The 121,896-nt window shown below is 41.5% G+C and overlaps 3 protein-coding genes across 7 annotated transcripts; 2 read left to right on the top strand and 1 right to left on the bottom strand.

The window, feature by feature from the left end:
• Positions 1-47,875: 47,875 nt before the first annotated feature.
• Positions 47,876-65,932, bottom strand: LOC121552885 (neuromedin-B receptor-like). The gene is made up of 3 exons (XM_041865979.2): positions 65,446-65,932; positions 61,967-62,312; positions 47,876-50,226 (listed from the first exon to the last, which is right to left on the bottom strand). Exons 1-3 carry the CDS (start codon positions 65,844-65,846, stop codon positions 49,843-49,845), a joined length of 1,131 nt encoding a protein of 376 aa, XP_041721913.1. The 5' UTR covers positions 65,847-65,932; the 3' UTR covers positions 47,876-49,842.
• Positions 65,933-67,306: 1,374 nt separating this feature from the next.
• LOC121552242 (gap junction epsilon-1 protein) lies at positions 67,307-71,781 on the top strand. 4 transcript variants are annotated; one of them, XM_041865005.1, is made up of 4 exons: positions 67,307-67,386; positions 67,537-67,629; positions 68,981-69,163; positions 69,550-71,781. In XM_041865005.1, the coding sequence occupies exons 2-4, from the start codon at positions 67,600-67,602 to the stop codon at positions 69,943-69,945; spliced, it is 609 nt and encodes a 202-aa protein (XP_041720939.1). In that variant the 5' UTR covers positions 67,307-67,386; positions 67,537-67,599; the 3' UTR covers positions 69,946-71,781. The 4 variants fall into 4 exon arrangements, with proteins under 4 accessions (XP_041720939.1, XP_041720938.1, XP_041720940.1 ...); XM_041865004.1 differs by having other exon boundaries at positions 67,309-67,386; positions 67,534-67,629; XM_041865006.1 differs by lacking the exons at positions 67,307-67,386; positions 67,537-67,629 and adding an exon at positions 68,298-68,537.
• Positions 71,782-72,515: 734 nt separating this feature from the next.
• On the top strand, positions 72,516-121,094 carry LOC121552922 (vacuolar protein sorting-associated protein VTA1 homolog). Of its 2 annotated transcripts, none has more exons than XM_041866029.2 (8): positions 72,516-72,724; positions 89,513-89,607; positions 94,409-94,536; positions 98,406-98,481; positions 100,495-100,606; positions 115,319-115,561; positions 117,019-117,096; positions 119,797-121,094. In XM_041866029.2, exons 1-8 carry the CDS (start codon positions 72,634-72,636, stop codon positions 119,940-119,942), a joined length of 969 nt encoding a protein of 322 aa, XP_041721963.2. In that variant the 5' UTR covers positions 72,516-72,633; the 3' UTR covers positions 119,943-121,094. The 2 variants fall into 2 exon arrangements, with proteins under 2 accessions (XP_041721963.2, XP_041721962.2); XM_041866028.2 differs by having other exon boundaries at positions 72,517-72,724; positions 119,794-121,094.
• Positions 121,095-121,896: the final 802 nt, after the last annotated feature.

A 121,896-nucleotide genomic window follows, 5' to 3' on the forward strand; every position in this document is an offset into this window, starting at 1 on the left:
AATTGAGAAAAGAAATTCCAGAAAATCACATTGTAGGATTTTTAATGAATTGATTTGCAAATTATGGTGGAAAATAAGTATTTGGTCAATAACAAAAGTTTCTCAATACTTTGTTATATACCCTTTGTTGGCAATGACACAGGTCAAACGTTTTCTGTAAGTCTTCACAAGGTTGTCACACACTGTTGCTGGTATTTTGGCCCATTCCTCCATGCAGATCTCCTCTAGAGCAGTGATGTTTTGGGGCTGTCGCTGGGCAACACGGACTTTCAGCTCCCTCCAAAGATTTTCTATGGGGTTGAGATCTGGAGACTGGCTAGGCCACTCCAGGACCTTGAAATGCTTCTTACGAAGCCATTCCTTCGTTGCCCGGCGGTGTGTTTGGGATCATTGTCATGCTGAAAGACCCAGCCACGTTTCATCTTCAATGCCCTTGCTGATGGAAGGAGGGTTTCACTCAAAATCTCACGATACATGGCCCCATTCATTCTTTCCTTTACACGGATCAGTCGACCTGGTCCCTTTGCAGAAAAACAGCCCCAAAGCATGATGTTTCCACCCCCATGCTTCACTGTAGGTATGGTGTTCTTTGGATGCAACTCAGCATTCTTTGTCCTCCAAACACGACGAGTTGAGTTTTTACCAAAAAGTTATATTTTGGTTTCATCTGACCATATGACATTCTCCCAATCCTCTTCTGGATCATCCAAATGCACTCTAGCAAACTTCAGACGGGCCTGGCTTAAGCAGGGGGACACGTCTCGCACTGCAGGATTTGAGTCCCTGGCGGCGTAGTGTGTTACTGATGGTAGGCTTTGTTACTTTGGTCCCAGCTCTCTGCAGGTCATTCACTAGGTCCCCCTGTGTGGTTCTGGGATTTTTGCTCACCGTTCTTGTGATCATTTTGACCCCACGGGGTGAGATCTTGCGTGGAGCCCCAGATCGAGGGAGATTATCAGTGGTCTTGTATGTCTTCCATTTCCTAATAATTGCTCCCACAGTTGATTTCTTCAAACCAAGCTGCTTACCTATTGCAGATTCAGTCTTCCCCAGCCTGGTGCAGGTCTACAATTTTGTTTCTGGTGTCCTTTGACAGCTCTTTGGTCTTGGCCATAGTGGAGTTTGGAGTATGACTGTTTGAGGTTGTGGACAGGTGTCTTTTATACTGATAACAAGTTCAAACAGGTGCCATTAATACAGGTAACGAGTGGAGGACAGAGGAGCCTCTTAAAGAAGAAGTTACAGGTCTGTGAGAGCCAGAAATCTTGCTTGTTTGTAGGTGACCAAATACTTATTTTCCACCATAATTTGCAAATAAATTCATTAAAAATCCTACAATGTGATTTTCTGGATTTTTTTTTCTCATTTTGTCTGTCATAGTTGAAGTGTACCTATGATGAAAATTACAGGCCTCTCTCATCTTTTTAAGTGGGAGAACTTGCACAGTTGGTGGCTGACTAAATACTTTTTTTCCCCACTGTATGTTGTCAACAATCTAAGCCAACCATGTCTGTTTTGCCCCATAGTTGCGCACAGGTCGGTTTTGTTGTAACGTGTTAAGCAAATTTTTACTCCTGAACTTATTTAGGCTTGCCAAAACAAAGGGGTTGAGTACTTATTGACTCAAGACATTTCAGCTTTGCATTTTTAAATAATTTGTAAAAATTCTAAAAACATAATTCCACTTCCATTAAAATCAAATCAATTCAAATGTTATTTGCCACATGCGCCGAATACAACAGGTGTACACCTTACAGTGAAATGCTTACTTACAAGCCCTTAGCCAACAATGCAGTTTTAAGAAAAAAAGTGTTAAGTAAAAAATAGACGTAATAGAAGTAAAAAAAAATTGGGAAAAAAATTAAAGAGCAGCAGTAAAATTAAATAACAGTAGGGAGGCTATATACAGGGGGTACCGGTAGAGAGTCAATGTGCGGGGACACCGGTTAGTCGAGGTAATTGAGGTAATATGTACATGTGTGTAGAGTTAAAGTGACTTTGCATAGATAATAAACAGAGTAGCAGCAGCGTAAAAGAGGGGGTGGGATGGGGTGGTGGGGGACAGTGCAAATAGTCTGGGTAGCCATGATTAGCTGTTCAGGAGTCTTATTGCTTGGGGGTAGAAGCTGGTAAGAAGCCTTTTGGACCTAGACTTGGCGCTCCAGAACTGCTTGTCGTGCGGTAGCAGAGAGAACAGTCTATGACTAGGGTGGCTGGAGTCTTTGACAATTTTTAGGGCCTTCCTCTGACACCGCCTGGTATAGAGGTATTGGATGGCAGGAAGCTTAGCCCCAGTGATGTACTGGGCCGTACGCACTACCCTCTGTAGTGCCTTGCGGTCGGAGGCCGAGCAGTTGCCATACCAGGCTCCTGAGGGGGAATAGGCTTTGTCGTGCCCTCTTCACGACTGTCTTGGTGTGTTTGGACCATGATAGTTTGTTGGTGATGTGGACACCAAGGAACTTGAAGCTCTCAACCTGTTCCACTACAGCCCCGTCGATAAGAATGGGGGCGTGCTCAGTCCTCTTTTTTTCTCCTGTAGTCCACAATCATCTCCTTTGTATTGACCACGTTGAGGGAGAGGTTGTTATCCTGGCACCACACGGCCAGGTCTCATCGTTGTGGTGATCAGGCCTACCACTGTTGTGTCGTCGGCAAACTTAATGATGGTGTTGGAGTCGTGCCTGGCCATGCAGTCATGGGTGAACAAGGAGTACTGGAGGGGACTGAGCACGCACCCCTGAGGGTCCCCCGTGTTGAGGATCAGCGTGGCAGATGTGTTGTTACCTACCCTTGTCCATTATGGGTATTGTGTGTAGTGACAGTGACACAAAATCTCAATTTAATCAATTTAAAATTCAGGCAGTAACACAACAAAATGTGGAAAAAGGGGTGTGAATACTTTCTGAAGGCACTGTATACAGCTACAAACTTTCGCTTTCGCTTGCATGTTCTGTTTTTGGACTGCTACTCAATAATGAGAGGGGCAGTTGTCCAAAACATTAAAAGACTTGAATCTAGATTACACCTTTTTCTGCTATGAATATGACTTTCAATTGGTCATATTGATGAGAAAGCAGCAATACCTTTCATTACAGAGAAAACACCAATTGAAGAGATTTTTTCTGTGATTTATTGCATGCGCTGCCATAAGCCATATTCTTTCATTTTTTAAGCTGTAATCAATCATACAGACCGTAAAATCAACAATAACAATATGTTTTAGTCTGGCAATGAATTCGTAAATTTTACCTTACATGGTTATTCAAACCTGATGTCAATTCAGAGCTTCAGCTAGGTTATAACATCAGCTTGGTAATGAGATCTTCAGCTTGGTTATAACATCATCTTGGTTATGAGAGCTTTATCTTGGTTATGAGAGCTTCAGCTTGGATATGAAAGTGGTACAGCAGGCCAAAGGGACAGAATAAAGCAGAAGGCACAATTTGTTTAAGAGAATATGATTGATTCTCCATTTAGAGAATATGGTGGCACCAGAACTGATTCCTTTTTCTACATACAGGGAGGCCCTGTCAGGGAGCCAGTATATTGATAGTTCTGATAAGGTGCTGCGGTGGCAAGATGAATGTCACTATGAAATACATGAACATGTTTCACCTACAGCTTCCCAGATCTGGATCTATGAATGATGGCAGCACAGCTAGGGCTGGGAGTTTGTCTACCCGGTGATCAACAACATTGTGTGCTGGATTTGAGAGGGGATAAAATAAGGATCTGCCAAAGATGGGTCTGGAGGAGTTAGGTCTAAGTCTGTCAAACCAGCAGGGGATATTACCAGCCTCTCTCACAGACAGTGTCGTTGATGCAAAAAAAGACAATATGGTTGTTCCATTTCATTTCACTTTTTGACCGCACCCCTTTTGATTTAAATATAACATTCCATACATATTTGCATATGGTAGAAGTGGTCAGAAAGTGACTTTATAACAACATAAGCAACAACAACAACAAAAATCTGAGTTTACGTGCTTTTAGATAATTGAGGTAAAAGTTTTAAATAATGACGTTTTATTAATAAATAAAAAAATCAGGAAATTATAAAATATTTTGACAACCCTGTTTTTAAGCTTTTCAATTATATAAAACTCAACATTTAATATTTTCCAGTGATGAAGACATGGATGTCATGGTATGATGGGGTATGCAAAATGGAAATTCAGGTCCAAATGTCACTTGCTGACCATTTCTAGCATGGGCACATATGTTTGGTAAGTTTTGTTCAAATCAAAAGAGGTGCAGGCAAAAAGTTATTTAAATAAAATGGAACGACCCAATAGTGTCTGTGACTTCTGATAAACCCACTGACTCAGCCATTTGAAATAAGTGAATGACTGAGAGAGGGCAGACAATCAAGAATCCACTTTCGGGAGCAATTATAGAGGTGATTTTGGAACCACAATGCAGGTTATCTGCCAAAGCTAATGTCCCTCTATCTATTCTGGTGATGCTGTCATAATCAGTGGATACTTCTGCAGATGAGTGATTTCGTGAAGGGTTGTGGTAAGGTTATTAACTGCTTTTATAAAGTTTATTTTGTCCTTTGTCTCAAGAGGAAACTGTTTAGTCTTGTTTGAAGGATTGAAGCAAGTCTGCTTACACTTCGACCCTGTCCATTTGTAATTGGGTGTCTATAAGAACTTTGTCAACTTTGTCAACGCTTCAAAACATGTTTTCAGTTGATGTGGAGTGTAAAGGTATATTCAGAAAATACATTCTATTCATCGTGCGATGCGAGACACCCTCTGGCTTTGGCATCTGCATTTCTAACATCTGTCTGATGTTGCAGCCGCTGTGCAGTGGATGTCTCCTCAGCCACCATGTTTAATGTATCATGCCAGTAGTCCTTTTTCACAACACACTTGAAATGACCTTACAAGATGTCAGTTGTGATCCATTTTAATGTGCATGAATGAGTCAGCTAATCCCCACCTCACAGTTTTAGGACAACCAACACCACCACGAGACCCTCCATTTCAATATTGAGTGTGGAGGGACTCATGGTCCTGCATACTCAGGAGTGCATATGAATTTTTATGGAGAAGAGAACGCCCGCTAGAATCCACTTCTCATTTATCTGCAGTAATATACCTGGTTGCTGGCCTATTCTGAAGATAAAGCTTTATTTTCTGTGGAATAATCTTTCAATCAAATCAACAAAGCAATGTAAAGTGTCAGTCACCAATTTGATTTGTAAACCTATTGTCTGCATCATTTCCAATCCCCCATATATGTTTTTGTAAAAGAAAACTATGAAATAACACATATGGAATCATGTAGTAACCCAAAAAGTGTTAAACAAATCAAAATATATCTTATATTTGAGATTCTTCAAATAGCCACCCTTTGCTTGATGATATTTTTGCACACTCTTGGCATTCTCTCAACCAGCTTCATGAGGTAGTCACATGGAATGCATTTCAATTAACAGGTGTGCCTTGTTAAAAGTTAATTTGTGGAATTTCTTTCATTCTTAATGCGTTTGAGCCAATCAGTTGTGTTGTGACAAGGTAGGGGGGTATACAGAAGATAGCCCTATTTGGTAAAAGACCAAGTCCATATTATGGCAAGAAGAGCTCAAATAAGCAAAGAGAAATGACAGTCCATCATTACTGTAAGACATGAAGGTCAGTTAATACGGAACATTTCAAGAACTTTGAACGTTTCTTCAAGTGCAGTCCTAAAAAAACATCAAGCGCTATGATGAAACTGCCTCTCATGAGGACCGCCACAAGAATGGAAGACCCAGAGTTACCTCTGCTGCAGAGGATAAGTTCGTTAGAGTTACTAGCCTCAGAAATTGCAGCCCAAATAAATGCTTCACAGAGTTCAAGTAACAGACACATCTCAACATCAACTGTTCAGAGGAGACTGTGTGAATCAGGCCTTCATGGTCGAATTGCTTCAAAGAAACCACTACTAAAGGACACCAATAAGAAGAAGAGACCTGCTTGGGCCAAGAAACACGAGCAATGGACATTAGACCGGTGGAAATCTGTCCTTTGGTCTGGAGTCCAAATTGGAGATTTTTGGTTCCAACCGCCGTGTCTTTGTGAAACGCGGTGTGGGTGAACGGATGATTTCCGCATGTGTATTTCCCACCATAAAGCATGGAGGAGGAGGTGTTATGGTGTGGGGATGCTTTGCTGGTGACACTGTCTGTAATTTAACCAGCATGGCTACCACATCATTCTACAGCGATACGCCATCCCATCTGGTTTGGGCTTAGTGGGACTATAATTTGTTTTTCAACAGGACAATGACCCAACACACCTCCAGGCTGTGTAAGGCTATTTTACCAAGAAGGAGAGTGATGGAGTGCTGCATCAGATGACCTGGCCTCCACAATCCCCTGACCTCAACCCATTTGAGATGGTTTGGGATGAGTCGGACCGCAGAGTGAAGGAAAAGCAGCCAACAAGTGCTCAGCATATGTGGGAACTCCTTCAAGACTGTTGGAAAAGCATTCCAGGTGAAGCTGGTTGAGAGAATGCCAAGAGTGTGCAAAGCTGTCATCAAGGCAAAGGGTGGCTATTTGAAGAATCTCAAATATAAAATGTATTTTGATTTGTTTAACACTTTTCTGTTTACTACATGATTCCAAATGTGTTATTTCATAGTTTTGATGTGTTCACTATTATTCTACAATGTAAAAAATAGTCTAAATAAGGAAAAACCCTTGAATGAGTAGGTGTGTCCAAACTTTTGACTGGTAGTGTATATACAGTTGTCACGCCCTGACATAGAGTTGGCTAGTTGGTTTAGTCAGGGTGTGAATATCTTTGTGTGGAAATTTCTATGTGGACATTCTATGTCATTGTATTTCTATGTTGGCCGGGTGTGGTTCCCAATCAGAGGCAGCTGTGGATCGTTGTCTCTGATTGGGGATCATACTTAGGCAGCCATGTTGCCTACCTTAGTTGTGGGATCTTGTTTGTGTTCCTGTTAGGCTTGTTGTGTGTATAGCCCATAGGACTTCACGTTTTCGTTGTTTTGTTATTTTGTCAAGTGTTTATTCGTCTTAATAAAAATGTACGCATACCACGCTGCACCTTGGTCTGACCCGTCTCTCAACGACCGTGACAACAGTACATACATATATATACAGTGCATTCAGAAAGGATTTAGACCCCTTGACTTTATCCACATTTTGTTATGTTACAGCCTTATTCTAAATTGTAATCCAGAGAGGTTAGAAAAGGTATCTAGATCCTCTATACGGCTGTGAAGGGATCCAAATTGTGGATTTAAAAGAAAACAATCATCAGCGTACAATGGCACCTTTGTTTTTAAGCCCTGGATTTCTAATCCCTTGATATTATTGTTGGATCTGATTTTAATGGCTAACATCTCGATGGCAATAATAAATAGATATGCCGATAGTGGACAACCTTGTTTTACTCCTCTTGACAGTTTAAAACTTTCTGAGAAATAGCCATTATTTACTATTTTACACCTAGCATTACTATACATAACTTTAACCCATTTAATAAGAGATTCTCCAAAATTGAAATATTCCAGGCATTTATATATACAGTGCCTTGCAAAAGTATTCATCCCCATTGGCTTTTTTCCTATTTTGTTGCATTACAACCTGTCATTTAAATTGATTTTTATTTGGATTTCATTTAATGCACATACACAAAATAGTCCAAATTGGTGAAGTGAAATGAAAAAACAACTTGTTTCAAAAAATGCTAAAAAATAAATAACGGAAAAGTGGTGCGTGCATATGTATTCACCCCCTTTGCTATGAAGACCCTAAATAAGATCTGGTGCAACAATTACCTTCAGAAGTCACATAATTAGTTAAATAAAGTCCACCTCTGAGCACCATTAAATCCATTATTAAAAAATTGAAATAATATGGCACCACAACAAACCTGCCAAGAGAGGGCTGCCCACTAAAACTCACAGCTCAGGCATGGAGGGCATTAATCAGAGAGGCAACAAAGAGACCAAAGATAACCCTGAGGGAGCTGCAAAGCTCCACAGCGGAGATTGGAGTATCTGTCCATAGGACCACTTTAAGCCATACACTCCACAGAGCTGGGCTTTACGGAAGAGTGGCCAGAAAAAAAGCCATTGCTTAAAGAAAAAAATAAGCAAACATGTTTGGTTTTCACGAAAAGGCATGTGGGAGACTCCCCAAACATATGGAAAAAGGTACTCTGGTCAGATGAGACTAAAATTGAGCTTTTTGGCCATCAAGGAAAACACTATGTCTGGCGCAAACCCAACACTTCTTATCATCCCGAGAACACCATCCAGGCTGTGTAAGGAATAACATCGTCGTCGGGTGAGGTTGTGTCTCTCTCTGGCGGGAGGTAAGCTTGGCTTATATGGCTTATATGGTGTCGAGTAAAGCTTAAACTATGTATTTAGATTGTAGTTAGGTATTGTAGGTAGTTATCGTGGGTTATTGTATGTAGTTATTGTAGGTAAGTATTGTATTCGGCTGAGCCCGGTGAAGCACGAAGCTAGCTAACCCACTACCTGGACTAGCTAGCGGGTAGCTACTGGTAACTATTAGCAACTGTGGATAGTTGTTTCACGCCTGAGAGTACCTGTAATTACGCCAGCTAGCTGCCTACAATAATTACATACAATAATGCCTACCATTCAGCTGTTTTTCTAACCTCATTGTCTGAAGCGTTAACGTTAGGTAGTAAGTAGCTACTCTGCTCGAAATGTAGCTAGCTTGTTGCTACCTGGATAGCTACTAAACAATAGCTGGAACGACCTAGCGAACAGACGCGAACTGGCTGAGTCAATTCAGTGGCTAGCTTTGCACTTGGCTAGCTAACAGTAGCTGCTAGGGGTAAGTTACAACCTACATTTGTGTTTTGTTTTTACATACTGGTAGCCAGAGTCGTTCAAGGGAATTCGGGACATGGGTGACTAGTTAACGTTAGCTTGGCTCTCTCTGTGTGTTCGTGCCGTGGGAGGATGGGTTTCTTCGTTGGCAGAAAGCAATGGCTAGCTAGTATGCTAACTATTCTAGCTAACTAACTGGCTGAATAAGTTGACGACGGACTCGCTCAAGCTGTCGGGACTAACCCACAACGTTAGACACGGACACGAATGATCTGCTTGGCGTGTTGACACACTGGTGGTTTGTTGTGGCCGAGTATTGGTGCTAAACTGTGTTGTTGGTGGCTGGCATGCTAGTTGGCTGTGGCGTCATATGACTAGGTGCCCTGGACGGTTTTCACAGAAGAATACTGTACCAAGTTAGCTAGCTGAATAAACTAAGTTAGTCTATTCCTAGAAAACATTGAACCGCTGTAGTTTACAACAATTATAGTTTCTGAGGTGGAAGTTGGGAGAGTTATATTTGGGTGTTTCAGTGAAACGTAAGTGAGGGATGCCCTGCTCTCTCGCTTTCCCAGATGTTTAGTTCATTTCATTCCGATCTCCTTTGCATTATAGTAGCCATTTTCTGTAGCCTGTCAACTATGCCTCTGTCTATCCCTGTTCTCTCCTCTCCGCACAGGCTATACAAACGCCTCACACCGCGTGGCTGCTGCCTCTCTAACCTGGTGGTCCCTGCACGCACGACCCACGTGGAGTTCCAGGTCTCCGGCAGCCTCTGGAACTGCTGTTATGCGGCCAACAAGGCAGAGTTCATCTCAGCCTATGCTACCCTCCAGTCCCTTGACTTCTTGGCGCTGACAGAAACATGGATTACCACTGAAAACACTGCTACTCCTACTGCTCTCTCCTCGTCTGACCATGTGTTCTCGCATACCCGAGAGCATCTGGTCAGCGGGGTGGTGGCACAGGAATCCTCATCTCTCCCAAGTGGACATTCTCTCTTTTTCCCCTGACCCATCTGTCTATCTCCTCATTCGAATTCCATGCTGTCACAGTCAATAGCCCATTCAAGCTTAACATCCTTGTCATTTATCGCCCTCCAGGTTCCCTTGGAGAGTTCATCAATGAGCTTGATGCCTTGATAAGTTCCTTTCCTGAGGATGGCTCACCCCTCACAGTTCTGGGTGACTTTAACCTCCCTACGTCTACCTTTGACTCATTTCTCTCTGCCTCCTTCTTTCCACTCCTCTCCTCTTTTGACCTCACCCTCTCACCGTCCCCCCCTACTCACAAGGCAGGCAATACGCTTGACCTCATCTTTACTAGATGCTGTTCTTCTACTAATCTCACTGCAACTCCCCTCCATGTCTCCGACCACTACTTTGTATGCTTTTCTCTCTCGCTCTCCTCCAACACTACTCACTCAGCCCCTACTCAGATGGTAATGCGCCGTCGCAACCTTCGCTCTCTCTCTCCCGCTACTCTCTCCTCTTCCATCCTGTCATCTCTTCCCTCTGCTCAATTCTTCTCCCTCCAATCTCCTGATTCTGCCTCCTCAACCCTCCTCTCCTCCCTTTCTGCATCCTTTGACTCTCTATGTCCCCTATCCTCCCGGCCGGCTCGGTCCTCCCCTTCTGCTCCGTGGCTTGACGACTCATTGCGAGCTCACAGAACAGGGCTCCGGGCAGCCGAGCGGAAATGGAGGAAAACTAGACTCCCTGCGGACCTGGCATCTTTTCACTCCCTCCTCTCTACATTTTCTTCCTCTGTTTCTGCTGCTAAAGCCACTTTCTACCACTAAAAATTCCAAGCATCAGCCTCTAACCCTAGGAAGCTCTTTGCCACCTTCTCCTCACTGCTGAATCCCCCCCCCCCTCTCTGTGGATGACTTCGTCAACCATTTTGAAAAGAAGGTTGACGACATCCGATCCTCGTTTGTTAAGTCAAATGACACTGCTGGTCCTGCTCACACTGCCCTACCCTATGCTTTGACTTCTTTCTCCCCTCTCTCTCCAGATGAAATCTTGCGACTTGTGACGGCCGGCCGCCCAACAACCTGCCCGCTTGACCCTATTCCCTCCTCTCTTCTCCAGACCATCTCCAGTGACCTTCTCCCTTACCTCATCTCGCTCATCAACTCATCCTTGACCGCTGGCTTTGTCCCTTCCGTCTTCAAGAGAGCGAGAGTTGTACCTCTTCTCAAAAAACCTACGCTCGATCCCTCCGATGTCAACAACTACAGGCCAGTATCCCTTCTTTCTTTTCTCTCCAAAACTCTTGAGAATGCCGTCTTTAGCCAACTCTCTTGCTATCTCTCTCAGTATTACCTTCTTGATCCAAACCAGTCAGGTTTCAAGACTGGTCATTCAACTGAGACTGCTCTTCTCTGTGTCACGGAGGCTCTCCGCACTGCTAAAGCTAACTCTCTCTCCTCTGCTCTTGTCCTTCTAGACCTGTCTGCTGCCTTTGATACTGTGAACCATCAGATCCTCCTCTCCACCCTCTCCGAGTTGGGCATCTCCGGCGCAGCTCACTCTTGGATTGCGTCCTACCTGACCGGTCGCTCCTACCAAGTGGCGTGGCGAGAATCTGTCTCCGCACCACGTGCTCTCACCACTGGTGTCCCCCAGGGCTCAGTTCTAGGCCCTCTCCTATTCTCGCTATACACCAAGTCACTTGGCTCTGTCATATCCTCACATGGCCTCTCCTATCATTGCTACCCAGACGACACACAACTAATCTTCTCCTTTCCCCCTTCTGATAACCAGGTGGTGAATCGCATCTCTGCATGTCTGGCAGACATATCAGTGTGGATGACGGATCACCACCTCAAGCTGAACCTCGGCAAGACGGAGCTGCTCTTCCTCCCGGGGAAGGACTGCCCGTTCCATGATCTCGCCATCACGGTTGACAACTCCGTTGTGTCCTCCTCCCAGAGTGCGAAGAGCCTTGGCGTGACCCCGGACAACACCCTGTCGTTCTCCGCTAACATCAAGGCGGTGGCCTGATCCTGTAGGTTCATGCTCTACAACATTCGGAGAGTACAACCCTGCCTTACACAGGAAGCGGCACAGGTCCTAATCCAGGCACTTGTCATCTCCCGTCTGGATTACTGCAACTCGCTGTTGGCTGGGCTCCCTGTCTGTGCCATTAAACCCCTCCAACTCATCCAGAATGCCACAGCCCGTCTGGTGTTCAACCTTCCCAAGTTCTCTCACGTCACCCCGCTCCTCCACATACTCCACTGGCTTCCAGTTGAAGCTCGCATCTGCTACAAGACCATGGTGCTTGCCTACGGAGCTGTGAGGGGAACGGCACCTCCGTACCTTCAGGCTCTGATCAGTCCCTACTCCCAAACGAGGGCATTGCGTTCATCCACCTTTGGTCTGCTGGCCCCCCTCCCTCTGTGGAAGCACAGTTCCCGCTCAGCCCAGTCAAAACTTTTCGCTGCTCTGGCACCCCAATGGTGGAACAAGCTCCCTCACGACGCCAGGACAGCGGAGTCACTCACCACCTTCCGGAGACACTTGAAACCCCACCTATTTAAGGAATACCTGGGATAGGATAAAGTAATCCTTCTACCCCCCCTTACCCCACCCCAAAGAAAGAAAAAAAAAAAAACATATTGTAAAGTGGTTATCCCACTGGCTATAAGGTGAATGCACCAATTTGTAAGTCGCTCTGGATAAGAGCGTCTGCTAAATGACGTAAATGTAAAATGTAAATCATGCTGTGGGGATGTTTTTCATCGGCAGGAACTGGGAAACTGGTCAGAATTCAAGGAATGATACAGGGAAATTCTTGAGGGAAACCTATTTCAGTCTTCCAGAGATTTGAGACTGGGACAGAGGTTCACCTTTCAGCAGGACAATGACCCTAAGCATACTGCTAAAGCAACACTTGAGGGGTTTAAGGGGAAACATTTAAACATCTTTTAAAGCTCAGACCTCAATCCAATTGAGAATCTGTGGTATGACTTAAAGATTGATATACACCAGTGGAACCCTTCCAACTTGATGGAGCTGGAGCAGTTTTGCCTTGAAGAATGGGCAAAAATCCCAGTGGCTAGATTTGCCAAGCTTATAGAGACATACCCCAAGAGACTTGCAGCTGTAATTGCTGCAAAAGGTGGCTCTACAAAGTATTGATTGGGGGGGTGAATAGTTATGCACGCTCAAGTTTTCTGTTTTTTTGTCTTATTTCTTGTTTGTTTCACAATAAAAATATTTTGCATCTTCAAAGTGGTAGGCATGTTGTGTAAATCAAATGATACAAACCCCCCAAAAATCAATTTTAATTCCAGGTTGTAAGGCAACAAAATAGGAAAAATGCCAAGGGGGTGAATATTTTCGCAAGCCACTGTACAGTGGGGAGAACAAGTATTTGATACACTACCGATTTTGCAGGTGTTCCTACTTACAAAGCATGAGGAGGTCTGTAATCTTTATCATAGGTACACTTCAACTGTGAGAGACGGAATCTAAAACAAAAATCCAGAAAATCACATTGTATGATTTTTAAGTAATTAATTTGCATTTTATTGCATGACATAAGTATTTGATCACCTACCAACCAGTAAGAATTCCGGCTCTCACAGACCTGTTAGTTTTTCTTTAAGAAGCCCTTCTGTTCTCCACTCATTACCTGTATTAACTGCACCTGTTTGAACTCGTTACCTGTATAAAAGACACCTGTCCACACACTCAATCAAACAGACTCCAACCTCTCCACAATGGCCAAGACCAGAGAGCTGTGTAAGGACATCAGGGATAAAATTGTAGACCTGCACAAGGCTGGGATGGGCTACAGGACAATAGGCAAGCAGCTTGGTGAGAAGGCAACAACTGTTGGCGCAATTATTAGAAAATGGAAGAAGTTCAAGATGACGGTCAATGACCCTCGGTCTGGGGCTCCATGCAAGATCTCACCTCGTGGGGCATCAATGATCATGAGGAAGGTGAGGGATCAGCCCAGAACTACACGGCAGGACCTGGTCAATGACCTGAAGAGAGCTGGGGCCACAGTCTCAAAGAAAACCATTAGTAACACACTACGCCGTCATGGATTAAAATCCTGCAGCGCACGCAAGGTCCCCCTGCTCAAGCCAGTGCATGTCCAGGCCCGTCTGAAGTTTGCCAATGACCATCTGGATGATCCAGAGGAGGAATGGGAGAAGGTCATGTGGTCTGATGAGACAAAAATAGAGCTTTTTGGTCTAAACTCCACTCGCCGTGTTTGGAGGAAGAAGAAGGATGAGTATAACCCCAAGAACACCATCCCAACCGTGAAGCATGGAGGTGGAAACATCATTCTTTGGGGATGCTTTTCTGCAAAGGGGACAGGACGACTGCACCGTATTGAGGGGAGGATGGATGGGGCCATGTATCGCGAGATCTTGGCCAACAACCTCATTCCCTCAGTAAGAGCATTGAAGATGGGTCATGGCTGGGTCTTCCAGCATGACAACGACCCGAAACACACAGCCAGGGCAACTAAGGAGTGGCTCCGTAAGAAGCATCTCAAGGTCCTGGAGTGGCCTAGCCAGTCTCCAGACCTGAACCCAATAGAAAATCTTTTGAGGGAGCTGAAAGTCCGTATTGCCTGGCGACAGCCCCGAAACCTGAAGGATCTGGAGAAGGTCTGTATGGAGGAGTGGGCCAAAATCCCTGCTGCAGTGTGTGCAAACCTGGTCAAGACCTACAGGAAACGTATGATCTCTGTAATTGCAAACAAAGGTTTCTGTACCAAATATTAAGTTCTGCTTTTCTGATGTATCAAATACTTATGTCATGCAATAAAATGCAAATTAATTACTTAAAAATCATACAATTTGATTTTCTGGATTTTTGTTTTAGATTCCGTCTCTCGCAGTTGAAGTGTACCTATGATAAAAATTACAGACCTCTACATGCTTTGTAAGTAGGAAAACCTGCAAAATCGGCAGTGTATCAAATACTTGTTCTCCCCACTGTATATTCCAGTCGTACTTTATCAAAAGCCTTTTCAAAGTCAGCTATGAATACCAGGCCTGGTTTCACAGATTTGTCTTAGTGTTCTATTGTTTCCAGTACTTGTCTTGTATTATCTCCAAAGTGTTATACATGTAAAAAAAAAACTGTCTGATTAGGATGGATAATATCCGACAATACCTTTTTAAATTCTATGCGCTATGCATTTTGCTAGTCTTTAATTGCATCAACAAGTTCCTCTGTAATTTGATTTTCACATTAGTCTTTCTGTACATGTCACGCCCTGGCTCTGGGGACTCTTATATGTTGAGCCAGGGTGTGTAGGTTTCATTGTTTAGTTTTCTAGGTTTGTGTTCTAGTTCTTGTATTTCTATGTTGGCCAGGGTGGTTCCCAATCAGAGGCAGCTGTAGCTTGTTGTCTCTGATTGGGGACCATACTTAGGCAGCCTGTTTGGCACTGTTATTTTGTGGGATCTTGTTCCGTAAGGTTTGTTTTGGTGTATAACCTAGGACTTCACGTATCGTTTGGTTTGTTGTTTTTGTTTGTGTGTGTTAAGTACGTTAATTAAATAAAATGTACGCTTACCACGCTGCGCCTTGGTCCGTCACTTCCTTGAACGATCGTGACAGTACAGCTGTTCATTTTACATTATTAATAGAAAAAAAATCCATACAGTTACAGCCACGTCTCTAAACTGATTTATTTCCAAGTTTAAATAAAAAATTATTCTGAGATGTTGTCTTTGTTGTGTATAGAGATTTGTAGAGTTTTTTTGAGCAGTTGAGTTGAGGATCAACGTGCCTTGTCAAACTATGGCATGCACATATTTTTTTATTTAGGCAGCAGACTAAATAACTAAGGATTGATCAATCCAAAAGCAGCTGTTCCATAACAATAGCCTTTCTGACATGGTGTAAAATCTGTGGATGAATTCATAGAGAATTGTATTGTATTGTAGAACCACACTCCAGACCAAACTTTCACAAATCGTTTTTTTTAAATCTTCGGTTAGTGGAGATGGAGGAGACTGAAACGAAAACATGTACTTAAAGTACTTTGCTTCCGCTTTCAAAATATAGTTTGGTGAATCATGGGTGACTCCGTTATTTGTAACAAGTTTTAGTAAATTATTTATGGTAGCATTTCTATGTTGAAGATTAAAAAATAATTTGGTGCATTTTTCCCCATATTCCATCCAGTTCGCTTTATTTGTATAATATATTACACTTGATCTTGCAAACTATTTGTGAAAGTTTGGTGTGGAGTGTGGTTCTATAATACAATACAATTCTCTATGAATTCATCCACAGATTTTACACCATGTCAGAAAGGCTATTGTTATGGTACAGCTGCTTTTGGATTGATCAATCCTTAGTTATTTAGTCTGCTGCCTAAATAAAAAAATATGTCCATGCCATAGTTTGACAAGGCACGTTGATCCTCAACTCAACTGCTCAAAAAAGCTCTACAAATCTCTATACACAACAAAGACAACATCTCCGGATCATTTTTTATTTCAACTTGGAATTAAATCAGTTTAGAGATGTGGCTGTAGCTGTTGCCATCAAAATTATCTACTACTACAGAGCACTGAGGAAAACACAATATATCCCTCAGTTGGATTGAGAACTCTCAGACATCAGCGCACATATCAATATTTGCTTTAAACAGATCTCTTTCAGTTCAGCTGACAGTCAACAAGGTCTGACAAGAATGTATTAATTTATTGAGCTAAATAAATAGTGTCATTAGGTTTTAGTTTTATATATACAGTACTTCAGTCTGGGATGATTGACCTATAGTTCAGGGGTAAAAAATACAGTAAAGACTGCAGCGGTGAATAACCAACTGTACAGCTGTATTGACAAGTTGCCTAAAACATAGGGCTCTGGCTAAAAGGAGAGCACTGAATATGGAAGAAGAATGCCATTTGAGACACCTAGGTAGACTAGCAGTAGGTATATTTCTAATACAAAGCTCAGGTGTGAGAGAGGAGAACTTCCTCCCTGGCTGTCTGACAGGAGTCACAGTTCAATCTCATTTCTAATACCACCAAGACCAAACAATGGCCAGAGATTGACAGATAAAGTGTCTTGGTCAGGCTTGTGATAATATATTTTATTCACACTTAAAGGATGCCACTTCCCATTGATATGGTGCAGATGAGGCTTTAGACAGGCAGTGTTGCAAAGCCTGTCACCTTGCAATACAGAGCATTACAACACGTTACAATGCTTCAGATCCTGAAGATTGTAGAGCAGGGATGGGATGAGACCCTAACCCTGTCTTAGACCCATTAAGTCAATGCCTACCTATAGGCAGATTGACAATAGGTCTGTCCATTAGTAGACTGGGACATCAGCAATGACGTTTTGTGTTCAGAGACACTCACAAGGGGATTCATTACCTTTTTTAGTCTAGGTGGTATACCTGTCAAAAACATCCCATGTTTCACATGAGGTCAGAGTAAATGGCAGCCGTTACTATACCTGATGAATTGAATAATATACAATTTGTACATAGGAAGCAGACACACATATACAGTATAACTGCACAGACTTGTGCTCTCCTTTGGCAGAAACTAGATTTTCACATTTGTGATACTGAATGTTTTATTCATGCGTTCAGAAAGTTCAAAACAATATCAGAAAAGAAAAGATGCAGTAGTGATACCTCTGCAGGCCATTGTTGAAACAGTGGGTACCTGAATGTTGCATCTCAGTGTGCAGAATACAAGCTATCATACCGTAGCTGAACCCTGAAGTCTCTTATGGCCACTTATGGTACGGTATACATTTGCTCAAGCAGTAACTTTAACTGAAAGTCTATTAATGCAAAGTGAACTGTCTTGTGTTTACAAAACTAAGCAAACAACTCTGAGAGGCAACATGAATGCCTCATTTATGCATCACACATTATGAAAAGTGAAACCATAACAATGAAACGAGCTGCACTCCAATGTAAATAATTAAAATTAAAATTAAAATGTGTCATAATATTTGGCAAACTGTAGGCTACAGTTCCCTTTATCATTATAAAATGATATAATTATAAAAACAAAAGCTTTGAAGAAGAACGGAACAACTAATTTGAAAACAGGCTGCCATGCCTTTTTCTGAAACAGTTGATTAGTCTCTTATCGCTATGATATACAGTAAGGCTGATAATTCAGCCAAGGCTCGGCCATACTGTGCAAGTGTTTGTCTCATACAAAAAAACAATATACAAACCAGCGTACTGAAGGTCGGGTTGATAGCACTTCCCTATGGATATTTTGTCTCGGATTACCTCCGACATAGGGACAAAATCGGCGGACAACAGGTAAAGTAAGTTGAAATGAAGTTTCTTCAACATTATGACTTGACTTGTAATGGGACTGTTCGGGAATGCTGAGCCTACATGTTAGAGACGAGAGTGTAAGTATTTCACTAAAAGAGGCTACTCATATTGTTGATAACGTTAGCTACCTTAGCTGTTGTGCTAGCTACTGAATAGTGACGCTAGCATATTGCCATGCATATTGGTATTAAAAGACAGCAACTACTTCACCTAAAAACCATTAGTTTGCTAGCTTGTTATCACATTTATTGTGCAAAAATATAATAGGTAATGTTAGCTAGCTAGCTAAGCGCTAAACACTAGCTAGCTAGCTAGCCAGTCGGTGGCACTGACAGGTTGAAACTGATATAGCAACAAAAGATGTTTCACTCTATCCCATAAAACATGACATTGCTAACCAGGCATCAATTAGCTAACACAATTTTGAAGTTTATTTATTACTTAGTTTCTATTTCCAACTGATTTTTCTTCTCCCCCTGACTGGTCATCAACAGATACTGGTCTTGGAACTCATGTGTTCACCAGAAACGACTTCTGGTAAACTGTTTGCCACTATTGGCAATAAATATGGTTGCCACAGGTTTGCCACAGATTAAAATAGTATCATGAGAGAATTGTTTGCCAGAAACAAACCTCTGGGGAAATGTTTGCCACTAGTGGCAATACATATTATTGTTGCCAAAGGTTTGCCACAGACTCACCATTTGCAAATTTCTGGCAACATTTTGTACCACACCTTTTAGTTTGCAGCAAATTTGCCATAAACTTGCGGGAAGTTTGCAGCAACAAATTCATTTTTGTAAGGCAAACTCCAGATATTTCAGTCACCCGTCACACACAAACCCTGCAGAATGGATGATTGGTGATAATATCATTACATCACTCTTTGATAACTCAATATTGGTGAACGCAGCTCTCATTGGAGATGGCTGGAGATCCCTAATATTCTGTAAACAACCCTTTGGCAAATCCTGTTTGTGAATGCAATTGTAGCATTCATCGAAGTGAGAGCAAAGCTTAAAGGGACAGTTTGCATCATAAAGGACCCATACAAATTCATTTGCATATTCTTTATCCCTAACACAAAATACATATAGGGCTTGAAAACTATATTGTGAAATATAAAACATATATATTTTTCATGAACTTTTTATGTACTACTGAGTTTGCAATGTTCTCTTATCAAAGAAATAGGTTGATTCACCCAGTTAATGACGTTTGATCAGTCCCTGCATACAGGACACAAGGTACTGTACTGTAACATGGTGTCAGATTGGTAGTTGCTATGACGAGACAGAGAAAAGAAAAGAGTAACTCTGAAAATTTCCGCGACACAAATTGAACATTCTACCACAAGTCAAGTGACATGAGTAGTCGAAGTTGCTAGCTTGCAATAGCGATGCCAACGAGCCACAGCAGGTAGAGTGACAGCAGCGAGAGTGAGGCTGCATTGGAATCTGTTGATGAACAAGTTGATGAGCAACCTACCGAAGTAAGAGAAATTGAAACTGTACCAGTTTCCCGAGTGTTTCCCGTCATGGATAGGTTTAGTCCTCCTACTCCTATGCAGTTAACAGGCATTCTAGCTGACAATTGGAAACGTTTCAAGCAGAGATTCAATATCTACCTAGGAGCCAGTGGAGCAGGGGGAGATGATGACAAATTGAAAGCTTCCATTTTTGTGCATGTTATTGGAGAGGATGCATTGGACATTTACAATAGCTTTCAGCTAGACGAGGCAAACTTGACATTGACTGTGCTCATGGCTAAATTTGAGGAGTACTTTGTACCAAGCCAGAACGTCACATTTGAGAGATACAAGTTTTTCTTTCATGATCAGAAACTGGGAGTCAGTTTTGACCAGTACTTGGCTGAGCTGAACTCACTGAGCAAAACGTGTGAATTTGAAAATCTGAAAGACTCACTAATGAAAGACAGGATAGTCTGTGGCATACTTGATAATGGACTCAAGGAGAGATTGCTGCGTGAGCAAGATTTAACTTTGGATAAAGCAGTGAATGTGTGTCGAGCTGCTGAAACCACCAGAGCACAAGCTAAAGAGCTGTGCAGGGATGAGACATCAGTGCATGCACAAATAGAGAAAGAACTACTGGCGAGCACATACGCGTGCAAAATGTTTCACCAATTAGTCTACGGACAAGCCTTCCAAGTAGAAACCGACCACAAACCATTGGTGTCAATCATGTCTAAGCCACTGAATGATTGTCCAATGAGAATCCAGAGAATGTTGATCAGACTGCAAAAGTTTGATGTGAAGATGATCTACACCCCGGGAAAGTTCATGTTCGCCGCCGACACTCATTCTCGAGCAGTCGACAAGACACTGAGATTCAGGCCTACGTCGACATGATCGTAGCATCACTTGCTGTGTCTTCTGAGAGAATGGCGCAGATCAAAAGAGAGACCGCAGCTGACCAAACAATGACAGAGTTGAAAGAAACAATACTGATAGGATGGCCTGCACAGAAAAACAACTGTCCAAGGAGAATACAGGATTACTGGATGTGCAGAGCAGAGCTCACTGTTGTGGATGACATAGTGTTCAAAGGCAAAAAGATTGTCACTCCCATGACACTCATCAAAGAAATGCTACAGAAAATACACGAGGGCCACTTGGGTGAGGAAAAATGCAAACGACGAACACGAGAAGTAATGTACTGGCCAAGAATGAATCAGGAAATCAGCCAGACCACTGCTTCATGTGAACTGTGTTTGACCTACAGGCCAAAGCAGCAAGCAGAACCGCTAATGTCTCATCCAGTACCCAACCGACCCTACTACAAAGTTGAAGTTTACCTTTTTGACTGCAATGGCAAAAGTCACATTGTTGTTACCGACTACTACTCAAACTACCCTGAAGTAGCAACACTGCCTACTACCTCCAGCAAAGCTGTAATCACCTACCTGAAATCAGTCTTCGCAAGTCATAGGGTTACTTCTGAACTGTACTCGGACAATGGCCCGCAGTTCTCAAGTTCTGAATTCCAATCGTTCGCTAACAACTGGGGATTCCGACACAACGCCTCCAGTCCCAACTACCCAAGGTCCAACGGCTTAGCAGAAAGTTCAGTCAAAATTGTCAAAGGTCTGTTGAAAAAGGCACATGATGGAAAGGAGGATTTCCTAAAAAGTCTAATGATCTACCGCAGCGCACCGCTGCAGAACGGACTTTCACCTGCACAAATGTTTATGGGACATCACATCAGAACCAACCTTCCCATTCCTGAGGACTTGCTAACACCCAGAGGTGCTCACAACGTCAAACTCGCAAAGGAAAAACAGAAAGACAAACAAAAACAGCGACACAACAAAAGTGAAAGACACTTACCTGAACTGAAACCTGGAGATCATGTACGACTCCGAGACATCACTACAGAAACCAGGATGCAGCAAGTGTGCGTGCAGAGAGAAGTTGCACCGCAATCCTATGAGATCCAAACGGAGCATAGATCACAACTGAGACAAAACAGAGTGGATCTAAGGCTTCAGCCATTCACTCAAGGGACTGAGGATCATCAGGAGGATACTGTTGAAGCGTCAAACGCCTTTACCAATGGACAATTCAGTCAGAACACCCTGATTGACAATGAACGCTGTCCAACTGCTTCAGGAAGCACTTCAGCAGAACAACCAAAAAGGACTGTCAGAGCCCCTGAAAGGCTTATTGAGAATTGTTTAAAAAATAAAAAATTAAAATAAAAGGGGCACCTGGATGGGATGTTTTTGTTTATGTGAAAAGAAATAGAGCCACAATAGAGTATTGTTGGACAGACTGCTTTTAGATGAGAAAAAAATGGGAAAGAAATGTGTTATTGAAAACTGCATGTTATGCATGTTGAGTAAACAAATGTGATGTGACTTGTTTAGTTACAGAGAAAAAGTAGTTTTCTTTTAAAGGAAGGAAGATGTGTTGTTATGTGTTAATAACATGAAGGCTACGTTTCCCAGCAGGCTATGCGAGGGGGGGAAGTTGAAGTATGCCTTGCATGGCTACACAAGGAGATTGCTAGCTGAAGTATCAGTTTATTAAAAAATAGTTCAACCTATGCCCCGGTTTGTCATTATTTAAAGGAACAAACATAACATTATGTTGCATCCTAAACACCAGCTGTTCCATCCATAGTTTCATCCCATTTGGGGTAATTGCTTAGATGTTGGACTGAAGCAAGGTTGCCGTATCAAGGCCGGCTTGAGGTACACCCAGATCAGCTACATTTGGCGTCAGCAGTTGGATGGTGTGGCCATGGTTAACAGAAGTGTATTCTATCTGGCTTGCCTGTAGCCTGGTAGATTATTATGAAGACGGTTGCCAGTAGATGTTAATGATGATGTCATCAGTTAGACCTGACCCATGCTATCTGCATGCACATGGACATGTCTAAATATTGACAGACCAGATGAAACCTTGACAACTACACAAATGTGCATTCATCTGGAGCCAAAATCAATAGCCATCAATCAATTAATTACCTTGTCCATTTAAAATACAGTGTACTCCAATGAAGGACTCCCAGCCTTTCCTTTCATTGCTAATCAATAAACATAACAAATAAAGGGGCCTGTTATCTCACTGAGCTGAGGCTTTCTGGTTGAACGAGATAGCCACACACAATACACATTGTCTTTTAAGGCAGTGGACACAGCATGCAGCGCTACCCTTTACTTTAGAACATTCGCAAAGAACAATGCTATTTCAAATAATTGAAATTCATATTTGAGTACAACAATAACACTACAGCTATGATGGCCTTTTAAGCCACCTCTTCAACCGTCTCTTCTATACCAATTGAGCAACAGAAAGCTATTACAGACAGTTTATGTATAAACTGCCCTCTCTTATGTTACCCCATTCATTGCCCATTTGGATGTAGCAGAGCCATACAGTGCACACGGAGGCTATACCTCAATCATATTATGGCTCTTTGATGTGGGAGAATAGGCATGTGTCACATAATTATTTCATTGAATGGAACTTAAATCAAAATACAGAGGAACAACCGATATGAACTCCAACATCCCCCAGCCCATCAATGACGTCCCCAACTCCCCGTCTTGGTCATGGAATATTTATAGCCATTATTAAGATGGTATCATAGTGGTGTCTCATCTTCTGATGTGACACGGTTAAATCAGTAATCAAATACAGCGTCCACTGCCGGGGCATCCTGACTGGGACACAATGTCCTCTGATTAGTTACGCCTCTGAAAGGAAGATGAAGAAAATCACAGTGAGTCATGAGTTTATGAGCTGTAGACCCTGAATGGAGCATTTACTGCTGAAACCTGACATGAAATGGTGTGTGTGTGCATTTGCACATGAAAATGCACTGGATGAGATTATGTTATCACAAAGCTTTGGAAAAATACAACTTTTCATGATTTCATAGGATCCACATTCTTGTGCATTTTTTTAAAGGCCCAGTGCAGTCAAAAACTTGATTTTCCTGTGATTTACACACTATGAGGTTAGAAAAATACTGTGAAATTGTGAAAATTATGACAATGCCCTTTAGTGTAAGAGCTGTTTAAAAAGGCTGTCTGAAATGTCAGCCTGTTTTGGTGGGATAGAGTTTTGGCCTGCATGCTGATCAATTAATTAATAGACCAATAAGAAAGATTGAAGTCAAAAGATCAAAGTGGTCTAGGAACCTGGAGCCGAAAAGTTGAAAGATAAAGCCTTACTCCATTTGAAGTCTGACATAGACTCTAGAGGCATCCCTCACTGTGGCCGGTGAACAAAAAGAAGGGCTTATTCTTGATAAGAGGATTGCCAGGATCTGGTGCACACAGCAGGTTGATTCAGCCCGACAGGGGTCAATACACAGGCTTGAAATCAAGTTCACAAGCTTTAAATCCTGGACCACAGACCTTTAGTCTCCACAGACCTCTCCTCACATACAGTATGCCCCATACTGAAGTGGCCTGTCATGCCAAATACTGTCCACTTGCCAAATGGTGTCCCCCTCTGCGTCACAATGGGATTATATTAGCTCTTAGCGTCCTTTGCTACGTCAATAGACATTTTGGAGATCATTACAGCCAAATAAATGGGCGTTCTCTTCATCCCCGCTACGTAAACAAAGCTGATTCCTGTAATAATTTCCATTCACTTTATGCCATTTGACCCTGTCTTTTGACTGCACGTGCCTCTCCGCACGCCTCTCCTAATCAATACAATCAGAACATAGCAACCAGCATAGCAATGAATGTTATGGATCTTTTATGGTCATTACGTAGCCAGAATTTGGCAAGTTCTAGCAACGGCCCTAGCAACGGACGCTAAGAACTAATCTAATACAATTGTAACGCAGAGGGTGACACCATTTGCTTCACAGTACTTGGACAGGTACTGTTCAGAGCATTTAAATGTTAACATGTACTGCAACATTGTAATGGCCAGAACTGTATAATGCAGCTTCCGCCTATAACGTCACTTGATGCAGGTGTGAGGAGATAAGCCAGGGCCATCTTCCATAACCAATGCCCCTCAGTCTGCTAGTATACACTCTGATGCATAAGTCCTTTATGTCCTACAGCTGTCTGGACTGAAGGAGCTGCTGATGATATCTTTAGCTGTAGCACTGAGATATCAGAGAACACGATGTACACTCATACAGTAACAGTGTAATGCAATTTTGAATTAATTTAAATTATGTATTCAAATGAACCCTTTTAACATTATAAAAAGAGAAGCCATCACTGGTTGAATTCTCATATTGACATCTCATCTAAATTATGGCTGTTTCAACAAATACGAATTCTAGCCTTTATTTTACTACCTACCAACCAACGTATTCTTTTTTAGTAATCCTTCCAGCATTGATTTCATAACTTACATTCTGGAAAAACTGCCCAGCATCTCCCTGACTCTCTTCACCCTAGCTTCCTCCTCTGCCCCATCTCTCTCTTCTCTCTTTTGCTCTGTGATGAAGTATCAATGTTTGGTAGTGAATCAGAGCATCGATTTGATTTGGTTTTGTTAGCCTTTGTCACTTTAAATATGTGTCTAAGCACAAGAGATGGGCACTTGTAGAGATAAGATAAAGATAGTAAAGATAGTGAGGGGCTTGAAAGATATGTCACTAAAATTGGTACAGCCTCATTAGAGTGTTGGGTCTTTCCGTATTAAAAGGCACTGCAGGGAAATGGCGGTAAAGCAGTATAACTCAAAGATTTCTCTAAGTGACATTTTGAGACTTGCTAGCCACAGGCTAATGCTATCAACAGCAATCAGCTCACAGTCTGCTACCAAGCAGGACCAAACATAGCACTTATTGGATCACCAAGTAACAAGCCTGACATTAAAAAAACACTAAATGTGTCTAGAAAAACAAGTTTTTCCAAAAGAATGTGATGCTGACTAGTTTTCATCTGTTGTGTGTGTGCTTGTGTGTGTCTGTCTGTCTGTGTGTGTGTGTGTGTGTGTGTGTGTGTGCGTGCGTGTGCGTGTGTTGTGTGTATGTCTCCATGCTCACACGTATACAGACACACTTATTGCTTTCCTCAACCAACTCTCTGCCTCAGGATAGGAGGATCTACTAACTCATAAATAATCGCAGGCGCCTCAGCTCAGTACTTCCACTCTGCTGGGTAAATGCATTCACTGTGACAACTTTGACATCGACTTGGCACTTAATGTTTTGTCTATATTTTCTTACCTTGAAGAAGATGAGCTCATACTGAGGGTTACACAATACGGTTCATTATCACCTTTCTCTGATTCTTTGTGCTGTGCAATTCAACTCTTCCTCAGCCATACTTTTTATAATGGTGTCCAACAAAACAAGGAAAATTATAATTAAATCAAATCAATATCAAATGAAGAGATTGTTTCCAACTACAGTTACCATCGTCAGAGGAAATTCAATTTAATAGAAGACAGAGTGTCACCCTTCAACATTCATTTTCATTAGATAATATTGTGTTTCACAGATCTGGCATCGAAAATAACATTCAAAAATAATAGATTTAATTCATAAGTTAAGTTAAGATTATTCTCTCTGTCTGTTTGAAACATTGGCCTGCTGTTCTCTGCACTGTTAATAGGGCGACAGTAATGGCCATTTTGTTCCAATGGGACAGCTAATATTGAACTTTAGGTTATTATTATTATAAAAGTTTATTTGAGTAGGCACAGATGCAATAACATTGACACATTGACATTTACAACAGTAAGATGCATTGCATCATAACACGTTAGCTTGGGCTAATTTACAGTGCCTGTCCCTAGATAAACATTCAAATGACAAGAAAATCCAGAAAAGAAACTAAACTAAATAAAAAACTAAACAAATAAATAAATACATACACATACCTACAGATATACATATACAGTGAGGGAAAAAAGTATTTGATCCCCTGCTGATATTGTACATTTGCCCACTGACAAAGAAATGATCAGTCTATAATTTTAATGGGAGGTTTATTTGAACAGTGAGAGACAGAATAACAACAAAAAAATCCAGAATAACGCATGTCAAAAATGTTATAAATTGATTTGCATTTTAATGAGGGAAATAAGTATTTGACCCCCTCTCAATCAGAAGGATTTCTGGCTCCCATGTGTATTTTATACAGGTAACGAGCTGAGATTAGGAGCACACTCTTAAAGGGAGTGCTCCTAATCTCAGTTTGTTACCTGTATAAAAGACACCTGTCCACAGAAGCAATCAATCAATCAGATTCCAAACTCTCCACCATGGCCAAGACCAAAGAGCCCTCCAAGGATGTCAGGGACAGGATTGTAGACCTACACAAGGCTGGAATGGGCTACAAGACCATCGCCAAGCAGCTTGGTGAGAAGGTGACAACAGTTGGTGCGATTATTCTTAAATGGAAGAATCACAAAATAACTGTCAATCTCCCTCGGCCTGGGGATCCATGCAAGATCTCACCTCGTGGAGTTGCAATGATCACGAGAACGGTGAGGAATCAGCCCAGAACTACACGGGAGGATATTGTCAATGATCTCAAGGCAGCTGGGACCATAGTCACCAAGAAAACAATTGGTAACACACTACGCCGTGAAGGACTGAAATCCTGCAGCGCCCGCAAGGTCCCCCTGCTCAAGAAAGCACATATACAGGCCCGTCTGAAGTTTGCCAATGAACATCTGAATGATTCAGAGGAGAACTGGGTGAAAGTGTTGTGGTCAGATGAGACCAAAATCGAGCTCTTTGGCATCAACTCAACTCGCCGTGTTTGGAGGAGGAGGAATGCTGCCTATGACCCTAAGAACACCATCCCCACCGTCAAACATGGAGGTGGAAACATTATGCTTTGGGGGTGTTTTTCTGGTAAGGGGACAGGACAACTTCACCGCATCAAAGCGATGATGGACGGGGCCATGTACCGTCAAATCTTGGGTGAGAACCTCAGCCAGGGCATTGAAAATGGGTCGTGGATGGGTATTCCAGCATGACAATGACCCAAAACACACGGGCCAAGGCAACAAAGGAGTGGCTCAAGAAGAAGCACATTAAGATCCTGGAGTGGCCTAGCCAGTCTCCAGACCTTAATCCCATAGAAAATCTGTGGAGGGAGCCGAAGGTTCAAGTTGCCAAATGTCAGCCTCGAAACCTTAATGACTTGGAGAAGATCTGCAAAGAGGAGTGGAACAAAATCCCTCCTGAGATGTGTGCAAACCTGGTGGCCAACTACAAGAAACGTCTGACCTCTGTGATTGCCAACAAGGGTTTTGCCACCAAATACTAAGTCATGTTTTGCAGAGGGGTCAAATACTTATTTCCCTCATTAAAATGCAAATCAATTTATAACATTTCTGACATGCATTTTTCTGGATTTTTGTGTTGTTATTCTGTCTCTCACTGTTCAAATAAACCTTTTTTGGCCCACGTGGTTTGATATTTGATATCAACCATGTTCCAAAAATTATGCAATTAACAGCTAATGTTTACTTTTTTATTTTGGGCTATGGCAGTCAACTGAAAAACATTTTAATATTATTTCTGATTGTCTTCTCAACTCACCATCACATACTTTGAATGTGGGATTATGACAGTCAATTGCAAATGAGTCTGACAATGTCTCTTACCTCACCACAACTAATGAGATAGTTATGCTTGATGCGTTTCGTGTCGAAGCTTCTCAAAGTCAGGGGGCGTGGTCGACAGTGCGCACCTCATCTCTGCTGTCACATCCAACCTGGATCGATATTTGGTTTTAATGCAGAAGAGAGCACTGAATCCAGCTTCCGACAGATATGAGCTGACGAAGGGTACCATGAGTTTTATGGTGCTTTCAAGACAACTGGGAACTGAAAAATACAAGGTAAAATCATGATGCCAGTGGTCTTCAGGTCGGAAAGTCGGAGCTCTAGAAAGAGGCCAGAGTTCCCGAGTTGGAATTCTGAGTTGGATGACCATTCAAACGATTTTTCCCAGTCTGAGCTAGTTTTGTCTTCAGTTGTCTTGAACGCACTGAAGTCGGAAGTCGGAGATTTCCCAGTTCCCAGTTCCCAGTTTTTTTACACAGCATTAATGCTCAGAGGCAGACAGCAGGGTATTATCTTTGAGTCAGGAACCAAAACTCCTCCGTAGTGACCCGTGAATGGATTCGGTCACATGACAGCTCCATCAGCTGTTCGATTTCACTTACTGGCATATCAAATGCGCCAGGATCATAGTCAAATGGATTGGGAAGTAGGTCTCAAAGTGCTCTTCCAAGCGTTGGAAGTGACCAGTCATCACTCGTGTGGGACACTTACTGATGCTGTTTTCTGTTAGAAACATGCACAGCCGAGTGAATGGAGCATGGTTCGCTTTTGAAAGACTCTCCAATAATTATTATTTCCGCTGAATCCACTGATTCGGTCACTCATCTGTAGAATGTTTTTGTATTTACCCCGCATGCTTGTGTTCAGCTCAGCTTCCCAAATATGTATGTTACATAGGCAAGGAGACATTATTTTAATTACACACATTATTTTAATTACACAGAAAGTCAACCAAGTCTTTTTTTTTTCATCCATTGTGAATGACAACAGCTCCTCTCTCAATGCGAAATATATTTCCAACATTCTCCCTCGATAACCACCAAGCCTCGGTATGAAATAGAACAATGGTTATGCTCTGATCTCATATCTCCACATAGTTTTGTGAACAAGCGTGCGCGCAGTGGATGTGGTTTGATGTAGTTTACAATTGAAGTTACCTGCTGCAATATACTGTATCTCCAAGTTTTGTGCTCAGCTCTTTTGCCGCAAGTTGCTATCGGCCTATCATAAAATGCGTCCATATGGCAGAGGGAGACACATTAATAACTAGAGTGCAGAGGCCTGCCCGCCGTCATGCCATAGATGGAGCCCCATCTGTGCAAAAGCCCATCATTCGAACCCATGGAATCTGTTTTTCGTCAATATAGCCACACAGCACACTGCACATCCCCTGTGTAATTTCATGCTCGGGAATCGTGAGACAGAACAATATGTCCTCGTGAATAGCATCCCCCGACATGTATAGCGAACAAAAGTCAGGAGACCATAAGCTGGGGAGTTTTTGAGTCGTTCAGTCAGTTTCCTCTTGATTGTTAGCAATAGCATAAATTATTTGTTTCACAGTGTTATCTGACAAAGATATTGATGTGAGTTTCTGTGCCTCTGCCTCCCCACACACTGTTTTCACCATATCAATTGCGGCCGGTAATATCAGTCTCTGCAATAGTGTGGGGTTTCATAGCATAGTGAGCCATTCACTGTAGGAATGATTCAAGTGCAACGGTCAAGTGCAGCCTTTTGCCATGATCTAAGGGCACTCTCTGATTTAATTTAATAATTTAAACTTGAATAATTTTCATTTAGATTTTTAAGGTTAACCACATTACAATAAATTTGAAATACAAAGATGATATTAGATATATTTTTGTATATATTTCTATTTTTTTTTCAGGATTTTGGAAATTCTCCCGCGACCCCATTTTCATATCATGCTGGTCGCAACCCCTAGTTTGGGAACCGCCGAACTACAGTGTCATCAGCATACATCTGAATAGTAGCCCCTGGACTTACCTCAGGAAGATAATTTATATATAAACCAAAAATATCTGACCTACAACCGATCGTTGTGGGACACCCAGCTGTAGACCTGATGTTATTGATCACTACATTTTGTTCCCTGTTCTTGAGATATGATTCAAACCATCTTAGTGCTTTATTAGAAACATTTTACCTTGAAAGCTTTGAAGCCAGGATACTGTCTGACAGGATGCTGTCTGACTATTTCTGGTTATTCTGGTGGGCCCATGAACCATTTGACAGAAATCTAGTTTTGTCATGACTGCTTTAAGCCTCCTTTTGCCCAGTTTTTCCATCTAGTCACCAAAAACCAGCCATTCGGACTTTAATAAAAAATGTTTAAGTAGTTCTTCTAATTTTACATAATATTGTACATCACATGCAGGGGGATTATTCACAACTAGAATATTACAATGAATTTGTGATGACAGAGACACATTTACACCTAGACATTCCATAGATTATTCACTTCCCAGATGTACTTCTTTGCACTTAATGGAGTCCTTGATGTACTGTATATATCAAAACGCCCATCCTCTCCCAGTTGTTTTATCTCTTCTAAAACATTTGTATCCAGGAACATCAATCATCAATCATATAAAACGTTACTATGAAGCCAGGTTTCTTTAAGACATAAAAAATCTAGATTCGACCCAGTAAGCAATGATCTAATCTCGTCATACTTTGGGACCAAACTTCTTATATTCAGATGTCCTCCAAATATGCCTTTTGATTTTACTCTGGGATCCCAGACCACTTTAGCATGATTGACCGTTAGGAAAAATAAAGCTTACCTCTGTTTTTATATAACAATGCCTGCAAGACTCTTTGATGTTCTCCCTTCTTGGACATTCAAAATGTGTTATTCATACAACAATACACAAGTTTTTTTTCAGAGAGTTATATACATTTTCTCCATTTAAAACCTATATTCTGTTATTTCTCAAATCATGTAGTATTCTTATGTTTTGTCATTATCTGCTCTCTCTCTGATTGACAGTTTTACAATATGTTTTGGTTGAGAGCTGGACACCCTTTTTTTCTTGGCTAGGAGGCTGACCCAGGGGAAGTTTCTCTGTGTTTTCCAGATTTTTTTCCAGACTCTGATGTTGAGCCCGGTGATCTTGGTACTCTAGGCCGCTTTCTTGATTGCTGATTGGATGTAGGAAAGAATTGAAGATTGATTAGCCTCTTCTCCACTTCCTAATGAGTTGCACCATCTTTGATTCACCTTGTTGTCCTCCACTTTGTTGATTGCGTTTAGGGTTCTTTTTTTGGTATTTGTTGTTTCCTTTTCTGCTCCTTTTCTCATTTTCTGCTACTTTCTCAGCCTTCTTCCTTTTCTTTTTATCATCCTTCAGTAATTGCATTTTAATTGAATATGACTTGTGAACAAGTACTGCCAAGTCACAAGTCAGTAATGTAGATATGGGTCAAGAAGGAGGAAAGACAAGTGTAAAAAGGAATAGAGTTGTAATACAAACATATTTTTTCAATATTTCATATTACGATTGAAATCTCATACACTAAAAACAGTTGCTCTAGGCAAAATAATATAGACATGGTTATGCAATGTAATACAAAGTAAGTACAGTATAACAATGAGTTTCTCAATCTTTGTTTTGAATTGTAAAGCTTTTTATGTAAGTGTGACTGTCTCTGACTTATCCCCTACTTATCCACTAAGAATTATTTCCAGCAATAATAGCAGAACTGCCAAGTCTGTAATCCCTATTCAGTGATGACAATAGCGGTTTTCTCAATGCATAATAATTAAGTTCACACAGCATGTAATTTAGGTGCTGTTGAACACATTCGTAATTACTGTACACAGCTGAAAATGCTTTCCCTATAGGCGCTGGTGACAAGGTGACAAGATCCAGCCTGTCATTCAGCATGTTGAAGCTTTCCTCAGAGGACCCTCCTTGCCTCCTTCATTGATGACCTCCCATGGCTGGAATAGTGTCGGAGATAAAGGATTATCATGGAAAATGCACAAACAACAGCAATCATCTCTCCAACAGACCAATCAATTGATTGTGAAGCCCATTGGTCCCCAGAGATCCGTTGGGGACTTGGAGCTGATTGTGGACTACAGGAGACAGCAGAGACAGCAGAGCAAGCATGCCCCCATCCACATCGACGGGGTCGCAGTGGAGAGGGTCAAAAGCTTCAAGTTCCTCGGCGTGCACATCACTGACAACCTGAAATGGTCCCTTCACACAGACAGCGTGGTGAAGAAAGTGCAACAGCCAGAGCTGGACAGTATTTCCGTTACATGTATTTGAAATATGTATTTAAATTACTTCTGAGTGATTTGTAATTTGTATTACACGAGGCTGAACTACACTCCAATGTATTTTGTAACAAGATACTTTTGAGAGCTGTAATTTGTATTTTCAAAATACCAAATACTATTTTGTAATTTTATTTTGTAATTTTTGCCCATCCCTGGCAACAGCGCTTCTTCAGGAGGCTGAAGAAATGTGGCTTGGCCCGTAAGACCCTCATAAACTTCTACAGATGCACCATAGAGAGCATCCTGCCGGGCTGTATCACCGCCTGGTACGGCAATTGCACCGTCCACAACTGCAGGGCTCTCCAGGGGACACACTGCCTGCCCTCCAGGACATCTACAGCACCCGGTGTCACAGGAAGGCCAAGAAGATCATCAAGGACCTCAGCCACCCAAACCACGGCCTGTTTACCCCGCTACCATTTAGAAGGCGGAGACAGTACAGGTGCATCAAAGCTGGGACCGAGAGACTGAGAAACAGCATCTATCTCCAGGCCATCAGACTGTTAAACAGTCACCACTAGCTGGCCTCTGCCCAGTAGGCTGCACTCTACCCTGCACCTTAGAGACTGCTGCCCTATGTACAAAGATGAACCCTGGTCACTTTAATAATGTTTACATACTGTTTCACCCACTTTATATGTATATACTGTATTGTAGTCATGGCTCATCCTATATCACTTATTTGTTTTATTTTTCTGGATTATATGTATATTGTTGTTTTATTAAGTATTACTGCACTGTTGGAGCTAGAAGCACAAGCATTTTGCTGCACCTGCGATAACATCTGCAAATCTGTGTATGGGTCCAATAAACTTTGATTTGATTTTGATTTTGTTTGTCTCTGCTGCTGTGCTGGAGATGTTTGTACACTGCCTGCCTGTCTGTAAGTGGGAAAAGCCACTTCAGCAGTGGCTCCCTGTCATATCTAATAAGAGAGCTAATAAGTGTTAACTGCCTGACGAGACAGAGATGGTTTGTTTGAGGCAGATGGAGAGAGAGGGAGCTAAAGTAGGACCCACACCTCACCTCCTCACACTACCACCACATGGGGTGGATGGCCTAGAGTAGCTCCCCTGGCAAGCCTCTGGTTCCTGCAGTGCTCTGTCACTGTGATGACAACCTTTCAGAATTAAATCCAATGAATTAATGTCCTCGAAAGGCCGACCTGGAATTTACAGATGAGATACCAACAAATAAACAAATGGGATGGTTTGTACACTAATTACATGATATGTGTACTAATCAGAGGGCATAATATAGGTTAAACAGATTACAACTTGTGTTTTGTGTTGTGTTGTATAATCATGTTTAGTAATCACACGGAGCCCAAGGCTCACATTATCTGTATAGTGGAATGGTCATTTCAAGTATATAGCTGAATTCGAATAGTCTTTTGAGGCAAAGGAAAGTTCCTAATGCCTTTAGTTAGCTGGAAGTTTTTGACGGGGAGCAAGGAAAAGAGCGTTTGAATTTGTTGAGTGAACAAAGGAAGGACACTGGTTTGATGGGAAGTGCTTGAGAACCGCCCTGTCGCCTACTGCCCTGACAGATCCACGGATGACGCAATCGCCATGGCACTGAACACTGCCCTTACCAACGTGGACAAAAGGAATGCATATGTGAGGATGCTGTTCATCGACTACAGCTTGGCCTTCAATACCATAGTGCCCTATATTACAAAGTTCACGGCCCTGGGTCTGAACTCCTCCCTATGCAGCTGGGTCCTGGACATCCTGACAGGCCGCCCCCAGGTGGTGAAGGTAGGCAACATTACTTCCTCGACACTGATTCTCAACATGGGGGCCCCACAAGGGTGCATCCTCAGTACCCTCCTGTACCCCCTGAATACCCACGACTGCGTGGCATCACAGAGTTCCAACTCCATCATCAAGTTTGCTGACGACACGACAGTAGTAGGCCTGGTTACCAATAACGACGAGACAGCCTACAGGGAGGAGTTAGACACTCTGACGGCGTGGTACCAGGTAAACAACCTCTCCCTCAACGTTAGCAAAACAAAGGAGCTGATTGTGGACTTAAGGAGGAACCAGGCTGGACCCATCCTAATCAATGGGGCCGCAGTGGAGACTGTCAATAACTTCAAATTCCTCGGCGTACACATCTCAGAGAAGCTGAAATGATCCAACCACATGGACACCGTAGTGAAGAAGGCACGACAGTGACTCAGGATGCTGAAGAAATTTGGCCTGTCCCTGAGGGCCCTCAGTGTTCTACAGGAGCACCATCGAGAGCATACTGTCGGGCTGCATCACAGCCTGGTACGGCAACTCCACCGCCGCTGACCGCACGGCTCTTCAGAGGGTGATACGTGCAGCCGAAACGCACCAATGGGAGCACACTGCCTGCTCCCTACAGGACACCTACAACACCAGATAATCAGTGACCCCAGCCACCCAAGCCATGACCTGTTCTCCCAGCTTTAATCACTCAGACGTGGGCATCATGGCAAAAACGGAAAGATTAGCCAATAGTTTCTTCCCTCAGACCATCAGGCTGCTGAATAGCCACCACTAGTCAGCTACCTGCTCCACCCCCCACCCCACCCCCCATTCATCACTGTTGCAGTTGTTAATATGTATATTATTACTTTTTTTATTTAAAACATGTATTGTTTTATTTCACTTGGTCCCCACACCCCCTCAATGGTCATGCTGCTCCCTCTATGGTCATGCCCCCCCACCCCCTCAGTCTTTACTCTGCCTCCACCCCAATGGACATGCATTTATTCATCACTGCCACAGTTATTATTATGTACATAGTGCTATTTCTATTTCTATTGTTGTTTTTTATTACCATTTTCATTCTTTTATTTAACTTAGTCCTGCATGTTGGAGCTCGAAGCTTAAGATTTTCACTGTATCCTGCAATCACACCTGCAATCCTGTGCATGTGATTATTAAACACTATGAATCTGAATCTGTGTGGGATTATTTAAGATATTCTTTGAAGAGGTAAGGTTTCAGATGTTTTCGGAAAATGGGCAAGGACTCTGCTGACACAGCTTCAGGGGGAAGCTGGTTCCACCATTTGGGTGCCAGGACAGAGAGGAGCTTGGACTGGGCTGAGAGGGAGCTGCCCTCCCGTAGGGGTGGGAGGGCCAAGAGACCAGAGGTGGCAGAATGGAGTATTCGGGTTGAGGTGTAGGGTTTGAGCATAGCCTGAAGGTAGGGAGGGGCAGTTCCTTTTGCTGCTCTGTAGGCAAGCACTATGGTCTTGTAGTGGACGCGAGCTCGACTGCAAGCCAGTGGATTGTGCGGAGGAGCGGGGTGACATGGGAGAACTTGGGAAGGTTGAACACCAGGTGGGCTGCGGCATTCTGGATAAGTTGCAGGGGTTCGATGGCACAAGCAGGGAGCCCAGCCAACAGTGAGTTGCAGTAGTCCAGACAGGAAATGACAAGTGCCTGGATTAGGGCCTGCGCCGCTTCCTGTCTGAGGTAGGGTCGTACTCTATGGATGTTGTAGAGCATGAACATGCACTGCTTTGATGTTTACAGAGAATGACAGGGTGTTGTCCAGGGACACGCCAAGGTTCTTTGCACTCTAGTTCTTTACTTCAATGGGTTTTTTAAAACATCATTGCTATGTAGACACATCAAATGAAGTCATGCATCATTTCCATAATTATTTCATCAATATTAATGTGTTGAATTATTATAAGGTCTTCAATAGCAACTGATGTCAATTTAACAGACAAGCTTTGATTAGATTATTCTGATCATGTAACATTCAAACGTGAATAATATGCCTTAATAGTTATCATAGTTATGAAAATTTGAATATCTGGCTTGTTCTAACTATTTCAGTTAAGTTAGCAAAAAGTATGCTGTTTTCATGTAGGATAACTGATTTGAATTTGATGTGACTTATGTTTAGTGTTTTTCTTCAGTTATGAATAGGGCCAGGAGTAATTCCAGACCATGTTGTCTGGCCATGAAGCTGATGGCAAAGTTGATGTTCACCAGTGGTATCATACCAAATCAAACTTTGGTTCTTGCAGAGAAATCAACACATTTCAGACCCGTTTTAGACACATACTGTATGCTGAAAGTGTTTTGGATCCATCATCCAATTACACATTTTCACAGGTGCTGCCTTCGAGGATATGTCTTTGTTTGTGGCTACGTGATGCACCCTTGTCTTCTCATGTGTGTGGCAAATTAATACTTGAAATTGTCTGTTTTATCAAATTTTGAGAGTAAGAACACTTGAGACCAAATAATGCACATGTTGCGTTTCCTTTACGTCAATAAGCGTATGTTACATCAAACACCTAGTTGTGGCACAATAATGATTATACAGTAGAATGTATACATATTTCTCCTTGTACTTTATTTTATCTCTATGCACACTCACGCACACTGACACGCCAACACACACACAAAAACTATTTTTCATAATTTTATATATTTTTGATCATTTGCTCACACACACATAATATGCACGTACATTTATAGTGACTCTACACACACACACACACACACACACACACACACACACACACACACACTCACATACAAGCTGCTGCTACTCTGTTTATCTTATACCCTGTTGCCTAGTTACCTTACCCCTATTCATATATACCTCCATCACTCCAGTATCCCTGAACATTGTAAATATGGTACTGGAACTGATTGACCTTGTATATAGTATGCTTACTTACTTTCTTGTGTTCTTCAAATTTCTTATTTTTATTTATTGTGTGTTTTTGTTCTACCTTATGTTATTTTTAGTATTACTTATTATTATTTAAATATTATTATTTTGTGGTCCTCTGTAGCTCAGCTGGTAGAGCACGGCGCTTGTAACGCCAAGGTAGTGGGTTCGATCCCCGGGACCACCCATACACAAAAATGTATGCACGCATGACTGTAAGTCGCTTTGGATAAAAGCGTCTGCTAAATGGCATATTATTATTATATTATATTTAGTTATTGTTTTTGATTACTGCATTGTTGGGTTTAGAGCTTGCAAGAAAGGCATTTCACAGTACTTGTACATGTGACATTAGAAGTTGAAACTTGAAACTTGAACAAGGAAGTAATATTCATTGTATTTCCAACCCAGTTGTATTTCATATGATAGATGCACAATGGTGTGCTGGTTCATAAATCATATCATAAGCTAAAAGCTAATCATACTCTGCCAGCAAGCCATTCATTGTGTCTCTCATTTTATGCCAAAGATGTATACTGTTTGTATATCCTCGTCAAGCAGGTGTAACCTGTGTTGTACATATTGTTGATGGATAAACAACTAACAGCACAATTAACACAATTCAGCATTTTTTTTCTTCTTTTTTTTTTAGGGGGTAGATCAGCTTTAATATTGCAGATAGATTGTAACTTCCATCAATGTAAATGTCTGCATCACTTCCAATCCCCCATATGTTTTTTTTTTTCTTCTTTTCTTTTTCTTGCATATACAGTGGGGAGAACAAGTATTTGATACACTGCCGATTTTGCAGGTTTTCCTACTTACAAAGCATGTAGAGGTCTGTAATTTTTATCATAGGTACACTTCAACTGTGAGAAACGGAATCTACAACAAAAATCCAGAAAATCACATTGTATGATTTTTAAGTAATTAATTTGCATTTTATTGCATGACATAAGTATTTGATACATCAGAAAAGCAGAACTTAATATTTGGTACAGAAACCTTTGTTTGCAATTACAGAGATCATATGTTTCCTGTAGGTCTTGACCAGGTTTGCACACACTGCAGTAGGGGTTTTGGCCCACTCCTCCATACAGACCTTCTCCAGATCCTTCAGGTTTCGGGGCTGTCGCTGGGCAATATGGATTTCAGCTCCCTCCAAAGATTTTCTATTGGGTTCAGGTCTGGAGACTGGCTAGGCCACTCCAGGACCTTGAGATGCTTCTTACGGAGCCACTCCTTAGTTGCCCTGGCTGTGTGTTTCAGGTTGTTGTCATGCTGGAAGACCCAGCCACGACCCATCTTCAATGCTCTTACTGAGGGAAGGAGGTTGTTGGCCAAGATCTCGCGATATATGGCCCCATCCATTCTTTCCCTCAATACGGTGCAGTCGTCCTGTCCCCTTTGCAGAAAAGCATCCCCAAAGAATGATGTTTCCACCTCCATGCTTCACGGTTGGGATGGTGTTCTTGGAGTTGTACTTCTTCTTCCTCCAAACACGGCGAGTGGAGTTTAGACCAAAAAGCTATGTTTTTGTCTCATCAGACCACATGACCTTCTCCCATTCCTCCTCTGGATCATCCAGATGGTCAAAGGCAAACTTCAGACGGGCCTGGATATGCGTTGGCTTGAGCAGGGGGACCTTGCGTGCGCTGCAGGATTTTAATCCATGACGGCGTAGTTTGTTACTAATGGTTTTCTTTGAGACTGTGGTCCCAGCTCTCTTCAGGTCATTGACCAGGTCCTGCCGTGTAGTTCTGGGCGGATCCCTCACCTTCCTCATGATCATTGATGCCCCACGAGGTCAGATCTTGCATGGAGACCCAGACCGAGGGTGATTGACCGTCATCTTGAACTTCTTCCATTTTCTAATAATTGCGCCAACAGTTGTTGCCTTCTCACCAAGCTGCTTGCCTATTGTCCTGTAGCCCATCCCAGCCTTGTGCAGGTCTACAATTTCATCACTGATGTCCTTACACAGCTCTCTGGTCTTGGCCATTGTGGAGAGGTTGGAGTCTGTTTGATTGAGTGTGTGGACACGTGTCTTTTATACAGGTAACGAGTTCAAACAGGTGCAGTTAATACAGGTAATGAGTGGAGAACAGGAGGGCTTCTTAAAGAAAAACTAACAGGTCTGTGAGAGCTGGAATTCTTACTGGTTGGTAGGTGATCAAATACTTATGTCATGCAATAAAATGCAAATGAATTACTTAAAAATCATACAATGTGATTTTCTGGATTTTTGTTTTAGATTCCGTCTCTCACAGTTGAAGTGTAACTATGATAAAAATTACAGACCTCTACATGCTTTGTAAGTAGGAAAACCTGCAAAATCGGCAGTGTATCAAATACTTGTTCTCCCCACTGTATATACAGTGAGGGGAAAAAAGTATTTGATCCCCTGCTGATTTTGTACGTTTGCCCACTGTCACGTACGTTGAATGACGGGTCAGACCAAGGCGCAGTGTGATATACGTACATGTTTATTTTAACTGAATAAACACCACGACAAAACAATAAACGAAACGTGAAGTCCAAGGTAGCACACACAACATACCTTACAAGGAACAAGATCCCACAACCCACTAGTGCCAATAGGCTGCCTAAGTATGATCCCCAATCAGAGACAACGAGCTACAGCTGCCTCTGATTGGGAACCACACCAGCCAACATAGATCTACACATAATAGATCAAAACATAGAAAACACCACAAAGAATATACACACCCTGACTCAACATATAAGAGTCCCCTGAGTCAGGGCATGACACCCACTGACAAAGACATGATCAATCTATACTTTTAATGATAGGTTTATTTGATCAGTGAGAGACAGAATAACGACAAAAAATCCAGAAAAACGCATGTCAAAAATGTTATAAATTGATTTGCATTTTAATGAGGGAAATAAGTATTTGACCCCTCTGCAAAACATGACTTAGTACTTGGTGGCAAAACCCTTGTTGGCAATCACAGAGGTCAGACGTTTCTTGTAGTTGGCCACCAGGTTTGCACACATCTCAGGAGGGATTTTGTCCCACTCTTTGCAGATCTTCTCCAAGTCATTAAGCTTTTGAGGCTGACATTTGGCAACTCGAACCTTCAGCTCCCTCCACAGATTTTCTATGGGATTAAGGTCTGGAGACTGGCTAGGCCACTCCAGGACCTTAATATGCTTCTTCTTGAGCCACTCCTTTGTTGCCTTGGCCGTGTGTTTTGGGTCATTGTCATGCTGGAATAACCATCCACGACCCATTTTCAATGCCCTGGCTGAGGGAAGGAGGTTCTCACCCAAGATTTGATGGTACATGGCCCCGTCCATCGTCCCTTTGATGCGGTGAAGTTGTCCTGTCCCCTTAGCAGAAAAACACCCCCTAAGCATAATGTTTCCACCTCCATGTTTGACGGTGGGGATGGTGTTCTTGGGGTCATAGGCAGCATTCCTCCTCCTCCAAACACAGCGAGTTGAGTTGATGCCAAAGAGCTCGATTTTGGTCTCATCTGACCACAACACTTTCACTCAGTTCTCCTCTGAATCATTCAGATGTTCATTGGCAAACTTCAGACGGCCTTGTATATGTGCTTTCTTGAGCAGGGGGACCTTGCGGGCGCAATTGTTTTCTTGGTGACTATGGTCCCAGCTGCCTTGAGATCATTGACAAGATCCTCCCGTGTAGTTTTGGGCTGATTCCTCACCGTTCTCATGATCATTGCAACGCCACGAGGTGAGATCTTGCATGGAGCCCCAGGCCGAGGGAGATTGACAGTTCTTTTGTGTTTCTTCCATTTGCGAATAATCGCAACAACTGTTGTCACCTTCTCACCAAGCTGCTTGGCGATGGTCTTGTAGCTCATTCCAGCCTTGTGTAGGTCTACAATCTTGTCCCTGACATCCTTGGAGAGCTCTTTGGTCTTGGCCATGGTGGAGAGTGTGCTCCTAATCTTAGCTCGTTACCTGTATAAAAGACACCTGGGAGCCAGAAATCTTTCTGATTGAGAGGGGGTCAAATACTTATTTCCCTCATTAAAATGCAAATCAATTTATAACATTTTTGACATGCGTTTTTCTGGATTTTTTTGTTGTTATTCTGTCTCTCACTGTTCAAATAAACCTACCATAAAAATTATAGACTGATAATTTCTTTGTCAGTGGGCAAACGTACAAAATCAGAAGGGGATCAAATACATTTTTCCCTCACTGTATATATATATATATATATATACACACATACATACATATCCTTTAAATATATATATATTTCCCTTTTATTACATTCCAACCGCACCATCCCTTCCCTAATTGGAGTAAACTAGTGAACAACAATGCTTAGGCCTCTACTTCATGCTTATCCATACTATATACATTTTATGGACACATTCAATAATTATATTTTGTTTGTTTTTACTCCTGAACTTCCTCAGATCATTTTCATGATGTCCATCTGGTATGCTTCTATATGCCATATCTTTCTAACTGTGCTCTTTCACAAAAGCTCACAATATATAACCTATATACTTTTTTATTTATTTATTTTTGTTATTTAGAAGACGCTCTAATCCAGAGCGATTTACAGGAGCAATTAGGGTTAAGTGCCTTGCTCAAGGGCACACCGACAGATTTTTCACCTAGTTGGCTCAGGGATTAGAACAGCGACCTTTCGGTTACTGGCACAACGCTCTTAACCACTAAGCTATCTGCCGCCCAGTACTTATTATGGACACAGCATTTCTTACACTACTTATCTTGTTGTTATTAGTTGTTGTTATTAGTCCCATCCTTCAGCTCCATTCAACACCTCCCATCTATCTCTTAACACCATCCATATTGGATTTCTATTTGCCATATATTTTTCAACTGTACTGTGATGTTTTACAAAAGTTCTGAACCTTTCTACTCTCATTGTTTCTACAGTTTGTGAATATAATTTTTTTTTTTGTTGCTAAAAGTATTATTATATTATTGATCGATTGACTATGACTTTTCAGATCACCCAGTAGTGCTATCTGCAGGGTCAGCTCCATGCAAATATTGCAATCCTTCAGCCATTCCTGGACCTGTGTCCAGAAACAAGCTACAAATGGACAGTACCAAAACAAATGATGTAATGATTCTGTCTCTTCACAGCCAAATCTGCAGAGCTGGGAAGATTGTATCCCCCATACAAATAACATTCTATTGGTAGCAAGAATTGTATATAATAATTTCAATTGAAAAATTCTAAGTTTTGAATCCGGCGTCGTTTTGCATGTCAGTTCATAAACACTATGCCATGGAATCGGTACGTCAAAAATCTCTTCCCAACTATTTTGCAATCTATATGGGACGGCTGTCAATCTTTTGGTCCTTAAAAGAAACTGGTAAACGTTTTTATTTATCACAATTTTCTTTATCCAATTATGTTCATTAATGCAAGGCCGACAGACAAGTTCCTTACTTTTTCCTCCTTCCACTTTCCTCTTCCATTTTTGCGGTAATGCTGCAATTATTTGGTTGTAATTTTGGGTAGAGCAGACATTTCCATACGTTTTTGTTAGCTGCATGTGCGACATAACTCCACCATTCCTACCGATAATATCATTTACGAAGATTATACCTTTTATAAACATTTTCTCAAAAAAAATGTTTTTTATCAATTAGTATATTTGAGTCTAACCACAATATTTGTTGAATATTTGTTCTGTCATTTCTGGAGGATTAAATTGAAATTGCAACCAACTTTCCATGGCTTGTTTTAGAAATAGTGATATTTGGGAGATGATTTCCTTTTCAAATACCTGAAAGTGAGGGGTTATAATCTGAATAAAGGGAAAATGTCCCTTCTCGAACATTGGGTGAGACAATCTTACTAGTTTGCTAGACAACCAGTTCGGATTTAAGTATAATTTTTGTATGACTGAAGCTTTTAGTGATAGGTCTAATGCTTTAATATTTAATAATTTCTGTCCTCCGAATTCATATTCATTATATAAATAGGCCCGTTAAATTTTGTCTGGCTTGCCATTCCAAATAAAATGGAATATTTTTTTCTCATATAATTTCAAAAACTGTTTGCTAGGCGTAGGCAAGACCATAAGCAAATAGGTAAACTGGGATAATACTAAAGAGTTAATCAGGGTGACTTTTCCACAAATTGACAGGTATTTACCTTTCCATGGTAGCAAGATCTTTTTGCTAACTTTCTATTAAAATGTATTGGAGTGAGATCATTTATTTCATTTGGGATATGTATTCCGAGTATATCCACATCACCATCAGACCATTTTATTGGTAAACTACAAGGTAATGTAAAAATTGAATTTTTTAGTGATCTAATACGTAATATAGTACACTTATCATAATTTGGTTGTAATCCAGAGAGGTTAGAAAATGTATCTAGATCCTTTATGAGGCTGTGGAGGGATTCAAGTTGTGGATTTAAAAGAAAACATGAATCATCAGCGTACAATGACACCTTTGTTTTTAAGCCCTGGATTTCTAATCCCTTGATATTATTGTTGGATCTGATTTGAATAGCTAACATCAAGATGGCAATAATAAATAGATATGCCGATAGTGGACAACCTTGTTTCACTCCTCTTGACAGTTTAAAACTTTCTGAGAAATATACATTATTTACTATTTTACACCTAGGGTTACTATACATGATTTTAACCCAATTTATAAGAGATTGTCCAAAATTGAAATGCTCCAGGCATTTATATATGAACCTCAGTCGTACTTTATCAAATGCCTTTTCGAAGTCTGCTTTTTACTAGGAGTCTATAGTCGTTGAATACTCCCGAGAGCCTAAAAAAAGTATAACGTTTATTGTTTAAATTAAGTACAGTGAGGGAAAAAAGTATTTGATCCCCTGCTGATTTTGTACATTTGCCCACTGACAAAGACATGATCAGTCTATAATTTTAATGGTAGGTTTATTTGAACAGTGAGAGGCAGAATAACAACAAAAAATCCAGAAAAACGCATGTCAAAAATGTTATAAATTGATTTGCATTTTAATGAGGGAAATAAGTATTTGACCCCTCTGCAAAACATGACCTAGTACCTGGTGGCAAAACCCTTGTTGGCAATCACAGAGGTCAAATGTTAATTGTAGTTGGCCACCAGGTTTGCACACATCTCAGGAGGGATTTTGTTCCACTCCTCTTTGCAGATCTTCTCCAAGTCATTAAGGTTTCGAGGCTGACGTTTGGCAACTCGAACCTTCAGCTCCCTCCACAGATTTTCTATGGGATTAAGGTCTGGAGACTGGCTAGGCCACTCCAGGACCATAATGTGCTTCTTCTTGAGCCACTCCTTTGTTGCCTTGGCCATGTGTTTTGGGTCATTGTCATGCTGAAATACCCATCCACGACCCATTTTCAATGCCCTGGCTGAGGGAAGGAGGTTGTCACCCAAGATTTGATGGTACATGGCCCCGTCCATCGTCCCTTTGATGCGGTGAAGTTGTCCTGTCCTCTTAGCAGAAAAACACACCCTTAGCATAATGTTTCCACCTCCATGTTTGACGGTGGGGATGGTGTTCTTGGGGTCATAGGCAGAATTCCTCCTTCTCCAAACACGGCGAGTTGAGTTGATGCCAAAGAGCTCAATTTTGGTCTCATCTGACCACAACACTTTCACCCAGTTGTCCTCTGAATCATTCAGATGTTCATTGGCAAACTTCAGACGGGCATGTATATGTGCTTTCTTGAGCAGAGGGACCTTGCGGGCGCTGCAGGATTTCAGTCCTTCACGGCGTAGTGTGTTACCAATTGTTTTCTTGGTGACTATGGTCCCAGCTGCCTTGAGATCATTGACAAGATCCTCCCGTGTAGTTCTGGGCTCATTCCTCACTGTTCTCATGATCATTGCAACTCCACGAGGTGAGATCTTTCATGGAGCCCCAGGCCGAGGGAGATTGACAGTTATTTTGTGTTTCTTCCATTTGCGAATAATCACACCAACTGTTGTCACCTTCTCACCAAGCTGCTTGGCGATGGTCTTGTAGCCCATTCCAGCCTTGTGTAGGTCTACAATCTTGTCCCTGACATCCTTGGAGAGCTCTTTGGTCTTGGCCATGGTGGAGAGTTTGGAATCTGATTGATTGATTGCTTCTGTGGACAGGTGTCTTTTATACAGGTAACAAGCTGAGATTAGGAGCACTCCCTTTAAGAGTGTGCTCCTAATCTCAGCTCGTTACCTGTATAAAAGACACCTGGGAGCCAGAAATCTTTCTGATTGAGAGGGGGTCAAATACTTATTTCCCTCATTAAAATGCAAATCAATTTATAACATTTTTGACATGCGTTTTTCTGGATTTTTGTTATTGTTATTCTGTCTCTCCCTGTTCAAATAAACCTACCATTAAAATCATAGACTGATCATTTCTTTGTCAGTGGGCAAACGTACAAAATCAGCAGGGGATCAAATACTTTTTTCCCTCACTGGAGGTTTGTGTGAATAATTTATCTTTGCCACATCCCTTTACATGTTATTTTCTAATCTGCTTATTTGTTACTCTGTATTGCTGTCAAACCATTTCCGTGCCGGTGGTTGCAGGTTTCTTAGCCTCGTCGTGAACCAGGCTTCCCTAAAATGGAATGCCTGGGGAAGTTCATGGCTGAAAAATAGCTAAATAGGGGGTAACCCGGTGTAAATCATTGACGCCTCGCAACACGTCAAACCAATCAAATGCCTTGCTTGGGCAGAGCTCCAATAGAGTACCACAGTATGAGTCATAATACCCATCAAACCTAGCAGTCAAACAAGGAAATGGTTCCAATCGTTTTCCGCCATTCAGGAAACACTTAAAATAAGGGCTTTGTTTCGTGTAAGCTTACCCTGGCATGGCGTTTTGATACTTGTGTAAGTCTCTCTAGGACAAGGTTACATTTATTAATATATTTGCCAGTATTTACCCCCACAAAAATTAAGACTGCCAAATTGAGGCAAAGGTAAGAATCTCTGGATTAGCTATCTATTGTTAGCTAAATTTAGTAATTAATAAATTGGCGAAAAAAATAATAATTGACAATTCTGTGAACTGTCTTGAGCAAGTTTTAAATTGACACAATACCTGTTAGCAAAGGTATCAGCTAGAGATGACATGCAGGAGCCTGCAGGGATAGGGCGGCAGGTAGCTTAGTGGTTAAGAGCGTTGTGCCAGTAACCGAAAGGTCGCTGGTTCTAATCCCCGAGCCGACTAGGTGAAAAATCTGTCGATGTGCCCTTGAGCAAGGCACTTAACCCTAATTGCTCCTGTAAGTCGCTCTGGATAAGAGCGTCTGCTAAATGACTTATTATTATTAATTATTATTTGTAGTCTTGCATGATGTCTACTTTGATGCTTATTAGCATTTTCGAATCTGAGAGTAAATAGAGCCGAATATACTGATAAAGTCACCTTGTCCAAGAGAGATTTACATAGTTATCAAAACGTCACGCCAGGGTAAGCCTACACTAAACACAGCCCTTATTTTAAGTGTTTTAAGTACCTATTGGAAAAATGAATGGTGATAAAACAATTGGAACCATTTCCCTGTTTGACCGCTAGGTTTTATGGGTATTATGACACCGCCATCGTGGGGCTCTAAAGTGCTCATTAGAATAGTGTCGGAAGTGCAACTGTGCATGAAAATGACCGGGAAATCGCCGATTAAAACCCCATCAAATGATGTTGATGTGTGTCAATTTTGTGCATAGAGCACACTTCTGGCAAAACAGAATTAAGTTTTTCCTCATGTTTTTTTTTCCAATTTTCTGCAATGTTGCAAACTAGCATCGGAACATCTCTCGGCAAAATGTGTCCTTCATAGTCTGAAAACAGTGACGAACATAACACGTAGCACCAACGGTTCATGCTATCCGGAATCCTTGGGACGTCCCAACTCTGACATTACCCCATTGAAGTTGACATTTAAAATGGTTAAGGTAAGGATTAAGGTTAGGGTTAGGTAAGGGTTAAGGTTAGGGTAAGGGTAACGGTACGATTTAGAGTAGGGACGTCCCAATGATCCCAGATAGCACTGACCTAGCCCCAACGGCATGTGGGGGGAGGGTTCTTGAAATGTAACATCCAATCAAAATCTTGCAACTGGCAGCCAGCGGAACATTCAAAACGTTTTTGCAATACAAAATTCTCCAGACTTCCAAGGGAGGCCTGACAACGACTTGATTTTGGAGGTATGGCAACGCGAGACTAGAGGTTTCTATACATCTCCCTCTACTTCTATCAGTGCATACATACAGTATATTAATGTATAGGGACATCGACCTCCCAGCTCCTATGGCTATAAGCCCACCGTGTTTGCGCTGTGAGTCACCCTATTCAGAAATCGGTTAAGGAAATGAAACCGCAGGGATTTCAAACCAAATCAGGCCTGGTAGATGGAGATAAAGCCCTCTTTAAAAAGGATGTTTTATTTACAACAGATCCATTATCTCTGCTGTGTCTGTCTTGTCTGACTGCATGCACTCTCTGAAATTAATAAAGACAGGTTGCTCACCTTATCATTGGCATGGTCCTGAATAAATAAGACTAATGCATGTTGGGGAGGAATGTGAAATATGCATACAGACAAACATCCATGGACATACCACATGTAGGTGCATACCACAGATCCAACAGGCTAAAGCTTGTGAGTAGAATTTATTAATTATATCACATTTATAATATGTGTAATAATGTAATAGCAACACAAAGTAAATAAATTTGCATGTCAAAGATCAATATACCATAAATAATATGTTATTCATAAGCAGAACAAATTTGAATGAAAGCATACATATAACATTACAATTGTTCACAGACAATTTCATCTGGCACAGTTAACATGACATAACATTTGTTGTGATGGTATTACATGCTGTGGATATATTATCACACAGACACACAGCAGGAGCCTTGGATGATCCCGTTCCAATTCAACAAACATTGCAAATCCACAGAAATTAGGAGGTGGGCGTAGTATCACATTGTATTGGTGGCGGCGACATCCTTCATATGATGAAGAGTTTCCAACACAAATGCATTTTTCATTGTACATTGTATATAGTGTTTCAAGGTATCACAAAACATTAAGGAAGCGAGAACTGTGGTAGAATAACATAAATATATTTCCATGACGCTGAAAAGGGGACAGACGATAGTAAATAGCTGTAGATTCAGCCATTGACTTTTCTCTGTGGTTACGGACACAGATCTCTTTTCCAGTGAGGGACCTGTTGACTTAACACTTGAGATCAGTGTATCAGGACATGTCACTAAGGCTGCATTTAGGCATCCCAATTCTAATCTTTTTCCACTTAGTTGGTTTAATCCAGTAATCATGATCTCCTGATTGATAAGTGTAATTAAAGATATTCTCTGGTACTTTTGTATACTTTTTAGCCAGTAGTTCTGAAAGTAGCACCCACGAGCCAAAAGTGGTCCCCGAATTTTGCAAACTCTGTTACAAATGTGCAGATACGTGCACCACGTCATTGCTCTCTTTCTCTCGCTCTACTGTGTCTTCGTGTTGCTAACTATCACTCAAATGGCAAGGGGCTGAAAGTCATTGACAGAAACTCGAATTGCTAGGGGGCTTGCCCACGTGGGGGGTAAATGTAGGAAAATGGCACCTCACAGCTTCCAGAAAACAGTCGCTTTCAAACTAGGGATTTTGGTTTATTGAGTTCAGACAGTACTTCTGCTCATAGATTATGCATGTATGAACTACACATTGACGCATCCAGCCCAAAGCGGGAGGTAAAAAAAAGACTTACTAGTTGCCAAAGTACCGAAGCATGTCTTTAAATGTAATTAACTATAATTGAGTTTGATTAATCATGTTCAGAAAGCATACTTCTTAGAGATTATTCCTTTACATGTTCAATGAAGCTATGTAGCATTTGCAGTTCAACATACTGGGACACGTTTTACTTAACAAAACAGCAAACATTCATGTCACATTGAGCATCTGAAGATAAACATTAAAACATAACACAGCAAATGGCATTATCAAAGTGAATATATACCCCATGACCAAATTCGAATGGTGTTTATCATCTCTCTGTCCTGCAATAGTGAAATACAGGTTCCCATCAACACTTGGTAAATGTTGGTTTCATTTCCAGCGTAAATTTCTCGCGGCCCCCTCTGTCTGCTTTGGCACTTCTATCCACTTTCAGGCAGATGTTTGAGGAAAATAATTACTTAAAGTGACATTATGATTTTTGTTGAAATTACCCTTCACTCCTGTGCCCCCTTGGGAGCCATTATAATGTTGCTTTTAAGTGCATGGACAGATTTCCTGTCGTGAAAACAAGTGTCTGCTCTTTGGGTTTGGAGTTTGGGCAGTATGTGTCACAGACAGTATACAGTAGATCTATACAAACTATGTAAAGTGAAACATGCATCAGATTGACAAAAAACATGAAAAGTGGAATATTGTGGATACAGGTATTTACGACAGATTTGTTGGCTAACATGTTCAGTTCAATACATTCAGTTCATATGTGACCATCTCATCTGCAGCAATATGTAGCATTGTGGGGAATGTATAGACAAGGCGGCTTCAAGCCAAGCATTTTTTGTTGAGCACACATGCATGTCCTTTTCAGAATAGTCCACCTTGTAAAGTTTTGCACATATCTTATTTTTTGGTGCCACTCCCACCACTTACACATCAGCATGTGACGTCCTAAACCTACAGAGAGACCTCCTGCCTGTTGCCATGTCCATTGATGACAGTAGGGGTGGTCTTCTTGATGGAGGTCATTCTTATGGCTGAGGTGCTCTGCAGGTAGCTGGTGTTGCGCTCGTGGTGGGGCTTCCTCTTGCAGTGCAGTGAGCTATTGAAGTGCCTGCGGAAGCTCTCACTCAGCAGGTAGAGGGCAAACGGGTTGACACAGGAGCTGGAGAAACTTAGCACCCGGGCTAGCAGGGTGATGATGAGGTGGGTCAGGGACGAGTCGATCTGATGGTAGTTGAAGGAGCGGTACATGTACAATACATGGTTGGGGAACCAGCAGAGAGCGAAGAGGCCCACGAAAACCAGAACAATTTTGGCAAGCCGTTTTCTCGTCTCCATCTTGGAAAAAGAATAAAAATATTTGTAGTGTTTGAAAATACATAATATACAACATAAAGCCCTGTCAATCTTCCAGAAGGATTACAGAATACAAAATAAAGAAGGCCTCCCTCTAGAAGGATTACAGAATATAACATACAGAAGGCCTCCCTCCAGCAGGATTACCGAATACAACATACAGAAGGCCTCCCTCCAGAAGGATTACAGAATATAACATACAGAAGGCCTCCCTCCAGCAGGATTACAGAATACAACATACATAAGGCCTCCCTCCAGCAGGATTACAGAATACAACATACAGAAGGCCTCTGTAGTGTATTAGGATTATGTCTTTGTTAATGGTTTTTAAGTGGAACTGAAATAATGTTTATTCTAGTTCAAAAGTAGCCATTTGTAGGGTGACGCCCCAGGGGAGACAGGTGATTGGACAGCAGAGGGAGCAACCCATATTTTTGCATTGTTTATAAGTATATGCTGGAGGGAGAGGGGGTTAGAGCAGACATTACAATTCGAGGACACTGCTCTCCGGGTGTCATGACATCCGTCACTTATGTTGAAACCTTGTGATATGAATAAACCTTATGATCCAAATTCAGTATGAGAAGACTCTTTTGTTTGACAGCAATGAGCACCAGCAGCGACAAGATACACGACAAATGGGGGCTCGTCCGGGATCTGTATGCATCGTTCTTTGTCCCATTCCTGAGTCGCGAGGTGACTACCGCTCAAGCCGGCTAAGGTGAGATTTCTCACAAAATTTGGGCATTAGTTGTTCCGCTGGCTTATGAGAGGGCATTGAAGGGTGTACCGTGAAAATTACTTGGGTTTGTGCTGATGTGGTGTTATTGCTGTCGACTAAGGGTCTGTAATAATTATTCAAAAATTTGGTTGCATTGGTAAACGGCGCAAATAATAGGGCAGATATTAAAGGCAGATATACGTATACACAATTAGGGCATTGTGAATCTGATAAGACCTCGAAACAAGGCCATCATAGGATGGGCCATAAATCCTAATAACGCATTCGGTGTGATTAGATGTGTTCTGGGAACACGTGTTTTGGAATATACATTCTATTGATGTTACCGCTCAGCGGGTGGTTGACGAAGCATGTTGTTTGATGTAACCTCTCATAGGATATCCATGAACTCACGGCAGCATAAAGTTAGCGGTAAAGGAAAAATAATTTAGGCATAATGCAGGTTATTGTTACATGTTGCACGCCACATGATAAATGCTAATGCTAAATGCTAATGCTAAATGCTGATTGTGTTTCATGCCACATTGTACATAAAGGCTAATGCTAAATGCTAATGATAAATGCTAATGATAAATGCTAATGCTAATTGTGTTGCGTGCTACATGCTAACGTGTGACCTTAGAGGGCCATTGCGATGGAATAAAGCCTCTTAAATTATGTTTGTGTGTGTAGAATTCAGGTTCTATGCGATTGTGAGCTCTGTTAAGTGTTATTGTTTGACTATAAGGGGTAAAAGAGAGGGGCTGTGGCAAAATGCTAACGTTCTATTGTCTAGAAATCGTATTGTTAAATGTATTTGTGCATGCGTTTAATTTTACGACACTACACTACAAAACGGGGGAGTTTACGGCACTAGATTATGACACGTTTGTTTTACGGTACTAAACTACAACACGTTGTTTACTAAAACTACAACAAGGGGAATTTTGGGTAAATGGGTCATACTTCTGTTACACTGCAGGGGGAGACAGAGACACAGACGAGGGAACAAAGAGGAGAGATTTTAACACGAATGGAATCTTCTAGTTGTTACATCGGCTGTTGGTTAAAGATGAAACTGGTTTTGTGACCTATTAAATTGATAAATGAGAGAGATATATGTTGACTAATTAAAATAAATAAAATAAAATGACGGATTAAAATAAAATAAAAATGTTATTGAGCTATCTATATTTATTCCTGAGTTGATTCTTAGAGTGAATGTGAACGAAGGAATATTGAATGCTAGAAGTAACTCAGTGATTGCATAAACTACTAAAATATTTTTCTGTGTCTCTGTTCTTTTGTCATATGAGAGGAACGAGAGGAGAGAAAGAGGAAGAGATACAGGAAGTGCTGACGTATACATCACGTGACACGACAGGATCTACAGGATATTTGATGTTATGACAATTTCACAGAGGCTTGGCAACAGACTGATCATTTGAATAAAATTTGTATTTGGGAGTTTCTGTGCATCACTTGGGTTGATTACAGTTGTGTTGGGAATCGAGGACTGACATTATTCTGTAAAATTAAAATAATTGGGTGCTTATAAAGCAAGGGGGTTTATGGGTATTGTAGTCTGAAGTTGACTACTGGCATTTACTTTCCTGATGGGTTGTGGTAAGATAGCCACTAATTGATAAATGGGTAAGATAGGATATAGAAATAAAAAAGTGGTTTTAATTATTCCTAATTTTTAATTGATTTTTTTTAAAAAAAAATTTTTAATTAAAAATATTTTTTGAATAAAAATTTTAATTGATTTTTTTTTTATATTCATATTTTTGTTGATTGATTTAAAAAAAACAATGTTTTAATCAATCAACAAAAATATGAATATATAAAAAAAATCAATTTAAATTTTTTATATCAATAATTAAAGGGGGGAAGCCATAGGCTATATAGTCTAAAATAAAATAATTCACAATAAAGGAATATAAAAGGGTTGTTACAATGGGGAGAAAGGACAGCAAGGCTATGAAGGTAATTACACCTGTTGATATAGTACAAAATAGTAATCCTTTAACTAAAGTATTGCTAGGTTATCCGGCAAATGAAACAAAAGTTGCCCTTCATTCTCGAACAAAAACTGATAAAAGATTCCAGCGATAAGATAAACAAAGGTATAGAGAAAAGGCTAAAGGAAGAGAAGGTGACAGAAAAACTAATGGCAGAAGTTAGTACACCTTTCTCACATACGGATTCAGCAAAAAGACACCCACCTTATGAGAAGGAAGTAGAGCTTAGGGATGTTTATCCTCAGCTTCCAGTGATCATCCAGGAGGGTGATTATTGCATCAGAGATGAAGATGAACGAATAATAGATAGAGGACAAGCAGAAACGACCAGAAAGATGAATCCAAAACTCCAGAAGTAAGAAAAACCGAGATGTCTGGAAACTAAGAGAAGAATACAGTGAGGCCAAGGGAAAAGGCCACTAGTAAGAAGATGATGGAAGAGGATATTTCGGGGACAGAACTTAGAATATAAGCTGTTGAAGAATCCTGATATGTCAACAACAAGAAAGAACAGGATCAAGAAGGAAGAGGACGAGAAGGCTTAGAAGGAGGAGGAAGATTTCAGCTACACTTCCAGCAACTTTCAGAAGAGTGTTATAATTGTGGACAGGTTGGTTACTTTACCTGTGAGTGCAATGCGCCAGGAGGAAACAACAGAGGTGTAAAATTAACTAATTAGGATAGGGATTTGAGGTAGTAAAACAGCTAATTACTCTTAAGGAACCAATTGAGCTCTGGTATAAAAAATCAAGGAGAAATTAAAATAGACATACTAATATTAGAACATATACCTATTGCATTGTTGGAAAGAGATGCATGGTGTAAATTGAACTGTACAATAAGATGTACACTAGACGGCTGTCTGGTAGAAGATTTTAAAAGAATAGGGTTTTTGGGAATCATATTCGCTTGAAAAGATAACATCATAGGAAGGATGATAATCTATTAGACTGCCTATTAGACAATCTGTCTGGAAGAATAAAGTTAAAAGGGGTGACTGTTATTCTTGGTTACATTCCTACACCAAGAGATTTCAAACTAGGCTAAAAGGTGTTTAGTCGTTTGCCAAGTCTGTGTGTAAAGAAGTCAGAAGCAGGTGGGGACTTCCCGATCACATATTCTAAAAATTTGGTGGTAAAGGGATTTTGTGAATAAATCAGTGGAAAAGGTTTTTAAAGGTTAGGAGAAAAGATTAGATTAAAAAGTTAAGAAAAACTAGGAGAGTAAGCTAAGTTTCAATGTTAGTTAGTAGTAAGAGAGAGAGAACAGTGGTGAAGGACATTTTAGAGTTTAGTGGGAAGATAGATATGGTAGGAGTTTAGATCTGTTAGGAGCAGATGCATTGAGAAAGTATGCGTTGCTGAATGATAAGAGAAGATTGAGGGTGATTGAGTATCTATATTTACAGTTCCCAGCAGGGAGATCAAGGTAATTATAGGTGTATTTTGTTATAATCAAAAGTTTGAAAGTCAGGGATTAGAGGTAGGACTGAGAGCTAAAAAAAAGTGACACTAGTGGTGATAGAGGGAAATACAAGTAAGGAGTTAAAAGTCTTAGGGAAAATAGATGAAGTAACAACAATGACATTAACACTTCAGTATATTAAAACAACAGTGAGAAGCAATTTAACTCTTTCAACATTGATAGTTATTAAAGCCATAAATATATCGCATTTGATTATAAGGGAACCAATAGCTCCAGCACCAATTTTAGGGGGAAAAATACTGTTATTAGGGTTAGGATGGGGACGTTCCTCCCACATGGAGAGATAATTACGGAGAAGAAGTATTGTTATCAGGACCAGAAGTAGAAGCTGTTGCACCTAGTCAAAGGAGGTATAGTTTGTACAACGATATGAAGTGGAAGAGGGTTATGAGTGATTGTTCATTTATTTTGTGTAATGTTACAGAGAAAGATCAGGGAGAATATATGTGTACTTATCTAGTGCAAGCATTAAAATTTGTTCCGGTTAAGAATTATTGGTTAAAAGGCTATGTAATTCGTAAAGTGACGCTTATAATGGAAGATTTGAAATCTGTTGAAGCTTCCACAGTCACCGAAGGAGTTCAGGAGAAGTATATTACAGTAGTCACTCCAACAGTAAATAATACACAGAGGATATTGGTAGCTTTCCCACTAGAAGTAGTTAAGGGTGTTAATACATCAACTAAATCAACTACTTTAATGGTAACTTTGGAAGGGATTAATGATGCGACGGCAATAACAAATGTAGGAAGTATGACACCGACACCGACAACAACTTTTCTGAAATTAAAGGGGGTAGCAAGAAGGACTCAGGGGTTTATGGTACGGATAGAGAGTGCTGTCAATGATAGTAAGGATAGGGTTAAAATAGGAGAGCAGATGGTGGTAGAGAAGAATATAGATTCATCTGAAATAGTGAAGGATACTATCATGGAGGTACAGGATGAGGTCTTTGATTTTAATGACAGACAAGGAGAGGTATCTGATCAGTACCGCTCGTTAGGGAAGAGAGAAACTAAATGGGAGGCTTATGGGTTTGATTCTTCTGTTGTGAAAATTAAAGATGGAGGGGCAGGTAGGAATCTTTGGTTCCAGCAGCTAGCTCATTCTGTAAGATCAGTGAGGAATCTTGAGGGTCCATGTCTGTTGAGAATTCCAGCACCAAACATTTTAGAGACGGTCGCTCAACCTCTATCGAGTATGTGTCAATCTTATGCTTTGTCATGACTGTTGTATCAGCAACAATCAGTAACAGATAAAATAATGTCGTTGTCAAAACATTTGTTTAAGCCTAGGTTTAATTGTTATTGGGTTAAGTGAATTAACTTATGTGAATTTGTTAGATGGGAAGGAAAATCAGGTAACAGCGAACCCTGAAGCATTGGAGGTGAAACCAGTGAGGGCTAAAAGTTGTTTTTGTTCTAATAAAACATATGATGTAAGGGGTATGTTTATGGGAATATCAGATTGTGATGATTATATGATAACTTTGGGTATGCATGACCTTAAGGGTAGTAATGAGAAATATAATGTTACTTTTTATGTTCCAGTTAGTAAGAAGAGCAGGACTTTGATGGTGAAAGATTAGCTTTCGCCTGACAATGTGACTATTGGAAATTTTAGAGATATTTGGAGGGTTTGTGGTGATAAAGCGTATATATTCTTACCCTATGGATGGATAGGATGTTGTTACATGTCAACATTGAAGCTTCCATATGAGGTTTCTACCATTAAAAGAGGGGTAGCACCGGACACAGATAAATCTGAATCTAGGTTTGGAAGTAGGGTAAAAAGGGACATGGCGACATGTCATAGTCTTGAAGCCTATCATTGGAGGATAAGTCTAAGAGAGAAGGGGGGACTTTTTCCATGGTATGGTGTAACATTTTTGGCAGATCATATTGATAATATTAGCTATACTTTGATTCCAGATAGTTCAGATAGTATCACTATGCGTTGAAATATATAAGGGATGCGTTTGGTAGATCTGAAGGAGCTGGATGGTCAGCAAAGACTTGGTTGCAAGATCAGTTAGGCCCAGTAGGAGCAGTGATGGATTAGATTTTAATGGCAGTTTTGATAGCACTGTGTGTGATGTTTGTAATTTGTTACTGACCTTTTAGAAAGCTATGATATTGAGATAGGTTGGAGTAGTGATGCCTGGAGACAACACTCAGATGCCGTTGTTGACTGTTCCTGATCTGGATGAAGAGGGACAAGTGGGACTGGATGGAGTATTGATGATAAATATCCTTTTTGAATATTTGATCATTTTTCAAAAAAAATTCAATATTAGTGTGATTTTAGTATTATGTTATGAATCAAAGGGGGGAAGTGTATGAATGAATCACATTATCCTATTTCATTATTCTATCATTTATATTGATTAATACATCATTTATATATAATTTTTATATTCTTAGTTGATATTGATGTTTAATTTGAAAGTGTTGTTTTGCAAAAGATACTGTTTGGTCTTTTATTTTCTTCCAGAAGCATTTGGGGGAAAATGTAGAGATTGAAATACTCAAACAAGGACAATATGAAGGGACAATATGAAAGTAGAATGACTGGAGGAGATGGAACAAGGAAGGGGTGGAAAGATTCCGATTCCATCATCAACGATGCATTGGAAGAGGAGACTACGGAGGAGATGAAGTGTAGTGAACTACATTCCAGTGTCTGCAATGAAATATAGACATATTTGCATGTGTAATACATAATTTGTGTCATATTCTTAGGTATTACTTTTTGTAGAATGATATTTGATGTTATTGAATACATGTGGGGATCTTAGATGTTTTTGTTTATTTCGTGAATGCTTAGGGACAGGGAGTCTAGGCAGGGATAGAGGTCCACGGTAGGGTCCGATGGGTTGACCAGCCTTAGAGTGGATATTTTGGATAGTATTTTGTTTGCAGGGGCTTACATGTGTATTTAATTGCATCATAGTTTCCAATGCATTGATAAGGATTTATGAGTTCATCGGGAGTACCTAGGTGGTTGCCTGGGGCAGAGGGACCGTGAGAGAATTTTACTGTCTTGATTGATGGATGGATATCTGGAAAGATGGCTGCCAGACAGTTTTTCGCTCTCACACTCCATAAAGATTGGTTAATATTTCATAAGTAATGTATTCACACTTCATAAACAGTTATTCATATTTCATAGAAAGGTATTTACACTCTAAAGAAAAATGTTTTTTGGTTTAATGTTAAAGATACTCAATAAGATAAATTGTTACTTGTCATAATCCTATTCTGTTTGTTTTCGAGACTTTTAGTTCGTCTCGAAGGGGGGAATGTAGTGTATTAGGATTATGTCTTTGTTAATGGTTTTTAAGTGGAACTGAAATAATGTTTATTCTAGTTCAAAAGTAGCCATTTGTAGGGTGACGCCCCAGGGGAGACAGGTGATTGGACAGCAGAGGGAGCAACCCATATTTTTGCATTGTTTATAAGTATATGCTGGAGGGAGAGGGGGTTAGAGCAGACATTACAATTCGAGGACACTGCTCTCCGGGTGTCATGACATCCGTCACTTATGCTGAAACCTTGTGATATGAATAAACCTTATGATCCAAGTTCAATATGAGCAGACTCCTTTGTTTGACAGCAATGAGCACCAGCAGCGACAAGATACACGACACCTCCCTCCAGAAGGATTACAGAATATAACATACAGAAGGCCTCCCTCCAGCAGGATTACATAATTCAACATACAGAAGGCCTCCCTCTAGAAGGATTACAGAATACAACATACAGAAGGCCTCCCTCCAGCAGGATTACAGAATTCAACATACAGAAGGCCTCCCTCCAGCAGGATTACAGAATTCAACATACAGAAGGCCTCCCTCCAGAAGGATTACAGAATACAACATACAGAAGGCCTCCCTCCAGCAGGATTTCAGAATACAACATACAGAAGGCCTCCCTCCAGCAGGATTACAGAATATAACATACAGAAAGCCTCCCTCCAGAAGGATTACAGAATACAAAATACAGAAGGCAAAATGTCTCCAAATCGCTCTCTTCTGTATTTTGAATAATAGTGCACAGGGACAGGCTACAAGTAGTATGGCAATTCTCATTTAGTATCAATACAGTATGTACCAGACACCAATCAAGTATGAACAAACAAACAAGAGCCACCAGTACTTTAAGTGCCCTGCAGTCAGCACTCTTCGGGAGAGTCAAAGATATCTATACTGTCATAACTCATATGAGCAGAAATGTCAAACAAGAAGGTCCATTCCAATCAACACTTCATTCCATAGAGTGGCTGACAAATAGCACAGATAACAGCTTCTGAGTACTGCTGTCATCCTATTTGAACCATCAGTGAGGTGAGCAGGAGATTGAGTTCTGAAATGCAATCCTGGGTGGGTTTTATAGCCTGGGCAATTGTCATAATTTAGCTCGCCATTCATTGGCAGCCAGCTGTCAAGACGTGATGCTGGCACTCTGCCCACGATCCTTTTAGGTTCTTCAACAAAACCTTAACAATCCACTAACTTGTCAGCAACTTTTCTTCTGATCAGCACTCTGTATTTTGTATTGAAGTGGACTTATTCAGAAATATATTAAAATCTTAGTCAATAGCAAGCTGTTTTATCTGGTTAGACAGTAAAGCTAGTCTACAGGAAAGCCATTGATATGGATGTCAATATTAAATCATGTTGTGCCAGTAACCGAAAGGTCGCTGGTTCTAATCCCCGAGCCGACTAGGTGAAAAATCTGTCGCTGTTCCCTTGAGCAAGGCACTTAACCCTAATTGATCCAGTCGCTCTGGATAAGAGCGTCTGCTAAATGACTAAAAATGTAAAATGTAAAATGTTGCTTATGATTTGGCACAGTATCAACAGTCTTTCATAGCCAAACGTTTAATTCTCTACATTGTTATTATCACGTCACAGTAAGTTATTCACTGTTGTGTTTGCTGGTCTCTGCAAGAAGTGTGGGGTATGAATTATAAACTATTCCTATTATTAACTTCTACAGCCGACAAGGAGAGTTTTATTTATGGAACTGTGTGCCAGGGAAAGTTAACAGACTGTAGCCAAGGCCATAGCTCTAAATACAGGAGGCATAACTAATACTGTTTTGATTATGCTGTCACTGTGTTTTGTGTGTTAATGTTAGCCTACGTTTGTGTAGAAAGCCTGCCAAATGAATCCTTCCAGCGCGATTGTCGCTTATCATAACAGCACAATAACGCCCCTGGCATAGGGAGATGGTTGGACTGTATATTTTCATTCATACATGTCACGTCTGAAATCATATTCACTAGCAGTGTCTGCCTGGACAGTGTCATTTTTCATATTAAATTGTAAATCTGCAAACACCATTGTAGGGACCATCCTCTATTCCAAAGTGATTTTGATGATTGTCAGAAAGCCTATTTTCTACGGCCTTTATTGAAAATGTACTTTACAGCAGTTAAAGGGACATTTTAAAAATTTTCAACATATTCATCATCTCTAGCACCACGGCAACATCAACATATGTGAAAATGGCGCGTTTCTATGTTTTGTAGTAAAAAATATAGAGAAAGATAAGTGTTTCCAATGACATCATCAACCCATTAGTAGACAATTAGTAGGCAATGCATACTCACAATTGGTCCAAATCACACGATGCACACAGAGGATGTCATTGGAAACACTTATTTTGCTATATCTTTTTACTACAAAACATAAAAACACGCAATTTTCATATATGTTGATGTTGGGGTGGTGCTGGAGATGATGAATAAGAAGTTTAAAAATTGTGAAGTTTCCCTTTAAGACCACTGTTATTATAGCTTTTCATAAAGTCATGAATAGAAACTGTCTTTCCGAAGTGCATGTCTGTTAGACGTGATAGATAGATATTCAACAAATAATGTTTCATTATGTCTCAAACACTTACCAGAATCATGTGTTTAGGGTCTGCAAATATATATCTCTCGCTCTCTCTCTCTCTCTCTCTCTCTCTCTCTCTCTCTCTCTCTCTCTCTCTCTCTCTCTCTCTCTCTCTCTCTCTCTCTCTCTCTCTATCCCGTCTTTCATCAGGCTAATGCAGCTTGTCATATAAGTAGTGTTAAATACCTTTAAATGCCTTGCAGTAGGGACAGATGCTATCAGAGTTTTCCTCTAAATGAGACTTGAGCCTCTGCAGCCCAATTCCCCCAGGATCTGTCTAATAGGAGATGTACACAACCACAGCGTTAATAGTCTGTGTTGTCCTTCTATTTCGAAGGTTCACCCAAATGATTAAGTTGTTTAATTTGATTTGAAATACAAATGCACAGAAACAAATCTAGAGACAATAACTTTGATTAGTGGAGATATAGTGCAGGGATTACTTTGAGGCAGAGACAGTAGAAGCTAAAGTGCATTTGAAGGTTCAATGATTCGGTCATCCTCCAGGCTTCTCGTATTTTCATGTGTCGTTCAGATTTATACCAGATTCACTGGGTATCTACTGTAGAAGATAGCTGGGTCTCGGCTCTCTTATTGTCTAACAGAAGTAGATGAGTGGATGGTTAGGGAACCCTCAACTGGAGTGCCTCACAGCTGTGAATAAGACAAACTGTTTACTATGCATTGCTCATTGTTGATAACAGCCTCACATTGGCCAGTGTCAACAAGCTCCTATTTGAATATATTATGACTTGGATTCAGGTCTAGATCTGAGTCAGGTTCTCAGCGATTGAATGCTGGGTATGGGTTTTGGTTTTGGACTACATCTGTTTATTCATGCTCTGGGTTGGGTACTGATCTTGATTTCAGCCCATTTGTCTGATGATTAGTTAGAAGTTCTTAACCTTGTATGAAATATTAAAGCAAAGCAGCATCTGATTTAAAGTTCTTTGGTCAATGGATGCTCAATTAAATGTACCTGACCAGATCATTGATTACATTTATAATTTACCTAATCCTTCCCCTGATCTATCATTTATTACCCCCGTAGACAGTAAAGATCAGGTATCCATGCAACGATCAGTGATACATCTTGACATGGTCCTCTACTTGCCCTTCACAACATTTAAAATATTTACTTGGTGTATTTGACTACAAATGGAAATGTCTGCATTAAAACCCAGAGCCTCTTCCCATTAAAACATTATGTCAAAAAGAAAAAAAATCCTGTGTAGCGAGAAAACATGTGATGCAGTTCAGCACTCTAGCTTAATATGCACTATGGCAGCCAAATAATAATGTTTTGGTATTTTTCAGGAAACCTGGTTATTGGATTTCATGTAATAAGCCCCCAGATTCATGTGACCTACATATGCTCACTACACCCGTATGATCGAACAACAGATACTTTGTACCCTAAAAGCATGGAATGAGAAATTCCTAACTTAAAATGGATCCATCAAGTTACCTGATGTTATTAATATGCCGTCCAGCATTTTTCCAAATAACCACAACTGTAACAGTCAAACCTCATTTGTGACTTATTTGATATACAGGCAGTAACAGGTTGTTGTTGTTGTTGCTACCTACCTGTCTCTTAGTGTGCTCACTGATCTCCCCAGGCATGTCATGAGCACTCTTGACCAGCGTCCTGGCGATGTGGTAGTAGTACACAGAGATGATCCCCAGGGGAATCAGGAAGTACACCAGGAATATGAGGATGGAGTGGATCTTGGGATGCATCTCGTTGGAGAGGGGATAGGGCACACAGGCGGTGAAGGTCACGTTCTTGTCCTGGATATGTACTACCTGGGAGAAGATGGCCTCGGGCACCGCCAGCAGGACGGAGATCACCCAGATGGACACAGCTTTCAGACACGTCCAGAACACAGCACTGGATGTCTGGATGTCCATAGGATTCACTATGGCTTTGTACCTGGAAACACAACAACACCAGACCAAAAATTGAGTGCTGCTTCATCTTGGTGTCAAAGGCTAGAGCGAAACTCCAGGATCATGACAGACATGACACTCTGAGGCAGTGATAGACAGACATGATTGAACCTGTGATCATGAATTGTTTAAGGATGGTTCTCTGCAACTCACACACTGATAAAATACTCCTGAAACCTTTTTCAGACTCTTCAAACCTTTTTCAGACTCCAAACCTTTTTCAACCTCAGTGAAGCACTATTGTAGATAGAACAAAATTAACGTTAATGGAAAGCCTTTACTGACGTTTTCATATTAATCATGAAATTAGATTCAAAGCAGTCTTTTCCATGCAAATGGAAATAAATGACCAGCTGTCCTTACTGTTCTAATTTCTTTGTCTAAAATCAAATGTAAATTATGTGATTATATTTAATTAATCTAATTAACGTTCTTTCTCTTTTCAAAAATAAGAGGCTTTGACAAAGACAAGGCATTTCTGAGTCCATGGGCACAGAATAGAAGCTTTATGGAGTGTTAGAGGTGATCTTTCACGCACACATGAGAGATCTATGGAGTGCATGATGTTTGCACTAGCTAACTAATTAATGTCCTGACCGTAACATACCCAAATTAATTATATCCTTGGATTGAGATCATGGGTTACAATAATTGTCAGTACATGAAATTATAATGATTTAACTGAAACAACAATGTGTTTCTGCACTGCTGCCAAAGTGCATCTAAATATTGATATAAACCCAAATATTTACAAGCTGATCAATAAAACTAATTTATAGGTTAGACTTTGGCCTGATCTCCCATGTAATTCAACACTCAGTGCTATGTGCACAGAATAATCAATTTCTGCCAAGTTATACAATGGGGAAAAAATATAGGAAAGGCGGGTGCAACAGAGGATGTTCGCTCCATTGGGCATAAAGAGGTTTTTTGCTCCAATGATAGAAGATTTTCCACATCCTGACCGTTTTCTAAAGGATATTTGTGCTGGTGAAATGTCTGGTCTGGAGGAGAATCTCCATTGGCAGTTGGAGGTTTGTACACTGCCCTTGACTGTGCTGTTCCAGCAGCCTCTGCCCCTGTAGAAATCCCCCATAGTCTAAGACCACGCTGCCTCAGGCAGCAACAGACAAGCACAGAAAATGGACACTTTGATACCTCACCAGAGAGAAACAAGGATGTTTTTTTGTCTGTATTTACTTGAACAATCCACTGTAATCCCACTTCATTGCCCAGGGGAATGCTAATAAGATACAATTCTTTAAAGCCCTCACATCGGGTAAGCATACAAATGGCGTATTTTCATTGCTCTTCATCACACAATTACATGCTCAATTGGACGAGGGAAAACATAGAGAGAATAGCTGTTGACTGCAATCTCACCATATGGTTGACTTAATTGCCCCTAGTGACAGAGATGGCCAAAAGTCATGGTCATTTCCAGTGAAGAGTGACATAGCCAAACTTTTCCTCCAACTGATAGAGCTCTAGATTACGTTCTGTGTCATAGAAAGGGTCATTACAAAGCTTTGTACCATTTTTTGACTGCTATCATGGCATGCACAATGGGGTATTATATATATATATCAGAGAATCCCATGAACTTTAATATGATCATAAAAAATATATACTTTCATATTGATGTCCAGGCCTGAGGCAGACCAAGAATTTTCATGACACTAGTGAACTTTTAGCTGAAGAAGAAGCTCCTAATACCAGAAGACAGGTTATTTGTGGGGGTATAGAATGGTCACTTGAGAAGGTCAATGTCTCCAAGCATCAGTGGTCTTGGTGAGGGTATGTGTTGGAGAGGAAAGGGTAGGCTAGGTCAAATTAAGGTCCCAAACAAAGATTCAGGCATGCTTGCCCTTTTAATCATATAAGACAGTAAATTATGCTTTGTGCAGATTCTTCTGTATGACTCCTCCTGAATGCCTGATGATAACTGAATACAACTGAACTGGGCTTGCCACCCTCATTCTTTATGGAATACAACATGAAGAGCTTATTTTCAAAACGCTATATATAAATTTTCTGAAATGTTGGTAAATTAGCTTTTATTGTTTAAAGAACTTCTGAAAGAGATTGGTGTGTTTTTCTCTATCTAATCATGGCATGGAGTTGTTTAATGACAGACAGGTATTTGTGAGACAAATAAACATGTTTTTTTGCAAAACGCAATATATCCGCCTCAATCTCAGAGAAATAAGTAGTACTGCTAGGTTTTACACTGTCAAATGTAACAAATAACTACTTTTTTTTTATAAAGAACTGTACAAATGATACATTTGTGATATCAATATAAAAATATATTTAAAAAATAATCAATACAGTAATATGAGATCTGTATGTAAAACATTTACATTTGACATTTTAGTCATTTAGCAGACACAGAGCGACTTACAGTTAGTCTTAAGATAGCTAGTTGAGACAACCACATATCACAGTTACATATTCAGTAAATTATCCTTCCATTCCAGCTAAACAATGGATATATAGCGTTTTGCAAAAAAACAACTATTTTAATACACATCTAAAATCTATGAAGTCCTATTTTACACACACGAAGGTACTCATAAGCAATCATTTCTGGTGAAAAAACACAAATGTGAAAAATGGGTGGATATAATGTTTTGGAAATAAACTTAAAATACTCTTATTCTTGTGAATTGACAAATGATTGACAAATGTACAGTGCCATTTTTTTCTAATCTCAGCATTCATGCTGCTCCTTCCAGAGAAGATAAATGGCCATTCTAACCGTGTCTCTCCTGAATAAAACAATATAACACAAATCAGGCTTATTGAAGTCAACACAACCAGCAGGTGTGCACTATTTGATCCGTTTTAAACATTTCTGAGGCCACACTTGGTTTGTCAATCAAAATATCAACAGATTTGTCAGTGACATTTGCCCAGCATTTAATTATGATAAAACTTGTGTTGTCGATAAAAATAATCATAATCACAACAATTGAGGAATCATTATTAATTACATATGTTAATTATTCTTACTATCTTGTTAGCATGCAATAGCCATAACATTTGCAATTAGGTATACATAACAATAACATTGGCAACAAGAATACTTCCCATTCACCTACTCTTGATCTTACCTGTCAGCGCTGAGAGCCGTGAGAGTGAACACCGAGACTCCGACTGAAGTGAGTTGAATGACCGGTATTAGTTTACAAGCCACAACACCGAAGATCCACTCCTCAAAGAAGTATCTGAATGCGTCCACTGGAACACACGTGACCAAAAGCAAAAGATCCCCAGCTGCCAAACTCGAAATAAATATGTTGGGGACGCTCCTCATTGCACTGTTGGTGATAAAAATCTTAACCAAGGTAATGTTCCCCAACAACCCAATCGTTATGATCAGAATATACACTGTCGGTATGACACATCGTATAATAAAATCAATAGTTTCGCTTCCATCAGGTATCCAATCATCAGTAAAGTTATAAAAGACAGAATGTCCAGTAAAAGATAAGTTATCTAAAATGGCATCCATTGCTACTCAGGGATTTGTACAATAATCACTTTGCTAAAATGGCACGGAGGATGTTGACCATCTGCCAAAGCAGGTCTGAGGCGCGGGAGCTGTCCCTCCAACAAAGTGCTGAAATGACCGGGGTGCTAAAACGCGCGACTGATGCTACACGGACTGGCGCGCAAAAGAAGGAGGTACTTTTTCAACACGCATCCAGCAGCGATGACGGAAGATAACGCACACCAGTTTTGCATATGATGTGTAGCATTGTCAAGGCCACTCACATACTATTTCATAGTGGTAATTTGACTATAAACTGAATAAACGAATAGGCTAGACTGTATTTCATTAAACAAGAACCGAATACCCCTTTCACGTTCAGGATGAGAAAGCTGTGCTTGAAAAAATGTGTGAAATGGAATGAGCTGTTCTTTGAGTCTACTAAGGAAAATCCAATATAATTTTTCGAAACAGAAACCTCTCATTGTGCAAACTGAGCGGTGTACAGGTGTTTCATTGTCAGCCAGCCCTTATCTGTAGGAGCTGTATGATGTCGTTCTTTGAGTCACCAGCCACCAGGGGAAGTGAGTGGAGGGAGAAATCCAATAAATAGGTCATCAGGAAAGCAGTGTGGGTGGGAAAGTTGCAGAGAATTTGAGTCAAATTGAGTCTTTCCAAGTTATTACAATCGGAAAATCTCATTTGCGATTATGAAATTTTCACAGTGCTTTGCCATGACTGATTTATATGAATGAAGTAATTCAATGCTAACTCTATCCGTCACTGTCCATCTATGCAGAGCATTCTACAGTGCCAATGGAAATGGGAATTGCTGTGTTGCATTTTAAATTGTTTTTAATGACTTGGCAAGACTGGAAATCCCGTAGGCGTAATCCTATCACAGAAACACCTGCCTTAAATGGCAATGTGCCATTGAGAATGTCCATAATCAATGTGGTCTAGGCTACTGTTGTTCTCTTATCAGTTTGTGCTTACAATGGATTCAAATTCAAACCACTCATCTAGTTAATGCAGTTGTAGGCTATTCTAGTTATGTTTACTCAAAACTTCCGAGTGGCGCAGTGGTCTAAGGCACCGCAGTGCTAGCCGTGCCACTAGAGATCCTGGTTCGAATCCAGGCTCTGTCGTAGCCGGCCGCGACCGGGAGACCCATGGGGCGGCGCACAAGTCGTCCAGCGTAGGGGAGGGAATGGCCGGCAGGGATGTAGCTCAGTTAGTAGAGCATGGCATTTGCAACGCCAAGGTTGTGGATTCGATTCCCACGGGGGGGCAGTATGATAAATAAAAAAAGTATGTATGCACTCACTAACTGTAAGTCGCTCTGGATAAGAGCGTCTGCTAAATGACTAAAATGTAAAACGAGTCTATTATAAAATTGTCTATTTCTATCATCCACATATAATAAACGTCCATATGTCCCTCCGGTAGGCTGTGTGGCTTTACGCTGACGGATGAGGACAGCGACAGCTAAGCATTTGCGTCGTGTGGACCACGTGCCCTCTGACTGGATGTTTGCTGGACCAGTGTTAGCTTTATTTAGGTAATTAGTGCCTCTGTCCGTTATGCTCTCTATTGACGGCCACAAAGGCCAGATCTCACTGATGCTTTGCTTATTGGTTTGTTGTTTGATCTCTGACACAAGAACACGTTCAGTAAACGAAACGCATCCATCATGGTACTCTTCCAGCAGGTCTCTCCCAGGGAGCGCAATAGTGGCATGAGTTTAGGACCCAAGCTCTGATTGAGAGGGGGAATGAACAGCACTCCGCCTGGATTATGGTTGGTGTGTGGACTTCATTTTATTACCTTTGTTTATTATATAGTGTTTTGTGTGCTGCTGTGTGTTTGCTCTCCCTCGCCGAAGCTGGGACAATTTGGTGAATGATCTTCCAGAAGTACTTCCAGTGCAGGGTGTGTACCGCGATGTCGCAACAGGGAGAAGTTGCGTAAAGTTATTTTCATCACTTTTTCGTGTGCCTCAAGTCAGATAAAATATGTCACTGTATTCTGAGCTAATATATTTCAAGATGATAAAAATGATAAAACATGAGCTTAAATATTTCGTTTTTAACTCTTATTTTGTCAGAAGTTTTTTACTAGGTCCTAAATCACTTCTCTACAATTGTCATTTCAAATGTCATCCATGAAATTAGGTGGAAATTGACATGCCAATTCTTTAGATGTAGTTCTAAAACTAACTTTCAAACACAACTTTAATCTCAAATTGTTCAGTTGGAAGCTCAAAATAACGTGTCCTCAAGTGCCACTATTGTATTGTAATATTTTGTTTTCTCTCCCCCATTGTGTTTTACAAAAGTAGTTTTTTCGCTGACTTAGTTCAATGGGGATTATGAGCCGACCACATGCCCCATGCCTTTGTTTTCCCTTTCTGTTGTGTTTTTTCTACTGAGTGAGTAAATTGATGAAGGCACCGCGGATAAAAGACAAATATGCATCGACAAGGGCTTTCAGCGGCAAAAGGTCATTAGGAGCTTCAGAATTATAGTGGGCTTTGCCTGATGCCAGCATATCGGCAATGAGGGCCACGGGTTACAAAATAATTGAACTGGGAGAATAGCAGCAAAGTCATGTCTTTAAACTACATTAAGAACTTTTACGAAGGATGTGTAAGTATGGTGATACCAAGAATATATAGAATATTGGACGATGGTCGTGGTCACTTTGAGCCCAGTGAGTTCTCTGAATTATTTATCTATCTGACTGTAGCATAATAGAGTGGATAGACTTTTGTATTTGTTTCAGAATTGAATAACAGTGTAAATATAGTAAATGTCCTACTCTCTGAATAGATTTGTGTTGTTGAAACATGACAGATAGATACCCTATTACTGCCATACTCCATGCATTACTGATTTATAAGGATGTTTGAAGTTGTCCCATTTAAATCTGATATTTGGTCCATCTGCTATTGTTGATGAAGATGGTGCATTCCAAATGTTAAATCTCTTCATTACTCAATTTCCAAGCTTTTTTCATAGTTTGTGTAATTAATGAAATGATAATGATACTCATGCTTCCTCAATCAGTTTTCACACATTCATTTATTTATTTATTTTACAAACAAATGCTGTTTTAAAGCCTTTTTCTGTGTTTGTGTGTTGTTTGTGTTTTAGCTCAGGCCTCCAACGGTGATAGGCCAGTTCCACACCCTGTTCTTTGGCTCTGTTCGGATGTTCTTTCTGGGCGTCCTGGGCTTTGCAGTGTATGGCAATGAAGCTCTCCATTTCAGCTGCGATCCAGACAGGAGGGAGTTAAACCTCTACTGTTACAACCAATTTAGGCCGATAACACCTCAGGTAAGACAGCTTCCTGCATTTAATTATTTCACATTAAAAGGCCATCTCTTCAAGCTATTCAGTAACCTTTTATAATCTGTCAGAATCAGCATACATGGTATTGGTAAAGAATCAGAGATCACTAATTTGCACGCTATGCCATGGTGATTTTAGTGCACTTTTCATGTCATCCATTCAAATGATATAACATTTTATAATGTGATGAAAATCCAAAAGTATTCATTCCAGTCATGAAAAGAGAGACTCGAAGATGTGTTTTTATTCAATGTGAATAACAAAGTAATGAACAGACGGGACTCAAAGATTAGCTGTTATTGAATGTGATCGTCAGATTAGGTTGTTTTTCCACTCACCTGACCATAACCAGAATGTTCTTCTGCTTGCAGGTATTCTGGGCATTGCAGCTGGTAACTGTTCTAGTCCCTGGAGCTGTATTTCATCTCTATGCTGCCTGTAAAAACATTGACCAGGAGGAAATCCTTCAGAGACCTATATACACTGTCTTCTACATAATCTCTGTCCTACTAAGAATTATTCTGGAAGTCATCGCTTTTTGGCTACAGAGCCATCTCTTTGGTTTCCAGGTTCACCCACTCTACATGTGTGATGCCAGTGCCCTAGAAAAGACGTTCAACGTCACCAAATGCATGGTGCCGGAACACTTTGAAAAGACCATATTTTTAAGTGCAATGTACACTTTCACTGTGATCACGTTGCTGCTGTGTGTTGCTGAGATATTTGAGATACTCTGTAGGAGATTAGGTTATTTGACCAATCAATGACCTGTGTGTTATTTACTACAGAGTTATAGGTCATATTTCAAATTTCTGTTTGTCTTATCCAGGTCGGACATGCACACAAAGGCCAAAAACTACATACCTCTGCTTTTTTTGTTGGGAGTTGACAAGCAAAGACACTTCTTTCCATAATCCCATTGTTAAAATCAAGTAACACAGATTTAAACAAACTTTTGTCAATAGGCTAAGGATATAGTTGTATCGTATGCAGCTTTCAATCATTGGCCCAAGTAAGAAAGAAACCTGTTATGAGAAATTCTAGTATTTTCCACATCCATACTTGTACCCAGTGAAAAGTATTTTAGCATTGTTGCAGTCTTCTTAGGGGCCTATCGACATATAATGTTGTCTAATTGTCCAGTTTAACATATGGCCAATGTCATGTCATCAAGGGTAACATCCTAATACCCTACGACACAAGCTAAAAATGGGTTCATTTTAAGGCATTGGACTAGGCCTACAGATGAAAAAAGGCTGGCAAAAATGTCTCCTAATGAAGCTTAGATTTGATTTCAATATTTTGCCTTTATTATTTTCAGGTCATAATAAATTATTAAAGGGATACTTTGGGATTTTGGCAATGTACTTCCCCAGAGTCAGATTAACTTGTGGATACCATTTTTATGTCTCTGTGTCCAGTATGAAGGAAGTTAGGGGTAGTTTTGCTAGCCATTGCTAACTAGCGTTAATGTAGTAACTGGAAGTCTCTGGGTATCTGCTAGCATGCTAGCAGACATCCAGTCAATGCACTTACACTAGTTAGCATTGACTCGCGTAACTACCCCTAACTTCCTTCATACTGGACACAGAGACATACAAATGGTATCCACGAGTTCATCGGATTCTGGGGAAGTAGATAAAGGGCCTAATTGTCAAAATCCCGAAGTATCCCTTTAATAGAACATTTGTATTCATTGAAGAACCAGAGTATATAAAGGTGCTCAAGTTAGTTTGAATTTGAAAGATTTTGGAACATCTCCTTTGAGTAAATTAAGGTTTTGAAATACTGTATATAGGAATGATATCATTAACAGTTAAAGAAAATGGGTTTCCATGCTACCAGATTTATCATGCAGTTCTGCAAACCACTGTAGGTTTAAGTGTAATTGCTGATAAGTGCACTGGTCACAGTGTGCATGGATAACCCATATTTGACTGTTTTAAGTCCCTTTTCATAGCTTGTAGTATAATGCTTTTGATTTAACCCTGTGTTGTAGCTGTACTGAAAATGATTACCTCTTTTGTTTTGTATCTGTAAGTTATTATCAGGCATCCATCCAACTTTGTTATTATTTTCAGCTAAATGTATCATCTCAGGTACAATATGGCATACTGCTTTCTGGTATTTGTGACAGATGGATGGTTTTAAAGTTTGCCTCTTACATTTTGTACAATAAGCTGAGGTAACTGTTAAAAGAAGCAATGACATTCATTTGGTTGTCAGTAAATCTGAGGAGTATTTTTGGGAAGTGGGATCAATTAGTTAGCAAGCTAATTCCGATCTACACTCAGTCTGAATTTCTGCGGATTGTATACTTAAAAAAGATGTTAACTTGATTTGAGCTAATTTCAGGTTTATCTTTATTAATCAGAAACTCCAGGCTTCAATGAAACTATGAATATCTAGCTGATAAAGTAATTCATCCTACATCATGAAATACCACACAAGGACATATTATTTGTTTAGTATGTTTTTGATTTAACTAATGTTTAGTTGCATTGTTAAGTTTTCTTAGGGTTTGTCTGTTTTGACTTTCTGATATGTACTTTATAAAAATGCATACAACTTTTCACCTTTGTTTAATAAAAGGGGCACATTTTACGACCAACTCATATCTTTAGACATTGTTGTTCTACAGTATGTTGTCTGTGCTGCTTTTTAGGTAAGGATCGAACACTGTCTTATGTCTCAAAAGTATCAGTGAGATGATAGATTATTTTATTTTTTATTAGAGGTGGTGCTCTGCTGCTGCTTTTTTGAACTGACAAACTGTATTGACAAAGCAATCCTACAATAAGAGGTCTGCTGCATGCCCTGTTTCAGTTTTTTTCTATATGAAGCTATGTTCATGATAGCCCCATGCATTTGCTTGGGGAAAAGTTATCTTAATGTAGTAGGTGTAGAAAGGCGCTTGAGCAGAGTTCCCACTTTGAATATTAAGGGGAACAAAAATTAGGTTGAAGATAATGTATCCCTGAAAACCGGATTTTAGTGTTTTCTGGCGACTCCGCATAGTCTAGGGAAAAATCAAAATGCAGTGTAATCACAGTGGATCATTGTGGTGTTGAAAAACGTCCCTACCCAGCTATAAGCTGCATGCAGATCCTTGATGACAATTTACTACAGATATGCCATACATCTAATTGATTCTCATTACATTCATATCATAATAAGATTGTTGGCTACTCACAACCTTTAAGATCACCATGGAATGGATTGCAGTAGGCCTACACGGTAATCAATATGTTGTCAATGTCAATATGAGGCTGTTTTGCCTTTTGCTTTGATAGTCCTCCGTTCCTGCAGATGGCGCTAAGGTGCTGAACAAGGAAGCGGAAGAATTCTGCGCGAGGAGGAACACTTTTTTTGAGAGCCAGCTAGTTAGCAAGCTACATTTCTATGAATGTTGATCAATCTTTCATAGTTAGCTAGTGTTACTGAAATTATTAGAGATGGCGCTCCCACCACAGCTAAAAGCCATTCAACACTATCTAAGAACCGCACAGGAACATGAGAAGAGGGATCCTGTCGTGGCTTACTACTGTGAGTTTGTACCATTATTGTCAGGTTTATGTTCAGCTGTCAACCCCATTAGGGGGACATTAACTGTCAAGTCAAATAGCTAGCTAGCTAACTGTTGTGTGAATATAATGTATGAGGTTGTTAGCTAGCCAGCCATGTCATTTAGCTAACTATAGCTAGTTAGTTAGCTATGGAATCATAACCACAATAACACCAGAGGTAGCTAGCTGCTAACGAATGACAGCTTGCTAGCTACAAATTCGACACGTTTTGTTGTTGCCAGTCTTACCTATGTTAGTGGTTACTTAACAAACGTTTACTTCTTAAACCTTTGCTGACTTTAAAGTTGGCTTTTTGCTTTAGCAAAAGTAGTTGAGGTTCATAACTATTCATAACTAACTCATCGTTAGCTAGCTAGCTAGCGTATTGCAAACAGTGCTCAAAGAGAAACGTTATTGTAACGTTACTAGCTAACTATGTCACATTTGTGAAAAAGGCTACGCTAGCTAGTTAACGTTATGTGGTAAGCTTTGTGGTATGGCATGACTCATTTTTAAGGCGTCGTCAGCTGCCTAGGGTAGGGATAAAGTTCATGTGACCAGTGTCTGGCCCCATAGCCTGGTTGACTATCTAGCTTGCCAGACTAGCTCTGGGAGCTGACACGAGTCCTAAACTCTGACAAAATCAAAATCATGCAAACATTCTAGGTTAGTGAACTATCTCCACTCGGCTGCAGTACCGTTGCAGTACCTCTGCAGTGTCAAACAAAGAAGCCTAGCAGCCATCTGCCATCCAATGCATTGTTATCACTAGAATCCTTTTGTGATAGGGTCAATCTTTCCTGCCATTCTCATTGGTCTTATTTGGTTATTCTACAACGTGCTTTGGGGACCTCTGTAATATGAGAATTGTTAGACATTAGATGGAACGTTTCAAAACATGTGTTTGAAAACGCCTTTTTATTCATTCATGCACTGTAAGGTTGAAAAAAAAAGTGTTTATTAAAGAATATACCTATATTTTGGATTAGCCTATAGGCTAGAACCAGTGCTTTACTTGGGCAGGAGCTCACCGAAGCTGAGTGCCTGCACTTAAAATGTTCTACTGCTTGAGCTCCTGTGTTCTTCTTGTAGAATATTAGCTCAAAAGTATTGTGTAGCACCTGAACCTAAATATAAACAGTACCAGCACCCAAAATGAGTATCCACACCTATTTCAGTCCAAGTCAGGCACTGGCTAGAACATTTCATTTGCTTTAACTAGGCTACATAGGCCTAGGCCTATATTATTTCGTATTTTCATTGTGGTATAAAATGGGCTGTTTGGGTGAAGGAAGAGATTGAACATGCATAAGACATTTACATATTTATGCAAGTAGAGTGCACAGTATTTACATATTTACCATGAGCTTTCTTCCTGATTTCTATTTTATCTCTATTGCCATAGTTAAATCCATTATACTAAATCCAGAATCTCACATTCGCTATCTAGGCTACCCTGTTACTGGGAGCACTTCATATGCACCCCCCACCCCCATTTTTCAGTGTTGCATCAGGTGAACATTGTATTGTACGTACCAGATGCTGCTTCCCCCGTCTAGCTAGCCTACATGCCTTTCATCACCGTCATTGTTATTCATCATGTCATTGTTGTTCATCATGGCCATATTAATGTTCTTTTGATCTGATTTCAACCATGTGCTCAAGGGACTGGTGGAGGGCAGTTCCTTCACTTAGAGTTCCCTCACTGATAGAGTAGCCTGATAGGCTCCCATTGAGAGGGGCTGATGTCTGCCAGTGAAAGCTTTAGGGTACATTCATTTGAATTCAATCACTTTTTGACAGCATCCTTTTTGATTTAAACAAAACTCCATACATGTTTGCCCATGGAAGAATTGGTCAAAAAGTGACTTTTTGGACTGAATGACAAAAATTCAGGAGAAAAAGGTGCTCAAAGTTGACCCATTTTGTAAACCCCACCATGCCATGAGACATCCATGCCTTCATCACTAGAAAACATTTATGGTTGAGTTTGATATCATTTAAAAGCTTCGTCTTGTCAAACTATTTTATTATTTCTTGAAATAAAATGTATTTTTAAACTTTTATAGTTTTATAATCTAAAAACGTGTAAACTCAGATCATTTTGATATTCGCATATGTTGTTGCTTAGACTCTATTTGACATCATCTGAGGTTTTTGTGTTGTGCCCGCCATCGGTTGAGACACAACATGCATCTTTGTGGTACCATTTGAAAGATGAAATATCAATTTTATTCCCATCTTAGAACATTTATCAGCCAAAACATGACAGCCACCCTGTCTTCGAGAGCATGTTGGGTCTCAACCGATGGCGGGCACAACACAAAAACCTTAGATGATGCAAAATAGGGTCTAAGCTATAGTGCTGAGTGATTAATGCTTTTTGAGGTCGGTTTTGGTTAGATTATAAAAAAATAATCATGGTTTTCGATTCCGGTTTCGATTTTTTATTTAATTCTTTACATTAAATGCACTATACATTATGTGGGTTGAATGCTGTAATAACACAAAATAAAACAATTAATTAAAGTCCCATGGTGGTAGTGACTGACCAATACTGCTTATCACTTATTAACCATCACTTATTCACATTACTTTACTTTAATAAAATATTTCAGTTGCTGGGCATATTACATTTGTTTTATTTGATTACTTTAATATTTCATTCCATGTCATCATCTCATCTCTATAGCGCTGCTGCCTATGCTCTCTATCAAAATAACTATTTTAGTAGTTCTTCAAAGTAAATAAGGCATACTTTTATGACTGCTAAATACCAACTATCAATCACTTAGATCATGTATTTTCAGGTAGAGATATCTCGCTAAGCAACTGCTCTCTATCCCTCAATCGCGCACTCTTCTGTCTCTTACGTAGCAGGCGTCAAAGAAACACACACCGGACAAGTAGGCGCGCAATGGATTATTGTCATTGTAGTTATTCTCCATGTTTTCTGCACTAAACTAGAATATTGGCTTGTTGGAAACTACAACTCCCTACTACAGCACACAGTTGATCTTGATCTGATTTATCTCTAGAGAAACTGCTCAATGTGCATTGTGCAACAGAAAAAAACCGAACGAAATGGAATTAAAATAATTGAAACAACATAGGTCAAATAGTTGTTTAAAAACCGAAAAAGAACAGACATTTCGGTTAATTGCTTAGCAGAAATTATAAAATAGTTTGACAACCCTGTTCGTAAGCTTTTAAATGATATCAATCTAAATCGTTTATCTTTTCCATACATGGATCAAGTCTAAGCACCTTTAACTCTTGAATGTTTTGCCATTCAGTTCCAAAAAGTCACCTTCTGAGCACTTATACAATGGGCGAATATGTATAGAATGTTTCGTTCATATCAAAAGGGGTGTTGTCAAAAGTGATTGAATTTAAATAGATTTACCATGGCTCATTACAAAGATACTGATGACTGACAATGGCTGCTTTTGTCTGAATGGTTTGTGTGCAGAACATGCTGTGAGGTGGATTAGCCAAATATGCTGAGGAACATGTTTTTCCAGTTTGGCACCACTTTGCGGTTTCACTGCCCGCCTGGGTCTTTTATTTTATTTGGATTGGTAGAATTGAAAGGAAATTAGTAGAGACATTTGTGTCCTTTGGATGATGTCTGTCCTGTTTTTGTGTGCCTATTATGGATAGGCCCTATTGATTCAAAAAAAAAATATGGCTGGGGATAATCAGTTGATGGGCTTAGACAGAAAGTCTGGTAGCTTTGGTGTTTCTTGAGTTCTCCAATTGTGTCATTTATTTAGGCTGGTTTGGGGTTTGGACTGAAGCAGAGATGGTTGAAGGTCTTTCAGGGTGAGTTCCTTGTGGCACGGCCCATGAGCGTCAGAGTGGACCAGTAATTCAACATGCCACTGGAGGTCAGCATTGACATGTCTCTAAATGACTCAACCCCATTGTCTTTTGGAAGAAGGTTGTAGAGCTGACGGCCATATTGACTCATGCTTCTCTCTCAAACTGATTTTGCCTTTGTTTGGAAATGTTATGGTTAAGCAAACCTTAATTGTTATAAATCTAATTGTCAAGAATCAAGACGGATATAGGACCTCCACTTGATTGCAGAGTATCCTATATCCCAGGCTATTCTAGCTTCAAAGGTCCAATGTAAATCAGACTCGCCAGAGGAAAATGGCTACCATTATTTGAACCAGACTGAATAGGATCAAGTTGACTAGTCTACCGAGTGTAATTAGGATATTTTTTTCTCACACAGTTATTAGCCTGACATTTTGATGGTCTGGATGAAACTTCCTGAATAGCAAATGAGCTTCCTCTTTTGTCAAGCATTCAGCACATGACAATGGTTAGAGGACTCAAGGCCTATAGGAGCCCTAGGTTGGTGTATAGGTTTAGCGGATTACAGTGGTGGCAGGCTTTACAAAAGAGTGGTGCAACAATCATTATTTTTCTTTATCGGTGAGCCATTATATTGAACAAAATACGCCAAGCCTATTTGTGCAATGTTCATCATCTAGGCTATAGCTTACTTGATATGTTCCCTACAACTAGGGAAATTCATGGTTTAAACAAAAGCACTGATTTGTTTCCCTATAATTAACCACCATTATTTAAAAGCCAGGGTGGCTTTTCTCGACTGCAGCACCATGGGCCTGTATTCTGCCTCCTAGCGTAGGCCCCTGCGCCCTGGCACTGTGCTACAGGATTAACCTATGGAAAAGGCTCTCTTTTACATTGTTTTCTCTCCTGCTTCTTGGACTTCATCTAGTCTTCTGATTGAACTGCAGCTGTAGTACATAATAACATCCTTGTAGTGAGGAGAGCTGAGTGCGCGGGCTAGCATCCCAGAATACACAATTCTGTTCTCATTGCAAATGTCAGTGAAAAGACTTGGTCACGCCCAAACTGAGGACTCGGCTTACACTCTTTTTCGGACAGGCATGTATTCCTCCAATTTATTTCCATTTGACAAGGATTTTAGTCACATTCTACCATATCTGAAACCCGAAAGATTTACTGAAAGTTAAAGGCAGATTTGTTGCTTCAACATACGTTAACAAGGATGTCATGGTGTAGGCCTACGTAGTGGTGTTTCAACTACCACCCTGTCTATTTCTGTGAAATAACATCTATAGGGGGGAATAGTTGACTCACTTTTGAGAAGGGGAAATATTCTTAATATTCAGTGTGTTCAATGGATGACACTAATCCCTGTGAATCAAGCTACATTGGACAGAGTCAACCATCCCCTTTAGCTGCATTCCACATTTCTGAAATAAAAGTAAATCACATTTTATTAGTCACATGCTTCGTAAACAACAGGTGTAGACTAACAGTGAAATGCTTACTTACGGGCTCTTACCAACAATGCAGAGAGAAAGAAAATAGAGAAATAATAGAAAAGTAAAATGAGTAATAATAAATAGACAATGAGTAACGATAACTTGGCTATATACACGGGGTAGCGAGTCGATGTGCATGTGCACGAGGCAATTGAGGTAGATACAGTGGGGAGAACAAGTATTTGATACACTGCCGATTTTGCAGGTTTTCCTACTTACAAAGCATGTAGAGGTCTGTAATTTTTATCATAGGTGCACTTCAACTGTGAGAGACGGAATCTAAAACAAAAATCCAGAAAATCACATTGTATGATTTTTAAGTAATTAATTTGCATTTTATTGCATGACATAAGTATTTGATCACCTACCAACCAGTAAGAATTCCGGCTCTCACAGACCTGTTCGTTTTTCTTTAAGAAGCCCTCCTGTTCTCCACTCATTACCTGTATTAACTGCACCTGTTTGAACTCGTTACCTGTATAAAAGACACCTGTCCACACACACAATCAAACAGACTCCAACCTCTCCACAATGGCCAAGACCAGAGAGCTGTGTAAGGACATCAGGGATACAATTGTAGACCTGCACAAGGCTGGGATGGGCTTCAGGACAATAGGCAAGCAGCTTGGTGAGAAGGCAACAACTGTTGGCACAATTATTAGAAAATGGAAGAAGTTCAAGATGACGGTCAGTCACCCTCGGTCTGGGGCTCCATGCAAGATCTCACCTCGTGGGGCATCAATGATCGTGAGGAAGGTGAGGGATCAGCCCAGAACTACACGGCAGGACCTGGTCAATGACCTGAAGAGAGCTGGGACCACAGTCTCAAAGAAAACCATTAGTAACACACTACGCCGTCATGGATTAAAATCCTGCAGCGCACGCAAGGTCCCCCTGCTCAAGCCAGCGCATATCCAGGCCCGTCTGAAGTTTGCCAATGACCATCTGGATGATCCAGAGGAGGAATGGGAGAAGGTCATGTGGTCTGATGAGACAAAAATAGAGCTTTTTGGTCTAAACTCCACTCGCGGTGTTTGGAGAAAGAAGGATGAGTACAACCCCAAGAACACCATCCCAACCGTGAAGCATGGAGGTGGAAACATCATTCTTTGGGGATGCTTTTCTGCAAAGGGTACAGGATGACTGCACCGTATTGAGGGGAGGATGGATGGGGCCATGATGGGGCGAGATCTTGGCCAACAACCTCCTTCCCTCAGTAAGAGCATTGAAGATGGGTCGTGGCTGGGTCTTTCAGCATGACAACGACCCGAAACACACAGCCAGGGCAACTAAGGAGTGGCTCTGTAAGAAGCATCTCAAGGTCCTGGAGTGGCCTAGCCAGTCTCCAGACCTGAACCCAATAGAAAATCTTTGGAGGGAGCTGAAAGTCCGTATTGCCCAGTGACAGCCCCGAAACCTGAAGGATCTGGAGAAGGTCTGTATGGAGGAGTGGGCCAAAATCCCTGCTGCAGTGTGTGCAAACCTGGTCAAGACCTACAGGAAACGTATGATCTCTGTAATTGCAAACAAAGGTTTCTGTACCAAATATTAAGTTCTGCTTTTCTAATGTATCAAATACTTATGTCATGCAATAAAATGCAAATTAATTACTTAAAAATCATACAATGTGATTTTCCGGATTTTTGTTTTAGATTCCGTCTCTCACAGTTGAAGTGTACCTTTGATAAAAATTACAGACCTCTACATGCTTTGTAAGTAGGAAAACCTGCAAAATCGGCAGTGTATCAAATACTTGTTCTCCCCACTGTATGTACATATAACTAGGAATAAAGTGACTGATAATAAACTGTAGCAGCAGCGTATGTGATGAGTCAAAGTTAGTGCAAAAAGGGTCAATGCAGATAGTCCGGGTAGCTATTTGGTTACCTACAGTTGAAGTTGGAAGTTTACATACACTTAGGTTGGAGTCAATAAAACTCATTTTTCAACCACTCCACAAATGTCTTGTTAACAAACTATAGTTTTGGCAAGTCGGTTAAGACATCTACTTTGTGCATGACACAAGTAATTTTTCCAACAATTGTTTAAAGACAGATTATTTCACTGTATCACAATTCCAGTGGGTCAGAAGTTTACATACACTAAGTTGAGTGTGTCTTTAAACAGCTTGGAAAATTCCAGAAAATGATGTCATGGCTTTAGAAGCTTCTGATAGGCTAATTGACATCATTTTAGTCAATTGGACGTGTACCTGTGGATGTATTTCAAGGCCTACCTTCAAACTCAGTGCCTCTTTGCTTGACATCATGGGAAAATCAAAATAAATCAGCCAAGACCTCAGAAAAACAATTGTAGACCTCCACAAGTCTGGTTCATCCTTGGGAGCGATTTCCAAACACCTGAAGGTACCACGTTCATCTGTACAAACAATAGTACGCCATAAACACCATGGGACCACACAGCCGTCATACCGCTCAGGAAGGAGACGTGTTCTGTCTCCTAGAGATGAATGTACTTTGGTGCGAAAAGTGCAAATCAATCCCAGAACAACAGCAAAGGACCATGTGAAGATGATGGAGGAAGCAGGTCCAAAAGTATCTATATCCACAGTAAAACGAGTCCTATATCGACATAACCTGAAAGGCCGCTCAGCAAGGAAGAAGCCACTGCTCAAAAACAGCCATAAAAAAGCCAGACTACGGTTTGCAACTGCACATGGGGACAAAGATTGTACTTTTTGGAGAAATGTCCTCTGGTCTGATGAAACAAAAATATAACTGTTTGGGCATAATGACCATTGTTATGTTTGGAGGAAAAAGGGTGTAGCTTGCAAGCCGAAGAACACCATCCCAACTGTGAAGCACGGGGGTGGCAGCATCATGCTGTGGGGGTGCTTTGCTGCAGGAGGGACTGGTGCACTTCACAAAATAGATGGCATCATGAGGAAGGAAAATTATGTGGATATATTGAAGCAACATCTCAAGACATCAGTCAGGAAGTTAAAGCTTGGTCGCGAATGGGACTTCCAAATGGACAATGACCCCAAGCATACTTCCAAAGTTATGGCAAAATGGCTTAAGGACAACAAAGTCAAGGTATTGGAGTGGGCATCACAAAGCCCTGACCTCAATCCTATAGAACATTGGTGGGCAGAACTGAAAAAGCGTGTGCGAGCAAGGAGGCCTACAAACCTGACTCAGTTACACCAGCTCTGTCAGGAGGAATGGGCCAAAATTCATCCAACTTATTGTGGAAGGCTACACGAAACGTTTGACCCAAGTTAAACAATTTAAAGGCAATGCTACCAAATACTAATTGAGTGTATGTAAACTTCTGACCCACTGGGAATGTGATAAAATAAATAAAAGCTGAAATAAATCATTTTCTCTACTATTATTCTGACATTTCACATTCTTAAAATAAAGTGGTGATCCTAAATGTCCTAAGACAGGGAATTTTTACTAGGATTAAATGTCAGGAATTGTGAATAACTGAGTTTAAATGTATTTGGCTAAGGTGTATGTAAACTTCCGATTTCAACTGTATTGAACTATTTGTCAGTCTAATGGCTTGGGGGTGGAAGCTGTTCAGGGTCCTGTTGGCTCTAGACGTGGTGCATCTGCACTGCCCGCCGTTCGGTAGCAGAGAGAACAGTCCACATCTTTTTTGGGGGCCTTCCTCTGACACAACCTGGTATAGAGGTCCTGGATGGCAGGGAGCTCGGCCCCAATGATGTACTGGGCTGCACGCACTACCCCCTGTAGAGCCTTGCAGTCGGATGCCAGAGGAATTAATGCTGCTGACTGTGTCTTTTTTTGTGTCATTGGACACTGCAGTTTGTCATTCTCCTACATCTCAGTCTGTGGGAGAGAATACTGTAACCCCTCTGGCCATCCATGAAGTTCCCTTACTCACCAACCCCCTTCCACACACACAAAGTTCTGCCCATGGCAAAAAAAAAATCCCCTGAAGTACAGTGGATTATGGATTTTATTTTCATGGCCTTGCGTCCGTCGTGAATGGTCACAGTGTTGCATTGTTTCAGAAGAGGAAAATTGGCTGTTAAGCTGTATGGGCGTATTGGTTTGACAAAGGATGACATTGATGTGCTGTGACCAACATCATATCTGAGCAAATTGATCCCCATGCTTTGGTTATGGTTAACTTTAGGAAATATCGACAGGCGGCCTTTGGCATAGTTTTGGAAGACATTTTCATTCTCAGCTTGTCATAGTCTGAAATCAAAGCTTACTGAACAATATGATTTTGTCTCAACCTTTTGAAAAGTGTTTTCTAAAATGTTATATTCTCTGGATTTTTGACATGCTTTGTTTTGATATACAGTATGACAAATGGTGAAGCCATTTTAAAAGCCATGTACAGTGAGGGAAAAAAGTATTTGATCCCCTGCTGATTTTGTACGTTTGCCCACTGACAAAGAAATGATCAGTCTATAATTTTAATGGTACGTTTATTTGAACAGTGGGAGACAGAATAACAACAACAAAATCCAGAAAAATGTCAAAAATGTTATAAATTGATTTGCATTTTAATGAGGGAAATAAGTATTTGACCCCCTCTCAATCAGAAAGATTTCTGGCTCCCATGTGTCTTTTATACAGTTAACGAGTTGAGATTAGGAGCACACTCTTAAAGGGAGTGCTCCTAATCTCAGTTTGTTACCTGTATAAAAGACACCTGTCCACAGAAGCAATCAATCAATCAGATTCCAAACTCTCCACCATGGCCAAGACCAAAGAGCTCTCCAAGGATGTCAGGGACAAGATTGTAGACCTACACAAGGCTGGAATGGGCTACAAGACCATCGCCAAGCAGCTTGGTGAGAAGGTGACAACAGTTGGTGCGATTATTCGCAAATGGAAGAAACACAAAATAACTGTCAATCTCCCTCGGCCTGGTGCTCCATGCAAGATCTCACCTCGTGGAGTTGCAATGATCATGAGAACGGTGAGGAATCAGCCCAGAACTACACGGGAGGATCTTGTCAATGATCTCAAGTCAGCAGGGACCATAGTCACCAAGAAAACAATTGGTAACACACTACGCCGTGAAGGACTGAAATCCTGCAGCGCCCGCAAGGTCCCCCTGCTCAAGAAAGCACATTAACATGCCCGTTTGAAGTTTGCCACTGAATGATTCAGAGGAGAACTGGGTGAAAGTGTTGTGGTCAGATGAGACCAAAATGGAGCTCTTTGGTATCAACTCAACTCGCCGTGTTTCGAGGAGGAGGAATGCTGCCTATGACCCCAAGAACACCATCCCCACCGTCAAACATGGAGGTGGAAACATTATGCTTTGGGGGTGTTTTTCTGCTAAGGGGACAGGACAACTTCACCGCATCAAAGGGACGATGGATGGGGCCATGTACCATAAAATCTTGGGTGAGAACCTCCTTCCCTCAGCCAGGGCATTGAAAATGGGTCGTGGATGGGTATTCCAGCATGACAGTGATCCAAAACACACGGCCAAGGCAACAAAGGAGTGGCTCAAGAAGAAGCACATTAAGGTCCTGGAGTGGCCTAGCCAGTCTCCAGACCTTAATCCCATAGAAAATCTGTGGAGGGAGCTGAAGGTTCGAGTTGCCAAATGTCAGCCTCGAAACCTTAATGACTTGGAGAAGATCTGCAAAGAGGAGTGGGACAAAAATCCCTCCTGAGATGTGTGCAAACCTGGTGGCCAACTACAAGAAACGTCTGACCTCTGTGATTGCCAACAAGGGTTTTGCCGCCAAGTACTAAGTCATGTTTTGCAGAGGGGTCAAATACTTATTTCCCTCATTAAAATGCAAATGAATTTATAACATTTTTGACATGCGTTTTTCTGGATTTTTTGTTTGTTATTCTGTCTCTCACTGTTCAAATAAACCTACCATTAAAATTATACACTGATCATTTCTTTGTCAGTGGGCAAACGTACAAAATCAGCAGGGGATCAAATACTTTTTTCCCTCACTGTAATTATCTTCTCAAAGGCTAATGGTGAGCATAATGAATATTGTGCCTCTATCTAAGCTGAACCTACTAGGATCAAATATAAACGGCTTCAGCCAACCAAAAGTAGTGACTGTATTATGTTTTGCTTCTGTCTTGTAAATTGATGACCTTAACGTGTCTTTCCGGGGTTTTGTGTTCAATTGTTATTTGAATTGAGTCAGTGTTATCGTAGGAGAGATTGAGATAACCATGTAACAGGCCCACTCTGGCATTTTGGTTTCAAGCCCCAGGCTTGTTCTTGTACATTTTATTGTAGCACCATTCAACCTGCCATACACTATGATGGCATCCAAGGTGTTGAAAACAACTATATTGCTCACTATATGAGGACGTACAACAATGTCTGTGACTTGAATGTGGAATTTAGCCTAGCTAGATATCTTAAGGCCATGTTGTTACAATTATATCCTGCCTCACTGACAGATGCCTATCACACATATTGATCTGGACAAGAACTGTTGCCAATTCCATCTGTAAACATTGAAATTGACAATTAACCATTGACTTTTGCCCACTCAAAGGCTTCATACTTGGAGAAGCCCTGCATCAAAGACACAGATACCTTCATTAAAATGAACGATCAGTGTTATTGCCATACTTAGAGAACTCCCAGCTGGGTATATTTGCTTTTTTCTTTTCCGCTGGGAAGTAGTAATTGCCAGTTCACCCTGTTTTACAATGTAATGACTGTGAAATTAGAGTTAGATTAGTGATTTAAAACTCAACCTTTATGTCATAACATGCGTTGTACGAAACCTTATCCCACCTTGGAAACGTGACATTTGCTGATTTAGTATTACGGGATTTAAATAAAATGTATTACTAAAATGCCCTATTGATGTGCTGCTGACATGGAAGCTGATGTTGGCTTGCCTACTTTCTCAGCCGTCAGCTTACAGGCAGGTCTATGGAAACCAGTTGCATTCAAGGCAAAGACAGCTGGCCAAGCAGTTGTCAAAACTTATAGGTCAGAATGACAAGTGCATCACTGGTCTCTCTGAACATCTCAATAAAATACACTACTTTGCATTGTCCTCTTGATAACAAGGCTATTTGCTGAAATGTTGTGCTTGCTCATTGTTTGGTGTAGCCTATTCTATGATTATTCATCCGCTGCTTAGCATATTGCATGGTTACTCTTTGAAACCCTGATGAAGACAGCTTGCCGTCGAAACGTTGGTGAATAAATTATTGCATCGGAGCTACTTGGAATGGGCATGAGTACTCGAACGGACGTCAAAGCTTGATCTTTAACCAGAGATTTAAAAAATATATATAATCAAATACTGTTAAACTATTTGGTGGAATGTGCTTTGTGGCTTCCCGAACGGAATATTGACATTTTGTCTTAAAGACAATGTTAACTAGCTTTGACTCTAGTGTTCCATTTGTACATGTGCATTTGCGGGGCACAACAAAAAATAAACCAAGCCAAGCATCACACAGTTCTTCTCCCTAAATTCCCTTTCCCCTCCATGTCTCATTCACTTAATTGCATTCTGACCGCTGACACACACATGCTGAGTGCACACACAAGCTCCTGTTAGGCCTACAGAAATAAATGGCTATAAAAATGTAACCCTGAAAAACTCGCCAAATCGAGCCACGTTTCAAATGATCAATAAGTGTTAAACAAATCAAAATATATTTTATATTTGAGATTCTTCAAATAGCCACCCTTTGCCTTGATGACAGCTTTGCACACTCTTGGCATTCTCTCAACCAGCTTCACCTGGAATGCTTTTCCAACAGTCTTGATGGAGTTCCCACAAATGCTGAACACTTGTTGGCTGCGTTTCCTTCACTCTGCCGTCCAACTCATCCCAAACCATCTCAATTGAGGTAATCTGATGCAGCATTCCATCACTCTTCTTCTTGGTAAAATAGCCCTTACACAGCCTGGAGGTGTGTTGGGTGATTGTCCTGTTGAAAAACAAATGATAGTCCCACTAAGCCAAAACCAGATGGGATGGCGTATCGCTGCAGAACGCTGTAGTAGCCATGCTGGTTAAGTGTGCCTTGAATTCTAAATACATTGCAGACAGTGTCACCAGCAAAGCACCCACACACCATAACACCACCTCCTTCATGTTTTACGGTGGGAAATACTCATGCGGAGATCATCCGTTCACCCACACTGCGTCTCACAATGACACGGCGGTTTGAACCGAAAATCTCCAATTTGGACTCCAGACCAAAGGACAGATTTCCACCGGTCTAATGTCCATTGCTCGGGTTTCTCGTCTTCTTATTGGTATCCTTTAGTAGTGGTTTCTTTGCAGCAATTCGACCATGAAGGCCTGATTTCACACAGTCCCCTCTGAACAGTTGATGTTGAGATGTGTCTGTGACTTGAACTCTGTGAAGCATTTATTTGGGCTGCAATTTCTGAGGCTGGTAACTCTAATGAACTTATCGTCTGCAGCAGAGGTAACTCTGGGTCTTCCATTCCTGTGGCGGTCCAAATGAGAGCCAGTTTCATCATAGCGCTTGATGGTTTTTGCAACTGCACTTGAAGAAACTTTCAAAGTTCTTGAAATGTTCTGTATTGACTGACCTTCATGTCTTAAAGTAATGATGGACTGTCATTTCTCTTTGCTTATTTGAGCTGTTCTTGTCATAATATGGACTTTGGTCTTTTACCAAATAGGGCTATCTTCTGTATACCCCCCGTACCTTGTCACAACACAACTAATTGGGTCAAACGCATTAAGACGGAAATAAATTCCACAAATTAACTTTTAAGATAGCACACCTGTTAATTGAAATGCATTCCAGGTGACTACCTCATGAAGCTGGTTGAGAGAATGCCAAGAGTGTGCATAGCTGTCATCAAGGGAAAGGGTGGCTATTTGAAGAATCTCAAATATAAAATATATTTTGAATTGTTTAACACTTATTTGGTTACTACATGATTCCATATGTGTTATTTCATAGTTTTGATGTCTTCACTATTATTCTACAATGTAGAAAATTTTAAAAAAAATAAAGAAAAACCCTTGAATGAGTAGGTGTGTCCAAACTTTTGACTGGTAGTGTATATGGGTCAATTTAGCAATTAGGCTGTATTATCTCTAATGGTTATGATAAATGAGGCATTATAGGGCGGCAGGTAGCTTAGTGGGTAAGAGCGTTGTGCCAGTAACCGAAAGGTCGCTGGTTCTAATCCCCGAGCTGACTAGGTGAAAAATCTGTCGATGTGCCCTTAAGCAAGGCACTTAACCCTAATTGCTCCTGTAAGTCGCTCTGGATAAGAGCGTCTGCTAAATGACTAAAATGTAAAATGCATTGTCGCACACTTGACATAGGCCTATAAATAAATGCACACATTTCTTTACAGTGTGGGCCTTATGTTCTAAAGATAGGTTTCATTTGAGTACTTGACCAGTCAGAAAATGTCAAATGCCCATCCCTACTAGTGTACAGCTTTTCCTGTTCTTTTAAAGCACTCTTTGAAGAATGGCAAATTATTTTGCCATGTTTTTTGGCTAGACAGGCTCTAGGCTACAAGCTGATCTAGTGGCTCATCTTTTAATTTCCTAAGGGACAGCAGCATCCATCACCCTGTGTGCATTTAAATTGCCAATGTGTGGGAGGTGGAAGGTATGATCTTCATTAGAGCGGCGGACACCTACCTGGGTGCTGGTCCGAAAGCGTTTTCCACCTGCCTGTCTTACTTTGTGTAGCTAATGACTTTGATCTCACTGGATTCATGATTGTTGTTCTGTCCCGGTTGGAGACAGCTCATTATTAAGGCTCTTACTGAGGTCCTTCAGAGGCTCACACGTCAGGCTCTAGACTACACATTCAAAGCATCAGTGTGCTGCCTTTTGTTCTGCCTTTTCTCGGCATTGCTCTTATTTTGAGTGGCTTCTTCCAGGCAATGTTTTGTGTTTATATGTCTATAGCCTAGTCCAGGGGTTGGCCACAGGCGGCCCTTGGCCCGCGAGTGATTTACATTTTTTGGGCCAAAAGGTTTCTAGTCAAAATAAAAAATATAGATTTGGGGTGGGGGGTATGAAAGGATTGTTATTTTCCAATCTCTTTAGTGCTTAGTTGTGGTCAATTTACAGTGTAAAAACAATATTATAATTATGTTCCGGCCCGCCCAACCATCCACTCCGACCAAAATCGGCCCATGGCTGAATCTAGTTGCCTAGTCCTATGTGTTATTTCCCACATCTTCATTCATGTATCACATGTCAATAGAATCTCTGTCAATTAGGTAGGGAGCTTTAGAGTTATTTTGTTGGTTGGAAACTGCAGCACTGTAAGCCCAGAGTTGTTGAACTTGGCAATGGCCTCTCAAACATTGAGTGTGTATCAAAAAGTTGCACACAGGGAAGACTTTAAGGCTCATGGGACCGTCCTTCACCAGATGTCTGGGTGTGCGCATGTTTTCAATCGCTGAATACTGAGAGAAGAGCGCTAATGGTCCAGAGCCTGGATGCATAAAATCAAAGGATGCAAGGATCTGGCAACATGGAGGAGAGGGTGGACGGACAGCATGTGTTGAAAACATGAGCCAAGACTGTGCCTCCAGGCTGCTATGTGCTGAGTAATACAATGCTAAGGAGACAATAACAATTATGCTAATATTTACACAGCCTCTTTCACGGACTTGCACTGTTGAGAGGTTGAATCATTTCACTCAAAGTGAGCGTCATAACTCACGAGAAGAACGTGAAAACAATCAAGTGAGGCGCAAGTTTTAAAACCAGTAAGGCTCTATTACTAGAGGTTGTCAGACAATATGCTGGACAAATGGACACTTTGGGTGATTTAGGGTAGCCTACTTTAATTTGAAAGACCTCACCCTGAACCTAAAAAAGTGTTATGTTCATGTAACATACAGTTCACCATGTGAATTGCTGTTCGGGGATTATAAAGAGAAAGAATCTAACTTCGTGCTTGAACACAGTGTACAAAACATTAGGAACACCTGCTCTTTCCATGACAGACTGAAGCTATGATCCCTTATTGATGTCACCTGTTACATCCACTACAATCAGTGTAGATTAAGGGGGGGGGGACAGGTTAAGCCTTGAGACAGTTGAGACATGGATTGTGTATGTGTGCCATTCAGAGGGTGAATGGGCAAGACAAAATATTTAAGTGCCTTTGAACGGGGTATGGTAGTAGGTGGCAGGCACACCGGTTTGAGTGTGTCAAGAACTGCAATGCTGCTGAGTTTTTCACGCTCAACAGTTTCCCGTGTGTGTCAAGAATGGTCCGCCACCCAAAGGACATCCATCCAACTTGACACAACTGTGGGAAGCATTGGAGTAAATATGGACCAGCATCCCTGTGGAATGCTTTCGACACCTTGTAGTCCATGCCCCCGACGAGTTGAGGCTGTTCTGAGGGCACTCAGTGTATTTCTGTGAAACATGAAGCGTCGTTATCACCACTGACACATTTGCTGTGAGATAAAATAGTGATACCTTTTTCCTTCTCTTTAAGGTCGGCTTTATGCCATGCAGACGGGAATGAAACTGGACAGCAAAACCCCAGAATGTCGGAAGTTTCTTGTGCAACTGATGGATCAGTTAGAAACAGTAAGATACTTTGTCAGCTACACTAAAGGTTGGAAACATTCTTTGGAATGTTTAAACAGATTTGCACACAATGACACATTTATCTACTATTTCCCAATTGTCTTCACATTATAATTTGTTGATTTTAATTGATTTTGGGTAAGATATCATAATGTAGTTATCATAATGTACTACTTCACATTCCTTGTTAATCCTATCTATTTCCTCTATTCTGTACTAATATCCACCAAATGAAGCTTATCACGCCGTGAATGTCTGAGGGCACTTTAGTAATGAATATCTTCCAACCCATTGGCCGCTAAGAGCACTTTAGGAGTCTTGACATTTGACTATTTTCAAAGCTAGTCAGGGACAGGCCTTTCAGCAGATTCAGTTTCCTTTCAGAAGTGGATTATGGCACTGACTCTCAAAAAGGACATTAACAGCAAAGTGGCAGCCTCCCGTGATTGAGTTCTGCGAACATGATTGAAATGTCTGCACCTCATCATTTTCAATTATAGGAGTGAAATACTCTTTGATTCCACTAAACATATATAATGTAATTGCCTTATGATCTAAATATAGGATGGATTATTTGATTTACTTTGTAAAAGTTCTCAAAAGGTGAATGCCAAATGTAATTTCTGCTGTTTTAAAGGTCTAGCAGTTATGCTTTAGCTTGTCCATCAGATATTCACATCTCTAATAGATAATAATGTAGCCCCCAAATTCGATTAGGAGAAATTGGAATCTTTCAGAAAGTTGGCTCACACATTTAGTCGAAGCTTAGGTAAGACCGCAATCTGAACCACCATTAGTTATGGAATGCATGCGTTTTGAATAATGGATTCCTTCAGAAATGTACTTCAGAAATCCTTTGAGTGGAATTGTGAGACATGCAATGAAAAAAAACATCTACTTAGAGGTTTTATTGTAATTTTTATGATATCCAATTGGGAGTCTTGTCCCATCGCTGCAACTCCCGTACGGACTCGGGTGAGGCGAAGGTCGAGAGCCATGCATCCTCCGAAACACGGCCCTGCCAAGCCGCGCTGCTTCTTGACACACTGTTCGCTTAACCCGGATCTCAACCTCATCAATGTGTCGGAGGAAACACCGTACAACTGGCGACCGAAGTCAGTGTGCATGCGCCCGCGCGCCACAGGAGTCGCTAGAGCGTGATTAGACAAGGACATCCCGGCCAGCCTAACCCGGACGACGCTGGGCCAATTGTGAGCCGCCTCATGGGTCTCCCAGTCGCGGCCGGCTACAACACAGCCTGGGATCGAACCCGGGTCTGTAGTGAAGCCTCTTAGACCGCTGCATCAATCTACACACAATACCCCATAATGACAAAGCAAACACAGTTTTTTAGACATTTTTGCAAATGTATTACAAATAAAAACTGATATGACATTTACATAAGTATTCAGACCCTTTACTCAGTACTTTGTTGAAGCACCTTTGGCAGCGATTACAGCCTCGAGTCTTCTTGAGTGTGACGCTACAAGCTTGGCACTCCTGTTTTTGGGGAGGTCCTCCCATTCTTCTCTGCAGATCCTCTCAAGCTCTGTCAGGTTGGATGGGTAGCGTCGCTGCACAGCTATTTTCAGGTCTCCATAGATGTTAGAACGGATGCAAGTCCGGGCTCTGGCTGGGCCACTCAAGGACATTCAAAGACTTGTCCTGAAGCCACTCCTGCGTTGTCTTGGCTGTGTGCTTAAGGTCGTTGTCCTGTTGGAAGGTGAACATTCGCCCCAGTCTGAGGTCCTGAGCGCTCTGAAGCAGGTTTTCATCAAGGATCTCTCTGTACTTTGCTCCGTTCATCTTTCCCTCAATCCTGACTAGTCTCCCAGTCCCTGCCACTGAAAAACATCCCCACAGCATGATGCTGCCACCACCGTGCTTCACTGTAAAGATGGTGCCAGGTTTCCTCCAGATGTGACGCTTGGCATTCATCAGATCAGATAATCTTGTTTCTCATGGTCTGAGAGTCCTTTAAGTGCCTTTCGGCAAACTCCAAGCGGGCTGTCATGTGCCTTTTACCGAGGAGTGGCTTCCGTCTGGCCACTCTACCATAAAGGCCTGATTGGTGGAGTGCTGCAGAGATGGTTGTCCTTCTGGAAGGTTCTCCCATCTCCACAGAGGAACTCTGGAGCTCTGTCAGAGTGACCATCAGGTTCATGGTCACCTCCCTGACCAAGGCCCTTCTCCCCCGATTGCTCAGTTTGGCCGGGCAGCCAAATCTAGGAAGAGTCTTGGTGGTTCCAAACTTCTTCGATTTAAGAATGATGGAGGCCACTGTGTTCTTGGGGACCTTCAATGCTGCAGAAATGTTTTGCTACCCTTCCCCAGATCTGTGCCTCGACACAATCCTGTCTCGGAGCACTACAGACAATTCCTTCGACCTCATGGCTTGGTTTTTGCTCTGACATGCACTGTCAACTGTGAGACCTTATATAGACAGGTGTGTGCCTTTCCAAATCATGTCCAATCAATTGATTTTACCACAAGTGGACTCCAATCAAGTTGTAGAAACATCTCAAGGATGATCAATGAAAACAGGATGCACCTGAGCTCAATTTCGAGTCTCATAGCAAAGGGTCTGAATACTTATGTAAATAAGGTATTTCTGTTTTTTATTTTAATACAGTGTCTCAGCCAGTGAAGAGTCCAGACCTGGTGGGTATATCCAGTTTAAAGGGCTTTAAAAAGTTGGGGAAGAAACGTCTATGAAATACGCCTTTGACCCACTGTCGCAGACTATGTCAATATGGACTCGGTACAGATTGTTAAACTTCTTTTGTTTTATGTCTTGCGCCTTGTATAATATTTCTGGAAGTGAATGTGGAATCATTGTTTTATTTTTCCTCCCTAATTATGGGAACATGAATAAGGAGAGTTTCATTCCATTCCAGAAGAGGAAGCAGGGTATAAAATTCAAGAAACAGAAATCTTACACCGCACCATGTGGATCTTTATCATTTCTCCTCATGACAGTTTAATCTCCACTAAAGCCACACATTTCTAGGGAAACAAACAACCAATGATTATTATTTTGTGCAGAGCATGGATAATTAAGTTGACAATCTGTCTTTTTTGTACTGGTATTGAAGAGTAACTAAAGCATGCCCACAGCCCGGCATTCAGCATATTGACCAGTATGGCTGGTCGAGGGCCATCCTCAGGCTGCCGATTGCTGTTTGGGCTGTGGAAGAAGCACACATGGCTCTTTCTCTACATCGTTAAATTAGCGTTCGCAGAGCAGTGGATTAGGGAGGGAAGGTGTGGTGGAAGAGATTACCTGTAGTTAGGCTATACACTGATGGGCCTCTGTTTCATGGAAACGGCAGTTGTTTTTGTTTTCCTGATCGCCGCTTTGGGCGTCTTTAACATTGTATGGTCAGTCACTTCAATGTACTAGCTGTTTGTTTTTGTTATCCTACAGTGCCTATACAGACCTGATGAGTGTCAATAGGCCTAGCTCTGGTCTGTTAGGGTTGCTTTACCCCAGAAAGACATTTGTCACTCATTCTGTTTTGCAATGACGGCAAAACCATCAAAAAATATGCAGCTTTTCATGTTAATATTGTCCTGATGTATTCAAAATGACTTGTGTTTTGCTAATCTGTTCTAGTATAACAGGGATTTCTAGAGAACCCCAGAGGAGTTTTAGTGGTGTGATGTGATCCAAGCTGAATCCTTTAATTCAATTAGAAACGGCTGGCTCGACTTTCTAGAAAGTCGCCACGCTTCATTCCAAGAATTTTTTTAAAAAAGTCCTCCGCTAACACAAGTGATGTACTGTGCTGCGTATTGCCTTGTTTGTTTAAGGAGAGGTTGAGATTTCATTAAAACATGAACAGTAAGTCCATTCAGGAGAGCAGAGTGCACCTGTTGAAATGTAACCAGTATTATTTGCTTTATTGATTTTACAAGGAAACCTGACGCTCTCTAGCAGACTAACATCTCAGAGAGGGGCTGGCTCTGTCACAGTGAGTGGGCTTTGCGGCTGCATTGTTGGCCGCTGGCCACTACAAACCATTAAGACACAATATGGGCACAGCAATAATTTAATTTGTCAGGGGCGTGTAGGGGTTGACCGTACACAGACAAAGTTTTGACAAAACTAACAGGTCACAGTTAGGTTAGAACAAAATTGCATAAGTGAGTTTTCTAGTTTCTGTGTCACTGGTATTGTCATAGATGATTAATTGCCATGTAATAGCGGTGTGATAAAGTAAACTGCCAGTTCTTTGCCACTGGCTTTGGTGTTTCTGGTGAAATATCCTTTTGGTGAGTGGTGCTCAGTACAATATTTATTGTCCATCACTTTTGAAATGAGAGTGGTAAAACCCACCCTTGGTTATTGTCCATGTTAAGGATCTGTGGGTGGGTCTCCAGAGACCCTCCACTCCACCATACTAGACTCTATTGGAGTGGAATCAGTGTCTGCTCTCTGCTGCATCCCAGGAATCAATGAGTCACGCCATGGAAAGCCTCACCTCTCAACAGAAAAAAAACAGCCATCTTGGATTTGTCACAAGTTTCATGCACAGTACAGTACACAGGCTCCCTCTATGTATAGACAGTGTCTGTGCTGTTCAGCATCCAGGAATCTAGGAGGAACACTTTGTGTCAGTTGAAAGATTGATAAACTGAAAAGTCAAAGTGAATGTGCATTTCAAAACTACTCTGTATTGATTGATTGCCCTTTGTAAAATGTTTGCCGCTTACAGCCTGTGGTTTTTCAGGTTGGATGTGCCTACATGCAGAACATAATTGACTTATGTGTGATTTGATGCTGTTGTGTGTTTTTCAGATGAAGAAGGAGCTGACTGACAATGACTCAATCACCCAGGAAGTTGTCGGCAATGCCCACATCGAAAACTATGCCTTAAAAATGTTCCTCTACGCTGACAACGAGGATCGATCTGGACGATTCCACAAGTAAGGCTACTTCTTCACTCACTGTCTTACTACCTGCTTAGCATGGGGAAAAGTCTTACTGTACTGTACTGTAGCCGCAGACAGCTCCCAGCCTCTTGAATCTCAGCATTGCAGTGGATTGTTTCCAATTTTCTGATTCCAATACGTAAGCCCTCATGATTACCATTTCCTTTCACTGAACCACGACACAAAATAATCACACCGTTGCTTTTGCACATGAAGGGAGTCCCTTCCAGAGTCTAAAATTAGCAACAAAGCCCTGTCTGTGTGAATATATTGCCACAGGGGCGAGATGATTCCTATTGGCCAAGCAGGTGTAGCGTTACAGGTCTGGCTGCCATAATGAGTGTGTCCTGGGCACTGACGTCAGCAGCAGGCTGGACAGTAGAGCAGAGTTTTCCAGGAACTGTGGGTGCCAGGTCAGGCCAGCCCGGGTCTCCAGTACTGCAGGCAGGGACTGGAGCTGCTCCACTGTCTGTGAGAGATAACAGCCCTGTTTTACACAGCAGCACTCCCATTACCTCAGGAACCACGCTCAACACTAATGAATACAGGATGCTGTCTCCTATGTGCTGATTCCAGGCCCCAGATACAGCGCCAGCCACAGTCCTGAACACGGGAGAGAAATGACATTTGAGTTTTACAGCTAGTAATTAAAGGCTTCATCAGTTTTGCATATGTCTGTTTCCCCATTCATCCTGTGCAATGTAGCAATTTGGTTGAAAAATGTTTTCCGCCTATATTCTAAGATGACAGGTTTTCAATAATCCGCTCATTTGTTTCTAAGCAACAAGCAATGTTTAATTAAAGCCCCTTTAAACTCTCACTCATCAGTTGGGTTGCAAGTCAAATCAACTGTTCTGATGATTAATATCCTTATCCCAACAAGTAAAACTTTGATATTTTGGGGAATCCATTGAGTATAAAGGGGTAATCATATAAGAAGCATTTGACTTTTATCCAGCTATAATGTTGTTGGCCGGTTATGGTCTGTGTATTTTCAAAGGCTTAAAATCGAGTCCGTACCAAAGTGTTGACAAATCTAATGTTTCAACTTCTGAATTGATCAGGAGGCTTTAAATCCATCTGTTCTAGTGAAAGATTTGATCCTTCAATTTAAAAAAGATAGTGCATGAAAGTAGGGTCAGATAAAATATCTCTTCGCTGGAAGCGTGGAAGTCATTCACTGAGGTCTTGTGAGGCTCTCTGTCCAGAGCCTTTGACATAATGCATGTAAATAGCCCGAGGCAGGCCCAGTTCCTGTCCAATATGCTGACCTCTGCAGAGCCAGCCAGATAAAAGCCATGAAAGCGCACACTGTTGTGTTGAGAATGTAGGCTGGAATGTGCTGTAAATTAACCTCCATGGCGTTTCAGCCCTTTCTGTTTTCACATTTGCCTCCCCTTCCCAACGACCGACCCCCTGCGTCATGAGAATCCAAATGCCAATGATGTTCATCAAGTACAAGTGAGAAGTGGGAGGAGTTGGACTTGCAAATCTTTCAGCAATAGGCCTAGATCTCTTTTTGTCAACGAGGGCTAGTTGTCTTACTGGCTGCCATGTATTGTTATTCAAGATGCATTTTGTTTTTCTTTTCATCTTACGATCTTGTTTCCCCAACACGACAGTTAAACGAACTACAAACCCACAAAAACATTGCTCAACCTTCAGTAAGGTCTGCAGAAGTAGCGGTCGGCCATGAATCGCCTCCCAGTGAACATCATCTTAGTTAACCTCAGGTTAAGGTGAAGTGATATGGAAGGGTTTACTGTGATCGATGGTTTCCACGGTGCTCTGCAGGACTAGTTCTTTGCAGAGGCAGACCATTAAATAGGAATGGATGAAGTGTGGTGAGCCTTGATTAATGCTGGCCGCAGACAGAGAGGGAGTGGCTGCTCTGCACTGTGTGTTGAAGAAAGGACACAGTATGGTTTCTGACTCACAAAATCATTTTTCATAGGAAATTGAAAACATTAAATATATACCCAGTGTTTAATAATGTATATTTAAACAAGGAATGCACTTGAGGCCAATATTGAGAAAGCCATATAGTATACGTACAGTATTTATTGATGACGTCATTTCTGTCAGTGGTAAAACTGGTGCCAGCAATGGTATGTAGACAAAAACGTAGAACCACATTTACATTTTTTGAAAAATACAAATAAAACACGCTTGTCTTCAAGTCGGTATTACGAGGAGTAGGCTATATTAATATTCCACTCCGGCATAAAAAAAAGCCTTGATTTACAAGAAACTGGACCTACATAAACAAGCCATAAATGTTACGTTATGTCATGTGTGGAGGTGCAGAGTTTAATGTTTATGGGAACTAACCCTGAATAGGAAACTTCCTTCAGCTTTTCAATACATTGGTCTAGTTTCCGCTCTGCACTGCTCCACAACAAGTCTTACATTGACGTGGCACACCTCTGCACTGGAAGCCCCCAGAAAGCAAGCCCCTATGTTTCTGTGTTCTTTACATCCTTGTGTTTATGCTTCCTGGAACCAGCTGTGGGCTTTTATTACATTTTTCCTCCCTGCTTTGTGTCCTGTGATCTACACTGAATTCCCACAAGTGCTGTCACCTCTGAACTCTGACCCCAGACCCACAGTCCTCTCTTTTAGTGTCATAGTTTGATATTTACAGACCTGTTTGGGTCTTTGGATCCAATTATCATTCAACCACATAAGAGACAAATCCACATACACTACATGGCCAAAAGTGGCCTGGCTCGCAGTCGGCGTTCCAATTCATCCCAAAGGTGTTCGATGGGGTTGAGGTCAGGGCTCTGCAGGCCAGTCAAGTTCTTCCACACCGATCTCGACAAACCATTTCTGTATGGACCTCGCTTTGTGCACGGGGGCATTGTCATGCTGAAACAGGAAAGGGCCTTCCCCAAACTGTTGCCACAAAGTTGGAAGCACAGAATCGTCTAGATTGTCATTGTATGCTGTAGCGTTAAGATTTGGAACTAAGGGGCCTAGCCTGAACCATGAAAAACAGCCCCAGACCATTATTCCTCCTCCACCAAACTTTACAGTTGGTACTATGCATTGGGGCAGGTAGCGTTCTCCTGGCATCCGCCAAACCCAGATTCGTCCGTCGGACTGCCAGATGGTGAAGCGTGATTTATCACTCCAGAGAACGCGTTTCCACTGCTTCAGAGTCCAATGGCAGCCAGCTTTACACCACTCCAGCCGATGCTTGGCATTGCACATGGGGATCTTAGGCTTGTGTGTGGCTGCTCGGCCATGGAAACCCATTTCATGAAGCTCCCGACTAACAGTTATTGTGCTGACGTTGCTTCCAGAGGTAGTTTGGAACTCGGTAGTGAGTGTAATAGACTATTTTTACCCGCTACGTGCTTCAGTTCTCGATGGTCCCTTTCTGTGAGCTTGTGTGGTTTACCACTTCGCGGCTGAGCCGTTGTTGCTCCTAGACGTTTCCACTTCACAATAACAGCACTTACAGTTGACCGGGGCAGCTCTAGCATGGCAGAAATTTGACGAACTGACTTGGAAAGGTGGCATCCTATGACGGCGCCACGTTGAAAGTCACTGAGCTCTTCAGTAAGGCCATATTACTGCCAATATTTGTCTATAGAGATTACATGGCTGTTTGCTCGATTTTATACAGCTGTCAGCAATGGGTGTGGCTGAAATAGCTGAATCCACTAATTTGAAGGGGTGTCCACATACTTTTGTATATATAGTGTATTTGATAATTATAGAATTATCCATGTTCTGTGGAGCAGCCTAATCCGTTCTTGTAGAAGACATTTGTCACAGTTGGCAGTTTTAAAACAGTGGTTCTAATGACTTCAGTATGCCTTAATTCACTTATTTTTTTCTGTCTTTCTTTGTAGGAATATGATTAAGTCCTTCTACACGTCTAGCCTTTTGTTAGATGTCCTGTCAGTTTTCGGCGAGTTATCGGAGGAGGTAAGTAATGTTTTGTCATTTAGCATACGCTCTTATCCAGAGAGCACATCAACAGGTTTTTCACCTAGTCGGCTCTGGGATTCGAACTATATTAACTACAGTGGGGAAACAAAGTATTTAGTCAGCCACCAATTGTGCAAGTTCTCCCACTAAAAAAGTTGAGAGAGGCCTGTAATTTTCATCATAGGTACACGTCAACTATGACAGACAAATTGAGAAATAAAAATCCAGAAAATCACATTGTAGGATTTTTAATGAATTTATTAGCAAATTATGGTGGAAAATAAGTATTTGGTCACCTACAAACAAGCAAGATTTCTGGCTCTCACAGACCTGTAACTTATTCTTTAAGAGGCTCCTCTGTCCTCCACTCGTTACCTGTATTAATGGCACCTGTTTGAACTTGTTATCAGTATAAAAGACACCTGTCCACAACCTCAAACAGTCACACTCCAAACTCCACTATGGCCAAGACCAAAGAGCTGTCAAAGGACACCAGAAACAAAATTGTAGACCTGCACCAGGCTGGGAAGACTGAATCTGCAATAGGTGAGCAGCTTGGTTTGAAGAAATCAACTGTGGGAGCAATTATTAGGAAATGGAAGACATACAAGACCACTGATAATATCCCTCGATCTGGGGCTCCACGCAAGATCTCACCCCGTGGGGTCAAAATGATCACAAGAACGGTGAGCAAAAATCCCAGAACCACACGGGGGGACCTAGTGAATGACCTGCAGAGAGCTGGGACCAAAGTAACAAAGCCTACCATCAGTAACACACTACGCCGCCAGGGACTCAAATCCTGCAGTGCCAGACGTGTCCCCCTGCTTAAGCCAGTACATGTCCAGGCCCGTCTGAAGTTTGCTAGAGTGCATTTGGATGATCCAGAAGAGGATTGGGAGAATGTCATATGGTCAGATGAAACCAAAATAGAACTTTTTGGTAAAAACTCAACTCGTCGTGTTTGGAGGACAAAGAATGCTGAGTTGCATCCAAAGAACACCATACTCCGACCCTCCCGTGCTCCAATTTGCGTGCTCGGTGCACAGTAGTATACATTTTGAGAAACACCCATAGACTCCATCTCAGCAGTGGGCTTATTAAAGCTTCTCTCTCCATGGCTACAGATGGCTTTTCTACTGAGGGAAGTGGCCTGTGGCAGACAACAGACAACAGACAATGTTTCATTGAGTGGCTCGTCTCTCCCTAAGGGCCACGCGTTTTCCTGCTGCAGAGAGCTCATTGGAGAGGCTGCTTTAACACTGAGCTTTTTCTCTGTAACACTAACCCAGACAATGGAGCCTCAGTTCCCCGCTCGCTGATTACTGTATATACTTTTTTTATACAAAGCACGTCACAATGCATTGTGGGAGATTGGATTTCTTACAGAAAAAAGGGACATTTCATCACCAGAGAGTGGAGGACCCAAACTTTTAGTGAATGGTGATCGAGGGAGTATGTGAGCCTGTTAAGTGTGAGCTCTAATCGTGGCTATCGTCAGTCCTAAACTTCCCCAGGGCTTACATATTGTTGTTATCTCCAGGGATAACTTAGATTAGAATTATGATTGTGTGTGTTCGTAAAGAAATGTCTTCATTGTATTAAGTCATTTAGAAAGAAACCACCTGTATTTACTTGTTTGGAAGAACCCTTGTGGCTGAAATGAATGTGTAGTTTAGGACATTGTAAAGTTTTTGTTTTCTCCAAAGGAAGCTCCTCCAATGACTTTTCATTTAATTAATCCACACATAAGATTAACAGGGGGAGAACTTTTAAATGAGGTCCATAGAACTTCTAATGAATTTCGTGACCTGGGTGTTAGACCACAGCTATTGCTTCACCCCGTCCCCTTCCATCCCTTTACCGTAAGGAAAATAAATATAGTCCTACCTTAAGCCTTTCATCCAGTCTCCATTGTTTAACTAATTGCTTTTAATTCAACATCTCTTATCTTTATTATTTCTGTATTTACATCCTCTTCTCCCCCCTGCCTCCCTTGTTCCTTTCCAGAACATCCAGCACAGGAAGTATGCGAGATGGAAGGCCACCTACATCCACAACTGTCTGAAGAGCGGTGAAACCCCACAGGCTGGCCCTGATGGCTATGAGGAGGAAACATATGGTAAGGACTGATATTATATCAGCACTGCCACCCAAACAAACTGTGTCTCCCGTTAAGAAAATACCTCTTCTCCTGTCCTTTCCTTCAGGAGCCTTTAGGCCTGCTTTCCTCCGTCTGGGTGACGTGGTGCTTCAGTTAGTAAAGGTTGGCCGTCATTGTGGGCCTTATCAAGTCTGAGAGTGTAGCACCGGAGGCTCGCAGTGGCACTTGCGGTGTTGCGTCTGTGTGAGAGAGCTGATATTTATTTTACGATGCTTTTGGCCACCTTATCCTGAGAGGATCAGGCAGGGTGGTTTTACCCCTGTGGCTTTGGTGTAAGAATTTATATAATGTTACAAAACCTTTGGATTGAAGGTTACAGCTGACACCCACTGGTTAAGAACAGTCTTAAAATGTGTGTGTATGATTGTGTTACGTACTTCAGTTTTATGTTGGTTTGTGTGCATGGGCCCATGCCTGTCTGTCGGTGTACGTTTTAACACCCTTCAGAGACTGATACTCTCAGAGTAACTACATCTCGGACAGGAACTGAGCGTTTGGCCAGGTGGTGCGGATGCCCCAGTTGAGCAGGGGAACAAGGGGACCTTCCTAACCACCCGTTAGAAGCAGACCATGGCGCTGCAAAGCAGTTAGATCACTGTGCTCCTCTCTGAACATCTGCTGGGTGTGCTACAGTATGTTTGACCTGAGCAGCACATGTCAGCGATGAAGTCATCTCTGGAGCCCTTCACTCCACTGCGATCCGACCCGCACACAGGCAAAAACTGATGACGGGGCCTCTAAATCAACGTGTCGCTACCCTGTCCCCTATTTCATCTCTATTTTGTTTTCAGTCAAACAAATTAGAAAAGTTAGAGTATGACTGTCTGTGTAGCCTATTAGCCATGTTTTCAGTCATAGTCTACTTTCTGGTGTAGTTCATCTCTTTGTGTGGGAAGAGCAACATCCCTCCCCTCCCTCCCGATTGTTGTGAGTGTGGGCCTCCCTCTAAGTGGTGACCTCATGCAGGGTTATTCCCACTAAGGTATAACATTGCCAAGAGAAAGCTGATATATTATACTCTCTCCTCTCCCTCGTATTGAGTCTAACTCAGTCCACACACATCAGAATCTTATCACTGCATCTCACTGTTTCCACATGTCTGCCAAACACCTCAGGAAGAGGGTGGCCCGCTGCTAATCATCAAATGAAAATATGAAAACATGCAGACGTGCTGCGGGGTGAAAATGGAAAAGAAAATAGTATGTGTTTCAATGATGAACTGAGACTGTCATTTGGGTGGTCGTTTTGTATTTTCGACTATCATTTTGACTCTTGAGTTGGTTGATTGGTTCTACTGTATTTTGATATGAGTTTTTGTATTCAATTAGGTTGTTTGAGATGCATTTTTTCATTTTGTTGCTTGTACTCTTATAACCACTAATACTCTTTTCTTATGTGAACACACCTTTTATTTGACCTTTTTAAAGTAGCTTAATGAAACGTGGGAATAAATCTTGCTTTGTTTAGAGGCCACAGTAACAGCATTGTCTCAGATACATATTTCCTTGACTTTCCACATCCAAGGAGGAGGAGATGATTAGCAAGGGGAAAGGAATGGAGGAAAACACTCTTGTTAAAATTATGGAAAGCCACTAGGAAGCAACTTTGTTGATTAGCATATTTTCCTCAAGCTTCAGCCGTGGTGCTGAACCCTGGTACTGACATGTCCCGATGGAAGAGAGAGAGCGCCATGCTTCCATCTGGGTAGAACAAACAAGTGCAAGCTTCATGCTATGTTGCCCACCAGTCTAGTCAGAGAAGGCAGGTTTGTTTTGTAGCCATGCCACCAAACGATGGAAACTAGTACAGACGGATTCATTAACATTTCATGAAAATGTCACATCTCAAATAACCAAGGTGTTAAGGGCAAAGTATGGAAAGGCGTGACATTTCGGCAGAGTTTCACTCAAATTCAACTTCAAAAGCTGCAAATACTCAGTCGACATTTTCACACTGTCATAGGCAAGGGTATCAATAATGTATTGAAACCATTTTTGAGAGTGTGACTGTTGGCCTTTTGGCCAAGCAGAGGACTGTCATCAGCTCAGCTCTGATAAGAATCAGCACATATGTTTCGAGGCTACTTTGTTTGAATGTATATGTAAATGTATAATTTCTGAGTTTGGATATTAGGAGAGTTTCAGTGCAGTGTATTGATGGTATGTGCTTTTTTAAAACTGAATTTAGATGGTGTCAGCAGTGCATCTTTTCAAACTTTGGGACAGTCTGTCCTATGCACAAGGCAGCAGGTGACTCAAAAATGTGAAACGACATTCCGAGCCTGTCCACACCCATTTAAAATGCCCATCACTCCCAACTGTTATTGCCACAAATCAAGATTAAGTGGACCATGGGCGAAAACTACTGATCCGGTCTCTCTGCCTCCTTTAACCAATTCAGACATAACGTGAGACTAACTGCGGCTTTATCTTTACTGTCTGTCTCTCACGTGGCTCTATTCGTGGGAGTTTCCTCTGATCCAAAGGGGGGGGGGGGGTAATTTTATGGTTTTATCTCGGGGCAATCAAGTTCCCACTCTGTAAGTAAGTAGGATACAAAGCTGCTCAGTGTGTGAGAGGCTGTGCAGGCCAGGCAGGGCTAGGGGCAGGCAGGGCTGGCTGGCCTGGGCTGTGACAGACTGGAGCAGAGCTGGGGGAGTCAGAGGAGAGTGTCTGCAGGGAAACGATCCAGTTCCTGTTTCACAGCTCCGTAGCGCTCCATATCTCAGAGAGCCGTTCTGGGACCAGCCCTCCCACTCCCTATCTGGGCCTGGCCCACTCCTTCATATTAGCCGTCAATCCTCTGGGTCTCCCCATAGACTTGCCTTTCGTATCACGACAAATGCAGACATATTGACATAAGCCAAGACGGTTTATTTGAGTTACCCCACCCATATTATTTAACCTTGAGTCTGGGGGAAAATGGGACAATAGGCTAGAAAAACACAAATATTGGCAGAGAAAATGGTTTTAAGACTGACACAGATGCATACAGTCGCGGGCGGACAAATATATTGGCACCCATGCACTTTTCTTAAATAATTATCTATTTCTTCTAAAATAAGTTGAAATTGGGAAAAATCTCCGCTAGGGCTGTGGCGGTCATTAAATTTTGTCAGCCGGTGATTGTCAAGCAAATAACTACTGGTCTCACGGTAATTGACTGTAAAATAACATGAACACATTTAGCATCTCCTGGCTTCCCCGCATAGCCTACAAGCCACTGATGCAGACCATTGGAACATCTACATTTTAAAAAAGTATAATAAATCCATTGAATGTAGCCTACACCATCACAATAAATCCATTATTTATTTTAGACAGGTCTAAAGAAACATGATATGAAGAAAATGTAGTCTATTGACCATAATGCACTACAGAGGGTAGTGCGTACTGCACAGTACATCACTGGGGCCAAGCTTTCTGCCATCCAGGACCTATATACTAGGCGGTGTCAGAGGAAGGGCCAAAAAATTGTCAAAGACTCCAATCAACCAAGTCATTGACTGTTCTCTCTGCTACCGCACGGCAAGCGGTACCGGAGCGCCAAGTCTAGGTCCAAAAGGCTCTTTAACAGCTTCTACCCCCAAGCTAAAAGACTGCTGAACAATTAATGAAATGGCCACCCGGACTATTTGCACTGCTGCTACTCGCTGTTTATTATCTATGCATAGTCACTTTACCCCTACCTACATGTAGAAATTACCTTGACTAACCTGTACCCCCGCACATTGACTCGGTACCACCGGTACCCCCTATATACAGTGGGGAGAACAAGTATTTGATACACTGCTGATTTTGCAGGTTTTCCTACTTACAAAGCATGTAGAGGTCTCAAATTTTTATCATAGGTACACTTCAACTGTGAGAGACGGAATCTAAAACAAAAATCCAGAAAATCACATTGTATGATTTTTAAGTAATTAATTTGCATTTTATTGCATGACATAAGTATTTGATACATCAGAAAACCAGAACTTAATATTTGGTACAGAAACCTTTGTTTGCAATTACAGAGATCATACGTTTCCTGTAGGTCTTGACCAGGTTTGCACACACTGCAGCAGGGATATTGGCCCACTCCTCCATACAGACCTTCTCCAGATCCTTCAGGTTTCGGGGCTGTCACTGGGCAATACGGACTTTCAGCTCCCTCCAAAGATTTTCTATTGGGTTCAGGTCTGGAGACTGGCTAGGCCACTCCAGGACCTTGAGATGCTTCTTACGGAGCCACTCCTTAGTTGCCCTGGCTGTGTGTTTCGGGTCGTTGTCATGCTGGAAGACCCAGCCACGACCCATCTTCAATGCTCTTACTGAGGGAAGGAGGTTGTTGGCCAAGATCTCGCGATACATGGCCCCATCCATCCTCCCCCTCAATACGGTGCAGTCGTCCTGTCCCCTTTGCAGAAAAGCATCTCCAAAGAATGATGTTTCCACCTCCATGCTTCACGGTTGGGATGGTGTTCTTGGGGTTGTACTCATCCTTCTTCTTCCTCCAAACACGGCGAGTGGAGTTTAGACCAAAAAGCTCTATTTTTGTCTCATCAGACCACATGACCTTCTCCCATTCCTCCTCTGGATCATCCAGATGGTCATTGGCAAACTTCAGACGGGCCTGGACATGCGCTGGCTTGAGCAGGGGGACCTTGCGTGCGCTGCAGGATTTTAATCCATGACGGCGTAGTGTGTTACTAATGGTTTTCTTTGAGACTGTGGTCCCAGCTCTCTTCAGGTCATTGACCAGGTCCTGCCGTGTAGTTCTGGGCTGATCCCTCACCTTCCTCATGATCATTGATGCCCCACGAGGTGAGATCTTGCATGGAGCCCCAGACCGAGGATGATTGACCGTCATCTTGAACTTCTTCCATTTTCTAATAATTGCTCCAACAGTTGTTGCCTTCTCACCAAGCTGCTTGCCTATTGTCCTGTAGCCCATCCCAGCCTTGTGCAGGTCTACAATTTTATCCCTGATGTCCTTACACAGCTCTCTGGTCTTGGCCATTGTGGAGAGGTTGGAGTCTGTTTGATTGAGTGTGTGGACAGGTGTTAAAAATCATACAATGTGATTTTCTGGATTTTTGTTTTAGATTCCGTCTCTCACAGTTGAAGTGTACCTATGATAAAAATTACAGACCTCTACATGCTTTGTAAGTAGGAAAACCTGCAAAATCGGCAGTGTATCAAATACTTGTTCTCCCCACTGTATAGCCTAATTATTGTTATATATATTTTTTTTACTTTAGTTTCTTAACTATATTTTCTTAACTGCACTGTTGGTTAAGGGCTTGTAAGTACGCATTTCATGGTAAGGTTTACACCTGTTGTATTCGGCGCATGTGACAAATTAAATTAGATTTGATTTCAGAAGAACAGAATAGCGTACTCTTGAGTTGTCCTGATGTTAGGCCCTGATCTGGCTATGCCATATGGCTGTGAGCTACACTAGTTCATTTAGCAGACAAGATTTGCTTAGAATTCCGTGGCATTGTTTTATATAATTTTACAGTATGAAGAATACAATTCATAATAGCTGAATAAAATAGATTTGAGGGAGTGCGCACATGCGGCTATTCTGTGTTGAGCGGTTAACAAAAAAACAGGTACTCCTATATGCTTAATTTAGAGTTATTTATGTAACTTTAGTTGTGATACAAATGTTGGGCTATATGTTTTGATTTTTAATACATTCTAAGGCTGCATGATGCAACTCTAATGATTACTTGAAAATAGTTGCATGAAAGGCATGAGCTCTGCTTTGTTTTTTGCGCAGGCTGTTCACAATTTGACAAGCACTTGATAATGCCTTGAATTTCCGGCTGCATCCCCTTTGTGTGGCCGTAATGCCCTCTAAAAACATCCATGCCTTTTGCAGCCAGTGGCCATTGTGCCCTTGGGCTGAATATAATAATTATAATTATCTTCTCCCGGCTGCTTGCCGAAGCACCTCTCACTCACATGGCTCTCCATCACGTGATCAGGTCTTTCTCACAGGCTACAAGTGAAGACCGACACATCGGGGACGCAACTGCATGCGTCCTTATCCAATTCCGAGGCGCATATTGAAGATATTATAATAACTGTCCACATTTACTTTTCGTCAGCCAACAAGATGAGTAGGCCTAACGAACAGCAAAAGCACTAGCCTATGTCAATCTACTATCCACCATGGTACAAAAGTTGACCTATTCTGTGCGAGAAATAAATATTCCAGACATAGTCTGGGACAGTTGTGGGATGCGATAAATCCCAAATGAATACAACCACTAGCATCAATGAGGCAATGAGCCTGATGCAACAGATGAGAACGTTTAGCTTTAAATGTTGATAAACTATTAGGCTATTTCTTCACATTATAAGCACAGCAATGCACAAACTGCAGTAGGCTATAAGCGCGAATGTGCCATTAGCAGGAAAACATTCTCAAAAGTGACCACAAATGTGATTATGCATGTAATGCTTTTATTATAAAGGTGCATTTTTATGGTGAAAATTATCTTCCCCAAACTTGAAACTCACGCGCTGCGTACAGTGGGGAAAAAAAGTATTTAGTCAGCCACGAATTGTGCAAGTTCTCCCACTTAAAAAGATGAGAGAGGCCTGTAATTTTCATCATAGGTACACGTCAACTATGACAGACAAATTGAGAAAAGAAATTCCAGAAAATCGCATTGTAGGATTTTTAATGAATTTATTTGCAAATTATGGTGGAAAATAAGTATTTGGTCACCTACAAACAAGCAAGATTTCTGGCTCTCACAGACCTGTAACTTCTTCTTTTAGAGGCTCCTCTGTCCTCCACTCGTTACCTGTATTAATGGCACCTGTTTGAACTTGTTATCAGTATAAAAGACACCTGTCCACAACCTCACAGTCACACTCCAAACTCCACTATGGCCAAGACCAAAGAGCTGTCAAAGGACACCAGAAACAAAATTGTAGACCTGCACCAGGCTGGGAAGACTGAATCTGCAATAGGTAAGCAGCTTGGTTTGAAGAAATCAACTGTGGGAGCAATTATTAGGAAATGGAAGACATACAAGACCACTGATAATATCCCTCGATCTGGGGCTCCACGCAAGATCTCACCCCGTGGGGTCAAAATGATCACAAGAACGGTGAGCAAAAATCCCAGAACCACACGGGGGGACCTAGTGAATGACCTGCAGAGAGCTGGGACCAAAGTAACAAAGCCTACCATCAGTAACACACTACGCCGCCAGGGACTCAAATCCTGCAGTGCCAGACGTGTCCCCCTGCTTAAGCCAGTACATGTCCAGGCCCGTCTGAAGTTTGCTAGAGTGCATTTGGATGATCCAGAAGAGGATTGGGAGAATGTCATATGGTCAGATGAAACCAAAATAGAACTTTTTGGTAAAAACTCAACTCGTCGTGTTTGGAGGACAAAGAATGCTGAGTTGCATCCAAAGAACACCATACCTACTGTGAAGCATGGGGGTGGAAACATCATGCTTTGGGGCTGTTTTTCTGCAAAGGGACCAGGACGACTGATCCGTGTAAAGGAAAGAATGAATGGGGCCATGTATCGTGAGAGTTTGAGTGAAAACCTCCTTCCATCAGCAAGGGCATTGAAGATGAAACGTGGCTGGGTCTTTTCAGCATGACAATGATCCCAAACACACCGCCCGGGCAACGAAGGAGTGGCTTCGTAAGAAGCATTTCAAGGTCCTGGAGTGGCCTAGCCAGTCTCCAGATCTCAACCCCATAGAAAATCTTTGGAGGGAGTTGAAAGTCTGTGTTGCCCAGCGACAGCCCCAAAACATCACTGCTCTAGAGGAGATCTGCATGGAGGAATGGGCCGAAATACCAGCAACAGTGTGTGAAAACCTTGTGAAGACTTACAGAAAACGTTTGACCTGTGTCATTGCCAACAAAGGGTATATAACAAAGTATTGAGAAACTTTTGTTATTGACCAAATACTTATTTTCCACCATAATTTGCAAATAAATTCATAAAAAATCCTACAATGTGATTTTCTGGATTTTCTTTTCTCATTTTGTCTGTCATAGTTAACGTGTACCTATGATGAAAATTACAGGCCTCTCTCATCTTTTTAAGTGGGAGAACTTGCACAATTGGTGGCTGACTAAATACTTTTTTTCCCCACTGTATGTATGCCAGTTAGGCTCTACACCCATTGTAAAGCGGATTGTGCTTCATTTTAATAAGTTATTTGTCCGCTTTAGTTGTGATACAAACCTTATCAAAACATATAGGCCTATCGGCTAGGCTAAATGAGGTGTGCGACTATGATTTGAAAAAGTCGCCAAAAAAAGCATGCGCTGTTTCTTGACTTAAGCTGGGCATCATTCACAAGTGATAGGCTAATATTGTCACTCATTACACTATTTTAGATTTAATCTTGTCTTTACATACAGTACCAGTCAAAAGTTTGGCCACACCTACTCATGTACATTGTTGAATAATAGTGAAGACATCAAAACTATGAAATAACATATATGGAATCATGTAGTAACCAAAAAAATAGCCACCCTTTCCCTTGATGACAGCTTTGCACACTCTTGGCATTCTCTCATCCAGCTTCTTGAGGTAGTCACCTGGAATGCATTTCAATTTCCGTCTTTATGCGTTTGAGCCAATCAGTTGTATTGTGACAAGGTATACAGAAGATAGCCCTATTTAGTAAAATACCAAGTCCATATTATGGCAAGAACAGCTCAAATAAGCAAAGAGAAATGACAGTCCATCATTACTTTAAAACATGAAGGTCAGTCAATACGGAAAATTTCAAGAACATTGAAAGATTGAAGATTCTCTGATCTGATGAAACCAAGATTGAACATTTTGGCCTGAATGCCAAGCGTCACGTGTGGAGGAAACCTGGCATCATCCCTATGGTGAAGCATGGTGGTGGCAGCATCATGCTATGGGGATGTTTTTAGTTGGCAGGGACTGGGAGACTAGTCAGGATCGAGGAAAAGATTAACAGAGCAAAGTACAGAGATCCTTGATGAAAACCTGCTCCAGAGCGCTCAGGACCTCAGACTGGGGCGAATGTTCACCTTCCAACAGGACAATGACCCTAAGCACACAGCCAAGACAACGCAGGAGTGGCTTCGGGACAAGTCTCTGAATGTCCTTGAGTGGCCCAGCCACAGCCCAGAATGGGAGGAACTCCCCAAAAACAGGTGTGCCAAGCTTGTAGCGTCATACCCAAGAAGACTCAAGGCTGTAATCGCTGCCAAAGGTGCTTCAACAAAGACTACTACTGAGTAAAGGGTCTAAATACTAATGTAAATGTGATATTTCCGTTTTATTTTTTTATTTTTTTTATTTACTTTGCAAAAATGTCTAAACCTGTTTTTGCTTTGTCATTATGTAGTTTTGTGTGTAGATTGATGAGGGAAAAAAATTATGTAATCAATTTTCGAATAAGGCTGTAACGTAACAAAATGTGGAAAAGGTCAAGGGTTCTGAATACTTTCCAAATACATTGTATATACATTTTACAGACACAGTATATTTTACATGAGTTATCTTGTTCTTTTTTTGTCTCACCCTTCAGCTCCACTCAACACCCTCCCATCTCTCTCTGAACACCATCCAGTTTTGATTTCTATTTGCCATATATTTTTCAACTGTGCTGTGATATTTCACAACAGTTTCTACAAATCTTAAATTAAAGAAATGTTTGCTAAGAGTATTATTATATTATTGATCGATTGACTAGCAGTGCTATTTGCAGAGTTAGCTCCAGGTAAATGTTGCAACCAGGCTTTCTTGTGTCTCGTTCAGCAGTGGGGTTTTCCTATGTTTACCAACGACCAACTGAAGCATTCAATGAACCGAACACCCTACCTAAAGTCGAACATGGGGGAGGTTAGATAATGCTGTGGGGTTGCTTTGTTGCCTCTGGGACTGGCGGCCTTGAACTAGAACGAATAGAACGGGTTTGAAGGCTCTAACCCTGGACATTTGACTGGTAAACTCATGGGTGCACTCAATGGCTGCCAGTCCACCCATTATGCCATCATTGACTTGAATGGAGACACCCTTTCTATTCATTCTATTTCTATGTTCACTGGCGGACTTAACATTAGGCAGAAGAGGCAATTGTCTCAGGCCTCACATCATCAAGGGGCGTCATGAGCTGGGCATAAAAATATTGATTTATTTATTCATGGCACATTAAAAGGTAATACATTTTTTAAGTTTACTATAAAACCCATTCAAAAAAACATAGGAGGGGCGCGGGGGGGTGCTCAGACTGGCCTCCTTCTGGGGCCTCCAAATCACTAAGACCGCCCCTGTCTATGTGCAAGACATCATGAAGTCAGCAGATTATCAAGGTCTTTTGGAGTGCAATGTTCAATCCAGTCTCCAAAAACTGTGTCTGTGTTGAAGGTTGTGGATCTTCCAGAAGGACAACCACCCCAAACACACATAAAAAGCACCCTGGAATTGTTCATCCCTAGCCGCATCCTCTGAGCATGCGCAGACCTGCTGGCTGGTGTGTTTACGGACATATTCAATCTCTCCCTATCCCAGTCTGCTCTCCCCACATGCTTCAAGATGGCCACCATTGTTCCTGTACCCAAGAAAGCAAAGGTAACTGAACTAAATGACTATCGGTCCGTAGCACTCACCTCTGTCATCATGAAGTGCTTTGAGAGACTAGTCAAGGATCATATCACCTCTACCTTACCTGTCACCCTAGACCCACTTCAATTTGCTTACTGCCCCAATAGATCCACAGACGATGCAATCGCCATCACACTGCACACTGCCATATCCAATCTGGACAAGAGGAATACCTATGTAAGAATGCTGTTCATTGACTATAGCTCAGCATTCAACACCATAGTACCCTCCAAGCTCATCATTAAGCTTGAGGCCCTGGGTCTGAACCCCGCCCTGTGCAACTGGGTCCTGGACTTCCTGACGGGCTGCCCCCAGGTTGTGAAGGTAGGAAACAACATCTCCCCTTCGCTGATCCTCAACACTGGGGCCCCACAAGGGTGCATGCTCAGCCCCCTCCTGTACTCCCTGTTCACCCATGACTGCGTGGCCAAGCACGCCTCCAACTCAATCATCAAGTTTGCAGACGGCACAACAATAGTAGGCTTGATTACCAACAATGACGAGATAGCCTACAGGGAGGAGGTGAGGGCTCTGGGAGTGTGGTTCCAGGAAAATAACCTCTCACTCAATGTCAACAAAACAAAGGAGATGATCAGGAAACAGCAGAGGGTGCACCCCCCTATCCACATCGACGGGACCGCAGTGGAGAAGGTAGAAAGCTTCAAGTTCCTTGGCGTACACATCACTAACAAACTGAAATGGTCCACCCACACAGACAGTGTGGTGAAGAACACGTAACAGAGGCTCTTCAACCTCAGGAGGCTGAAGAAATTTGGCTTGGCACCTAAAACCCTAAAACTTTTACAGATGCACAATTCAGAGCATCCTGTCGGGCTGTATCACCGCCTGGTACGGAAACTCCACCGCCGGCAACCGCAGGGCTCTCCAGAGGGTGGTGCGGTCTGCCAAACGCATTACCGGGGGCAAACTACCCGCCCTCCAGGACACCTACAGCACCCGATGTCACAGGAAGGCAAAAAAGATCATCAAGGACATCAACCACCCGAGCCACTGCCTGTTCGCCCCGCTATCATCCAGAAGTCGAGGTCAGTACAGGTGCATCAAACCTGGGACAGAGAGAATGAAAAACAGCTTCTATCTCAAGGCCATCAGACTGTTAAATAGCCATCACTAGCACATTAGAGGCTGCTGCTGCCTATTGAAATCACTGGCCACTTTAAGAAATGGAACACTAGTCACTTTAATAATGTTTACATATCTTGCATAACTCATCTCATATGTATATACTGTATTCTATAATATTCTACTGTATCTTAGTCCATGCCGCTCTGTTATTGCTTGTCCATATATGTATATATTCTTAAATTCCATTCCTTACTTAGATTTGTGTGTATTGGGTATATGTTGTGAAATTGTTAGATATTACTTGTTAGAAATTACTGCTCTGTCGGAGCTAGAAGCACAAGCATTTCGCTACACCCTCAATAACATCTGCTAAACACGTGTATGTGACAAATAAAATGTGATTTGATTTGAGTGTCCAGCGAAGAGTCCTGACCTGAATCACATCCAAAACCTATGGCGAGAGCTGAGAATAGCAGTTGGTAGAGGGCAACCCTCAAACACTGAAGAATTAGAGCAGTTTGCTGCTAAAGAGTGGGACAAATAGGTAGTAGAAAGGTGCAGCAAGCTCATTGATGGCTGCAAGAAACATTTGTTGGCCGTTATCTTGGCCAAAAGCTATGCAACCCAAGTACTAGCTCCAGGATGCCAATAATTTGTCATTTTTTCTACGTTAAAATAAATACATAAAATCGGTTCTGCAATGTTGAAAATCAAATGACAAGGTGTGGAGAACAATAGTTTTTCAATAATCAACTTATTTCAGAAGAAACAGGGAATTATTTAAGAAAAGTGCCAGCGTCCAAAATCATGGGCATTAAAATGGAGTTGGTCCCCCATTTGCTGCTATAACGGCCTCCACTCTTCTGGGAAGGCTTTCCACTAGATTTTGGAACATTGCTGCGGGGACTTGCTTCCATTCAGCCACGAGCATTAGTGAGGTCGGGCACTGATGTTGGGCGATTAGGCCTGGCTCACAGTCTGCATTCTAATTCATCCAAAGGTGTTCTATGGGGTTGAGGTCAGGGCTCTGCAGGCCAGACAGACGATTTTTACGCGCTTCAGCACTCAGTGGTTCCGTTCTGTGAGCTTGTGAGGCCTACCACTTCGCTTATGAGCCGTTCCTGCTCCTATACGTTTCCACTTCACAATAACAGCACTTCCAGTTGACCGGGGCAGCTCTAGCAGGGCAGAAATTTGACGAACTGACTTGTTGGAAAGGTGGCATCCTATGACAGTGCCACGTTAAAAGTCACTGAGCTCTTCAGTAAGGCCATTCTACTGCCAATGTTTGTCTATGGAGATTGCATGGCTGTATGCTCGATTTTATACACCTGTCCACAACGGGTTTGGCTGAAATATCCGAATCCACTAAGGGGTGTCCACATACTTTTGTATATATAGTGTATGTTTGGGTGTAATATAATATTTTCTTTAAATTCAATCTGGACATTCCAAAATATGTTTTGAACATAGTATTACTTTGACTGAGTCTAAAGAATAGGTGCCATACCCATTAAATGGAATTTCCTCCTTTTTCTGTCTCAGAATTACTGGATTTAAGCTTTTTCTTCTGGGAATTGGCTCACTGTGGTATATAAACATATGGTGCATATCGCAGCTCAAAGACCGAGTAACTTTTTCCCATTTAAGCTGATTTAAGTTCACTACACACAAAACACTTGACACTTTTTGATGTGTCTGAATAGTCTTTTAAAGTAAAATATGTTTAGTCTGCTATACATCACTAATCAAGTACTTTGTATTTTAATCTTAGGCTTAATCTTTTCATAACAAAACTTAGGCTAATGCTTGGTATGTTTGTCCACAACTTAGTGTTCCTATATACTGTACTGGATGGACATCGTTCCGTTGGAGCAGTATGTCAGCACTCGGCACATTGCCCCAAAGTGGCCATTTAATTCATCTCAGCCAATCTGTGTCAAGAAGCTCAAATCCACTTCCATAGCTGTAGGGTTTCCTGTAACATTCCTTTCTATCAGTGGGTGCATGAAGGAAAAGAGTGGCCCCTTGGTGAGTCATTCCTCCTGTTGCACAAGAAAGCGTGAGGAGAGGATGGCTGGTCTGGGACCTGGTGGTGCACGTAGTTTAAACTTAAAGCATACCCACGGTCCGACTCCTCAATGAAAAATGAACTAAACCATGGTTTCGATTAGATTGTCATATTGCGAGTTGACGCTTTAGAAGTAAAATTCACATGATTGAAAGATAATGTGGGAGATGTTTGAAAGGGATTTACTAAGATAAAGTGTAGCAGTCTGTTGGGCTTTGAAAAGTGTTTATAGCCTGACAGAAGTATAACACGTATTTAGACATTTGCATTTGTGTCATTTAGCAGATGCTCTTATCCAGAGCGATTTACACTTAGTGCATTCATCTTAAGACAACTAGGTGGGACAACCACATATCACAGTCATAGTAAGTAAATGTTTCCTTAATAAAGTTGCTATCAGCAAAGTCAGAGCTAGTAAAGGGGGAAAAAAGTCAAGTGCGAGTTTTAGTTCACAATTTTTGTATTTGTTTTGCTGTGGGATTATTTAAGATGCTCTTTGAAGAGGTAGGGCTTCAGATGTTTTCGGAAGACGGGCAGGGACTCTGCTGTCCTAGCTTGAATTGTTATTGTTCCCAGCCATATTGTGTCAGCCTCTAATATTGTTGCCACAGCAAGGTAATGATATATCTCAGTGGGTAGTCTACCAGCATGTTCATCCGCCGAAATAGATTTTATTGCAATGTTTATAGATGTATACCTCATCAGTAGTTAACACTCAGTCTTGCATAAGTTCTGCCTTATCAGATGTCCGACTTGGTATGGGGGCAGGATATTGTGTCTGTTTTTAAAAATCGGGTAAATCTACAATATGAGTTCCCTGACAAAAGTCTGAGGGACTACAAACTACACATCTTAAAATCCTCCGTCTTCTTTTTCTCTTCCTGTCTCCCCAGATGAGGAGTATGGTGCTGAGGGTGGAGGGGGACCGTCGTACCAGTCCTCCCAGCCTGCTCAGCCCCAGTCTCCACCCCATTCCCAGCCTGGCTTTGGGGATCCAGACCAGGGGCCAGCGTCCATGGGGGGTCCCCCCTACCCTCAGGGGCCAGGGTCCATGGGGGGTCCCCCCTATCCCCCCACCAACTACAACAACATCCACATCCCTCCTGGAGCCCACTGTCCAGCCAACACACCTGCAGGTGTAGTATGGGACCTCTACACACCACCCTGTCATCCTGGTCACTCAGCAGAGCCTCAGGAAATGATACAATACCATTAGAATCTATAGGACCCATATGGACTCTTGATGAATTCATCTCTGCAGTCTTACTCTGTCATTACAATCCTGATCAGCAACCAACAGCTAATTTGACTAATTCCATTGGGAACGTTTTCACAAACTTGATGTATAATAGACTGGTTTTCTTGAATTGAAGTTGAGACACATTTTATCCACTGGCATAACTTGAGAACAGTTTAGCTCAAGCCCATGGGACAAACTTTGCCATTATACCCGTCTTGAATATTTTGGCATGGTCGACAAGCATAGAAAAAGGGCCTAATCATTTTTCCTTGGCAGGTCTTTGTGAGCGGAGAGACGGTATTGTGTAAATGAACCCTAATGACTGCTTTCTGTGTGGCTGACTTGGGTGTTGTGTCACACAGAAAACAGTTACCTCACACAAAGCAGCCAACACTGTCATTTGTAACACCCCCACCAGATAATGACCAACTAGATATGTTTGTTAATTAATTCTCTAGTGGTTATTGTTAATGTCACAGGCACATTAAAGTTGTTGTTGATGTAAGATGGACAGTCAAAATGTATTCCTTATTGACTCAGGCTTGGCAGGCTGTGGTGCCAGAGGTCTGTCCTAGTCTGGGCCTGCCTGGCTTCACACTGCGAGGTTTCCTGTTTTCTCTACCTTTAAAGATCAAAGCCAAAGCAAAGCCAGGGGTGAGGGCAGGGGGTCAGTGAGAGTAGGGTCCACTCTGAAGCTCTGATGGGATGCTTTTCCCCGGAGGCCTGTGTCCTCTGTGCCTGGGAGCCAGTGGGCTAATCACAGATGACATAGGCAGGCCCTGGGCCTCTGGGAAAAAGCATCATATCAGAGTTTCAGTGACTCATCTCCACTCAGTGACCCCTGAGGTTCTCTGGTGCTAATTGAATCAGGGGCGGCACACTGCAGACCCCAGAACCTGCAAAACAAACACATGAAATATAGCTGCACAGATTTCCCCTGTGGCCTCCCTTGTTTTTTTGTACCCATGTATCTGGAACCTCTCAATGCAGCTTCTTTGGGGAGTCTATAAATTGAGGAGCAAAATTAACATTGCTCCAGATTACATCAAATCTGACCTTTTTTTCATTATAGTTTAGCAGTAAATCATCCATTTGGCTCGAGTGAGAAACTCTTTTGGAATTTGAATGTACTGAGGCCTGAGCAGCTCTCTGCTCTCTAACTGCATTCAAACCACTTCTCTTCTTTATACATCATAAATTCATATCCCTGCATTAGCCAACACATTTCTTGGTTGTGGCGTAGCAGAAGTTGAAAGTGCCCTGTGTGGTTTTTCCTGGACTCTAGAGGTTCTGGGTGGACTAGAGAGAGGTGGACTGGAATAACTCTGCCCTGTTCCCCTGTGTTGTTTACAGGAGAGCCAATTAAACCAGTGCCTGTTCCCCGAAGCATTCCGGCGGTCGACCCCTCACTGCTGAGTGCCACTCAGGAAGGTAAGGAGTAAGGACAGGGACGGCATAGTACCCCCTTCCCTGGGGCTCACCTCACACACACCCCAAAACCACCACGCCACACCTGCTGTCCCACAGACCCTGACTGCTGAGTTTTTACAGCCTGAAGCCCCTGCAGCTCATCTGAAGTTGCCAGGATGAGATGTCCCCCCTCTTGGCTGTGAGGAGACGGGGGGGAGGAGGAGAAGGGAGACTGGCAGGTCTCCTCATAAAACGGTTTATGGAAAACAGACTGTGGGCTCTCGGTTTCCAGCACTGGTGGGAAAAATACGACCACAGACAAACCCAAATAATCACAGTCTGTGGCTGATGAAAAGAAAATGACTACATGAACAATTGCGGTGTCATGGCAATGTAGCCTTAATAAATGTTAATGAATAGAGATCAGAATACACAGCATTGGGTTGGCATGAGAGGTGATAATTACATGGCTTACTCAGCAGAGTCCAGTTTAATAGTGTTGCATGATGTATGTATGGGGGGAACATTACCAAAAACACTGAGGCAAATGAAACATTTTCTCTGCTTGAAGTGTATAGAATAAAAGTGTCCAGTATAATATAATTTACAAAAAGCAGATCACCCATAATCTGGCCTGATCTAATCCTATTGAAAATGGTTGATTTAGAGTTTCTGTAGATTCAACTTCTAAGCTAGGACTCTAACCTTTCAAAGCCAAGCAAAATAAGACAATAGGGTCTGGCTCCAGCAGATACCTTCTCACGCCACAGACGATGTAAGACATACGAGATGAGACAGAATGGTGCGTTACCGCCACCAACAGCACGGGTGGTGAAATTACATTTAGATTTAAAATCTAGGTACTAGCTAGTGTGTTCTAGCTGTCAGCTAGCTAGCGCATACTAGCTAGCTGCACAAGCAACCGTGGTTAACGCCCTGCACCAGAGCTAGTGCGCCGACTGGTATGTGCGTAGCACACTAACGCCCTGGAACAAAGCTACTGACTCACGCGATACACAAGACCAACAAATGTCTACAGGTTGTGCGCGCACATACCATTTGAGACGCGAAAATACCATCTGAGATGCACGCGCATGCGCGTTGAGGTTCTCAGACCATGCGGTGTCAGCACGTATTATCTGCAGCTGGATGCTTCTCAAATAAGAATAATCTTTTTAAGTACTGTATATTGACATTCTCTTTCTCTATTTGAGACAGCGTTAGAAGACGTTTTAATAACAGTTGAGTATGTAGTGATGGTCTTTGACCAGACCATTTATTCTGCCCCCAATAATTAAGTGTAGTAACCACCCCTCAGAGCTGTGCAAATCTTTCCTCAGATGGAACTGCGTTTTCGTAGTGGTATATTCTGAAGGGCAAAGGTTATAAAATGAACAAAATGCCCACCAGCTTTGCCCACCAGCATCTGCCTTGACTTAACGCAAGTTTTCAGAATCTACCCAACCTCAGCCTTACCCTATAATTTAAATGGCTGGTGGAGCTTCTTGTGGCAAGCCACAAAAACATCGCTTGCCATGCGGCTAATGCATGAGTACGTTCTGCCTGTAATGTCTCCTTTTTTTTTAAAATGGGACAGTCACTGGTAGACGATGCTAGATTCTTGAAATTGAGTCCATGACCATATTTCAGTATATCACTCACTGTGGTTGAGGAGTGAAAAGGTAAGCGATTATCATGAATCATGTTATATTATTTTCGTACAGATTTTGTTACGTCAGGTTTTCCTCTCTATTTTTAAACAGCTGCAAAACGTCATGTTTTTATTCAATGTCCACACTAATAAATAGGCATTAACATTCATTTAAATATACACAAAAAACAATAATTTTGAATCACACCATTCAATGTTTATGTTATGTTCATGTTACCACAAATGTGTTTTAAACCATTTGGAATTCAGAGGAAATTAAAAAGGCTTAGCATATGTGTCTAGACCAGAGTATGTGAATGGAGTTGAGCTCACGGAGCTGTGCTCCATGTCCTTTCCAACCACTTCACTAAAAACCGCTCCTCGCTCACAGGGAAAAAAAAACATTAATTAAAATCACCATATTAACCAAAACCCATCTATTTTAGTGACTATCTGGACCTACCATTGGTCCACATTTTTGTAATTCACCTTGATTTTGCACCTGTGTATTTTAACAGTTTGTTTATGAAAATATTTAGCAAACTCCATGACAGTAGCTAAAGCAAGAGGCTATAGCAGCACACAAGTATCCTACAAATGCATGCAGGGCCAGAAATGCCCTGAGCTGGTGAAGTGCCCGCTACTTAAATTGGAGCGGGCGAGAAGGCCGACACTCCAGCCTTTGGGCAACACGCTCCACGCTCAAGTCAAATTGGGCACATACTTTGGTCTAGACCGACATGGTTCTTTAAGAGTTATAAATAGTGTCTTCTATTGAAAAATAGTCAATGGACTTATGGCCAGCGTCTCAAATTCTGGTGATATTGCATAGGGTGGTTGGATTTGTGGAATATGTTTTGAGTTAAGGGATAAATCAGAGAGCTGTGTCAGGCTGGTGTTGACTCAGACAGTTGATGACCTAATATGGTGGGTCAGTGAGAGTGTAACAGGGGTGGCCTGTGTTACTCAGACACAATCTCTCTTAATTAAGGGATCACATTAAGAATGTAACTTTCATTTTCAATAATTACACTTATCTCAAAGGAACACCTAATTCTCTGTCTCAGCAGTTGACGTGCGCCTCACACCAGAGGACTACACCAGGGCTCAGAAGTACTGCAAGTACGCTGGCAGCGCCTTGCAGTATGAAGACGTGGGCACGGCGGTGCAGAATCTGCAGAAGGCCCTCAACTTACTGACCACTGGCAAAGAATGAGACCCATTGTCCCCTGGTTTCACTGTATCGCTGATTTGGCCCAGAAGAACTGAGACCATTAGCCTCTAGTCTATGGCATCTGTCTGAAGAAAGCATTTCTGTCCCAAGCCTTCAACATCACTGTAAACAACGTGTCTCCATATTGGACTCCTGCTGTGGAGCTTCCAACATGGCTGTCCATAACTAGAGTGAAGTGCTCACTAAAGACTTCCTGAGCCTGTATATTAAAACAATGCATCCTTCCCCTATTAGCACAGTATACACCTTATTAGTTTACACTAGCAACTAACTGACTGTGTTTTGATAACACTTCTGTGTAACACACATATCCCCTCTGTTTGCATGTATGTTTTGGGGACATGCTCAGAGTTTGCAGTTCATAATCCTTTAAGACTACACAGTTTCTCTCATTAATCTTAATTTATAGACACATGCTTCAATAGACAGTAGATATAATCCATTATTATCAGGGGACATTATTGATCTTCCCTTTACTGTGTTTTCAATTCAGTATCTATTTATCTCCTTTTCTCGGGTGAAAAGACTGTCCTTTCTGCATCAACACAATTTAAATAAATGTTTTAAAGTGATTGATTAATGCTTGGTGACCTGTTTGTACTGATGCTGTCTGCTTTAGTACACAGAGCTATACAATCAAAACTGTCCAAGCAAGAGGAAGACTTGTTCATGTTTACTTTGTGTGATGATGGCCTCTTGGGGAGGGAGCAGTAAGAGAGGGATGTTTGGGGCCAGTTTCCCAGACATAGATTAAGCCTAGTCCTGGACAAAAAAATGATTTTAATGGAGACTCTTCATTGTGCATGCTTTTTATTCTAGGACTACGCTTAATCTGTGTCCAGGAAACCGCCGCATAGAGAACTAATTCCAAGGGTACGGTAATGTCACTTTAGTTGAAAGCGCTTCCCTTACCTTAACACTAAACTTGTAATTTTGTTTGCTGTCAACTTTGACTGAGCAGTAGATCAGTCCATCCTCAAATATGCAAACGTTCCTGAGTGAGTTTTCTGTGTTTGTAATATTTCTTGATTTTTCATTTAAACTCCCTTGTTTTTTTTAAACGTTTTTGTAGTCGATGTGTACTTTCTGTAAATGAGAGACTAATTTGACCTTTATTAAAACAAATCAATTAAAGTGTTTAGGTCATTGTTCATTATTTTATACATTTCCATAAGGATGTTGAACTAGGAAATAATGAAGAATGCCAGTGCTCCACACCATAGCTAGCTAGCCACAACAGTCTAAGTTGATGGGTTATTTGAATAGATATATCCACAACGCGCGATTGCTGTCTCCACTTCAAATGTATACTGAACAAAAATATAAACGAAATATGCAACAATTTCAACGATTTTACTGAGTTACAGTTCATATAAGGAAATCAGTCGATTGAAATCAATTCATTAGGCCCTAATCTATGGATTTCACATGACTGGGCAGGGGCACAGCCATGGGTGGGCCTGGGAGGGCATAGGCCCACCCACTTGGGAGCCAGGCCCAACCAATCCGAATTGAGTTTTTCCCCCACAAAAGGGCTTCATTACAGACAGAAATACTCCTCAGTTTTATCTGAAGCCGGACGTGGAGGTCCTGGGCTGGTGTGGTTACATGCGGTCTGCGGTTGTGAGGCCTGTTGGACGTACTGCCAAAATCTCTAAAACGACGTTGGAGGTGGCTTATGGTAGAGAAATGAACATCAAATTATCTGGCAACAGCTCTGGTGGACATTCCTGCAGTTAGCATGCCAATTGCACGCTCCCTCAAAACTGGAGACCTCTGTGGCATTGTGTTCTGTGACAAAACTGCACATTTTAGAGTGGCCTTTTATTGTCCCCAGCACAAGGTGCACATGTGTAATGATCATGCCGTTTAATCGGCTTCTTGATATGCCACACCTGTTAGGTGGATGGATTATCTTGGCAAAGGGCAAATACTC

Source organism: Coregonus clupeaformis, chromosome 36 (assembly GCF_020615455.1).
Source record: "Coregonus clupeaformis isolate EN_2021a chromosome 36, ASM2061545v1, whole genome shotgun sequence".
In the NCBI taxonomy this organism is placed as follows: Eukaryota; Metazoa; Chordata; class Actinopteri; order Salmoniformes; family Salmonidae; genus Coregonus; species Coregonus clupeaformis.

What these genes read in the sequence shown, in the direction of transcription:
- LOC121552242 (XM_041865003.1), top strand. Translation starts at nt 68,435, where the DNA reads ATGTCTTTAAACTACATTAAGAACTTTTACGAAGGATGT. An exon ending in AGAACTTTTACGAAGGATGT is followed by an intron (nt 68,474 to 68,980) that starts GTAAGTATGGTG and finishes TTTGTGTTTTAG; the next exon opens with CTCAGGCCTCCAACGGTGAT. An exon ending in TTAGGCCGATAACACCTCAG is followed by an intron (nt 69,164 to 69,549) that starts GTAAGACAGCTT and finishes TTCTGCTTGCAG; the next exon opens with GTATTCTGGGCATTGCAGCT.
- LOC121552922 (XM_041866028.2), top strand. Translation starts at nt 72,634, where the DNA reads ATGGCGCTCCCACCACAGCTAAAAGCCATTCAACACTATCTAAGAACC. An exon ending in TCCTGTCGTGGCTTACTACT is followed by an intron (nt 72,725 to 89,512) that starts GTGAGTTTGTAC and finishes CTTCTCTTTAAG; the next exon opens with GTCGGCTTTATGCCATGCAG. An exon ending in TCCAGCCAACACACCTGCAG is followed by an intron (nt 115,562 to 117,018) that starts GTGTAGTATGGG and finishes TGTTGTTTACAG; the next exon opens with GAGAGCCAATTAAACCAGTG.
- LOC121552885 (XM_041865979.2), bottom strand. Translation starts at nt 65,846, where the DNA reads ATGGATGCCATTTTAGATAACTTATCTTTTACTGGACATTCTGTCTTT. An exon ending in ACGGCTCTCAGCGCTGACAG is followed by an intron (nt 62,313 to 65,445) that starts GTAAGATCAAGA and finishes TTGTGTTTCCAG; the next exon opens with GTACAAAGCCATAGTGAATC. An exon ending in GTGAGCACACTAAGAGACAG is followed by an intron (nt 50,227 to 61,966) that starts GTAGGTAGCAAC and finishes TCTTTTTCCAAG; the next exon opens with ATGGAGACGAGAAAACGGCT.